The 144,179-nt window shown below is 44.9% G+C and overlaps 2 protein-coding genes and 4 long non-coding RNA genes across 7 annotated transcripts in view; 2 read left to right on the top strand and 4 right to left on the bottom strand.

Moving 5' to 3' along the window:
- LOC134158158 (uncharacterized) overlaps positions 1-10,395 on the bottom strand; it is a 17,938-nt gene extending 7,543 nt beyond the window's left edge. The window contains exon 1 of the long non-coding RNA XR_009962617.1: positions 9,571-10,395. This is a non-coding gene — a long non-coding RNA (uncharacterized LOC134158158). The remainder of the gene's footprint in view (positions 1-9,570) is intronic.
- A 19,343-nt stretch (positions 10,396-29,738) lies between these two features.
- On the bottom strand, positions 29,739-34,693 carry LOC134158149 (uncharacterized). The gene is made up of 2 exons (XR_009962610.1): positions 34,617-34,693; positions 29,739-30,112 (listed from the first exon to the last, which is right to left on the bottom strand). It is a non-coding gene; the product is annotated as an uncharacterized LOC134158149 (long non-coding RNA).
- A 40,792-nt stretch (positions 34,694-75,485) lies between these two features.
- Positions 75,486-86,425, top strand: SMNDC1 (survival motor neuron domain containing 1). Its single transcript, XM_062607825.1, has 6 exons — positions 75,486-75,639; positions 76,273-76,392; positions 80,155-80,297; positions 82,299-82,460; positions 83,496-83,649; positions 84,659-86,425. The coding sequence occupies exons 2-6, from the start codon at positions 76,273-76,275 to the stop codon at positions 84,794-84,796; spliced, it is 717 nt and encodes a 238-aa protein (XP_062463809.1). The 5' UTR covers positions 75,486-75,639; the 3' UTR covers positions 84,797-86,425.
- Positions 81,468-83,498, bottom strand: LOC134158157 (uncharacterized). The gene is made up of 2 exons (XR_009962616.1): positions 83,142-83,498; positions 81,468-82,673 (listed from the first exon to the last, which is right to left on the bottom strand). It is a non-coding gene; the product is annotated as an uncharacterized LOC134158157 (long non-coding RNA).
- A 3,583-nt stretch (positions 86,426-90,008) lies between the features above and the next one.
- On the bottom strand, positions 90,009-138,078 carry MXI1 (MAX interactor 1, dimerization protein). 2 transcript variants are annotated; one of them, XM_062607823.1, is made up of 6 exons: positions 137,661-138,075; positions 136,876-137,008; positions 120,797-120,826; positions 94,253-94,367; positions 92,900-93,071; positions 90,009-91,903 (listed from the first exon to the last, which is right to left on the bottom strand). In XM_062607823.1, exons 1-6 carry the CDS (start codon positions 137,731-137,733, stop codon positions 91,740-91,742), a joined length of 687 nt encoding a protein of 228 aa, XP_062463807.1. In that variant the 5' UTR covers positions 137,734-138,075; the 3' UTR covers positions 90,009-91,739. The 2 variants fall into 2 exon arrangements, with proteins under 2 accessions (XP_062463807.1, XP_062463808.1); XM_062607824.1 differs by lacking the exon at positions 120,797-120,826 and having other exon boundaries at positions 137,661-138,078.
- On the top strand, positions 111,943-115,206 carry LOC134158155 (uncharacterized). The gene is made up of 2 exons (XR_009962614.1): positions 111,943-112,911; positions 113,042-115,206. It is a non-coding gene; the product is annotated as an uncharacterized LOC134158155 (long non-coding RNA).
- Positions 138,079-144,179: the final 6,101 nt, after the last annotated feature.

Here is a 144,179-nt window from a genome sequence, read left to right as displayed (position 1 = left end):
GTCAGCCGGGAGTGCGCACGGGGCGCGGGGACCAGCACAGCGCCAGCGGCACCGCGGCTGCTCCGGGAGGGCACCGCTGCATCACAGCCTCGAGAGCAGCCACCGCGGTGGTCGCGGTGGTTTGTGCGACGTGGCTGATGCCACATGGACTGAGGGGGGCTTGAGGAACCCGCCTCCCTCTCCCCGCGGCTCAGCACCCCCTTGGCAGCTCGGTCACTTCCCCTTTGTTTCCCCCATCCCAAATCACTTCCTCTGCAGGCAGTGGTGGGGCTGTGCTCTGGAGATGACCCAGGTTTCTGCACACAAAAATCCATCCAAACCCAAACCACAGCCTGGGTATTTTTTTTTAGCAGGGCTATTTTCAACCCTAACAGCGCAACAGAAGGTGAAATGACACGTTGCGGCGGAGCTGCTGTGACTGAAAGCGGGAAATGCTCTTCCTCCCATCCCTGCTTGTCCCTGTCACTATCAGCTCTGGGAGAAGTTTCTATTGCCTCTTTTGTGCTGGTTTTGGGGCTTGTGAGACCTGCTTCAGCTCATTAACCCCGCAAAAAATGAGCTCGTTTGACTTTTAGGTTATTTCTTTCACGTTGAGGACACACTTTGTAACATGCTAAAAAACCCTCCAGTGATTTCAGTGATTGGACTCACAGCATAGGCCACCCATGGCTGCCCTGTGCAGTGGCAAGACAGCACACATCAGTGGGGAGGCAGGATGGGAGCAGGGCTTGGGATGAGGAGACCCCCTCAAACCTGCTTCATATCCAAAGGAAATGCTGGCAAACAGCAGCCTGGGTGCACCACCAGCTGTAATGACCCCAAGCCAGCTTGTTTTCTGCAGGAAATAAGGTGTGTTTTGTTCTTAACATCAGAAGAAAACCAGCCAGACTTAGAAGAGCACAGACAACACAGCAAAGCAACCTGATTTCTAAAAAACTACTTAAATTACTGCCTAAATATCCACATTTGGTTGCTGCATGTGGCTGCCCCAGGAATGGAGCAACCACAGCTTCTCTGGGCAACCTGTGCCAGCGCCCCAGCACTCTCACAGGGCAAAACTGTTTCCTAATGTCTAATCTTAATCTATCCTATGTCAACTTAAAGCTATACTCGTCGGTTCCCAGTGCAACAGTGAAATACAGAGCTTTTCAGAAAGGTCAAGGGTGAAGTTCATGACTGACAGTTAAATAAGTGACCAGGCCTGGTGCTCTTCACAGCTTGCTCCAGTAGTGAAAGGGAGCGCTGGGATTCGTGCCCTGGCTGTTCTGCACAGGGGAAGCACCAACTGCCCTGATGTCCCCACTGCAGCTCTGTTGCCCTCAGCTACCCTGTGGCCTAGCTGGGCTGCCACAACAATTATGTCTCCCAATCGTCTGATCATCATTCCAGGTTACTAGCAGGTTACTGGCTACTAGTGGGATGGCCTGGGGTGCAACCACCCCATGGGTACCATGCTGGGATGCTCACCCATACACATTTAATCTGCTGTAGGTGCCTCCAGATGTTTGGGTTCTGGAAAAAGAAACACCCCAAACTAAAATTAGGTGACCAGGCAAAAGCCCTATGTTCTATGTTGCTACAGATTCTCACTTTGGCTTCTTTTGGGCTCCAGGAGCCCATTTGCCCTCGTCTCCCAAACACCATTATAGAGTTGAAACCTCTGTGCAAAACCCTGGGTTTGGGTTGCTTTAGTCCCATCAATAATCGTTGAATAATTAAAAACTAAACCTGAAGAATGTTGAGTGCTTCCTTCTCTTTCCTCTTCCTCCCAGTGATACGACACATTGCTAAGATCATTAGTAATCATATAACATCTGATTTTCATGTTTGTTGTTGCTGTAATATTTTTGCCTTTAAAAATTACAAGACTTGGCTTTTCAAGAGAGACTGGGGGTGTGTGGGAGAGAAGCATGCATCCTTGCCAGGGCCCCAAGTATATGCTGTGGAGCTGGACTGCTGGAAATCTCCCTCACCCTCAAGGCTCCTGTTGCAGCTACCATCATTTCTGTTTTGCATAGGATCTATTTGGTCATTGGTTATGACCTCCTTAGTCAAGAATGCCTAAGACAGTGGTACTGCTTGCTTTCTTTGCCTCTTGGAAAACTTATTTAGTAATTCAAAGGGCTCTTCTGCATTTGAGATGTATGTACCAAATTTCCCACATAACCCAGACCAGAAAATTTCACCAAGTGGTTAATAACAAAATAAGAAGAGAAGATAGAGAAAGCAAATCGCTGTGACTTTGAGGAACTCCTGATTACTCTTTATTCTGAACACTAGGAGACAGATATCCAAGTGGCTGGACAATGCAGTGGCAGCACCCTTACTTTATTACTGGAGTGGTGCTGAGCATGATTTGTTGTCCTGGAGGTGCCTTAATGCAAAACAAGAGTATGTTGAGCATCAGTATATATATACCAGACATCAACAGCAAACACAACTGTCTATGCAGAACCCTGTTAGAATTCTGCACTGGGGTGCTTCCTTGTCAGTCATGCTTTGATCATCCGATGACTCATTCTTCATACAATACCAATTGTCTTTAAGGTTTGCCCTAGTCTTTGGTGACCCAGTCACTGCCCAGATGTCTTGAAGACAGACTGCATCACAGAAAAGCTGCATAAACACCAAAAAGCCCCCTCAAACAATGATTGAAAGTCATCTAAAAGCCTGATAGAAGCATAGAGCATTCCCAGGCAGGAGAGCAAGCCTTCTCTGGAGGATTACATTAAACCGCTTACTCAGCTGTACCAGACTTTGTGGTACAGCACTGTGCTAATCCTCACCCAGCACCTCATGCTATGGGAAGTGATGCGAGTACTCAGTGTGTAATAAAACCTGCAGTCAAACAGCGCTGCCAGTGCATTATGAAGTCTTATTATGGATCAGTCTTACAGCTGCCTTTAATAGAGCTGTTAACTAAGGTGTTTGACTCACATTTGAACAAGCTGTGGTCAGATATCCACAGAAGACCAGCTCAGGAGCTCTTTCTGAAACAGATCTTTCTCTATCTGGGCATGGCCAGCATTCACAGCAGAGCCCCTCTGTTGCTGCCACTTCTTGGCATGTGACAATCCAACTATGATGTCCCAAGCAGGGCTTCCCAGGTGATGTAGAGATCCAGTCCCTTTGCATCAGAGTGGGAATGAGTCACTCTGCTCCCCCACCTGAGCTTGAAATCCTCACCCTTCATTTTATTATTCAAAACATTTGCAGTTCTGCAGAGGAGGGTTTGCTGATATTTCAGAAATGAGGAGACAACTGCTTCATGATCTTGTAACTAGGGAGCAAAGGAGAGCTCCTTAGAAAACGGGAAAGGATTGTGGGGGAGTTGCACATTTCCCACCCAACTCCTGTGCTTTCTGCATTACAATTCAGTAGCTTAACCAAGGCTTCTACCACAGCTCTTCTGATATAAGGTGTTTTCTGGGAAACACATCTTGGAAATCAGAGCAATCTCTACGACCTTTAGGAGGAGTTAATACCAAAAGTAAAAGCACAGGTTTATCATTCATAGGACTGAAAAATGTGGGCACAGGAAGCCTTGAAATTCAGAAACAGGCCACCAATGAACAATAACCCACCTGAAATCTCTGCTTTTTGCTGCGGTCTTTGGAGGGTTTAGCTATCGGCATTTTACTGCTTGTGCTTCAACCCCCAAGCAAGGTGAGTGGTGTTGCAGTGAGTACTAATCAACTTTCCTGCATGCTGCTTTGGGAAGGAAAAATAGAAATGATTGTCCCATATGGAACAAATTAGCACGTACCTCTAAACATATTGCTTCCTGGTCTGTGTACTGTAAGGCCAGGCACAGCCACAAAACTCATGTAGTCATTCTGGCCAAGCTGGGGTTGAGGTATGCAGGAGACAGCAGACCAGAGAGCATGTCCGCTTCTTCTAACACCAGTGCTTTGCCTGAGCAGGAGTCACGGGGCTTTTCTCAGGCAGTAGCATCTCATCCAAGGAAATCCCCCCCCAGCTCTGTTTGTATCCTGCTCCTTGCAGCATGCTGGGCTTTGCTTTGCAGTCCCTCCATCAGTTGAAGGGTCAGTTGGACCCAGCTGGTCTCTTTCAGGTGGGCATGAGGCAGAGGAACAAACAAATAAATACGCAGCTGATGTTTTGTGGTAGAGCTCACAGTCTCCTCAGTCTCCTTTCCTCCCCCTGCTCTCAGCATTTTGTATGAACAAAAAGCTGTCAGATATAGGTACTGGAATCTGGTCACTCCATCCAGCACGAATGGCTCTGTTCCGGTTTTATGATGCTGCATTTCACCCACTCAGGGGCTTTGGTAGAACAGGACACCTAAAATACCTTCAGCAACAAAACAAAACCCCCAGCTGTAGACAGTTCTCTATCACGTTCACTATCACTGTTGGGTGTGCTTTTTGCTAGGGAGCTATTTTTCTCTTAAGGGAAATAGAAGCAGCACAAGGTCTGTTAAATAAATCTTTTCTATCCAACTGTTAAATTGTCTGTGATTTGTCATTGTGACAAAGCCACACTGGACTGGTTACAGACTCCATTATAAGGAGACAATTGTCAAGAGTCACCTTGAAAGCAATTAATCTTACCGAAGTCTTTAGTTGTAAATGCATGAAATGATAATATGCTAAGCTTAGGGGTGCTTCATTTGCTGCTGAATACTGGTAATAGGATAGGACTTGTGTCACCTTATTGATCTGTGTTTACACACCACCACTGAGCAGACAAGCTTAAGGAAAGGACCACATTTCCTTTGATAAGAGGTATGCCAACTACTTCCCAATGGCCTGACAAAAGGGAGGAAGGGAATAAACATGCTCCCTTTGAATCAGAGGTCTCCTTTTCATTTAAGTCAGAAGATTTGCAGGCAGTATCCTCCTCTTTGATATACTGCCTCAAGAATACCTGGAGGGAGAGAGCCCATCTGAGCAGAAAAGACTAGGGTGCCATCTTCTCCTTAGCCCTGCCCATACCTAGCCATATTCCTCCAGAAGGCAAGTGTATAGGGAATTAAGTACTTTTTTTCTCATAGCATTACTTCCCTAGCAGCTCAGTTTCCTAAACTGATTTGCTTTCCAATGCTAGTGCTGGCTTGAAGGAGGGAGTAAGACCACAGCAGCCCTGACTTACATTTGCATGAAGATGCTGTGATGTTGCATGTCCCATTGCTGTGTCTGTTAAGGCTACGCCCGCTTCAGGTGCCCATATGACCCAGAACAGAGACAAAGAGCTCTTCAGGAGGAAGGACTGCACTGCCTTGCATGCATGGGTGAGCCAAACACTGTAAGCAGCCTGGAAATACAAATCAGAAAGCCATCAGGGCTCTGGCTAGCAAATCCGGAGAGAGCCAGTCATTCACTTCTAACTGAACAGTGGGGGGGACCAGCAGTGTAAGTCTCCATTCATTCACATCCTCTTTCTCCCCTCCTTCTCCCAAGAAAGTAAATGCCACATCTTTTGTGCTTCTTAAAATATCCCTTGTTAACATAATGAGGCCATTGACAGTAACCTCAGCTCAGCATCCTACCACGATTCTGACAATTCAGCAACATCCTCACTGCTCCAAGGAATTGGAAAACACAAGCAGTGCGGAAAACACAAACATCAATGTGCAAAACAAACACATCTAATGTATCAGAGCAGCAACAAAGAGCCTCCAGAGACTGCAGGGAAAGCACCTATTTGTTGTGGAGAGCAAACCCAAGGGGCATAATGAGCTGGTGAGGCACAGTTCAGCTTCTGGGGATTCAGAAGGTAATTAAGGAAGGCAGAAGTCAGCAGAACAGCATATTACACCCTGACTTTGTTAAAGGCGTCAGCACTCACCCCCTACTGAGAAGTGCTCTCTTTCCCTCCACCCCCGGCACATTTTATTACCAAAACCCAGGGTCATCTCACACAAATGGAGAAGTTAATTTTAAAACCTCAAAATGCAGCTTGGAATCTTAGACTTTCTGTGCGGGAAACGTATAGAGGAAACAAGAGAAAATCAAGTAAGAAGGAGGTTGGTCAGACCGTGACATGAAATGAAACTACAGCTGCAAAACTTCATGGGTTTTTATGGCTGGGGGAGCCCACAGCAACATTTTGGTCTCCTGCCAACACAGGCAGAGGCACGAAACCCACCACCATATGGGTAGATCAGCACATATCTGCCACAGGTTCTACTGAAACCAGGCCTGATACCTGGCGCCAGTACAGCTCTGTCCTCAGTCCAAAACAAGTGTTTGTTTTAAACATGAATCAAAGAAAAGCCTGTCTACAGCTGGTTGTCTCAATATACTGATTGGAATGGGATATATCTTACACTGAAGAGCATGCAAAGCTAAGGGGTTGTTTTCAGGCTAGTATGGTTGCACAGTTCCATGTTTTAAGGTCCTTGGAGTTTTGGTAGGAGACCTTGTTCTTGCTCATTTGCCTTTCTGTTTTCAGTTATAGCTAAATACCCTGTGTGTGGCCGAAACTGGACAAGAAACAATATTGTTATGAGAAGGAGTGATCTCATGGCATTTCCGAGCAGGCAGGGTACCAGGCACTGCAGCAGTGTGTTGCCATTACTGCAGCAACCGGAATATTAGGAGAGTTTTCCTGAATGACACAATATGGAGAACAGCAGGCTTGCCTATGCTGCTTTGCAAGGCCAGCACCACATGGCCCAATACATCATCCCAGATGAGGCCAGACCCTCTTTGCAAGCTGACTTTTCCAGAAAAGAGGAAAAGATCAAAGCTGTGGGAGTACTTTTAAATACAGAGAGAGCTGCCTTGCTCTGTTCTGCTGCATGAGAGGGACTTTGTTGGAGAATTAATTGCTTTTATGTCAAGAGAGTAACCTTGCAGTGCCTCCACCCCATTCCCAGCCAAGCTGACCTTCATTACACCTTGACTCTTTCAGCCCATCTGCCTATACATTAGGACAGATGGGTTACACCCTTTCCTTCTCCTGTAATGCGCATGAACATCTCCGCAGTGCTGTTGGCACATAAAAGCTTTTGCCCTTTCTGTTTCCCTCCCTAGATAATGAGCCATCTATTAAGGAGGCAGATGCAGTTTTAGCTGGTGATATCTTATGTAATTATGTGGGTGAACAACAGAGACAGAGAGAACAGAACATGGTGGAAACCAAGGAAAGCCAAACAGGCTGAATTGCCAGAGCCCTGTGAGCTGTAATATCACCAGTGCTCTTCCCCTTTCTTATGCTCCTGCCACTGGGGCCTTCAAGACAAGGTTTGTTCCCCACACTCCCAATCAGCCCTTTTCCCACACCTGTAATCTATCAGACTCTTTAAATAAGCCTGGAAGTCCAGCTTTTCCCATCAGTGTCAAGTCCTTACATCAACCAGCTCAGGACAGCTGGACATCAAGCAGTCAAGTCTTAGCCCTAGCCTCCCAGAGGAACTGGGTTTTGTCTGAGATTTGCGTGTTTTATCAATCCCCCACTCTTATCTGTCAGCCAAATAACATCTTTCCACTCACTTGATTTCTTTGGTATAATGTCCACCATGTGTTTGTGTGCTGCTCCTTCGCCTGTGCCTGTATTCACCTGGACTTCCAGATGTTCTCTGGTCAAAACTGGTGCGGCAAGGCTGCCACCCGTACTCAGCCAGGGAATATTGCAGAGGCCCTCTTTGAGCAGAAAAACAGCAATACTGGTACCAAACAGGGAATAAGCGTGGAAGAAACACAAGAAGCTAAAAACATTCTTCAGACTTCGGCGATGTACGGCTAGAACAGTCACAGGGGGATTTGGGTCCCAAACACTGCTTTGCTTCTGTGAAGATCTGTGATTTGTTTTAGATGTGGGCGCAAATCCAGCCCAACTCTCACAGCCCCCTGATCTGAATGATAAGTTTGGCCTTGGGGTGAAAAGTAAGGGTTTTGGGTTAAGTTCCTGCAAACTGCTACTGACCTTACCGTTTTGTTATTTTTACTCCGGTTACTCACCCGTCCCTACCCTAAAGCTGACATAAGCTTGGCGCACAGACCTCTCCTGCGGGATCCACTTGTAGCTGCCAGTCCTGCACGCACACACACACATTAAATCTTACCTAATGAATAATTACCAGGGGACTGGGACATTTCATTCGCCTGATAACAGCACACACCTCAGGGAATGAAATAACGTTTTGAGGCTGGACACAAATGGATGTCACGGTTTACATTATGTGATGGTCATTGCAAAGCCCAGACACAACATGAGGAAACAGGTAGGAAAAAAGTGCCCTATGGGCTGGAGTCTGTATATTAACCTGGGAATAGGCAGGGTTTTCTTGGAAGATTTTATAATTCAGGACAGCAGTGCATGGGTGAGATGAAGTACTGCTGCTTTCACATCACAGATTGGAAATTCATGCATAGATGTGAGAAATGACATGCACAAGATTGCAGAGGAACTTGGTGGCAGAGCCACAGACTCTCCTTTGCACCTATTTCTTGATGCTTTACCTACAGCATCTTCCCTCTTACTAGTGGTGGGTGAACCAAAGAAGGTCAGAGGGGAGCTTTGCTTGCACAGGCATAGCAGGAGCACTAAAGGTCACCGAGGCAACAGAAGCTGGAAATCCTGCATGGGACATGTCATCTCTGGCCTTGGGGTTACATCTGAGCCTCCCGCCCAAGGAAATAGGTGCTGTCTTGGGATACTCACTCCAGGGAGCTGTTACACTGCCTCCTCTTCCGCAGCAAAAGTAGATACAATATCTGACCTGCCCACTACATAGCCACAGACAGCCCTCACATCAAATGTGGATGTGTCTCCCTGTTCTCCTCCTTTTCATTTCATGCTGGTGAAAAATACTCTGCTGATTACACTGGAGTCTACTGACCCACACATCGGAGTGATGAAACTTCTCCTTCACCTCACCCAGCCAATGCACGTGCACCAGGATGTCCTGGGACCAGCTTGAGGGCCGGAGGGGCAGTTTGGTTTCCATTGTTCACTCCCACATCAGCCTCTTGGACAAAGATGCAAAGAAACTGGTGCCAAGTGGAAGAGGTCAGAGATGCCGGCACACACTTGTCAGACTGGATTTGCAGCGACACTGTGTTTCTAACTCACAGGCCAGCAAACACTCTGCTGCTGCTCCAGGGTTGTGTTTCCTCCTGCCAGATGGACCTAGATCTGTGCTAGATTTGCATTCACTAACACACTGTAGTCTTTGCTTCTAATTTCTTGCATGGCTGCCTCCTTTGCCCACCACGTTAGAAGGGGATTTGAGTCCAAAATGTGAGAGCATCATGCAGGAGGCAGAATGATACTGGGGAAAATAGCACATGATGCTGTAAATAGAGACTACATGGGAAGGAACATTCAGAAAGGCTGAATTAATACGTTATGGACAACTTTACATTTGAATACAATTTAAATAGGTTCACAGAACACATAAGTGAATATGTTTTCCGATCTCTAAAATGGATAGTCTATAAATAGACCTCTAAGCTATTAAAAGATATTTTAAAAAACCATTAAAGCATCAAAAAGACATAAAATTGTATTTATTCCTCAAACTCTCCACAAAAATCACTACAGCCTTTTTTTCCGCCCTTTGAAAAACAATGGGAAACAAACTGTTTTATCTTACTGTACCTGCTGTTAATGCCTTTATGGGGGAGGGTAATTGCTAAGCACATCGTGTTGAACAATTTGTTACTTCATTAGAGGAACATTGTCATTCTTTGGAGATGGCAGAAGAGAATTCCCCTGTATGACCTTTTGGAAAGTGGAATCAGTGACATTACTGAGAAACCAAAGTTGAGAAGCTTAAAAACAGACTTAAGAAGGGTTTCCCATGCCTCCTGAAAAAGACACAACACGCACTTCCACCAGAGCCGAGCTAGCTTATTCCAGCCCTTTTTAGACCATTAATGATTTGTGCCTAACTAGCACAGCATTCACTGATGAAAGCACTGCAGGGCTCCTGTGCACAGCCCTGCTCTCGTCATCACAGCAGTACAGGACATAACACCGTGGGCTGCCTGTACTTGGAGAGATGATCATGAGCTCGATTGTGTGCTACAAACAAAGGGAGAGCCATTATCAGACCCTGTCTTGCCAGGCTGCATGAAAAACCGCCTCTGCAAATTGCATAATGCCCCTGGATGTTCCCAGCAGTGCCATGGCAGGCCCACGGGGCTGGCGCTCGGACAGGGAGGAAGCTGGATCTCCTCCCTCCCACCCTCCCAGCATGGGAAAGCTCAGGAGAGCTGTTGTGTAGGCAAAAAAAAAACCCTCACTTATCTCCTGGGAAAGAGCTGTGCTGCTCTGGAATGACGTCTGATGCACAGAGCTGTGGTCATGGATCAGAGGGAGCCTGGCATGGTGGCAAGATGCAGTGCAGAACTTCAGGAAGCATCTAGAAAGGGAAACAGGAGAGACGTCACACTTGTTCTTGTGTGTTTGTCACATCCATGTCCCTCAGCCCACGCTCATCGTGTTCATTGAGACAGTGCACCCCAGTTTTGATCGGTCCCTGTGCATTTTAATAAGAAGCTATCTAAAGAAGAGGTAAACAGTGCAAATACAAAGCCTGTGTATAAAGAAGAACCCATCTCACAGAGCACAGAAGAGGTGTAGTCTAACAGCACAGCAAAGCTGATGTGGTACCTTGTTCCCTGCTGTTTGTGGGTTGGATGAATATCTGTATCTGCACCAAGGAGGGATGGGAAGCCAAGTGCAGCTGGGACAGAGAGAGGGGGCTGCCTGATTGCCTTAGAGGTATCGTCAAAATGCAGTGTGAGGATGAAGACTCCAAGGAGCACAAAATTCCCACCGGAATGGCAAGTGTTGACATTCCCAGACGATGCTGAGTGGGCAAGATTTCACCATGAGCGAACGTGACCGTGATATGTAGTGTGTGTGACCTATGCAGCTTCATTTCAATTGCCTGAGAGTCCATATGCTTGGAATGCCTCCTCCTCCACCTCCTCCTCCTCCTCCTCTGCTGTTACTGGTGGCACCAGGGATTTATAAGGCAGCAGGGAGCATTTCCTAATATCGGTTGGGTGTAACTTTCCAGTATGACTGATGGTGCTATTAACTGTGGCAAAGGGAAGAGCACAAGTGGGCAGGCAAGGAAGAGTGCTTCAAACCCTGGAGATGAATGATAACTGATATTAAATAGTTCTATGTATGCAAAACAAATGTTTGAAGCTGGCAAGGCTATGGGTACAGATGTTGCTGGGTTTATTAAAGAAGGGGAAAGCTATTTAGGCAAGTGGAGCCTATGTAGTAAAAAAGGTCTATGCAAACAAGACAGAAAGGAGGAGGGACACAGTGAAGATAGAGTTGCAGGAGAGTTTTAAACTAAAAACTGGGAGTAAGAGAGGTGTGGAAGAGCACAGTTTGGCTGAGGCTCTCAAATCACTGTGATAATAAAAAAGATAGGACAGAAGGCGATGGAGATAAGTGGAAAACAGAGACCAAATTTGATCAATGAAGCCCAAGTTAATTAAGGTGTGCACATACACACACACAAAACACACAAAAATAAGTAGCTAGCCCATGACCACCTTTAAAACCATTTCTGAACAAACGGCAGTGATCTCAAAGTAAAGGAAGATGAGTTAGAACTCTTGGCTTTAAACAGGGATATTGGCAACACAAGTATCTGGTAAACTTTCTAGATAGAACTAATGAGTAAATACTGTTATATCAAGTTTAAACAGTATAAATGTTGGAACAGTTGATGTGAAATAGGGAAAGATAAGTAAGTGACTCAAGTTCTCAGAAGATCTACATAGATTAAATGTACCAAATCACCTTTAAAAAGGGGAACAACATAAAAGTGAGGAAATTCATTGAAATCAGTAGCTAAAAATAGTAAAGCACTTGTAGGTGATATAAGATTGTTTAAAGACACCCTGCAACAGGCTCAGCATCAAACAGAAACCATTCAAAGGGAAAGAAAAAGCAAGTCAATGTGATTAAGCCATGTAACACTTCTGAGATGTACAACTGAATTCTTCAAAGAACAGGGAGTTCAGGAAGGGAAGGGAACAGGAAGTCTGACAAAGTGGATGTGAAACTACAATAAAGTACAATAAAATTAAAAGCAACTTGCTGAAGGCATACATTTAAGTGATAAGACTTTTTCAAGCACAGCAAGAGCAGGAGGCTGCCAGGGGGTTTGTGAGGTCCATGGATGATCCATACGTAAAATAAGCACTTGAGAGTGACAGGCCAGGTAGAAAATCAAAACAAATGTGTTCTGTTGGTATTTCTGGTGGAACTCTCAGGCTGCATTACTCTTTAAGGAGGATCAGTCTTATGGGGCAATATCATGATACCTTCATCAGGACCAGGCTGAGGCCACTGTGACTTTCTCCCTTCTCCTTGGTCAGGATTTCCTGCCCTATTCCTTGCATCAGTGCTGGTCACTGCCTGATCCCATGGTGAGTCAGCTCAGGCAGTGAAGTCAAACTCAAACAAGTCACCAAGGGCATGGGCAATACTGCACCCTGCCTGGGATGCAGAGGCAGTCTCCAGAGCCAGGGACTCCCTGTGCTGGTGTTGTGAACCACCAACTTTCCCAGGGAGAAGTTTGATAAGGGACTTCGAAGACTGGGCATGCAGGGGGAAAAACCACCAGCTGGAAGCTCAGCCCAGCACACAACAACAAAGAAACATGATGGAGGAGCTGCGAGAGGGGTTGAGACCTGGGACATTAATGTAAGTATGTTCCCGGGTCTCCTCCTTGCCAGGAAATGGGCAGGTGTTGGAGGAACCCCAGAACTATGCCATAAACGTATCTGGGTTCACTGCTGCACGCAGGAGCCAACAAATCTCACCCACTGAGCACAGAGCTGGCACAGCCCATCAGGCTTCCTCATCACACTGTGCATGGGTACCACTCAGCAGGCAAGGAAGGCGAGTGTGCTGAGGATGTGAATATGACATTTTTTAGCTGTCTGGTTCACAGACAGAGCAGGTGGAGGTTAGTCAGCCCACTGAAGTGATTCATGGAGGCTGGCAAGGGCTGATATCCTTTACCTGATGCAGAACTGACACAAAGCAAAGCATTCACCCTCCATTGAACTCCTATATAAATTAGGATTATACCCACCTCATGAGGTTGCTTCAATTGATATGGTCAAAGCTCGGAGATTCTTAGGTACACACACAAATTGTTTAAGCAGCTTTTAAGCAGTTCTCTTTTAAATGTGAAACAGACACAGTTATATCAAGGTCCTTTCAGTTGGATATGTGACCAAGATGAAAGTGAGTGTCTGGAGCTGATCATCTTCAAAGTGGGAGCACCTGGGGGGGCTGCTCTGTATGGATGCCAAGCACCACACAGGCACTGGAAATTCAAACCATTCCAGCTCGTGATTTGTTACAACCAGCCTTTTCCATCTGAGCTAGATCAGGCTGTGAATCAACATGGCACAGACTTCCTGCGATGGACACAACCAGGCTGCACTCATTTAAAGTAGTGGCATAGTGAAGTTGTATCCTTTTCATTTCTGAGCACTTCTGCTTATCCAATAATTAAGCAATTTAAAACCTTTCAGTTTTCCCATAAACATCTGCCACAAGCAGTTACATTTAGCCATGTCTTGGCAGGTCTTACTTCCATGAGCAGCTTTTTCACCATGATTTCTAGATTTTTAATGGTAGCTCTCCAAGACTTTATTTGGAACCACATTGTGCTGTCTGAAGGAGAAAGAGAGACACTGTACTTTATCCAGAAAACAAACAGGATTCTCTGAAGCCAAGCACAGCCAGAAATACAAATAGATGACTGTCACAGTATCTGACATGCTAACACTAATTAAAACAAAATTAAGTGAATATAATGAGCCTTTGATGATCACTTCTTTTCCTTAAATTTGGTTATTTGGAATTTCCTAGCCACATGGATCGTCTAAACCTAAAATTCAAGTGGTCCTTTTCTTCTCCAAGTGTCCACATGCTCTGTCTGAGGGCACTAGAGACTTCTCAGGGAGCTGTGGTTGGGAACACTGTCTCCTATCTGTCTCAGCCAAGCTCCTGAGCCATGCTGGTACAGAGGGCAGGCGAGGTCGGTGTTCAGATTCCTCTGAGTGAAGCTGGAAATCTTGGCAAATGCTTTCAATGTGTTGGGTATTTTATTCCTAACATCCTTCCCTGAAACATCACATGGTCCAGTCATGCCATATGGTCTAACAAGCAAGCTTAAGGGTTAGGTTGTTGCTGTTTTTCCTATCAGACCTTAGGTCACCATCCATTAGGCCTTAGGCACTTTGAGGATCACGCATGTAATTAAATCCAGTTAAACGAAGACTAAAATCCATCTTGTCTTTATACCATCTTGAGTGCTGACCTGAAATAAGTTGATGATGTGTTTGCACTTTTCAGCACTCTGCAGTGGAGGTCTAACACATCCCATTTCTCATGCTGGGATTAATATTGACTACTGGCTAATTGAACCTCTCAGCTTCCATGATACCAATACATCCAACACGCATTTCCAAATGTTTTAGCCATTCTCATGGCTGCCATTATCATGGTCTCTGATCAATCTCATAGTCTTGAATGCATATACACCTATCACATCTCTGTGACTGACAGGTGCTTCCTTACCAAGAGCAGAAATGGACATCTCCAAAGGAATACATGTCCTACACCATGACAAACACCATCCAGCTCCCTGGAGTCCTTGGAAGCCAGCACAATCACTGCACCAACTGTTCTTTCCCATTTTCCCTCTAACAAAGACATGGGGCAAATCCCATTGGCATCTATGAGCATCTTACCATGGGGTTCACAGACCTTCCGCAAACTTGACTCAAACCTGATTGCTCCTGCCAGCCTTCCTGTGTTCCTGGACATTGCAGGGTAACTGCTAAGGACAGAAATAAATCCTTTGTTTACTCTGGTAACTGGAGAGCTGCTTTAACCTCTGGCTAAAAACAGGTGCATTTTCCTACCAGGTTCATGAGTCACTCAGCCCAGGAAAAACGGGTGAACTTGGAAAGCGCTTACTCAACAACAGGAAAGGATGAGTTTTTAACTGAATGGTGGCAAATTTCAGCATCTGGTTTTCCTGGGTGGCTTTTTCATTTTAAAAATCATGTTAAGCCATTGGCTTAACACAGCTCAGGCCTGTTCCTCGTGAATTCCTTTTCTGTGTGGTATTTCAGCATCATACCCACTTTGGGATGGAAAACTCTACTGGTGTTAGACTCCTACAGGAAATAGCAGGTGTAATGTGTGACTACATAAACAGTGCAGGCAATTAGTATCTCTGTAACAGATTTTTTGCTCGATCCAGCATAATCAGACCTTTCAGCACAGGGACTTGTATTTCTTTTTTCCTTTTCTGATGTGAAAACAAAGTGCTCCCTTTCTACAGAGCTGTTTTCAGAGAAAACAGAATTGCCTCTCACAAGCCATCTGGCCAGGAACAGCCAAGGAATTCTGAAGAGGTGACCTTCAAAGGTGACTTCTTTTTGATGGATTAAAAAAACCCAACCTGCAATATCTTTCCGCTCCAATTTTAACACCAGGAATTCAGGTCTCATCACCCTGTTTTTCCACAACGGAAGACCTATGACGACATCCTGAGAAGCTGCTCTGTTCTCCACTGCACAGTTCACTCATGCTCCCACTCAATTTAAATCAGTGGCTCTTGTTGTACACAGAGGAAAAGCCTCTGACCCGTGCTCCCAGTCCAGACCAACTTACATGGGTGGCTGCAGAGGACAGAACGTGGGACTGGACCTTCCCTGGTTTGCGCTGTGACTGCAGACAGGAAAAGCATATAAAACCCACCTGAATTGTGGTGGCTCTCCAGTGCACCTCCTCTAGCTCCCTGTGGCAGCCAAGTGGCCATGAAAGAATCCTTCAGCCTCCCAGCACCACAAAAGTCTGTCTCAGTGGTCACGTACACACAGATTATTAGCACAGAGTCAGCAAGGTCATGGAAACATGGGCAGGTCCCGGCTTGAGATGGGGCCAGGTTAACTGTGCAGTGAAAACGAAGCTGGTTGTTGTGTTAAATCTCTGATGGTTTTGCTAACGCCTCACTAAGTGAAGTGATCGGAAATAAAGAGAAGCCACCTGGTCCTGCATGGCAGGGATGTTCATGTCTATGTCCTTCTAGGAAGATCAGTGCATGAACTGCAAAGAGAAGGCTGGACATTCTTGGCATTGCAAATGAAGCAGAGAATTCTATCTTTGGCGTAATGGAGGAAAACATATATAAATTCCTCTTAACAGAGCTTTACAGAGGAACATGAGCAAAGTATCCTCCCCTTTACAAAAGTCTTTGTTTTATATCGTAAACTACAAATATTTCCAGTTCTTGCACATTCCTCCCTCTCCCCCTGCCCTGCCCCACTTCAGGTCACTTTGATACCAGCACTACTTACAAAACCAACAGAAAGTCAATTACCCACTACATTGTTGCAGGGTTAATTTTTAACCTCTTCCAGCTGCAGTCAGCTGGCTGGATAACGTGTTCCTCCAGCCAGTGATGAAGGGACAGCTTTCCATTCATGCCATACATGATTTGGAGGATACTGCATGAAGGAAGAGTCACACAGAGCCACAGAGCATGCTTGCTGCCCCATCCTGGACCCACACCAGGACAAGAGGACTGCAGCAGCCACATGTGCATGGAGGGCTGTGGGGATGGACATAAGAGGGAAGATGAGATGAGTGTGACATGTGTGTCTGAGAAAAGTGATGTTACTTTGGGTCACTGTGATTCTTGGAGGTCTACAGGAAGGGTTTCAGTGTCCCAGGCAGTGCTTGTTCACCATGACCAAAGGCAGCATCAACAGGCTTATGGGGAACAGAGCACTGGCCAATATCTGTCATTGAGCTCTCTGGGGGCCACAGACCCCAGACTTGGTAGAGCAGACGCCAGCACACACTATACACTCACTAGTTGCGGTCAGAGGCAGGATTCGCAAAGCATAAAGAAACCCTGGTAGGCCACCTACCCAAATCAGTTGTCACTTGGCTCACACAGGGACCCCCAGCCTCACAGCTGCAGCAGCACAGAGCTGGTCACCCACCCAGCTGGGGAGAGGCATGGGCATGAACATCATGTGGGGCCCTACAATGTGGAGGGAGCCCAAACAGAAAGGATCCTGATCCTCTCTGCCACCTCCTGCAGCCTCAGTTCCCAGCCATGTGTTCCAGCTGAACCAGCTTGCTAGCCTTGCAAAACACACAGATCAGACAAATGTGAAATAAAACCCACCAAAAAATATAAAATAAAAGGGATGAGCAGATATTTTCTAGCATAACAAATTTAACCAGCTCATGCAAAGCACATTCAAAGAGCACCGGTGCTGTTGTACATGGTTGGAGAAGGTGACAAGGACCAGGACTGCGGGGTGAGGTGGGGGGGGGGGGGATTTTCTCTCAGGTGATGAGTAGCTGCTAAAATGCCTTTCACCATGGCACTGGAATGGGTGGCCCAAGGAAGTTGTGAATGCTCCATCACTGTCACTGTGTTCAAGGCCAGGCTGGACAGAGCCTTGGGTGAGATGGTTTAGTGTGAGGTGTCCCTGCCTATGGCAGGGGGGTTGGAACTGGATGATCTTAAGGTCCTTTCCAACCTAAACTACTCTATGATTCTGTTCTATGATTCTATGGCAAGAGCAAGACCTTTATGCTCTATTGAGGGAACAACCACTTGAAGCTGCAGATATCCAAGCTGAAGTAAGACTGGCAGTGCCTGCCCTTTCCCTGGTTCCCTCTTTCAGCCTTCCCATGTCCATGGCCGTGGGGCTGCACCAGAACTAGTGCTGGCATGGAGAGAACAGTTTTACACTGGATCCAAGTGCCTGCGTGCCCATGTGGTTATGGCAGGACTTTAACAACGACAAGGAAGAAAGATTTGCATCTTGCTGAGAAACATTTTATGATGCATGTGATGTTTTGTCAAGCCTCTTTCCAGAGCTACATCCATGGACTTGTCAATTGAGAAACAAACAATCATCACAATCATCTTCTGCTTTTCAATTGAAGAAGTATGACCTGCTCTGTGAAACACCCCTAACTGAGGAAAGCCCCAACTGCAAATACTTTCCCCATAGGTGTACTTTGGAACAGAACTGGATCAGAAAAGCCTATGAAAAACAATAACGCAAAACAACCAGGCTGGTGATGCCTGCATAGGCAGCAGCCCAGCTTCAATAGCCAAGGTCATGCATGACAGCAACCTCCCAGCTAGATAAGGCTGGAAGGGGAGATTTTAACAACCTGCCTAAAGAACAGCCCAGCATGGCCAGCCCAAACTGGGTGAGAAGAGCAACATTCAGTAGAGTGGGTGAAACAGAAGGGCAACAGGACCATGCTCCGCCATATAAGTGGCCATATGTTCTATTTAAACATAGTTATTCTGATCTCAGCCGTCCTTACTACCACTAGCAAGGAAACAGGTTACATTATTATGTGTGCCTTGTATAAAAAAAGAACTACTACTACTGCTGAAAATATCTCTACCTCTGTGACAATTTAATCAAGGCTTCCTGGTTCTCCTCCACACTCCTGAGCCCTATGGGATTAGACCGCCTTTAGGGCAGCCAGCGTAACATGCCAATCACAATCATTTCTAGTTGCCTGCTTTGGAGCCAGTGTACTCAAAAGCCAGCTCAGCCTACTCTGAGTCCATCCATACAACACCCTCCCTGCTAAGCCAACACCATCTCTCCTAATGGCAGAGAAAAGGGAGTGGTGAAAAGCATGGAGAAAGAGGATCTTTGTGCCCTGCCAACAGTGCAGATTGAAAGCACCAGTGAAAGGGAAGGTTGATGGTTTGGTATGTTTTCACAGCAGAGAGGGAAAGGATGTCAATACAGAAAAGTGTGCTCTGCAGCTCTCATAGCACCAGTGCTGTAACATGCATGCGTTTCTGGGCCACCTAATAATAGCAGAACATTGATAAACAGAGGGCTGGGACTAGGCTGGACAGTGAGAGGGGAAAGTGATGACCACAGAGGAAAAGCTGATGGGGAAGGAAGCAGGAACTGATTAATAGGAGAAAATTAGAAGCATGTTGTTAGCTCCACTATCAGTTAGCTCCACCTGCAAATGAAGAACATAAGTGGGCAGCCTTGTGGCAAGGAGGTATGGGGTGTTCATCACCATGGAGGTGATAAGGTGATGTCTCAGGGGAGGGACTGCAGTTTGATGGGAAGCAATAGCTTTTGGTTTTGCATTGCTCAGTTTAAACCAAACCAGCCCCATGCACCCATCAAGCTGCTGGGCTGCAATGCAGACCAACCTGGTGCTCTGTGGTCCAGCCCCCAGCAGGGAGAGAGAAAACAGCTTTGTCACTGCCTCATGCCATCCTCTGCCCCCCATCCTACACCACGGCCAGGGCCAGGCTGTTATTCAAGTGCTAATTTAACAAGATGCTCCAACTTCGGCAGGATCTGGTCCTTCAGAGGTCCATAGGGTAAGACCATGACACAACGCAGCACATTGCAGTGAAAGAGAAAATTCAGTGACGGGGAATCCTTCCTCCCCTCCCTGGCCCCAACCAGGAGAAGCAGCATGACCTCTCTGCATACTCACAGAGCTTCTTCTCAGGAAGTAAATTGCTAGTAAATATACCAACACATGTGTAAAGGCTCAGTTATTTTTTTCCAACCTTTTCAAGGACTTGGCAGCCATGAAGATGGATGGGAGGGTCTAGTTTTGGTAAGAAATTAGTGACATTGAATCACAGAATGGTTTGGATTGGAAAGGACCTTAAGATCACCCAGTTCCAACCCCCCTGCCATGGGCAGGGACACCTCACACTAAACCATTTCACCCAAGGCTCTGTCCAACCTGGCGTTGAACACTGCCAGGGATGAAGCATTCACACCTTCTTTGGGCAACCCATTCCAGTGCCTCAGCACCCTCACAATAAAGAATTTCTTCCTTATATACAATCTAAACTTCCCCTGTTTAAGTTTTAACCCATCACCCCTTGTCCTATCACTACAGTCCCTAATGAAGAATCCTTCCCCAGCATCCTTACAGGCCCCCTTCAGATACTGGAAGGCTGCTATGAGGTGGTGACATCTCACAATTCTTGTTTATGTGTCAGGCTTTAAGGAACCAGTGCTCCATTGGCAGGACATGAGCAAGGCAGGACTTAACCACTGCAGGGAAGAGCGGGTCGGAAGAAAATCCCTTGTGGATTCCCAAAACAGCTATGTGCTGATCTGGTCCCAAGGTGACTAATAACAATCTGGGCTGATCTGACCCTGTGGCTTTACAGGGAAGTTAAATACTTCTTATAATCCTTTTCCATTCCGCAGCACACAGAGGCTCCCTCCCTTTGCTGGGTTCCAGGGAAGTACAGAGGAAGCTCAACCAAAATAACAATTTACTTCAGTGCTGTAAATGTCACAGCGATGCTCATGGGAGGGAAGCGGGGAATTTCATTTGATGTGTGCTAAAGTGTCCTAACTGGACTGTGTTCAGATCTGGCATCTCAAGCCCCACAATAGGGGACCAAAAGCAAAGAACAAAAAACACACATTGAAACCAGTCTCTGTCAAAATACAGTGTGAGTGGGGCCACAGTGCACCTCACTCTTGTTCAGCTTTGCTAACTATCCTTCCTTGGTCAGTTGGTTACTTGGTTGTAAAACACTATTTCCCTGGTCTTTGGTTGAACCCACTTCACCTGCTCTCCAGGCTTCATGGAAGCATTATCAGCCTTCAAAACCTCCTGCGTTCCTCTTTCAAGCTCCTATTCCTGCATCACATCATCCTCCACCAGCACGGAGGTGTCAGTTAGAGGATAATCCCAGGGCACTCATGCAATGCCATCAAAAAGCCACCATGTAGCCTGCTCATGCCACTTCCTCACCACTTGTTCCTATGATTCCCATTTTGCTGGAAAGGAGAGGCAGGAAAACAAATGTGACCTGTGCTTCTCCAGGACATAGTCGCAGCAGCTCTTTCAGTCAAGTTAGTAAAAGGAACTGGCAGAAAGGAGCCTGTTATTCCAGTTCTGCGGGCCACCTGCTGACAGGGGCAATTGATCCCAAATGCAAATAAAGATGTTACAAAATGAGTCAGTTGTCCTTAAAAGAAGCCTGCAAGCAGAAAACTGCATTTTCCCTTTCCTTAGTAACAAGTTTGGAAGCAGAAATAAAGTTGTCAGCTGAATCATCTGGAGGTGCTGAGTCTGCAGGTTCCTCGAAACAGCGCTGAAGGATGAGAAAAGGGATGCTACCAAGTTGGCCCTTTCTTCCTCCGCTTTTCTAAGCATCCTCACTTGCATTGTGAGCAGAGGTACAGAAAACATAACAGAGGGAATTCCAGAAGCTCGGAAATGCTGCATTTTTCCTCTCAAGTTCTGAATTTTCCAACACGAGTCTTTTCAAGTGGGATGAAGAAAAATTGTCTTTTTTTTCCTTCAGAAACAAACAAACAAAGAAGCCACCCACAAAGCATAACACCACATGCAATCCGAGCTGTGATTTCAAACAGAGTGCTTCATGTAAACCTAATGCCTACTTTTGTGGAAATGCTGCTGAGAAAACCACCAAGTCACAAATAACTCAGTTATAACATTTTCAGTCCTGAAGTTCTCAGGATTCATACTGCTTTGGGGCATTTGCATTCTCCCCCTCCCTCCCTTCCTACTTCACTACAGCAAATCTTTCACAGAGAAGTGGTTAAATGTAAGTAAAAATCTGCTTTCAACGCTATCATTTTCAAGTACCCAGGATTGAATAAGGAGGGGAGGAGAACTGATCTTGTTTTTTCTGGCTTTGTCCTGAATCACAAAGGCCAGATGGGTAATTTCAAGCAGCATGATTTTTGTGTCTGAATGGGAAACACACACAACGAATGAGAGCAAAAGCCAGGCCTCCTGCGTAGCAGGTCCCTCCCATGGCAATCAGAATGAAACATGAAAAGCATCTCTGCCCCTGCAGACCCCTCGGAGATGGAAAGCTTCAGAGCACTTGAATGCCTTTTTAAAAGACACTTCATAGCTACATGTACCAAATTTATAAATCTGACTATTCCGAACTATTCTATGATTCTATGATTGGGTCACAGATGATAAAGGATGAACAGTGAAAGGCAAAGCTCCTTTCATTCTGTTAATATAAACATGGTCAATACGTTTCTTCTTGTGCAGAGACTCGTGTGTACTTTGCAAATAAGACAGTGCAATTCTGACTTGGCCTTACCTCTTGCCAAATGACTATAATAAAGAATAAATGTTTCTATGAGTATGTCTTGCTCCACTCTCCACTATTTCTTCCCATCCCTTTGCTATGACTTACTTAAACAATTATTTCTACACTTATATAATCCCAATGCTAACTGACTCACCTGTACTGATTAAGCCATTATAAAGGGATTATCTCCACTTAATTCGTGCTGTCCCACAGATACAAATTAGAGCAGTGTTTGAAATGCATTCAAGCTAACTCAGACTTCATGTTTAACTTAGTTTCTTTGTTTTCTGAGGTATCTGTGGCCTCCCTTGCCTTAACAGATACCTTCTTATTGCTTCCCTTTCCAAAACTCAGACATTACATCTGCACCTATATAATTCATCTCTTCTTGTACTGTGCCCCTCCATAGTCCCTTCTCCATCTGTGCCTGCTCTTTTAGCAGCTACCCAGACTCTACCATCCTTTCACTGTGCAGATACATCTGAGCATCTGAAATACATCTGAGCATCTCACTCACTGAACCTCTGTATCTATCCCTTAAGTATACCCAGAAAAGCATCCCTGCTCCATGAGCTGCTGCTCCTCTGGACACCCACTCCAACCATGGCACTGAGAGGAAACAATCAGTCCGCAATGGCAAACTTTTTGCTTGGAGCAATGTCTCTGTTCCCAGTTTTGTAGTTTCACACAATAAGCCTCCAACCTTGGTTTCAGCCTGGGTTACATGATAATAAAGAACAAATAAACCATAATAAATTTCCACATGCTTACTGAGTATATCTGAAAGAGAGTCTGTGAAACAGCATCCCTTGTGATGGCTTGAAACCATCGGATCTTATACTCCAAGACTTCTCTAATCCTGGAAGGGAAACCACCTCTCCTTGGCATCACCCTGCACTCCACCCACCAACTCTACTTTCCAAATATAATGGGTGGTGCATGAAAATGAAAGGGTTAATTTCTCTCTGTCTCTGGTTAACCTTTCCAGGCTACTCAGTTTCCTTTCAGGCTCCAGCCCATCAGAGGCATGCGAGGTGAAGGATAGAATTACACACTGGGCATGTTTCCTGTACTTAGTGGGTGGATAGAGCACGACTTCCGCACTAATAATGTCAAGGTAATTAGGACATCCTGCAAAACCTGTAACAGGGAAGAAATAACCATTGTTTATTGTCATTTCCATTGCTGAGGTGGTGGGCTCCCCTCACAGCTCTTCTCGCCTTTCACTTTGAGCCCATCTTGACTTCAGCAGACACACAACTGGGTCAGATACAAGAACCCCGGGATTCACAATATGGAGTTGGACTAAAATATGCTTTCTTTTCCAGCCTTATCACTTCTGCCAGCCCTATCTGAGGGCCTGAAGCAGTCACTGAAACAGGCACCTGTGTCCCTCATGTGAGCCTCTGAGCCACTGTGCTGCAGAAGGACACCTCTGGCTCAGCAGTGAGTTGTACTGTCACCCACACCCAACAAGATGGATCAAGAACACATCTCACACATCTCCATCTTCCACTATTCTGTTGGTCTAGGTAAGGCAGGGCTATAGAAAGGCATCTACCCTCTTGAGAAGAGCCCAGTGTGCAACAGCTTCTTATTGGAGTCACTGGCTTCTGCTGGAAAGAAGTGCTTCCTACTGTGACTTTCAAGGGCTATGAAACCCAGCAGCCCCCTCCAAGGCCACAGGGGCCAAAGAGTAGGGTAAGATTTAAGTAATTCTGCTTAGTGTTTCCTACTGGCTCCTTTAAAAAGCTCCTTTCTTTGATGTAGACTTTGGTCGATGCCATTTAGAGGAGTGGAACTCTTTCTGTGCCTTTTGGAAGGCCAGATTTTGAAGAGAAATGGCAACCTTTCCTTGGGGTCAGTGAATGTGACTGGAGAAGAAACAAAAGCAGCCAAGCTTTGGGTAACTGAAACTTCTGTTTAGATCTCTGTTTCACAACACTTTAAGCAGCAGACATCTGACGCTACAGGTTTGCTAGAAACTGCCTCTCCTCTCACTAAAAATAGGCCAAGAATGATATGGTTGCATGTGCACGATGCTGGGAACCAGTTGTATGTGCATGCAGCCCAGGTCCCAAGCCCAGGGCTTTGCATTTGCCAAGTGGGATGGATGGGAAAAGAGACAACTGCGAGGAGATTGTGCAAGCTTTTGCTTCTTAGAAGAAAACCAAAGATCCTTTGCTTGTCTTTTCTGGCTGCAGTCATCACAACGTGTGCATGCACACAGATGCCAGCACAACCCGTCCTGTATCACAGGAAGCACCTACGTGGTCAGATACAGACACTCATATGGTAGCTCAGCCTTACTGGAGAGCTGGGGGTTGCTGGGTTCCTGAAGCCATTTAGATGCATTAGCAAGGACCATCTCAGCATCACTTAAGCCTTGGCAAGGGATCATTGACTGTGCAGACATACCCTTGACCAGGGATGTTGGGTACTAATTCATGTGTACAGTGTCCAGTTGAACGGGCCATGATGGAATACAGATAACAACCTGTTAAATTATTGTTCTTTCCTTTCATGAGGTTTCCTGGCTGCTGGGTGCTGGTGTTTGTAAGCACTTCAAGGAAAGCACCATTGATTTCTCCTCAGGTGGAGGATTACAGGATGCCGCGTGTCTCTTGTTTGCTCTGCCAAACACATTTCCGAGAGCCATGGTTGTGCACACATTGCAAGCACAGCCTGCATCAATATCCCGGGGTGAATTGTGATTCTAATTAACAACAGAGCCCTTCTAAAGGTGTCTCTATTAAGCTTGTACATAAGGGCAGCCTGCTAGGAAATTTCCCTTCCCTCTCACGTGGCATAAGCTGTTGCCATCTGCAAAAGATACTGACAATAACACTGAGCCTAAATCACTAAGTGCACTGGTACTGGGCTGGTGGGGAGAGCCACTTGTTGTACTGAAGCGGTTTGTGTGTAATGACATTCTGCACTGGCTTTTCAGAACTGCCAGGTTTTCAAATTGCACTTGTGTTTGTCATCCAGTTCAACCTGGAAATGAGAGCTGCGCGTTTCAGGTGTGCTGGGGAGGCGGGGAAAAGGCTCTCAGGTACTGAAATAATTAAAGTTGACTCCAAAAGAGTCTGAAAAAATGAGAGTGTGAAAATAAGTAGCAACGTAAGTCAACACCAGATTGGTGGCAATCAGAAGATGATGGTTGTCTGTAACAATGCTTTTCACCTACAAAATAACACTGGTGTCCAGAGGCTGCCCTCCACTCAGAATTTACTAGCATAATTATATTGCTAAGAACACCCGTATAGCTCTGTTTGGACACACTTATTTCAAAATAAGAACATTCACATGGGGTGGAAATACTGGTGTAACATAAAGTGTAATTATTCTGGTAAACTTCCCTAAGGAAAAAAACTCAGCTTGCCTGGTTCATTGTATGCACTGATTTCAGAAGCAGTCTCTGACCCTCAGACAAAACAAAGAGCACACCCACCCAAAATGCAGGTCCCACAGCCTGTGTGCTTATCTGTTTGGTTCTCAGGCTAGAACCAAATAGCTGAGACTTACAGAAAATTCCACCTTTCCACAAAAGTCTGGAAGGAGGAGGTCAGTGGCCGAAGTGACTAAATAACAGCAATGCATTTGGTCTAGTTCACTGTTTCCTCTTCACTGCTACAACGTGGGAACGAAGCTGTGGGATAACTGGGGGTGGGAGAACTGCAATGGTTGGTCTGGGCAGTGCCTTTCCCTCAGAGACTGAGAATTCCATATACAAAGCAGCCTGTGCCTCTCGGTCTTCTGGAAGAGCACAGGCCGGTAGAGGTTAACAACTGACCCTAAGGGAGTGGGCTGAACTGGGGCAGAGCCAGCAGATGGGTCCAGAAGGGTCTGAGAAGATAGACTTCAGCTCTACCCAAACTCTGGAGAATTCCTCTGCTTGCCAGTCTTGCTATGCCACTGAAAAGGTGGGGATGTCATGGGACTGCTCAGCTGCAGGGATTTCCGCCCAGTTTTCTTCTGCAAAGGAAGATCCCAGCCACTGGACTTGGGCACTGTAATCCTGAAGGTCATCTGTGAGCAGCCCATGACCATTCCCTGCCTCAGCGCTTTGCTCAACTCACCCTGCAGTGACACAAGTTTCATGGGTTTCAACCACTTCCTTTGCAATGCTGCCTCATAGATATCCCCATGAGGAATGCCATTTCCTTTGCTAAGCTTTTCATGCTATTTCTAGTCATGCCCAATTAGCTATTCTCCTGTCTGACTTACTCAGCCTTTGAAGACACACAGCTCCTATGAGGCAGGTGCCAGAAAGCACTCTTAGGAGTCCAGCATTAGGACACGAACACTTAATTGCTGTAGGCTTTCAAGTCCCAAGCATGTTGCACCAAATCCTCTAGCAACTATTAATAACAGTGACAGAAATGCTGTCTTTTGCCCTAGAGACTGCAACTTGTTTGTAGCAGAGGGCTGTTGAAATAAAGCAGAGCTGCCATGACCTGGATACAGACCAGAATCAGTTCTGCTCATTGACTGCCTTCAGCTCCTTCCTTGGTCAACTGAGAAGCAGCTGCCCAAGACTCAAAGTTCTTCAAACGTTGATTTAATCTGTTCTCAGACCACAGGAACTTCAAGATCTCAGATAGGTGAAGAAAGGAGCATTCAGAAGGGATGACTGGTGACAAGCAAAGAAACTGAGATGCCTTGCAAGCACTTATTTTTAGAGGCCCTCTCACATTTTGCGTGGTTTTATAGGATCCCAAGCAGAGTACGTTGCCTTACATGATGCTGTCTGATGGAGGAGACCAGCTAGAGCACTCACAAACTACACAGGACTTCTACACCAAGTGTCTGGGACCAGCGCAGATACCCAGTGCTGGAGCTCAATTGCCAGGTGGCATTGCAACTTTCATCAGACAATCAAAGGCCACACAAAACATGGCTGTATTTTAAAACAACCATTCAACACCCTCAGAACAGAGGTTAGAAGTCTCTACACAGTTACTACAGCTTCCTACAGCTCCACTTGGTGAGCACTCCTTAACAGTGCTCTTCTCCTAAAAGCAACCACAGAAGAAATATTTCCCACCTCAGCTAGCAGTCTGCGAACACCGCAGAGCTCAGGCTTCACTTACAAGACACTCTCTATGTCAGGAGTGAGGTAACTGCTAATTCCCCTAAATCGTGCCTCCTGGTTCTTCAAAGAAAACAGCAGTTTTACCAAAGGCACATTGCTCATTGTCACTGGGATTTCTCAGACTAAGAGAAGCAGAGCCTTCCCCACCAGGTGGCCCTGTAAGGGACATCCTGTACCAACGTGTTAACAGACCCCGACCCCAGCTCAACAGACACCTGGAGTGATCATGAGCCCCACAGTCACCTTATCCCAAGTATAAATGCTTGCAGGATACAGCAAAAGGAAGAGATTCCCTCTCCGTTTCTTCATGAAAGGCTCCTGAAGTCGTGTTTGCACCAAAGAACAGTGTCACCCTAAATCTATCCTTTGACTTGATCCTAACCTAGTCCTTTTCCTGCCAAGGCACGAGTATATTCCAGCGCCATCTAGCCAACTTGGCTTAGAAACACACAGCAGCTCCTGAAGCACAAAACCAGGGGCAGAAGTTGTCCCTAAAAGCACAAACCTCTCACCACCAACCCAACACCAAAGGATGCACTCCCAGCTCTGGTCCCATCAAACGCCTTGGCTTGGTAAGATTGCTAAAGGAGGCTTGAACTATGTTGGCCAGTAAGTTCAGCAATACCTGGGAACTGAGTTTCTTGTGTCTTTGCTACAAAAAGAAGAAAGATAACAAGGGAGCTATTGTGGCTTCAGCTAACTTCTGTTTCGGGCTCTGTAGTTCCCTTGAATGAGAAGCAAGAAGTGAAACTTGAGGTAAGGGTGCAATGTAAATCCCCCAGATAGATTTACTTAGATGAAAACTGGAGTCTCTGTTCAGCTCCCTAATGTGGCCTGACCTACCTCAAAGCTGGACCTTAGGGAGAGGGAAGACTCTGGAAACAAATCCAAGCAGGAAACCCAGGCAGCACTGGGAGGTATGATGGCTGTCACACGCATGGAAGGAGAACCAGTGCTAACACAGACTAGCAGCTTTCACTAAAGAATTTGTTTCCATGATCAGTTTAAGGCAATCCGAGTCTGCTTCCTCCTTGCCATGCAGAGTCATCAGCTCTCTTGTTTGGGTACCAGTCATCACAGGGTTAGGTGCAGCGCCAGGAAGGCTGGCTGACCCAGCTGTAAACCAAAATCCTGACAAAGGTTTTCAGGCAGGTAGAAGCTGCTCCTTCTCCCCATCCCAAGTGCCAGCACCAAGAAGGGAGGTGGCAGAAAGATGGAGCCAGATATTCAGGGGACGACGGGCCGCCATGCAAACCCAAAGCATAAATCCCAGCACTCTAGAGAAATGTAATTCATCACAGCTAGATAAAGCACATGCTCAGTGTTCCCACTGAGTACACTTACCTCAGCCGTGAACTTTCATGTGAAACACTAGAAGGTGACATAAAGGAAACCAGAAACTGAACTGCAGTAGCAATGTCACAGAACCACCTGTAAGGTGACGTGCCTGAGTGCTGACCTTTTTTAGTGAGAGCTCATTGTGCATCCGTCACACAGAATAATAAAAACAGATATTTGCTTTATCAGTTGCAATCCAACACATTGCGTGCGTACTGGGGATCCCCAGCACTGATATGATGCAAATAAAAAACTCTGCATGGGTGGAAGAGTTTACTTCTAAAAGATTAGTTGAGCCAACAGTATTTGGGGATTAATTATATATATTATATATACAAATTGATATAGAAATATATTTACACACACAAAATAAACAAATCAGTACACTGCACAATTCCTTCTGGCCTCATGTGGGTAAAGGCCACTAAAACTTAGTGGCAGAAGTTTCATGACAGCAGATCTTTCCTTTGTGGCAAACACCATAGCAGAGGTCAGCACAGGCAGTTCTGTAAAGCTGGGCTGATGTGAAGTAACAAACATCCCAGTAATGAGTTCCTGAGATTACGGATTTGTGAATGCCTGATTTTAGACAATGTGGGAGTGGGATCCTTATTCCACTTTCCTGAGCGCATCAAACGATCTCATGAGCCTTCTGTACCCCTGAAAAGAAATATCAGCTTCAAGTTGATCCACCTTGGTTCAGTGGTCACCAGAAACTGGATGCAAGACTGCAGGCAAAGATGCACGTCAAAATAAGACATGCATTTGCTTCTCAGATGAGTAGCTCATCCTCTTTAGAAGGGAAACACAACAGCCTTTTGAGACCATAAAGAAATAATTCTAATCACTCGATTCAGAGGCTTGAGCCTGATGCCCTGTACCTATGGGGTTCCCTGTCCATCAGCATAAGAACCAGTTGAATTCAGAGTGTCCTATAGCAAGTATCACAACCAAGCAGAGACTGCAGCCATTTCCCCCCAAGCTTCTAGCACAGATGCCAGTCAGTGCAAAGGGCAGAGGCAGTTCCTGGCAGTGTGGAAATGCAGCTCCCAACTGCCAAGTCATGGGAGAGTGACCTGAAATGGCCAGCTTGTCCCTAGGGCCACAATTTCCTCACTGCAGCATGTGGACAAGACTGCTTTTGCCAAACCTCTCTCCAGAGAGACAAGGTAACAGTTCAACTTTCACTCCTTGGCTGACTCACCCCATCCAGAAGAGTCATTGGACTGTCAGGAAGCAATGGTGTGGCATTACTCACTTGGGTATAACCCATCACACGTTTCAGAATTCGGCCTTTTGATTTGTAGATGTTTTTTGCCTTAATTTGAAAGGATTTTAGTGAATTTGGAATCTGTGTGACAGGACCCAGCATTTCCAGTTTTTCAGACCTAAATGCTGACAACAAGCCTTGCCCCCTCCCCAGTGTTACATGAGCTTTGATACAGCTGCTTCAACAGGCACAAACAAGGTGACAGCTGAATTGCAGATCTTTCTGCGTCACTCCTGCATCACTTGTGCCCGCATTAACCATGGTAGGGCTGGACTCTTCATCCCAGGGTGTTCTAAGGGAAAACAAGGGTGCATTTCTGAAGGATGTGCTTTAAAAACAACCAAACCAACCAACCAAACCAAACCAAACCAAAACCCCCCAGAAGTTACTGAGCTCAGTGCAAGGATAAGCAAGATGAAATTACCTCCAAAAGAGTGCTTCAAGTCTGAAAAGTAGTGGATCATTTTTGTGTTATAAACCAGGATAATGGGGACACAGATGGGGGGGCTTGTGATAGGGGTCCAAATTTGTGCCTTTAGATGACAAGAAGTGCTGTACCCCTGATTTTGCCATGAATAAGGAGTCAATCTGGTCAGCAGCACCAAGAGAGCCAGGAAATCTCTCCTTGTCACCCATTTAGTTACCAGTCTCTCCAGATCATCACTTGGGTTACCAACATGGCAAATGAAGGAGTGATTTGGTGTCACACCAGGAATCAGGTAGAAGGTTATTTAGGAGACACCTATTTACAAGTAGGCTACAACAGACTAAGTCTGTTAGGGCCAATCGAGGTTACTAAGAAGATCACTGTGCTGAAAAGGGCTGATATTTGGGTAGATTCTCTCTATTTAGCAAAGCGAAATACAGAAGAGCTGGCCTGGCAGCAGCCTTTTCTACATAATAACATCACAGTGACAGGAAATGCATGCTGTTTTCCGGCATTGAATTTCTAATTCTGGCATCTTGCTTCCCTCAAACAATTTCTGTCGCGTATGGAGCTGCACTAAAGCATTATTATCTATTGAAAGCCTGCTTTGCAGCTTTCTGTGCTATAGTCGAACACGAGCAGGTTTTTTGGCTTTGTAAAGAGCAGCGTATTATTGCTCCGTCATCGGGAAAAATTGAGAGACTTCTTTTGAGGCAGAGAGGGAGGAAACGTAAGCATAGCTGGTTATGGCCTTGATGGAGATGCTCTGTTCTTGTCAGTAGCTGTGCAGCTCTTATATAATATTTCTGGGCAATGGCCAGCTCAGCCCCACAGAACTGTTTTGATTAATGTTTTCTGCAAAGTAGGAGAGAACTTGAATATATCTGATATCTACAGGTAATGGAATAAAACCCAAAGATGATGCAGCTAGAGCTGCAGCCCAAGTACATGGCTTCTGAACACAGCCCTTGAGACAGGGATTATATGAGCAACTCTTCCCTGGCTATGTATGGTGAAAGTACAACTGAATGCTGTCTTGGATAAGAAGAATCCTAAAAAGTACCCAGGGCACACAGGGAGATAATACTTTGCATTAAGCAGTCCCACCTGTACCCAGCAGAGAGGCACAGTCTGCAGAGCAGGAAGGGAATACACATCATACTCACAAGGAGCTTTACAACTCTCCTGGTTAAAAACCAAAACAGAAGTAACACACACCTAATCAGTGTTGTTACACTCGTACCACATCCTTCTGCCACCTACAACAGGACACCAGGCTGAGCACCTTGCAGGGAGGCCTGTGATTTGACATGCCAAACAAAGTATTTGGGAATTACTGGATAGCAGGAATCCTGAGCTCAGTGTATACCAGCCACCAGAGACAAAAATACCCCAGGATTACCTAATACCTATAGCATTATTTATGGCATACGTGTTTACCTCAGGGTAAAAGTGAATTACTTCTATTGTGAAACACCTTTCCTACTTCATAATTACCACTGCTTTGGTAAATGCTGAAAAGCCACTGGAGATGCCCCCCTTGATGCTCTGTTAAACCTGCTCTGCTGTAGTAGCTGTCACTGTGCCTAAAGGTGGTGGCTCCCTTTGCTTGTCCATTGAGGCAAACTCAGCACATGGTACTGTAACTTTGGGCTTGCTGGGCAGATAACTGTTTTGAATAGCTTGAAGTCTGGCTGAAATAGCCAGTATCAAATATACTATTCCTATGATTTCAGGATACACCTAAAGCAATCAGCTGCCTTCTTGGATGGTCCCCTTCAACTGAACCTTCAACTCAACCCAGTGCATTTGCCATCATTTCAGCTCCCATATCTGAAGCTGTGCTGACATATACATAGGGTGCACTGTCACTGGCGACTCCTCAGTCCCCAAAAGTACCAGCTGACATCAGGAAGGAGAAAGGAAGTGGTGAAAAGTCATTACTCCTGGTGGCACTAAACCTTTAGATTGCACCATGTGAACAAGAACAGCCTCATAAACCCTTTGTGCCTGCCTGGGGATTTGCGATTTCAGTTGTTCATTTATGAGCTGCGGCCAAATTTAGTTTCAACCTATGACATTCCTCTGTCATATTTGTTCCCAGCTATATTCTTGGTTCATCCTAAATTAGCCTATGGCCCAATTGAGGCTGTAACAGACAAGGACTCAATTACAACTTGTGTTGCAATCAGGTCTGGGAACAAATGATTTCCGTTTTGTGGTGCTGATGGGAACTGTGCCCATGAAAACTTGATCCCAGAGAAAGGCAGATGGTCCCATCAACGCCCTTGATGGGAGGAAGGAGCGGTACTGCCAGAGCTGATTTTGCACTGTTGTGGTGGACTATGCTGAGAGCAAATTTCTTTCTCCATCCTTTAACCCAAGCTCACATATACATTTTTGGTGGGTGGCACATCTGGCTCTCAAACTTATTGTTTCTCTGACTGACAGTTGGCAGAGGTTGGTGGGTGATTTTCACGACAAAAAGCCTTTTGTTTGGTGCTCCTTTCCAGCTAGCAGTTGAGAAGCAAAGACACACAGCAATATTCAATGAACAAAGCACAGCTCTCTCCAGGGATATTTTCTTTTTGAGCCTTTTCTGTACTAAAAATAGCTTTTGCACTGAAGTCTACACATTTCTGGAGAATTAATATATATATTTTATATATATATGTGTGCGTATATATATGTGTGTGTGTGTATATATATGTGTGTGTATATATATAATTGGTGTTACTCCTCCAGAATAAGCATAGCTATTTTATGTTGTAGCCTATCTGCTGGGAAGTCTATTCACTTTAAACAGCCTCCCCAGAATAATCTCAAAAATGAACCAAACAGATTGAACTCGAGCCTCAACCTCAGATTCCCCTAACCAGCCTAAGCTAATTCAGCTCAGGTCTGAATCTTATGAACGTGAACCAAACACACTTCCCATATTGCTCTCAAATAGGGAGTGACTGCCTGCATTACATGAATGATCATTTCAGTCTTGCACAGAAATCTGTTCACCCAAGGTCATGGGAATATTCTGGCAGAGGCAAGAATAAAAATCTTGATTTCTTGTCTCCCTGTCAGCCCTGTGGGTAGCTGAAACCTAGCAAGTACCCTGAGGAAGGAGATATGCAAGCACCATGCCAAATTGGGAATAGGAAGGGAAGAGATTTTGACATTGTGACAGGACAAATATTCTCTTCCTCATGGGAACTGTATCTCTAAGGCCCCTTCCAGCAGATGCTGGAGCTCAAAGAAAAGGCTGATCTTTGTTCTTGTACCTCAGAAGCGCTGGGAGCCCACAGACAACCTGTAAAAGCTGAGCACCGACATTTCCCATCCCTTTGCTGACATCCCAGGAGAGTTCACATCTGACACCAATTACTCCACTCGCTCCAGATGGTTTTCAAATACATATCAGCAAAAATTTAAGGTGTGTTTTTCCTTTTTAGCAACTGCTTTTGTCTGTGCCTTCAAGAAATGCCCATTAATAAATGGCTAAGAGAGTCAGAAGAATGTGCGATTTGCTCCTGCACCTCACTTCCCAAGTCACTTCAAGACTTTAACTGTAAAACAATTCTTCAGCATATTAAAACACATTAAAGCAAAGCTTTATTCCAGGCTTCAGCTGCCCAGCAGTGTCCCTTTGAGTCTCCCAACCCAATAACCCCAGCAGCTAGTACCTTTCTCCCCAGGTTCTCCCATCACCTCTGGCTGGTGGCATCACACTGACTTCTCATACTTCATCACCCCACTGCGATACAGGCTTGTGTTAAAGAGGAGGCTGCCCTCATGAGAAAGGCTGGATGATGGGCTTCTCACCTTTCCAACCCTGATTCCACACTTCTGTGACAACCCACCCATGAACTGCAGTCCATGAATCCTACTTTGTAGTGGGGTCTTTATGCGGCAGCAGGCTGACTCCACCACCACAGCAGTCTGGAAAACTTATATATTCTTATCTCCCTCTGAGAAAACCCCAGTGAAATGACCAAGTAGCACCTGGCTGCTGAGAGGAGGAGCTGGCTGGTAAACCTTAATGCTTCCATGCTTGCTCACCCTTTGACAGAGGACTGACAAACACTGACAGCACATTGGTTTCCTAAGCCTGAATTTGCGAGAGGCTGAGGGTATGCAGTGGGAGGAAACAAGTGTCTGAACATGAGAAAGGCATGTGAACTGTTAGACACTGTGCTGCCATGACTGTCCAGGGCTTGCCTGGATAACCACTGTTGCAGCAGTGCCTGGAAACATTGGCTGTGGGCTGAGCTGCCCCATGCTCCTTGACATGGTGCAGGCAAAGAACGAAGACTGTGCTTGTGCAATGAGCTTAGCAAAGGGTACCCCAACCCACAGCACCACCAAACCCACTCACCTCCAGTCATTGTCAGTACACTGTAAAAATCCATTGGTAAAAGCCTGTTAGGATCTTTGGACAAGACCCAGAGCCCCTCCTACGTGGCATCTGTAAGAAAAAATAGGTTATATTGCATTGGCATCAGAGGGCAAGTCCTCATAATAAAGCCTGGGCCTGCTTAACTTAGCAGGCTTTAATACTGACAAGAGTTCAGGGCTCATCAGTCAAGCTAATTTGTTGAACATTACCCTGCTGTCACTTATCTGGGATAATCTTTCCTGCCGGAGGAGGGTAACGTCAGGCTAACACACTTGGTCTCCCTTTGCGTGAACTAGTTTCATCTTCCAGCCACCGCTCCTGCTCTGTTATAGCATTAAGAATGGCCACAAAGTCAGAAAAACATGTATCAGTGTCCTTTTTCTTTCTACTTCATGACGTGCCAAGGAGACAAAGAAGTCTTATTTCATTACAAATACTGTAGCCGTGCAGTTTCAGCAGCAGGACCAGAGGGTTGATACCGTGATAAGATGAAACAGCGGGTTTAGGAGCAAATTCATTTTGGAAAGCCTCTGTGAAACTTGTTTCTTATAACCCTGATCTTCTTTTATTTTACCAGTAGACACTTGGGAGGCAAAGTTGTGTGGGAGACATGCCTGCCTCTTCCATCAGGAGCTGAGAAACTTTCACTCCTCCATTCACTTGTGAAATTCTGCAGTAAAAACAAGTGCCTGAAACCTTTCCGAAACACAGAACGTGCAATATTAGAAGGAATCCCAAAATAAGCCTTCCCTTGACAAAGCCTTCAACAAAGGCAGAGTAAATTGTGAGACCAGACGGCTTTATCAGGGAACCATCAATGGAGTGGAGCAGGGAAGGGCTGAGGGAAGCTTGTTCGCTGAAGCATATGGTTACCAATTTGCTGGACATATGTTGTATTCCCTACAGGGCACAGGAGGACTTTTGGATTAAAGGGTGTAAATCATTGGTTATCACCATAGAATTAAGTTCTATTCTAAATGTACAGAGTCTAAATATAGACCTTTTTCTCCCCTGAGATCTCCTTCCCTTGCTGCAGCTGAAAAAAGCCACCAATCACACTGTGCATTGCTTTTAAGAAAGAAAATGAAAACAACTGTTCACACAGACTTTCTTCCCTTTATTATAATACTTTTAGAGGGCAGGGAGGGATAGGAGGGGGGCGGAGAGAAAGTGGAAGGATAAAAAAATGTCTTGGGACATTTTATCCCATAATTTCCAGAGGGAGCCATTGATCACAGATGTGCTTTTACACCACAGCAACACCTAATTACTTTTCAGGACCGTTGCAATACATGTTTAGGAATCTCTGAATAATAGAACCATATGGTAACATTGTCAGAAGGAGAAAATAGGAACCCAGTAGGGCTGGGGGGGAGGGAGAAGGCATTAAAATGTGCTGGCTGTAAATAGAAAACCATTTGTCAAACAAAGAACAAGGAAAAAGCAGGAATGTGAATTGATGAAGATAAAAGATTTTCTTCACGTTCTCTGGAGAAGATTCCAAGAGCCTTGTTCTTTGTTTCCCAGCCTTTTTGCTACAGTCATTCCCAGAACATCTGTCCTGTGAGACTGGAAATGGTGCTGTCAAAAAATCTTTGGAGGACTGAGCTGGAATTCACACAGTTGCTTTCCACAAGAGCAGGAGACCTGGACACAAGATGCACGGGGAGTTCTGGATGTGCCATCGGTTGTGTGAGATCTGATGCTTCTGTGAAAGCTTACCCTTGTGTACTGAAAGGTGCTGAAGCAGTTACAGAAATACAGGAGGTTTTGCTAAGGAAGCTTTTCACCTGGGACATTGCCTGGACAGCCGTTGTCCAGGCAATCCTGGTGACTCCAGCTCCACAGTAATACCAATGCAGGCTTGAGGCACCCATGCTCTTCTGCTGAGGAAATTAAGCCAGGACCCACTGAAGGGCTCAGCTCTTACAGGCACACTGAAAGAACTCCTCTCAGGCCCAAGAACTTCCACCTCTACCTGGAGCATCTCAGAGAATGAGTATGTAATGGATAACACATATGGGAGCAGGTAGTCTGATAACGTCCATGATGGCATCAACTCTATTGTGATACACTATAGTTAGGATTCACCCAGAGCCCAAGACCTTCTGATGCTCCATGACTGCAGGTGGGCTGTGAGATATCCCAAAATCCCCCCAAAATACCCAAAGTCCTTAAAATCCTCCTGGATAAAATGCTCACTTAGGAAGAAGAGAGCTGCCTGAGCAAACCCATGCCAAGTAACTGGTCGGACCATGCTGGACCATTACCGCAGTTAAGCTCCCTTGCCCTGACTTTAATCTACATCCTTATTGCAGTGTGGGCAGGTCAGAGCCCAGCTTCACAAGCAGCCCGGGCTCTAATCTGCCTCACCAGGTGGACAAGAAAACACACACTACAAGTGTGTGCGCACTGGCAAAAGGGCTCTTTGTGCAAGTGGTGACAGGATTGGAGCTAAGGTAAGTTCCCAGGGTAAACCTACAAGGCAGCACCAAACACAGGAGAGACACACACACACAGGAGGAGGCTTTTGTCACCATGCAGCTTGAGGTGAAATGACTCCACACACTACTCATCGGCGTGGGTGCTGCAGTGCCGGCTGAAATCAAGGCATCAGAAGGGACTTTGGGCTGTGCACAGTGGTAGAAGGAGTCTCTCCTGAACAAAATGATGCCACTGCAGTGATCACAGTGTTCCCAGCGTGAGGTAGGGGCAGCTGTAATTGTGCAAAGTGCTCTTTATTCATTACCCTTCACTGATGCTGTCTTCTTGATTGTGCCTCTCAAAAAACTTCAGGGCCACTTCTTTCTTGTCCTCAGCAAGATGCAATTTCCTCTCCCCTCCTGGAGAGCTCATTTAATCATTCTGCAAGGGACCAGCAAGTTTAATTGGCCCAATAAGCTAATTTTAGATCTTCATTCCTGACTTCAGATTCCCTTCAAGTACACTTTAAGAACAAGACACATAAATGCTAACAATGTTAGGGTCACATTTTTCCAAGGGGCCCAGAGATCCTCACTGCAGCTATGTTCTTTTGCATATATATATATGTGTATACATAAACCTGAAGTCACAAATGACAACTGTTAATTATCTGCCTAATGTATAGAGAGCATCAGGTAGCTGGATCTCCAGAGGGCATTCACTGCAACCACAGCTGATTGCAGGAACAGAATTGGAAACCACTTCTCACGCACAGGCCCATAACGTCACTGAAGGGTTGGAAAGGGGAAGGACACAAAGACCTGTGCTTCTCCCCTCAAAACCCCTCAAACCTACAGAACAGAAAGGGAAGCCAAGAGAACTACATACCTGGGCTTTGACAGAACTAAAAGTGACTACTCAGTCTAGTTACAGATGACGTTAAGGTATGTTGCCACCACTCTTGCTTTAGTAAAGAAGTTCCAAAGAAATAAGAACAAACTCTTCATAATTATTTCTTTTATATTCTTTAGCTAGCTATAAAGGAGCTAGTCTGGTCTGATTACATGTAGTAATCTACACACACACACCAAGAAACTCTCTACCCGCTGGTTGACTCTGCTAAGACCCAGTTTACTGCTGCTAAATAAGGCAGTGTAATGTTTGCACTGACCCACTGTTAACCTTGGCCCACACGAATCCCTCTGGCTAAGGAGGATAGTGACCATGTGTTAGCTAGGCCTAGATTCAACTGTTTGCCCCCATCAAGACCCAGACCTACCACTCGTCCAAGCACTTTCCAAATTGACATTATCTTTCTGCTTTTGCTTACCTTTGCTATCTTAATCTCCCTGTCCCTTCTAGAGCTATTTAAAATTTCCTAGATTTCTCTTTTTCACAACATGAATTTTGGGTCATTTTCTACCCAGCTTTACAAGTTTGCCCAAGCCAAACCTCAATGCTGATTTCTGCCCAGGTTTTTATTCCTGCTACATCAGTTTGTCTTCTGTTACCACTGGTTGTCACAAAAGATGCCCTATCTTGCCATGATCAGCTTTTAAGTATTTTGTTAATCTTTTTTTCTCAGGGAAGAAGAGGAACATTTTAAACTTTCAGCCCAGCACCAGAAGATGCCAATGCATTGCACAGGAAATTTGTTGCCTATAGACATTCCTAGACGACAGAGCAGAAGTTGCATGTGACAGACCAAACTCTTAGTTTTCTTAGTGATTCATGAAGCATTTGCATCCGCAACAGACACCCAACATAACAATAATTACATGCCTAAATCCTTGACAAACCACACCACTGAGAAAGATTTCCCAGATATATTTATCAGAAAAAGGTTCAAGGAATAGCTTCTGTTTCTGCGCTTCAATATCTGACCTAGAGACACTGCTTCCAGGCTAAGAGAAGAGTTTCAGTTTTCATGGCTCATTTCACTTACTCTTGTATGAGAGGATTCACAGCAAATGCCAAAGAGAGTATTTTCTGCAACCATCTATGGGAACAAGAAAAAGACCCAGAGCATCCTATAAGGAAAGAAAATACATGAATAAAGACTTGTTGCTCCAGACACAATGAAGCAATAAAAATCCAACTCTGTAGACTGTAAGCAGAGAAATTAGTTGGGTACTTTGTCTTATTTAGGTTTCCCTATCTGCTTGCAGAGATAGCTTTGATCTCTAAACAGCCAGTATGCACAACATTGCTTTAAACTGTGCAGCTATAATACAGTCATCTTAGCCAAATGTAAGGCTTTCTGGACAGTCAGTCAGGGGAAGGCTTCTTAATGATGATACGAACTTGGAAACACCAATTCCTTTCAATCCTGAAGGTGACAAGTGGATCCAATCAGTTCAGCCTGTGATCTACTACTGATTGCCCTTGGCCTGCTACCAACATTTTCTGGGCAAGAATAACCCCCACGGAGCTGAGGCTGAAGGTTTGTACATGTTCCCTTGGGATGCCAGTCCAATCATCCCTGAACCCACTCTTGTCCAGAACCTTTTGTGACCCAAGAGGATAATTTGAGGCCCAACTCTAAAAAATGGCCACATAAAACTCTGTAGACAGGATGTAGTTTCAGTCTTTGCCGTAGTGCTAGTGAGTAGTAGGTATGCAGTAAACACATACACATTTCCATCGTGTCAGCTCCACTTGGCACCATTTCAGTTTCCTTCTTGTCACACCGCTGACTAACCTAACAGAGGCTAACATAGCATGAAGCAAGGTAACATGACTGAAGAGCTTGATAGATGTTAGACCAAATAGATTGCAGTGAAATTCATACCAGTCTAACTGCTTTCTCTTCTTCCTCTTTTTAATTGAGAAGAGTGCAGGTGGGGAGAGTTGTGGTATTCCAAAGCAGAAACAGCCTTAAAAGCAAATAACATGACTCATTCAGTCCAGTAACTTGAAAGATGGCCTTTATTGGGAAAGTTTCCAGCAGTGCCAGTAAGCTGAGAGAGAAGGGAAGCGAGCATCTCAGTCTAAACCATGGCCTTCCCTGTGCTGACAGTGTAGGCACAGCCACATTCAGTGGAGAATCCCCACAGATGACACAATGAGCCAGACAACACCTACTTACAATCCTCGCTTTGCTCCCTTTATGCTAAACCTGCTTTCTCTCCAGAACAAGCTCAGACGTGGGGCTCTTCCTTTCATTTCCTCCCCTGAGTACTATTCTGAATACTGCTGCTAAAGTATGATGGCCTAAAAAGTTCTCTTTATTTGTAGGCATAAAGGCATCCACATTTTGGGGCATCAGAAGGAAAATTATGCTGCTATCCACAGCCTTCTACCCTTTACCCTGACTCAGGTTATCCAGTGCCATGACTCTCCATTTCTGTTTCTGCTCCCTCGCTTTCTACCCTGTGATGCAACCAAAGAACAGTGATTATGATTTATTCCTGGTTTAAGTTTCTCCAGTTTACTTAGCAGGCCTTTTGCTGGAGAACTGATAATTCCTTCAACCTTAGTGTCATACTGATACTGTCTTCCTGAAAGGTCAGACAGATGATAGACAGAAAGGACACAAAGAAAAAGAATACAAACAACTTGTTTAGCATTAGCACAAAAATGTCCTTCAGAACTAGAGAAATGTTCACAAACTCTTGCACCAAAACCTAGCTCTGATTAACCAAGACAAAGCTGTTCTATAGCATTATGAATGACAAAAAGGGTTAAAATTACCATCAAGCTTACACTGATTCACAGTACTGCAGCGCCATTACACTGATATCTTAGTAAAGAAACCCTAGACTTTTGTGCAAAATTAATTACTTTTTCTACAGAAATACTCTTATAAAAAGTCCATTAAATTAGAAATAATTAACATTAAGTGTGATACTGCTACTTTTTTGCTTTCACAGAAATGTGGTCTACAATGTTGAGACAGAGAAAATATCCTATTTTGCTACAAGCAAACCTTCTCATTTTTCTCTCTTTATGAAGTGATTTTCTAACTCAGGCTAACTTAATAACTTTCTACTTCTTGGGTTTTACTTTGATTAAAGTTCTCACATATGCCTTTAACTTCTTGAGTTGTCCTGGACTTTACATGTCTTTTCCGAGGTTTCATTTCAACCTACTTTCTACCACTGATACTTCAGACTCCTTCTGCAGTGTAAAAATACATCTTTATTTGACACTAGCTACTTAGAACATCTTCTGGTGATCCATGTCTTTCAGCATTGACTCATCTCTGTGACGTCCACTATTATTTGTCCTGTCATTTCCAGTTCATACCTTACAGCATTATGATGCATTTTGCCTTCCACACTGATGGACAGATACTGTTTGAAAGAGAAGTGAAGAAAATAAAGGGCTTTCCTACTGAGCTCATGTCAGCTGGGTTACTCCACGATGACACATTTTTCATCAGAACCCCCACCAAAACCAGGAGAGCTCTGTTGTCCCAAAATATCAGCCTTGCTTTAGATGGATGTCCTCAATCACCATTTGTTCATTTGCTACATTCCTACTCAGTGCTGTTCTGTGCACATTTTTGTACTTGTGTCACTTTACTGGTTAAAACTGAGCCATTTCTCTATGAAATGTCTATAAAACATAAGCTTTAAAAAGGTGCTTCTATGTCAGGAATGACTCTTACTGACATAAGGACCTCTAACCCTGTTTAACTGCACTTGTGCCAGTCACATTCCTTTTGGTGTGTTCTCTCAAAGAGCACAACAAATATCTAAACCAAGGCGTTTAACTGAACCTACTTGTGCCAGTCATTGTTCTCGGTAGTTCCATGGGTTTTGGATGCAATCACATCAATACCCATGCTTTTGTGGTTCTTCCCAGAAACCAGACTAATCTAATAAGTTCTGCCTTAAGGAATTGCAATGCACTAACACAAGGAGTTTCTTTACATGAGATAGATGGGTGGATAACAGGTGGTACTTAACAGACATGAAATGAATAGTGAGAGAGTAGGATGTGATAAAAAGGCATTATTTAGGGACACAGAAAAAAAGACAAATCAAATCACTGACAGCAGCAATCTGAGGACAGATAGCCAGCCCAGGAAATAACAACAGGAAAACAACATTTTATGCTGTCACTTACTGTTGTCTGCAGTCACCTTATGGCCTTATCTCTGCCATCAGCAGTGAACTGCCCAGCTGTGAGCACTTGCTAGTTCAGCACTCCGATTTACTGCAACAAGCACTTCATGCTCTGATCATAACTCATCAAGGAGGTATGTTGAGCCCACCAACACTTCTGATGGAGAGGTCTCTCACAGTTCTCCTGGATATCACGTCTGTGAAAGATATCCTGGATATCACGCCCATGGATATAATATTGGAAGAATTCCTGATAAAAATCCAGTAAAAATCATGGTGACCTACAAAGCAAGCCTGAAAGCATCATCTCCCACTTCTTACTGGCCTACAACACTGGGAAGGTAAATTATTGCACACTAACATCATGTTTGGTTCAGTGGTGGCAGCCTCCCAGAGCTAGGGACAACAGGGAAGAGGAAGACTGGCAACACCAACCCACCCTCACACAGGCTGCAGATCCCTGTGAGAGCAGGGGCAGTTTCTGACCCCCCATCTCACACAGCCCACGGTGGGTGAGCAGCACCACACAGCCCACTCTCTCCTCAGCCTGAGCTGAACTGAGGTTTCAGCCAGGTTCTGCTTCAGGTCTGGGGAGCTGCTTCCTATTCTGGAAGTCTGAGGGCACAGGAGCCAGCAGCCTTTGGACACCAGTCAGCAATACCGATTCATACACACAGACATCTGCACTGATCCACAATGGACCGTGTTTGGGAACGTAAAGGCTGCAGGGAATCAGCTTTGCTCAGCAGCAGGTGATGTAACGTCTCTGGAAGGCAAGATGGGCAGGGAGCTCTGATGCATCCTCTCTCTGTCACAAGAGCTGGGGATGAAGGATAGGATATGCATGCAAACGTGGGAAAAAGCAGAACAGAGGGAGAAAGGAACAAGCAGACGGGGAGGAGGAGGTGCTGAAAGTCGGCAGGGAACAGCTCTTTCTGGGAGAGAGTAGAAAGGGTTTTGCGTTGAGGAAAGCTGTCGCCAGTTATTTTTGTACAGTTTTTAAAGTTCACTGAACCCAGCTCTGGAAGTCGCATGTTGTGTTTTTGGCTGGCGATATCAACGGACCATATGGAGAAGCCCCAGTCTGAGCTTTACAATATTGTTTGGATTTGATATTGACGTATTTTCATTACCGAACCTGCCTCAAATTGTATGTTCTTTTCTTTTGAGGGATGAAGCAAACCCATAGAACAAGCAACAACTAAACCCAAGAAACACAGGGAAATTCCTGTATTTTGAATTGGACCTGAAGTCACTGACTTTAACATCCTGTCTTTAACAGCAACTACTAGACAGATTCCAGACGAGAGGAAGAGGCAAGAAGTACTATACTACTGTAGATATCATGGATGCTGTTTCTCCATCTGTTTGTACCATTATAATTGGACTGCTTCCCTGGTTTAGGGATTTGCTGAACTAGTGGGGTAAGGGCGGGAACACTCTGAAGATATTCCTTACACTTATTCGTATAATAAGAGATGAAGGACAAAAGCTCCCCCCTTGCACGCTCTGAGAAGACCCCTAGCAGAAAATAACCTGGCACAAAAACTTGGAATGGCTGAAAGCGTAGAGGCTGAAGGGAATGAGACATACAGGGAACAGAAGAACTGGAGGTCCCAGAGACATGGGAGCTGAAACCGCTTTCTAGTTGCTCTACTTGTAAAGCTCTTCCCCTGTAATGTTTTGTTCTTCTGCTGAAATTGTGCCACATGTGCTCTGAAAAGCCCAGGGCTTTTCTCACTCTGGATCACAGCTGCCAAAGGCAAGGCTACCAGTTAATTAGATGCTGTGCAGTTAACCTGATTACCTGGTCACAGCGCTTGGCCTTGAAGCCTGGAGACTTGATCCAAGGCGAGGAGAGCAACATGGCCTTTCAGGTCAGCCTGGCTAATGCTTGAATGGAGCTGCTGAGAGAGAGCAGGAAAAGTCAGGGGTGAGCGCAAGTGTCCAGCCATGAGAACCATTGACAAGAGAGAAGGGCAGCTTCCGTTGCAGACCCAGAGTGCTGTAAGGATATCAGTTAATTACATGGACTCTTGTCCACTGGGGGTGTGAGAATTCATAAGATCACAGAATGGTTTGGGTTGGAAGGGACCTTAAAGCTCCTCCAGTTCCAACCCCCTGCCATGGGCAGGGACACCTTCCACTAGAGGAGCTTGCTCAAAGCCCCATCCAACCTGGCCTTGAACACTGCCAGGGATGGGGCAGCCACAGCTTCTCTGGGCAACCTGTGCCAGTGCCTCAGCACCCTCGTAGGGAAGAGCTTCTTCTGCTGTTCCAAGAAGCATCTTCTGAGCTGAGCAGAGGAGCTGCAGGATTAAAGGGGCAGTCCAAGGAAGGACAGATTCATGAGCCATAAACTGGCATTTTTAAAACAAAGTATTAAGATTACAAACCTTTTAGAACATGAATACTGATGATTACATTCTTGTTGTGCTTCACACCTTGCGTCCTCATCCTTGATAGGGCTTCTCATTGCTACTGTAATATGAAATCCAGCATCCAACAATACCCAGCAAAACCCCTGGACTAGATCTGAAGTGGAGAGCTGTTCAAGTTGCATCGTGTAAACCTCTTCAGCCAGCCCTAGTTGATACTTTCGGCTACAACCCACATTTTAATAAACTATACTTTTCTCTGCTAATTGCCATCAGCAGCATGGAATCAAGCAGTAGTAAAAAGCCCTCCTACGCATCCCTTCCTCCTCCTCGCAGCCCATGCTGCACCAAGCCGCGTATTTGCATTTCCAGAGACTGTTTGCCTGAAGTGTAATTGAAGACATACAGATCATCTGTTTACAGCCACAAATTACTGTAATTTCAGTGAGGCTTTCGTGACAATTTCACTCCTAACGTGGCTATTTTTACATGCAGTTAAAACACAAGAAAGATGATGGCGAGATGCTCAGAAAGCTTGCAAAGGCTTTATATAAAGAAGAAACACTGTAGTACTTTGCTAGATCTAAGATATAGATATATAGATACAAAAAGACCGTTAGTGAAGAGAGAGTCTTTTTTTCCCCTCTTCCTGGAGCTCGAGATGGGGAAGTTACAGCTGTGTGACTGCAGCAGTGTACTGTGTGATACTACACCTCTGGAGCTGGTGTGGGTTGTGCTGTGTGAGGGTGAACCCTGCTAGACATGATCCTGTTCCAAACCCTCTCTTGAGCACCTCTCTAACAGAGACCCCTGTACTCCCACCCCTTGGCATCTGTCTTTTAACCATTCTACAGGCTACATCCATCTTTCAGGTAGCTGCAGGAGCCATGCAATACAAGGTTGAATTGCTGCTTGATTCACCCTATGAGAGTTTCTACTACTGTTCATGGACTCTGGTCTGCACTTATTAGAACCTGGTGTCACAGGGTGTCCAGTGCTCTGCTGTGGAGCTAGAAACACGAGAGCCTTTTTCACTGGTCTCCTGTCACAACAGCTCGTAGAAAGTGTTGTCAGTAAAGATTTAGAAAGAGGCGTGCACAGCAAAGGAAGTTATTCCACTATGGTTGGATTCAAAACACCCCATTCATTGCACTGCCAGAGAAACTTAGAGACCAGTGACCAACATAGAACCAGGTCTTTGATCTCCCTGGAGGGAAAAGCTCCATTGGATTCAATATTTTCAGGCTTTTCCTGTAAAAGTGGGGAAAAATAAAGGGAAAAAGGCAGACTCATTTCTAATTTGCACTGAAGGTCACAAAACTGAAACTACATCTTAGAGGGAAAAAAAAACAAAGGAAAAAAAACAAAACCCAACAAAACAACACAGAAGCCCAAACCCCATTGCCCTTCATAATATCACTGATACCACCTAGACTTTGGCTTAAGTGACTGATATCCCACCAGCCTGCCTACTTGCTGCTCACTTCTTAACACTCCACTGGTGCTTCTGAATAGTTTTTCCACCTCTGCTTGTGCTGAAGCGCTGGGGATTAAAGAGAGACAAACCCTGCTGCTGAGAACTCCACACTATCACTGCACCCTCGTTCCTACTTGTAAGGGTGTTTGTGCAACGCTGAGCCAGCTCTGTCACCTCACCATCTTTAAAGGAATTCATTAGCACAAGCAGAGTTGGGGTAGGAAGCAGCCATATCATCCCCACTGCAGAGTGGGCTGAACTGCTGAGGGATCAGGTAATTTGCCCAAAGGCACTGCCAAGCCAAGGCACGGTGCTGTGCCGCCTTCTGACTGGCTCAGCTGAACTCTTCCTCTGGTTTATCCCGCACCTTCAGGCTATTCACCAGTTTCAAAAGAAATTAAACCAAACATCTGCACAAAGATCAGTTTTTCTATCAGAAATCACAGCTGAGCACATTAAACCTTAAGAAAATATTAGAAGTCATTTGGAAACCCAAATTCTCCTTCGATTTCACTAAATGCTTGGTTAAAGTTCTTAAACACGGGCCATGGTCCAAGTCCTATTAACAGATTATTGCTGTTAGCAAAATTCTTTCTTTTCATCACATGAGGAAGATTCTAAAGCACTGATGAAATTACATAGATTAATAGGATACAGCAACTATCACCCAACTACTCTGACCCCACTGAAGTAGCCCACCTATTTCTACAAAGCTGTTGATCAAGCAGAGACAGACAGAAAATATGGTTGATGTTGAACATGTGCATAATTATCAATTAAGATACTAAATTAAGATGAAGATATAAAATGAATATTAATTGGATTTTTAACATATAACTTGGTGTTTCTGTAGTGATACAGCTATAAGGAACCACAAAAAGTTGCAGCATAAAAGAAACTGAAGTCTGACAGGACAGAAAAGCAGCATGTTCTCGGTAGAAAACAGTTCTGGAGGAAAGATACTGAATTCCAACACTGGTATTAGAAGTATATGGCTTCATGTCTTTCCTCCTCAAGGGACAATAGGTAACATGCAGATGAGACACAAACAGAACATTTCTACCAAAAGCCTGGAATTGTCCCATTTGTAAGGCAGTTGAATTGACCCAATAGAAGTTGAGGTAACGGAAAGAGTAAAGCAGCCTTGCAAAACTGACTGCTTCATTCTCAGATTGGCAGATTCCAGTTATATTTTTGAGCTTCTTTTCCCCCATCTCTGACCCTCTGGTGAGAAATGAAATGTCGATCTTCAGGAGAGACGGCCAGGTCAACCCCCCTGTGCTCTGCTGACCCCAGCACGTGGGAGGGAGGATGGTTCTGTGGTTAAGTCAACTGAGAGTCAGATTCTGTTCCCAGCTTCCTCTGTGACTGTGGGTACCTAAAAGCTATAAATCATGGTTCTGATAAAAGAGAGGCTGCAGAGGAATTTCATTCATCAGCGTGTGCGAGCATGCTTGGATACCAGAGCATTAGCATATGACAAAGCCCCTGTGTGCAAACTGTCTGCAGGTTTTGGAGGTATAACTACCACTGCATTGGAGTTCTAGCCATGAGATTTATGCCAGATCTCAGACACTCCTCATACTCAGGTATGCTGTTGCAAAGATAGGGTCGAAGGGCACAATAGGACATATACTGTACTGTTGACTTGTACAGTTCTGCCACTATTGGTCCCAAAATTTTCAAGTGAAAAGAGTGTCAAATGGAGGTATCAGCCTGTCAAACAAGGCATCATCGTCTATAGCCAACAATGTCCATTACAAATATGGGAAGCAACAGACTGTGAATCATGTATTGCTTAGCTGTATTTTGACCTGTATTGCCTACAGGCATTTCAGTTTCCTATCTCTCACCTATTTATAGGGTCTACAAGAGTATGTGAGCCAGTGGCAAGCCCTGCTATCTGTCATGCTGAAGTTGAAAGGAAATCAGCGATTCTCCTACAACAAATAAATTGAGGTAGATAAAGCCTTGAGATGAGCCAACACCTGACAGAGCCAGAAAAGCCTCCTTTCTCTGCCTCTATTTCCACAGCACACCTCTAAAGAGGTGGCTCTACTCCAAACCACTGCAGAGTTCATTAGGAAGATGGTGCATTATGCATCAGATGTAGGTGTGTGTGGGAAGCAAAGTTCATAGTTTCACAAAGCAACTTGCAAATGCATTTCTAAGTGCTTGTAGTATCATCTGCCTCAGCTGTTTAAGCCCTTGCATACAGGGTTCTGCTCACCAAAGCACTTCAAGCCACACAAGAAAAAGTGAATTAAAGCTTCATGGGTATTTCTGTAAAGAAAGCTAACTTGAGTTCTGTGCAAGCAAAAGGAACCAAAACTGACATTTTTTTGAGCTGAATTCCCTGGTTTACTTACAAAGCAGTCCAAGGGCAAACACAAAGCCAATTTTCCTCCTACACAATATACGTCAACCTGAGGAACCTTCTAGGAAAGGCAGGAAAGAATGCATCCATTCATTCATCTTCTGTCCTAAGAGTACCAGCTAAGAGAGATAGCTGGGGAGGGAGAAGGAAAATTAAAGCTGTATGAGACAGACCCTTGATGAAGGCCATTGAATTGTTTTAGATGATCTTCTTAAGAACCAAACCAAACCAAAAACAAAATCAGGAGGTATTCAAAGACAAGCTTTCTAATAGGGAAAGGATACACACGCCTACCTATCCTGCCCTGAGATGCTGCCTTCAAAAAGGGAGATGGAGAAAAGCACAAAGAAAACTTACAATGCTGCTAAGAGCCACATAAACCTTTCCAGGAGGAGTACTTCAACCTCCAGACACATTAGGAGGGAAGTGACATTTATAGCCCTATTGAAAAGAGAAATAAAGAAAAGCAATGAAGAGACCACTTGTTTCCACTGCCTTCCTTCCTCTCCCGCCTCCCCCTAACTCATATACCCTCCAGGAATAAAGACTGGACTCTCCTTTGACTTTTCAGAACAGCTGGTCTGTCTCTAACAAATGAGAAACCCAGAAAAGGAAGTTTAGGGGTGACTGAGCTGTTGAAGAGACACAGCTGACCTCAGGGCATCGCCTTCTCTCTATTGGAGAAACCCAACCCTTCCTAAATGCCAAAGTTGAGGCATTTCCCCACAGTAGTTCAGGGAAATCTCCATTTTATGGGATGTGCATTGCTAATGCTCCTCATCATTGCTCAAATCCCACTCTCTGATTCACTGGACTCATGCAGGGACAACCCAGCCAGTGCTCTTTTGACCATTACACCACTGACAACTGCTGTGAGTCTTACACACAAAGTGCTGTGATTCTAGGTAGAAATTATAGAGTTGTTTCAAAACAAGCACCGTTTTCTTACTCCTTTACAAACGTGTCATTTGCTTAGTTATTTAAGCAACTGTAGGTTTCCCCTAAGCAGAGGGAAGCAAGAATTTCAGATCAGAACAAGAGCTGATGCATTTCAAACCAGATTCATAAAAATGCTTTCAAGTCAAGTGCTGCAATGAGTGGGGAGAGCCCCACCATTCTGCGCAGCCAAGAAGGACTTTCAGAGTTAATAGAGTAACACTGATAGCAGGCTATCTGCATCACTGTTCCACATTAGCAGTAGTGCAGAAAGAGAGCGGGTGAAAAATGCCAGGGCAAGCAGAGGGACATTGTTCATTAAGGGTTGCAGATGGTAGTTAAAATCTGTCAGCAAAATGCTGTGTACATTCCCTAAGCGGGGGATTCAAATAGCAAACACAGAACACTAACAGGAACTGCACATTCCTCTAGTCATTTCCAAAGCACTGGCTTCAGCTAAGGTCGGGGACCAAAAACTACTACTGAATGAGCAGATGGGTCTTTGAACAATGCTTCCTACTCAGTGTCAAAGATGGTGTAGGGTCTGCAGCAACACACTGTCCCGCAGACTGAATGACAAAGGGGGATACTTTCATTATTACTGACAGCAGCCATGCTTCTAAGGGTTCCTGAGGTTCTTGAAATTGTACCCAATGCCCATAGACTGTTGGGGAAGTCACTCTTTGATGTCTCATCTTGAAGCTCCCAACCATAAATTTGCCTCCACTGTCCCTGCATCCAAGTGGACACCTTGGACATCATTGCACCAACTCACTGAACTCTATAGCCAGCTCCTATTAGAGATGAGCTTGAAGTGGCATATTTAGATCTTCATGCTGCTATAAACCGGCAGATATTCAGATGCAAGATCTGAGCCCTATCTCCTGTTCCCAGCAGATGTGTGAAAAACCTGGCCTGAGAGAGTTAAGCAGCAGCAGCCTTTAGTTCAAGTACATGCTGCCATAACACACCATGAAATTACCATCTAGCAATGACTTAATCTGCGACCTGAAAAGTATCCCCTTCCCCAGGAGGGGAAAGCAATATTGTCCAATCAAAGGCTGTCACTCACAAAGCAAGTGTAATTAGCCAGAGGCATGTTGCTACTGATAATAACTATAACGAATCCCAAGCAGAGACACCTTCGCTGGCAGGCTGCTGTTTGGGCTTGAAAAACAGTTTCACAATAAATAAAACAAAAACAGAAGCCATCACATCAGCTACTGATTTTTCACCTCCTACTCAAGCACTCCACAGAGATCCACTCTGCACTCTGTCAGAAGCAAGCAGTTACCCTCAATCAGAGCTATGTAGCAGGGGGGTAGGACGTAGTGCATTCCTTGGGGTGGGTGGGTATTCTAATACTAATTCAGATAATGGAACTGGCTTGCTGAGTGGGAGAGAACTACTCATTTCCAAGACTATCTCCCAGCCCCCCTTCCACTCCATTCCTTGATTTTTTACATACTCCCACTGCTTTATGACTGGTACATTACACATAACCAGCTCCTGAGGTGACTGCTCCTGGGTAATAGGAGAGAATTGCTCACATTCCAGTGTTGGGCGAGTTGATTTTCTTTTTTCCCTCGTATTGCATATAATGACACGTACATTACACTGCACTGCAGCAAACCCGCGTTTCTTTGCCCTACCTCTCCTCAAATCACACATTTTAGAAAGGTAACTGAGAATGCCAGGAACAAAGAAATTACAGAAAGATTTACACATCTTTCTGTGCAGAAAGATTTGGCCACAGCTTGTGCTCAGCTTTGCACAGCTGGTCTCAGAAGGGGCAGACCAGTTATCTCAGCCACAAGCAGGACAGGAAAAGACCTGATGTCTGACTTCATTTCTGACATCTCCGGCCATGTCTCTGAACTGATGTCCAGGGCTGATGGCTCGTCTGGGCACGTACCAACTTCTCCCCATTCTGCTAAGGCAGCATTTGTATTTCTGGTCCCTTTCACTTGTTGTTAGAGAATGAAGTGAGTCAAGAGAAAGCCTGTGCTGGCAAGCAGGGACCGTTCCAGGCACACTCCAGGCATACTGCCGGTACAGTCAGCTTATTCCAAAAGACAGCCAAGACCTAGAGCCCCCCTTTCCGATTCTACCTACCTCAAGCCTGTTACTCCCTGCTTGGATCCATTAAACTGTGTGTAAAGTGGTGCTGTATCTCTACAGTCTTGCAAGGATTTGATGGTGTTTATAAAAAGCTTTTTTGTTATAAAGTACCAAAGAGCAGCGCTGCACAGAGTAATTTATTTGCTGATAAGTTTTCTGTAATCCTGTAAATTAGTACAGTCTGGGAAAAGAAACACAAGTGAAATAGAATCATAGAACCATAGAATAGTTAGGGTTGGAAAGGACCTTAAGATCATCCAGTTCCAATCCCACTGCCATGGGCAGGGACACCTCCCACTAAACCATCTCACCCAAGGCTCTGTCCAACCTGGCCTTGAACACCACCAGTGATGAAGCATTCACAACTTCCCTGGGCAACCAATTCCAGTGCCTCACCACCCTTACAGTAAAGAACTTCTTCCTTATATCCCATCTAAACTTCACCATTTATGTTTGAACCCGTTACCCCTTGTCCTATCACTACAGTCCCTAATGAAGAGTCCCTCCCCAGCATCCTTAATTTTAATGTTATTCCCTAATAAGGCATATTAGGCACAGTAGGTCAATTATGCCATATTATCAGTTATGGCAGGTTATCCCAGTCAGCCTTGTAGCCTAGACAGCATAGAGGTGCTTTCCTAGAAGAGAATTTCCTAGGCCTATTTTTGTTTAACCCAAAGGTTTCCCTGCCTTCCACTTTGAGCCCACATTCTCCAGGACAGAGTTACAGAAGTATTTACCCCGGATCGCTGAAGGCCAGTATTAGCGGAATGTCTTTCTAGCTTTATCTGTACCAGATAGCTGCCAATTGTGGCTGTCTGCAGCATCCAGGGAGAGACATTTCCAGGGGCTGCTACTGGCAGTAAGCTGCAGCATGAGAGCCTGCAATGGAACAGGGTCGGGTTTATTAGTACAGAATCTCTCTCTTGCAAAGAAGCATGTCCCTTGCCAGCATAATGTTGCCTGACATACCCCAACTGTGTAAGAGCAAATAAATTACAGCAGCACGACCGAATCTCAGCGTTCACTACAGCGAAACCTTGTCAGCAAATTTCCCCTATGGGATATATAACAAGGTCTTCAAATACATTAGCACTGGAGGTAGACAGCTGGAAGTCAAACAGCAGCTATAAAGCCCTCTCAGATATGACAGTGGCAACTTACAAATGGGTACTGTTCAACACCTGTTATCATTTCTAACACTTTATTTTCTCCCCCATATGAGTCACACTGGTTTCCCTGATACAATGCACACATCAAGCTGGCCAAAGAAAGCTCTATATAATTTCACAATGAAGGTAGTAAGTCACATCCTTGCTTATTTAAACAGTGCTGAAGAAAAGAAGGACTTACCTACTGCTGAAAGTTTATTTAGATTAAGATTGATGAGGTTTAAAGAAAACAGCAATCTTTGAACAATTTGGTGTTGAAACTTAATCCAGAATTTGTGTGATTTACCTTCTTCAAAGATTTGCTTTCAATGTAAGAGGAATTAAACTGAAGTAGGTACCATTTCTCAAAAATACTGAATTATTATTAAATACTACACATTAATTATCATGGAATATGGTGCAGATATATCTCAGATTGTCAGAAAAACACAACTGTCCTCTATGAGACTTCTTTTAACCTAAACTCTGCTGAGGTTTTTTTTGTTATATAAACTTAGGTTTCCAATCCAGAGTCAGACCCACATTAGCATCACAACAGAGTCATTCAGCTGACTAACACAGACATATTGAGTTCTCCAGCTGAAGAACTTAATGCTTTCCCTATTAAAAACAGAAACAGTCTTGCTTTTTTTTGTTTAGACATACTGCTCCCCTTAGGAATACCAATAGCTTTAAAATGGTATAGTCTGAGTATTGTAACATGGAAACTAAATTCTCTTCTTGGACCTGCAATCTGAAAACAAATCTGTGGCAGCCTGGTTCATTTCAAGTTTAAAACCTTTCTCACCCCTTTGTGCAAATTCCCATGAGTAAAGTAGAAAGTAGAAACCTAATAAACCACCCATGAACTGTGGTCATGGGAAAAGCCACTGCTGAAGTACTATGATGTCTGACCGTTGCGCATCAGTTTTAGTGTGAGAGATGAAGAAATAATTCTTGTTGCACAAGTATTCCTGGAACTCCTGAAGCTTGAAAGTTAGTTAGCTGTGAAGGGCTAATGAACATTGAAGGTACTAACGATACCAGTATTTTGTAACTCACTTCAAGAAGTTCTGACCACAGCAGTTACCATAATAATGTCTCATATTATCATGCATTTCAAATGAAGAGGGTTTAAATGAGAAAATACAACCCAATTGCGTATCTCACCGCTGATTAAACAGCAGTTTGTCCCTTAAACCACTATTAATAAGCAACGAGTAGCTCTTCGTCATCCTATCAGATGAGAGCATTTTTCCATTAAAAAGTCACTTGCCCATAAATCAGAGCTTATCAAAAGCAGCATCTGATGTGCACAAGCAGAGGAGCAAGACAGGGATGCAGGGAGCAAGCAGTAGCTGAACAAGCGCACAGAAGCGTGCTATACGCTGGAGCAAATGTGCGTATCACGCAGAGATTCAACGCAGTTAATGACATCTTTTCTTGCCAGGCATTAAGATCGCATTAACTGGTGAATCATTCCTCCATCTGCAAAAAGCAGGTCCTTCCTCCCCCCTCCACTCGCCCATGACCAGCAAAGGGGAAGCCTGAAAACAACTTTCAGCTCTTTTAACTTGTCCTCATGAGGAGTTTCATGGTGTCCCTTGGTGATATCTCCAGTTCTCTCTGAGTGAGTTTTTACTACAGTGTAATGTAATACACATGGACCAACAGGCTCCTGAGCTGCATGTAGACCAGCATTCAATCCAACAACCAAAACTGACACCTTTAAAGGCAGCTGCATAGACAAATAGATTGTTTCATGCTCATGGCCATTAAGCAAAGCAGCATTCGGTTCAGAGCCAGGATTGAAGAAATACAAAACACTACAACAGAGCATTAAGCTGGGAGGCTAACAAATAAAGCTACCTGTTAAGTCCCCAGTCACCTTGCAATTCCCAGAGCCCGTAGGAATCTTCTAGCAGGCCAGATACAAAGCAGAGCAGTTTTGTTTGCAGGTCAGTGCCTGCCAAGCAAGTTTCACTTGGTGGTTTGGTGCTCTGATGCCATACAAAAACCTAGACAAAGAGGGAACTCACATCACCTGTCTATCTCAAAGTGCCAGTTGATAACCATGTGCCAGGAACTGCTGCTTTTCCTTGTTCCAAAGAGACCAATTACTCATCAGGATGCCCAGACCCAGGACTGTTACCGTAGTGAGTTACTGGTTCCAAAGTTCCTGTCAGTGTGGCTCCCTAAGAATTTCCTTAGTAGCAGTCCACATCCCACATAATTCCCACCAGGGCTGGCATAGCTGTTTGGACACCCACACTAGCAACCAGACTGTGTAAATGATCCAGATGCACAAAAAAAGGAGCTATTTTTTGCTGTGCTAGCATCATGGGGAGCCTGGCGTGAAAGCTGGTTAACATGACTTCAGAAACACTGCTGTAAAAAGCAAAACCACAGTCAAATGATCTGTTTTAGCATGGAAGTTGTCTGATTTTGGTTATTTTTCAGAATAGGCAGCATCTCCTCCCTCACCATCTTTTTTTCTTTTTTAAACACTCATCTGGCTTCCAGATTGAAGTAAGAGTGCCACTGATGGTCTTGAAATCAGCTTAGGGAGTAAAAACAACCCACCAACAAACCAGCTCAGACAGTCTAACTAATTTCACAGGCATTTAGATAGACTTTTTCAGACAGCAGCCCACAACAGGCTGTTGTCCCTTATTTCTGGATGTCTAAAACCTTGAGCTACTCCCTCCCCACACCTGGTCAAGAACCAGGGGGCATAGAGCCAGTCCAAATCCCCTCCCACCCTCGACTCACATTCAACCCTCGACTCACATTCAGGCTCCAAGTTTTATCAAGATAAAGAAGATATGGGGGTTGGACTACATGACCTTCAAAGTTCCCTTCCAGCCCAAACTATTCTATGATGCTAAGAGAAGAGCTTCATGGTGCTGAACACCAGTTTTTAACAGTCATTTCCCTTAAATCCCATACTTAAATAAACAGGAATTGGAACAGGAGAAGGGGGAGGCTTAGGTTGCAGTTACACTGGTTTCAAGGGCTTCACGCTGAATTGAACATGACGCTCCTAAGATTGCTGTTGGCTGCCTGGTGCATCTGAAGGATGATTTCTATCTCAAGAATGACTTTCGCAGACCTTGTGTTTTTGGGACTTTGTTTTTCTTTACAGACACAACAATTAACTTAGCAAATTGTAGATACTGTTTAGTTAACATGCAAGCTTACCCATTGCTCATCATGGCATGAAGCATCTATCTCTTCCTCACTTTATGTTACAAAGAATGCATCCATGGGATTTTGTTTTGTTTTGGCTTTAAAGAAAGCATCATTAAGTGCTGCACCAAGAAACCTGATGAAGACACTACTTTAACTTGTAAGTTCTTCTAAAACAAACATTCAATTGACAGCTTTAAGTAGATGACAAATGAACTCCTTTAAAAGAACATTTTAAAATCAAAGGGATAAACCAATCGTACCCTGCAAGAAGAAAATACCAATTTGTTAAGACTAGTTTGATATATACTCACTCAACAAAGAAATGCAGATTGTCACAGCTTCTTAAGCAGTGATTACAAATAAATTACTCAGAAGTACTATCCATTCCTTGATAAGAGTTATCCAAGTTATTTTACCACCATTGAGTGCAATGGCAGGGCAGTGACAGTCTCCTGATGGTTCCCCGATGACCCCAGCAGGTGGAAGTGGAAACTTTGCACCTTCTGACAGAAAGCTCCTGAGAATGGGCAGTACTGGGCTACTGTGAGCTATGCCCAGAGCAAAACAACATACTAAAACGTTATTGATTCTCCAGGAACCTGGACTTTCCTTTTCCCCTTCTATTTCCTTATTCCATGAATAACTTATCCTGTGATTTAAGTTCCCTTTCTTGATCACCACATCTGTATTTCACGAAGAGTCCTGATGCAGCAGCTGCTCAGGCAACTTGGATGGGTGAGTACCTCAGCACAGCACTTTATGGCAGCCACCACTGAAGAAGCCTCCCTGTCACTGGTGTGCTATGGACATCACCTCTTCACAGGATTTTCCTTCCCGTCCCTGCCATGTCAATTACCTTCAGTTTGCATGCTTGCTCATCTAGTTTCCAAACACTGTCCTCACTGTGGCCATAACAGCAGATGGAGGGATTTGGCGGGAGGTGGACATCTCATTATTCTCTCTGCAAGCTGGTGCTTCCCTCAAATCACTGTTTTTGTTAACTGCACAGCAGCTGGGCTGATGCCTCACTATGAGACTCACGGGATATTAGAATTACAGAGGGGGAAAAGGATATGAGTAGCAAGAGGAAGTGTTAATATGGTGTGTTTAAAGCAGGTCTTTCTGTCCTCTTACATCAGCCAGGAGTCACTAACCCCAAAGATTTCCCATTTAAAAAGAAAAGCTATTTTTTGCAGGGTAAAAACCCTGTAGAACCACCACAGGGAGCAAACAAACAACTTTCTGTGCAAGCGTATGTTGTGTCTTTCCCTGTGGGAGAAGATTTATTGTTCTCTTCATGATTTATCCACCACTCCACGTCCTCCCCACTCCTCAGCAGCTGCCAGTTCAGAGCTTTGCAATGTGATTGTCACTAATGCATCTCACGAGGCTTTACAATGCCACCTTCGTTTTCGACTCTGACCAACTCTCTCCCTCACTTATACTTCCCACAGGGCAAGAACTGGAAAAAAACAAAAGAGGAGTCAGTCACCTAACTTCACTTTACAATGAGTGGCTCCAGCCTGAGCTGAATCAGAGCCTTTTGAAATTGAGTCATTTTGTCTAGTTTGCTCGAACGTGATAAGCTAGATGGGATAGAAATTCTATATATTATTACATAGAATTATTTCAAAACATAGAGCTAAGATAAAAGCAGAGCCCAGGGAGGGCTAATCTGTGCCTGTCAGCCCACACTTTAATCACATGCCTATTACTTTGTTAGTCATCTCTTCATCAGTGCTCTCAACCCACTCCTGCTCCTCCTGCAGTAAACTTTAATTAACCAAAGAAACACTGGAGTTACTCACTGAGAACCAAGAAAGAGGAAAATGGAAGAGCTGAATGACTCTCATCATAGGTGAGGGTGAATCAGTTTGGAGGTAGAGGAAAAGGCAACTCTTTAAACCAAAGCAGCAGGAATTCCTGACCGGGAATGAATAGTTCGAAACAATCCAAAAGGAAGACTTTTGTACGGTTGCACTTTCATGTTTCTTTCCCTGGCATATGTTTTGGGATAGCAGCTGGTCTTTTATAATAAATTAAACTGAGAAAAAACCAAACAGAACAACACATGAATCACCTGCGTGGAGAGTTCGCTGCTCTTCATCTGCCATGCATTACCCTTACTCTGATGGGACAACTGCTAACTAAAAGCCAGAAACAAGCAAGTCATATAATAACAACGTTTGTACTTCAGGCTCAGCCTTCAGTTCTTTCTAATTTTAGTGAGCAAGCACCACCCCTACATGACATGCTGATTACCACAACAGTAACAGCATCTGTCATGCTACCAGCAAGTAACATCTGAGGTGTTATGGTTTTGTTATGCTCTTAGGGCTAATAATTAACCACTGATTGAAAGGAAACCACTACAGTAGAGGACAATCCCACTGTACAACTAGCTGAGCAAGTTGTCATGACTTGCCAGAGGGAATGAGTGGCAGAGCTAAGGTATTATCCTCCTGGATTGCCATCCTTGCACCAGCACTCTTCCCCCACCACATCAAGCCAGGTTCGGGATCTGGAAGATGATTAAAGGAAAACCAGGTCCTGGCTCTTCAGCTCCACACATTGCTGTATGGGTTCTGGATGTGAAGAACCTATGAGATTACTTTAGCCATTAGGTAAGCACTGGAGAAACAAAACAGTCTGGCAGGTCCCAGACTCTACTGGGTTTTTACAACAGCAGCCAGTACTCTGAGTCACGCAGAAGAGCTGTGCTTTGGATGAAAGCTGCCTATTAGCCTTGCATGCTCATCATAGATTCTGCAGAGCATCCTGCACCCAGCATGCACCTGGCACATTTGCATAATTTGCAGTATTAGAGTAGAAAGAGGATTATGAAAACAATGACTGAGGCAATATTCAGCTCCAAATGGATGTGCTGCTACTAACCAACCATAACCGGCTGCTGACAGAACGAGCTTTAGATAGATCAGTTACTTCCTTGGCCTCATTGTCCCTTCATTCTTCTCCTAAGCTCTGTATTACTCCATTATGCCCCTCCCAGTGTCTCTTTCTTCTCACTTCTCACCACGATCTACATTTTGCCCATCACCCTGCCACTGTGTCACTCTCTCCCTTTCTCCTGCTCATGTTGGGATGCCTCTGTGCCAGTATCAGACCAATATCAACTACTCCAGGAACCTGCTTTAGACAGCAACTACTGGCAGACACCCGAGAGAGACGGAATCAGCCTCTTTTTCCTCCACTTGTGGAGCCTCCACGCTTCTTCTGCCCCTCACCTTGCTGTTGGTCAGCACTTGCTCTCATGCCTGATCATGTGAGGATACAAAAGATCCTAATAACTAGGTTTAAGAGGAACAAGAGCAAAGCTTTACAAGTGCTTGCCATCCGGACAGTGCTTGGTATAGAGCTGTCACTCAGTGCCACATTCTCATGCCAAGTCAGATGTATCATTAGAGGGATGCCTCTACACTTGGGCTATATTCACAGCTGAAGCAAGGCTAATCTCAAAGAATTAATCTCCATTTTTACATACTCTCTTTCATCTCAGGCATCTCAGATCAGTATCCCTGATCTGGCACTTCAAGATGCTATTGTCGCATCCCAGACAGCAAAACAACACTAAAGGTCATGAGGGATTGCTCCTCCCAAGCACACTGCAAGAGGCAGCAGATTCTTTCTTACCATTAAGGCCCCTGTTCCCCTTCATCAATTGAAATTGTGCTGCAGCAAACTGTTATCTTCCTCCTATAATCCAAACCTCACAGTGGTAAGTGCTCTTAGCCACCTCTGTATTTCACAGTCTAGGAAAAGAGAATGCCTGTGGTGCTGGCACAGGAAGGATACGCAGGCAGCCGCGCACACACTTGCTGACCTGGCACAACATTCAGCTGTAATGCAGAACTGTTTCCCGTGTAACACATTGTTAGTGTTTAACTGTGAACATGGTAAAAAAGGCTGAGGGATTTGGAGGGAGGTTATGGGAAGCAGATCATGATCTGGAATGCTGTTCTGCAGTCCAGACAGCAGCTGGGGAAAGACAGCGCAGGCTGCGTGGATAAACGGAAAAGGCTGAGAGAAACTAGCATCTTGCAACAGCCTGTCTCCAGGCACAGGTAACACTGAACTGCCATGATATCAAGCTTCACAGCTGCTCACATGCCCACTATAACAGGTGTATAAATCACATCAGTAATAAAAGAGTACTAAATCACCAAAGTATTGCATGATTGGATTCGGAGGGAACAAAGGGAAAATTCAGCATGGTGTTTGCAGAAGACTGAAGTCCCTGACTACAAGCGGTGCCTTTGGAATTGAAGGATCCCATGTTCTCCTGGGTGCTCCCTTTGGTTACCAACATGTAGATGTGCCAGCCACGTGATTCAATATAAGCTTGGAAATCAAGTGAGAATCTAATTGAAAACTGAAATTCACATTCCAATGTAAACCAAGCAGAGTGTAAAGAAGTGCTGATTTGTTGTCAGTATATGATGCCTGTATATCAAGTTCAGACACTCTTTTTGATGCAAGGTTTTTAACTCAGATATAAATTGGTCTTTAATTTCTACCTAGAGGTCTCATCTCGTCTAGATTGCACAGAGGGGTTCTGATGGTTGAATAATTACTCACATACTGTAAGAACAGACTCTGTCAATGACAGAATGCCTTCTAAGTCCCAGTCACTGGAAAATGCTGTATCTAGTATACCTGTAACTGCAGAAATGGAGGAATGGCTGTATTCCTTTATCTGTTCCCTTTCATATGCTCCTTTGCTTTGATAGATGTTCTAAAATAATAACACAACCATCAGAGAGGTAGATCTGACAAGTTTCAAAAGCCTCAGCTCCTCCCTGTGCCAGAAGCTCTTCTACCCACAAAGTTCTTCTGCTGGTTGCCCTTTGTACCTGTTGAAGCCCCAGTCCTTTCTGAAACTCCAATCTTCTGTTTAGCTAGCATGAGACTTCTTCATAAATCCTAAGTCTAAGATCTCTTAAATCACTATATGATCCATAGATGTCAGAAATCTGTGCCTAGGCATTCATACCTGCCAGCTGGTAGAGAAGCTACTCTAACACTATGTACAGTTCTAAAAATAGAGCCTTAACTAAGCTTCACAGCCCCTTTATTACAAATCAGTATCATGCTTCACTATACCATCTCCCTCAATACAGGCCCCTTCCTGTAAGCCCAGTGGGACCTCTGAGTCCCATATGATGTCCAGCTCCTACCAGGAGCTGTAACTTACCCTGTCACCCAGCTGGAACCCTGTTTAGGATATTAAAAACCCCAAAAATAAATGCTTCTCAATAGCCTTCTCTTGATTACCTAATTGATTTTTAGAAATTAACAATAATAATGCTAAAACACCCAGCAGCCTAATTATCAACTGCTTTCATTTATACTCCCATTAAATTCACAGCTGCTTTGCAAAGTGACAGGCTGCTGGATGAAGTCTGCCTTGCATGCTCTCACTCCAGCCCCTTCCATTTATTCCATAGAGAATGACGACACAACTCAAACGTCTGCTTGGTATTTGGCAGATGCCATTCGCATATGACACACTATTCAAAAAGCAAACAGTGAGAATGACATGATGTTCTAAAGGGGAAAATGGCATTTTCTTCCTCTCATGCTAATAAACCAGTTAATTTCCAAGTATCCATTAATCGCTTCTCTATCCAAAGGGATTTTACTTTAAACCAAATCTACCAGCTTCCCTTTCTTGTAACAAACCATAGCTGACAAGTGGGTAGCTGTGAATACAGACCTGCTGCTGAGGGTCTGTATTCACAGCTCTCTCTGTGGGGAGAAGAACCGACAAGCAAGGTGTCCACCTGACTGGCAGACTCTAGGTGGGACTCAGAGGTGTCAAAGCATCATCTTCCAAAACGCACCCAGCTGGGTTCCTTGGCAGGAACACCTCAGAAAGGAGAAAGAGCCGACAATTACATTTTGTTGGCTTTGAAACACGCTACATTGACTGAATATGTGTCAACTTTACGCAGTGAAATGTGTCAGTGTCTTTAAAATGGATTTGCAGTAGTATTTCCAATTTGCCAGGGCATTTTCACACCAAGCATGCGGGCACTTCACTGACTACACAAATCTACACCAAAAAGTCTGCATCAGCTAAGAGCTTGAGTAGTTTTGCTAGACAGAACTGGGCTGATTTCAGGCTGGATATTGTAAGGAAGCACAAAAGATGTGTATAGGGAGTCACAGAATCAACATTAGGTTGGAAAAGACATTTAAGATCATCATTACCCCAGCACTGCCAAGACCACCACTAACCCATGTCACTGAGGGCCATGTCTACACAGGTTTTGAACACTTCCAGGGGCGGTGATTCCACCACTGCCCTGAGCAGTCTGTTCCAATGTCTGATCACCCTTATGGTGAAGAAATTATTCCTAATATCCAATCTAAACCTCCCCTGGCGCAGCTTGAGGCCAATTCCTCTTGTCCTATTGCTTGTTACCTGGGAGAAGAGACCAACTCCCACCTCCCTCCATCCTCTTTTCAGGTAGTGGTAGTTGTAGAGAGTGAGGAGGTCCCCCCTGGGCCTTCTCCAGACTGAACGACCCCAGTTCCCTCAGCCATTCCTCTTCAGACTTGTGCCCCAGACCCTTCACCAGCTCAATTGTTCTTCTTTGGACCCGCTCTAGCGCCTCAATACCTCTCTTGCAGTAAGGGAACAGAAATTATACCCATACATTAAGCATTATACCCATGCATTACAGAGGAACAGCCTTGGTGTAACTCAACCTGCCAATGCTTTGGCCTCTGAACAATTGTTGCCCATACAATGGTCTGTGAAAACTGATGCAGTTTTTATACGCACATCCCTGCTCACAAAGATGCAGGCTGGGATATGCCAGGTTTAGCAAAAGGCTCCCACTGTAAAATTTTACCTACTATGTATTCCAGCTGGAATCATCCTAAGGACAAATACTCTAAATAACAAACAGACACCTTGAAGTGTTTTGTTTTCCAGGATCAACTAATCACATTCTGCCCAATAGCTTAATTTAGCATCTCCAACAGAAGTGAGAAGCGCAACTGAGATATCTTCAAGTAATTATATTTTCACAGCAACCAATTTTATCACCATATAAAATGAAGCTATTTCTATCCAGTCACACTACCCATAACTAGAGAGCCAGGACAAATACAGAACATGTGAAATACTGTTTATAGAGCAGCCATCAAAGGCCAAACACAACCTTCAGACTCAGCTGATGTTTGTCTAGTTCTGATTTAAAACAGTGAGGAAATGGGATATTTGGGCCATATTTGGTTTAGAAGTTCTCTTGAACAGACTCCCAAAGCCAGTTACAAGACAGAGAAAAAAACAAACAGGCCAAAACATTGGATATACTCAATTTCTGAAGACATTGTATTTATAGAAGAAAAATTTGCCATGAAAGAATAAATATGAAGGAAAGGTGCTGGACTCAAGCAGGATACAAAGTAATATACATACCCAGTCTGGCAGTAGCAGCTTACATGAGGTGGCAATTCTACACACTTAAGGTGCAAAAAATCATCTTCATTTAGATGAGAGCTGCTGCACTGATATGTAATGCAGACATCAGTACTCCCTTTACATTCAGCTGGAGCAGAGGTTGCTGCACTGCACAAACATCTTAGGACAGGTGCAGCTTATAAACCACAAAACAACCCTAAACTATAAGGTGCAGCCTTAAACACTAATTTGCAGTAAATGCCACAACCTGAGTTGAAAAGAGGGAGAAAGAAGATCTTAACTTATTTAATGGGTTGACTCAGCCAAACAAAAACCAGCAAAACCACCTTGAAAATGTTATTTTTGTTAGATTTTTTCCTCCTTTTTGTCTTTTAAATGTTCTTTCCAAAGGCCAATTAAAAATAATGAAATAAAATATTGACAAGTGTAATAAACCTCACTGCCTTATAGAAATTTGCAATAGGATCTGCGTGCCTTGGTTCGTGTTTTGGAATCAATCAGATGTCAAGTTTGGATTCAGCCTAGAATTCTGCAGGGGTTTTTATTATGAGATATTCAAACTATAAATAACGTACTTATTCTAAATTCTCTTACCAAGTCCATCAAAAAAGCCTGTGTCCTTCAATCACTTCTATCGACCCTCAGTCAACATGCACAGCTTACCAATGATACAACCCTGATGGATTACATCTGGTTCCATCACCACACAGTTCATAAACCACAAAGCAGACCAAAAGCACGTTTTTACAGAATAATTTGGAGTCAATCAGGTTTCAGATATTTAAGATTTTGAACTTGGAGACAGAGCACGAATCAGGAGGCACACACATGTGAACTGAAGGCAAAGGGTGTGTTTACTATAAGCAATGCTCCCTCTCTTGCATGGCTATAAATGTTTGGGTGGTTTATTTTTGAAGGGGTAAGGAACAGGTGACAAAATTAGATTCCATAATTCTGTTTTATATAGAAAACAAGATGATTTGATTTATTGGTTTATCACCGAGTGCTCTGAGGCCTTTCTTGATAAATGCTTCACTAGCTGAGTCACAGTGCGCACAGGATTAGTCATGGCTGTAGAAGTGTCCCAAGGTTTCATTTATAGCCGCAGATTTACCTGACGTATATTCTCTTTTTCTGTACGTTGAAGCTCTCTGAATTTGTGTGTTCCAGAAGGTCCTGGCTCCATCAGTTCCTCCATGACACCACACAACTCCACCTGCACTGCTCAAACACAAGGGTCAGACTGCAGTAGCATGCAAGAAGGCAGGCGGTATCTGCTGGCCGTGTTAGGGAAGAGGACTGGAGGGCTCCCAGCTTGTACATCAACATATGTTATGTGGGCCACAACAGAGCAGAGCATGCATCATGCTGACTTGATGCTATTTTAAGCAGCAACGGATAAACTAAATGACTTAGATAAGCAACCAAGCACCCTCCTTTCATTACATCCTTCAGTGGAGAAGTCTGAGCATCCGGCAGTAGTTCTGTGAGCGTTAGCTTCCACTCTGCAGATGGGGAGCAAAGACAAGAGGTAGGTAGCTTTGCTCAGGGTTAAACTGCAAGTCCTTGGCAGAATAAACCCCTTATGAATACATCAGCCTGATGGGTTTTAAGTCACTCTCCCCGTGTAATCCCTAAAAATCCTCTTCCTGGAAGACATGAACTAGCCTTGCTTTTCCATGACAGATGTCAATAACTGCCTACATCAGATCACCAAAGGAACACGAGGCATCTTACCTCAGTTACCATTCCTCTCAAGCTTGAGCAAAGTCTGAACAATGGGTATGTGCATGAGTTAGCCATGTGTCCTCTATTTTGAGAGGCCTGCATGAAGCAAAAGGAAGATCAAACCTGACCATATGAGCAACAGCACAAAAGCAGAAATACAGGATTCCTAAATGGCTTAAATGCATAGCCACCCTTTGAAACCTTAGAGCACCCAGTTCTTCTGCACCTTACATCCAGCTTTTACACATACCTTAAACACAGCATTATTTAGGCATGGAAAGCCCTTCCATGGGTGCCTGCATCCTTACGCTACCTGTGAGAACAACGCTGCTGTCTCAATGGGCAGTAGACTTTCCGACCAAGGGACACCTCGGAGTCTTGTCCCCCGGCAAATGAACTACAGACACACTTGAGGTTACCTCACATGGAAATCTATCTTACTGAAAAAACATTCAAAAAGAGGAAATTGTAAAGTAAAACTTATTTAATCTGCCCTTAAAGGGTTCATTATTACAGAAACAGCCCCTAAATAAACTTACAACCTCTGTTAAATGCATTCATACGCAAAAGCAAATCATGGTGAAGCAGATAGTGAAGTCTAAATGGCATTTAGCTGCTCTATGCTGGCTAACAGTTTACAGCTGTTACAAATACAGAGACAATTACAGAGGCCAAAGACAAGTACAGAGGCCAATTTGCCTAATGAAAACAAACAGCTCCACAAGACTATTCTGTTTCTTGTGAGGTGAATATACATTTTATTCAGTTTAGTATGTACATGTGGTATGGGCTATACATTGACTCAGGTTTGCATTTCTTCCTGCAGCAGAACCCAAACTGTTAACCCTCATCTTTAGGCTAAACCATGCCTAATTTCCTTCCTTCTATTATTCTATATTCTCCTTCCTCTCTTCCTGTTTCTATGCTAAGGATGACATCTACTTATTACATAATTTTCCTCCTCACTTTCAACAATGTCTCCAATCAACAAATTGGTCTAAGAGGTTTTTAATTGGTCTTAGTACACACAGAGAGTCCTTTAATACCATGTAAATGTAAATGCACTATCTGAAAGCTTGACTAGCTCCAAGAGAAGTGAATCAATATCTAATGAACTAAAATACTGTGCTAAAATCACTTATATTATCAATACAACTGATGATAGGACTAGTCCACAGAGACTTATCCAGCGATTTAGAGCTTCAAAAACAATAGTGTTTCCCTGCTCAGGTCTATACAGATGCCCTAAAGAAATCTAGAATGAGTATTTCCCAAGAATTTTGCTAAAACAAAAAGATCAACCAAAGGATTAACAGCTGATCTAATATTTCAAGCACTCTGCACCACGGCTCCTGGCAACAACTCCCTCAAGTTTAGGCTTCAAATCATATTATAGCCTAATTTGGCCTTATTTTACATTAGTCTGAAACCATGTCTATATATTTTTGAACTCTGATTCTGTTAGCGGTTTTACATGTTATCCAGATTACATTTTTAAGATGGTTTCACAGTTTGAAAAGCATCATCCACTGGCAGGGAGTCTTTAGTGCAGCAGGAAATGGAATTAGGGAAGATCTACTGACTTAATCAAAGATGCCACTAAAAGCTTTGTCAACTGCAAATATCCTGCCCTTCCAACTTCAGCAGTGATCCTGGAAGGAGAGCATGGAGCTATATATGCTCACAGCAACTCTACCGTAGTGAGAAGTCTGTGACATAAAATGGGCCTGCCTCTATACATCAGAGCTAGGGGTGCATTTACTGCCTTTAGACCCACTACCATTATCAGTATGTTTTCAGTATGTGCAACAACTTGATATGATAATTGTGCTATCGTTATTTTTGCAAGGTAAACATAATTCATCACCACAAACCCCTCTACCTTCTCCACTATGCCAATGTATATTTGAATCCCCAAAGTGAATGACAAAGGAGAAATGTACTTTGAAAACTCATCTAGAGATACGCGAGTGGTATTTCCTATGCTCAGTGTTCTGATTTACCAGGAAGTCACCATCTTCATTCTATTACAATAAAACGGAGGTGGAGAGCCCAATGAATGCTCTAAATGTAGCAGTATTAACACTGTGTTAGTGAAATAAGCCTGATTGGAAATATCTCCCAAAAAAAGGCAGAAAAATACCCCCTATGTTTTGAGTTTTGCAACCGTGCTTTCTCCCTCTGGGTTAAGATACCAGTGTCATGACTCACTCTGGCGACTGAATTGCTCTCTGGGCAATATGACCTCCTCATACCAGCTTTGTTCCTCATACAAGTAAAAACTGGTCATCCGTGAACCCTGAATGAAGAAACTTCCTTATTAGTCATATCTGGGTCTATAAAACTAAGCAGAAAACGACGTTTAAACAAGCCCACTGCCATTTCAGGTATGTGGTCGTCCAACATTTCAACATTAAATAGTTTCATCAGGTGTGGAAGGGAGGACAGAAAAGAAAAAAAGCTAGATACATGAGACATCTGCTTTGTGGGTCTAGATAAAAATCTATGGGTCACCACTGCTTGCAGCAGTTTGAAGCCATATTTAGCTTTTCATGTTTATTTGCTTGACTGGCAAATCCCATGGAGATTTTAGGATGAATGCTCAAAAAAAGGCAAACATAAAACCCACCAACCCTTCAACTACAAAGGCTCAGCATCAGCTGCACTTTAGCTGACTAGCTGTCCATCCTTTGTATGCTGTAAAACACTGTGCCTTCCCACATTCAATTACAAACCACACATCAAATCCTCCTGCTGAACACAGGGAGAGCAGGCGTTTGTCTACACATGCTCTTGCCTGCACCTCTCCTGGGAAAGTTCAGTACATTACTTACCTGGCATGAACTAAAAACTCAGAGGAAAGCAGGCTGCATCTCGACAATTAGTGTGTTTATAGGTTTGGCTGCCTAATTCAAAAATACTGCAGTAATATCAAGTCATACCTGATATAATGGTCTCTGACAATAAACGTCATCTTGCTCCCATTGATATTGGTTCCTTCTTGTTTTAAGCTCTCTCCACTGGTAACAGTCCAGGGTCAAATGTCATTGAACAGCATATTTTATCATCTCACCAAATTATGTCAGTAGGCTTGACCAAGGTGAGAACAAACAGCCCTGGCAGTGTTCAAGGCCAGGTTGGACAGAGGTTGGAGCAACCTGATCTAGTGGAAGGTGTTCCTGCCCATGGAAGGGGGGTTGGAACTGGATGATCTTCTAGGTCCCTTCTGACCCAAACCATTCTATGATTCTATAATAGTTTGAGGGGACCTAATCAGAATCCATTACCTATCCCCGAGACAACAAAGTACCAAGCTAAGTTCTAACTGCCCCTGCAGCTCTAAAGCTTTGGAAAGACTTTGGATCTATATCTACACTGAAGAACTGAAACCTTCTCACAAAGGAAGCATAGCATGGGGAATCAAAATCCTCATGGAAAATAAAACAGTGTATGAAACAGCACTAATGTATCAACTATACCTCTCCTCCTTTGTAGGTAAAGGATGTCTATAGCACTGCACTTAAGAACAGCAAGATGAAATTGGTAAAAAACTGGAAAGAACAACTACCCCCCCAACGAACCAACCAAAACCCTCCTATAGATTTGCAACCAATGCATAATGAATAAAAATTATCCCAGAGCCCAAACATAGTGGTGTAACCTCTGTGTGAACAAGAATCATATAGTAAGTCTTTCAAATCTCCTATCTCTTGGTAACCTGTCATCACATTAAGATGGATACCACAATGGTTTTTTATATGAAATCCAACCTTCAATGAAATATCAACCAGTAGCTCCACATTTCTTTCCTTCAAGTGACATAGAAAGATATTGGTAAGAAGAGTTCCAAGTGCCCATCTGATACACTCTCCTTTTACTAACACCCTCTGCAAAGTGCCATTTGCTGGCCAGGGATCCAAATTGACCATCCGGAGACAGCTGCAATGACATGCAGGACAATTACTGTACATTTCAGTTTCATTTTCAGAGGAAACATCTGTAGAAGGACTTTCAGTTTCTCAAAGCAGTGGATCAGCTGTAGGACGTGAGACAACATTGATCACCAGGAACAGGATGCTAAACCACATGAAAGCAGTCTCGCTGCTCAAGTAGTGACTAACACAGTGTAGAAGGGAACATTTAACAAGTTCGTTCATGCAACAGGATGGGTGGCTGCCATCTCTCACCGCTATGTGCATACTCCACAAGTTCTCTCACTTCAGGAAAATGTATCTGCAAGTCTGTCAGTGAAATGGAGGGTGGAAAAGTTTGGAACAGTGATGCACATACTTTGCATTTTATGCAGATCGCTCACAATGTTTATATGGGTAAAGGAAGCACAGCGATGCCTGTGAACTCTGCAGCTACTACAACATGATGTTTTTAAAGGCTCATGTACAGTGTAGTCAGCAAAAAGAACTTTATCATAGTTCTGCATTAAAAATGTTAACTACAGGTAACTTCTAGGTTCACAGGATGGAAGTAGAACATAGCAGAATCAGACTTCAGCAGTCCTTGATAATTCTCTGATGCCAGACGTTCAGTCTGGTTCTATGTCAGTAGAACTTGCTATTTGCCATGGACTCCTCCAATTCTACTTTAAAGAGAGAATTCTTCATTTTCTTACTGGCTTTCATTTCCTATTCCTCAGTAGTACGTCACAGCACTTTTTAAGTGTTCATTTCTACAACATAAGGCTGCTTTGGCACCCCTTGTTCTATGGGAGGGCAAACAGAGATACTGAGGTCCAAAGGTGTCCAAGTGATGTCATTAACTCCAGAAGAGGCAGCAAATAATCACAATCCTCTTTATAAATAAGTATCACTGTCTCAAATTGCTTCTTCCTATTTTTGACCACCCCCCAAAAACTACTCATATGGCCTAAGTAACACTAATCAGGAGTGGTAGCTGTCCTAAGCCAAGATGCTATGACTCCTCAAAAACCTAGGAATGTATGACAGGTCTTAAAGCAATGTAACCATGCCCCAGTGGGCAGCAAAATTACCTCCAGCTGAATCAGAGCTTCGTTGGTCAGTTTTCAATGACAAGTCCTATGGGGCAATTCTTGTTTTTCATACACAGGTCTGCTTCTCACACTATGTCCATATTCCTACACTGAAGAGTAAATCCAGATCTTTACAGAGGTATTCAGTGCCCCTCTTGCAAAGCTCTCTTCCTCTTCTTTCAGATCACTTTCCTTTAACATTCAGCAAACAGAGTTACAGGACCTGCAAACTACAGCCTATTTTTACCTATACATCCTCGATTACTGTAAATCCTGCGTTCTTAGACCAGGAGCATGCAGCTCCCTTGTGGGTGGACCACCAAAGCCTGGCTACCAGCACTGAGCTGCAGCTGCAGGACACAGTGGAGCGGCCACCCAGCTCTTTGTGGGTGACTGCTACACGGCTGCCAGTGCGTGGCACACAGCAGGCAGAAACCCATAGTGGGGAAAACACAGACACAGTCACCACTGCTGTCAGCTGCACCTGAAATCCCCTTCCCTCTCCCTTCCCGTACTCACTACAAGCTTCCCTCCCTTGCTTCTGTCTACCCTCACTACTGCAGGCCTCATGTCTCCTCTCCCCCCTAGCATCCCAATCCATCACAGCAGTCTGCCTTGTTCCTTACTTCCCAGGTCCCTCCCCACACATAAACACAAAATACCCCCACGCTGTTCCCATATTAACCTCGAGTTCCTGCTTCCCAAACCTCCCACACTGCTGGCTCGCTGCTGCAAGCTTCTCTGCTAATCCTCCCAGGCTCCTCTGCCCACTGCCCCTGCTCCCTATTTTCCACACTCATCTCAACTTTCCTGCCATCCAAACCCCTTCTGGATGTAAGGAGTCTCAGCAACAGAGTTCCCAGCACCCTAAGAAGAAGAACCAGGTTCTCCAACTGCCACCTTCTGAAGTGCCCAGGCCTCCAGCACTGACATGCTCCCCATGGCAGATGGCAGAATGCCAACCTGCACCTTGACTTGACATATTGCACTCAACTGAAGGCTCACATTAAGCTGAAAATACCATCTGACAAGCTGTATGTTGCGTAGTCCTGATTAAGACCCATCAAACGGACCCGCTGCTTGTGCCAGTAAAGTAAGTGATCACACTGGCAGGTTGTCATTTCCCACGTAAGCACTGTTTTGTCAGCTCTCACAAGCCATCAGTCGCAGGGGAATGAAAATCCAAGAGCCTCAGACCCTTCTGAAGCCGATGACGTCCTAATGGACGCAAGCTTTCAGTCGTTCTTCCTGATTCTGACATTTTCTCCTCATGCTGCCCCACTCTGGCTCTTTTTCCTCCCCCACTTCTGATCACTTTTTCTCCTCAGTTTTAGTCACCGTGCCTTTTCCACTGATGGGGCATAATTACTGCAATCATTCAGAGCACAGAACACATTTGAGCTCTCAGTGTCTTTGCTTATCACCACAATCCCTGTTGACTACCAGCACTGTCGAGAGTTCAGTGATGTTCAGAAATGTGCACAAGCTCACCTCTCTGACTGTACTTCCACACAAACTTCCCTGTAAGAAAGTATTCCTAAACCTTACAATTAGGCCAAATTTCAGGAGAGCAGAACGGCAAAAAGTGGAGCCTTAAACGAAGCACAATTTCCTTAAGAACTTTTGAACCCATGCTTTGAAAAGGAAAAGGCACTTGAACCTCTCAACAGAAGAGATGCCTCTTTCAATCATGTGCCTGGTCAATCAGTGCTTCTTTCCTGCTTTAGTTTGTAAGTGTCAAACTGCTGAGGCTTTCTGAAGTTCAGCAAGAGCCAAACAGGCATCATAGAGAAAAAGTCCAACTTATAGAAACAAATATTGCAGAAGCAGCAACAAAAGAAATGCCTCCTAATGGGAACTAGCACATAATTGTATCTATGAGTAAAGCTGACAGCTCTGCCCATGATGGCAAATGGTAAAAATAATATCCAAAATAAAGCAAATTTTGCTTAAAGTCACAAGTCAACTGGAAGAATAAACCCACATCTTCAGGAAAACAACCTTTAAACTAAACTATTCATATGATACTATCTCGATGGCTTGATCTAAATGAATGTAACAGTGACTTTTTAACTGTTACACACTGCCCCGCTGGCACGGCAATGCCTGCCAGGCAGGCAGCCTACCAGAACAGCCTAAACAAATCCAGTGTCTGCATGCTGGCCTAGACCTGGCTTGCAGTTTCTGTCATGAGGACAGACTGGTTTGTTTGCAGAAGCCCGTTTTTTGCCAGTGACTATGTTCCTGTGTTAAGCACAATAATCCAGCCATAGAGACACAGCTGAAAAACAGGAACATTAAACTATTTGGATATAATGATATCCTCAGGGCATTACTTGCTGTTGAGCAGTCCAATCTCTGACCCTTAGTTGCTTCAGGATTTAGTATTAAGCAATGCAAAATACTGCTGATTCAAGTGTGTTTATTCACCATAACTCATCCGAGTTTCAAAAGACTGTATAATCCCTGATATCTTCACAAATAACTCTAGATATATGTTCCCATTAGCTCTAGCTATAAAAATAACGCAGCGGACTGTAAAAGAGAGGCGTAAGCGTGAACCTGTAACAGAGTAAGTTTCCTGCGTTGGCAGTTAAACACTGCTGGTGATACAGACGTCTTGTGCAGCACCACTACCACCTCCTGGACAAGCCAAGCACGGCTGCAGGACGCACCAGCTTCTCCAACTGTTAGTTTTCCTCAAGGGCGGGCAGCCGCTTGCTGAGCCCCAAGGCATGCCCAGCTATCCTGGTTACTAGAAGCCTCACCTTCCCAACAAGATGTGCTACTTTACGGTATCACCGCGAACTGCTGCTCCGCAGCACCAGCATAGGCAGAGGGTCTCCACTGACACCAGTTCTTTGTTCCCCAAGCGCAGTCAGGTTGATCAGACAGCTTTCTGCTAGGAATCACAGCAGAAAGCATCGATGCTACCAGCAACAGTTTGGCTTATGTAAAAGCTGATCAAGTTGCCTTTTCTTTCTGTTATAAACTTAGGGAAATAAATTCAATGGCATTTGTGATCAAGTATTGTCTTAAATTTAAATGTCTACACTTGGCAACAAATGACACTTAAGATTCTATGTATGATGTATGATGAAATGTGATACAAATTCCAGTAACGTGGTATTGATTACTTTACAATAATACTTTGTTAGACTGCAGTATAACTTTATAGCCTGTAAATAACACAGCTCAGTTCTACAAATACACTGCAATACTGAACTACAATGTATAAACACATCATAAAAAGTAAGGATTTATAAGAGATTTAGTTCTGGTATCTACTCAGCTGCCCATGGGTAAGATAAAAGCACTTGGGTGCTTTTGGAAGCAAAAGCAGAGCACTTGGTGCTTTGTTGGAAACACTCAGATGTGGCACAAATGTACCTGAGCTTGCTTTGATCTCTTCACAAATACTGAAAGAACAAAATCTTGTTTTAAATGGTGCTAATGTGCTACTACTAAAATATTCCTCCAAGCACCATTAAATGAACTGCAAATCACATTGTGATCACAATGTGATCTGTAAAATAGCAGGAAAATGTCTTGCTTATACTGTGGTTTTCCACAATACAGCATAAAAGAGCTTCTTTAGTAAAACCTAGAAAAAAAATATCTATTTTTGGGTGAAGAAAAATTCAGTTTTTAAGATGTAACTAATGAGATTGTCCGATTTATAAGAGTTGAAGATCACTGGCTCCAAGATCTGGTCTCCCTATACGTAGCACCATGCGTTTGAATAATGGCATGTGTTGAAATAGTGTCTAAAACCAGGCACTATCCCAAGCTGAAAATAACCCAAGAGAAAAAAAGAACACCTAAACCTTTTAAAGGCAATTGTACCTTCAGCTTTTAGTCAACTGCATGTTGCAATGCTTTCATGTTTTGAGTACTTCATCCTATTTGCCTTTCAAATTAGCTGCATGCTGTAATCAAGTCACCTTCTGGTCCTGCTTTATGAGCTGAACATACTGGAGGTTTCAGCCTTTCACCGAGAGAAGGGCACTTTCTCCAGACATCAAATAACATTGGGGCTCTCTTTAGAAGTCTGCATGCACCATATAACTCCAGACTCTAGAACCATATATATACAGTTTCAGTATTAACTCTCACCAAAACCTTTGTAGAATACCTCCTTATGCTTGCTCCTGCTGATGCAACCACAGAAACACTCTCCTTTTTGCTGTTGTTGCTTTTGGAGATACCTGGGCACTGCACACTTCCTCAGTCCCTCTCTGGTCACTTCAATCACAGAATCATAGAATGGTTTGGGTTGGAAAGGACCTTAAGATCATCTAGGTCCAACGCCCCTGCCATGAGCAGGGATGCCTCACCGTTGCTCTGAGGTGTGATGTTTAAATTGATCGTACTGACACACATTTTAGCCATAGTTCCATTCACAAAGTCACTAGGATTGCTCTGTATCAATACATTTGTGGGTCTTTCCAACATTTGCTGATCTGTCCGCAAAGTCTTATCAGAAAATGTTTTCTGTACCTATTTCTAGATTGATAAAAATGCTAAAAAGATGTATCTGTTGCTATTTTCATTGTTACGCTTGCTCTAATTAGTCATCGAACAGCATCTAATAATTTCTGCTTTCTAATTTTCAAGTCACATACCAAGATACAGAAACGTGTTCTGTCCTTGGTCAGGATATCCTCTGAGGCCATATCCAAGCGTCACAGCACACAGTACATCTATTTCCCCCTTTACCATGTAAATAAACCCAAATTATCCATGTGAAATCATCTTCCTGTGCAGCACTGTGTGCTGTTCCATCACAAGGCACAGGATGTTTGTGGGAGACATGGATCCTCCTGATAATACTAAGAAACACTCTGAATGCCTCCTTAATTTGCCGGGCTCACTGGCTCAAGGCCACATTAATTATTGCATGCATATATATATATATACACACGTATTTTCTTCCTGTGACAGGCTTGAAGAAGCCACTGAGCTTTCTTTCCTACCGTAGGTCCGACTTGCTCTCTTCTGTTTGGTAGCATGTCCTGCACAATTCTAACTATCACTTAAGCAGCCAGAAAGCATTGTTTGATACTGCCAAGAACACAGATGTGAGCGAGTGCACCCACTGCGGCACGCAGCCTCCGGTACCCTGCAGCAAGCGACCACACACCACAGAGCCGGCATCATCCCCTGTGAGCAAGGCAGTGCCTTGCCTACAAGGGGCACATTCCGGTGCCGTTAGTGCCTGCCCGTGGGGTCGGTCCTGTGAGGGGAGGGCAGTGCTGCGGTCGCCTGGAGGCGAGGAGGAGGAGAAGGGAGGAGGAGGAGGAGGAGGAGAAGGGAGGAGGAGGAGGAGGAGAAGGGAGGAGGAGGAGGAGAAGGGAGGAGGTGCCACACAGGGAGCGGCAGCCGCCAGCCGATGCAAGCCGCACAGGCCCTCCTTCGCCATTCTCCCCCCCTGCCTCGGTCACGTGACGCGAAGGCGGTCGCGTTGCTCTGCCGGCGGCCACGTGACCGGCATGACGCACTCTCGCGAGGTCTCGCGGCGCGCCGGGCCTGTGGCTGCTCGCCCCGCCCCGCCCTGCCCTGCCCCCGGCTGAAGCGGAGCAGACGGCTGCGGCCCCGGCCCGACGGGACCCGCGGTGGCCGCCCCGCGATCCTTCCCTCTTACCGCGGCCCGGCCAGCCCCGGCCCGGGCCCCGCATCCCTGCCGAGGTGAGTACTGGCGGCGGATCGCAGCCCGCGCGCCCTTCCCGCTGCCGCCCGCGTCCTTCCCGCTCTGAGGAAGTCTGGGCCTAGGCCTCGGCTTAGGCCTGAGCCGGGGCCTGGCCGCTAGCGCGGGCCCCGCTCCGCTCCTCGCTGCTCCGGCTCGGTCCCACTCGGCACAAGCTCTCCGCCGGCGGGCCCCGTACCGGGCGGTCGCCTCTCGTGAGGAGCCAGTTGCCGAGCAGCAGGAGATCCGCCGGTAGAAACGTGAGGGCTCTGGCGGGTGGAGCCGGAGGGGAAACTGGGCTGCGCGGCCGTGTGGGAGATGTGGGTGATTCCGGAGCGGGTGAAGACCCTGCCGGTTCCCTGCAGTGAGCCGGGTGCGTGCCCTGTGCGCGCACACAGGCACGTGTGTAAGCCTTCTGCTCTGCTCTAGGCGTTGCTTGGGAATAGTTGAGCAGTCCGTACCGCGGGTGAGCAGCTGTCTTTAGCCAAACAGTGCGCTGTTGAAACTTAACTATTATGGAAGTGTTAAAACATGACTTTCCGTGTTGTTTGTCACTCTCGCTCTCATTGCACCACGAGAGGTGATTGTAAAGCAGCAAGCCTGTTGTTTTGATGTGGGGTGTGTGTTTCTTTCAGATGTCGGAAGACCTTGCTAAGCAGTTAGCTAGCTACAAAGCTCAGCTTCAGCAAGTTGAGGCTGCCTTGTCTGGGAATGCAGAAAACGAAGATTTGCTAAAGCTGAAGAAGGACTTACAGGTGAGAACTGGAGGATGTGGATAACTCAGACGTGAGGGTCTTTAGCAGGTGTATCATGTTTCCTAAACATTTGCGTTGCAATAAAACCAAACACGTGGGTTTACTGCTTTCTTTTCACGTAGTTTGATACAATTATTGTAGCATTGACTTGAAAAAAAGCAGCGTGGCCTATTTTAAACCTGTCTGTAGATTACTAAACAAGATGTACTCATTTATACAGCAAACTCTTCTGCTAAAAACATTACCCAGAGTGGTGAAAGATGTGCCAGTGCTGTCTCTGCTGTCTCTTTCTTTTTAAAAAGCATTTCTCAGTCACTTCGTTGTTGTTTTTACTATGCTGAAGCCTGATGGCTGGGCTTAGCATTGTGCTTTTCTGCTTCTTTTTGAGTTGTCAAGTCATTTGATCCAGGATGTGTTTGTTTATTGCATGCATTTGCAGTGACAAAAGCTCCAGCTTTTGTAGTTCTCTATTCCTTGCACATCTAAGCCTTGATTGTGTTAAGCTTTCTAGATAAGAAGCCTTGATTGTGTTAAGCTTTCTAGATAAGAAAGGAAGAGAGTCATGTTCTTCATTTGCCACCTGCAGTTTCTGGAACATTTCAGGGCATAGTGCATTCTTAAGAGCTAAAAACCATTTCTGGTCCTTAGGGTATTGTTTGGTGACTGGAAGACCATGGCCTAACTTTAAATGAAGTAAGTGGTCTTTAAGCTTCTCATGCACATAAAGACACATTGGCACATTAAAAAGCCCAGCAGCACTGTTGAAACTTGTCCTGAGAGTGCAAGAGTCTGCTTCATTTCTGCTGTGGACTGCTTTAGCCATCAGGTCTAAGAATGTATGAATCTCCCCAGTAAGAGCTTCCATAACCACTATTTGGGATGGAAATAGCAGCAGCAAAAATGATGTCTCAGCCAAAATAGGAGTAGTCCCTCAAATTGGTGATCTTTAGAACTCCTTTTAAATTCCAAAGGCTTTGTGCCTACGAGGCACTTTATAGATCATCTGAATGTCCTTTGTTGTACACTGTTAAAAGCACGTGTATATGTTTATATTTCTAAAATGCACAGCAAAACCCATATGGGATGATATTTGCGATACCAACACGACCTCGGCTTTGATCTCCAGAGATCATTGATGTGAAAGGACAACTTGCAAACTTTTTTATAAAAGCTTTCTGCACAGAATGAACAGAAAGGGGAAGATCTTTACACTTTCGTCCCCAAAAGGTTTGCTATCCATATGTTCCACCTTGACAATGACAGAATGTTTTGCAGACTTAATATATGCCAACCAAATGATAGTAAAACTGGGTTTGATGCTTCAGTGTCCCAACTAAACAGCCTTTTGTCTGTTCAAAAAGATTGGTACTATGTAATTAAACATTCTTTATTGCCATAAGTAGTGATGCACTAGCGCATTTTACACCCTTGGCTTATTCCTGAGTAAGAAGATTAAAATAAATACTAGAAGACATTTTTATAAGTCTTAGCTTTTCATTTCTTGTTTTACTGAAGCACTTTTGGGCACCCAAGAGTCAAAATTACCTTTTTGTATCAGGATTGATGGTAGTTGTCCTCTTGTGTAATTGGAGATGATACCTGTGGGTGTTGTGTTCTGGAGTGCAGAGCTCTGTCTGGCTTTGCAAAGACCAGTTGGTCAGGAAAACTCTTGGCAAACTAACCAGTGTTCACTGCAGGTCACACCTTCCCATCATGGGGATGTGGCAGCAAGCCATGTTCAACCATGTGGCCCTGTGAGTTGCTAGGGCAGTCTGGCTCCTGCTCAGGGGTTTTCTCTGAAGGAGCTATTCTGTTAAAGACTTTAGACTTCAAATTCATGTTTCAGTCTTGTGTGCTCAGCACTATGATGTATCCATAGCAGATGAAGAGTTTTACCAAAGTTTGCTGTTTATAGCCTGTTCTGTAAGTGACTTATAAAATAACCTTTGGGAGATGTTCCTATAACTTCAAATTTGAGCTGTTCACTAAGCCATCTATGAATGTGGCAAGAATACGCCAAGAGTTTTCATGTTACTGGTAGTTTGTAGCTGAAACACTTTCAGGTGGCTTATGCCTGATGAACTGTGTTTGATCTGAGACAAGATAGCTGTGTCAAACCATGATGCTTCTTGGGTTTGCAGAATACAGCTCTCTGAGGGATAGTTTAGGATTTTACATTTGGGAGGATAGGCTAATGCTGTAGGCTCTGCAGAATGCTCTCAAATTAGGTAACTTGATTGATAATCAAAATCTGGTTCAGCTGTAGCATTATGGCACATGGCGACCATAGCAGCAGAAGTCACTGTAAGCATGTTTCTGTGCTTACTTGCTACTGATTGTGCTTACTGTTGCGCTTACTAACTAGCAGCTCCTCTAAAACAAAGAGCAGTGCTTTTGTTAGGAGGGTGTTGGAAATTCAGGCATTAACAGCTGCAGTAGAAACAAACTGTTAGACTGTTCATGCCAGTTGTATAGTTTATTGGATAAAAATGCATGTATGCTAATAGAAACTTTATTTGGGGGCTGATTGTGATCTTTTAGGTACTTGAAGCGTGAGGAACAGCTGCTTCAAGGTGTTTTCCTGAGCTAGTCATTGAATGCCCATAGCTTAACTAGATGTGAAACTGGGAGGAAAGTTCAGGCTCCACTGCGCTTCAGTTGAACATTGCTTGTCTGTAACCCTTTGTCACTCTCTTAACAAACAGTAAATATTTAAATTAGCAATGGTTCATGCTGAGATGAACTCAAAAGAACTGAAGGATATTTCTTTAAGGAATGCAGAGTTGCTTTGCCTTGTACAGAAAGTTTAAATGGCCATTTACCTGTCTCATTTGACTTTTAACACGAGTAAAACCCAGTGGGCTTGATTGCATAGAATAAGAATATAATATTGACAGGAAGCTGGGGAGGGGCTTTTGTGTGCTCCTGTTATTTGTCTTGCTGGATAAGCAAGGGTTGGCCAGACCTGGAATCTTAAGGTCAGGGAATCTAGAGGAAAACCAAACACTTACCTTAGAATGACTTGAGGAAATCAATTTCTTTAGCATTTAGAATCCTTTACATAAATGAGAGGCCTTTGCAGAACAGCAGTGTTGGAAAGGTCCTTTTCCACCTGGGCTCTGGGTGCTTCAGTTCAGCCAATCCATGTATTATTGAGTAACTGAAAAATGCTTCATCACTTAGAAATGCTGCAATTATACTTGTGGTTGCTGTGTGTTTTGGAGATTACTATATATAGTATAGCCAGCCAGGCCCAAAGGGGAAAGGATGGAGGAAATGGGGAGCTGCAGAGAGAACAGAAGTGTTGCAACCTTTCACATTTTGTCTCCAGAGCTCTGCCACGTGCTGTGTGATTTTGTTTTGGTCAATAACCCAACATCATGTGCAGCCGTCATGTGTTCAGTCACACCATTGATTTTTGGGGGACTCTTATTGAGCCTGTCTAGCTCTGTCTTTGTGCCCGTGGATACACAATTCACCTAGAAAGAAATGCTATAATAGGCTGCTGGTTGAAATTTTGGGGAAGGCAATGGTAACCTCACTGCAACACAGTGAGGAACACACATCTTTTGATCTACATTGGCAATGAGGGAGTTTAGTTAAATGAATAAAAAGACAAACCAAACTTAGTCCACTTTACATCAGCTACAAATTGAATTCAGTAACTTCAAACCCACCAAACCACTAAGATTGGGTAGAAATGTGCATGGTAACAGAGCCTGAAAAATTACTCTCTGTGGGTTTTTTGTCTTTTTTTTCTAGGAAGTCATAGAATTAACCAAAGATCTCCTTTCAACACAACCTTCAGAAACTCTTGCAAGTTCTGACAGCTCTGCTTCTGCCCTGCCCAGCCACTCCTGGAAGGTTGGGGATAGGTGTATGGCGATATGGAGTGAGGATGGACAGTAAGTGTAGAAAACTTCTCTAACAGTTACATGAAATAGTGCAATGGTAAGAGATTTTCATTCAGTTTGAACTGCCCCTAGGGTGACTAACAGCAAAGAAAAAGTAGGAAATACATATGATATCAGGTATTCTTGTACTGTCTTTATTAAAGGTCAGTATGTTAAATGAAAAGCAAAGATGGGGGGGGGGATTATTCTCTAGAAATGCCCTGTTTGTCACTGACCTTATAAAAGTAGGGTAGCTTTGGTAAATGGCCATTTGCTAATGTAATACATGGTGGACTCTCATGAACTGACCTGGGCAAGCTTTCATAAAGGTTTTGAGATCTGTAATTCATAATTTGTGATTGCATTCATATATGTATATGTAATTGATTGCTATCAAGAAAAATCCTTGCTGTAGCTCAGTTCATGCCTCTGATTGGAAATGAATTTTTAATTGGAAATGTTGGGGTTTGGCTATGAAGTAGCTATTTCTAATGTAAATATAGAATTAATCAGTATTTTGGATCTGGTCTCCCATTGCATTAGTATGTGAAGCTCTGGGAAGCCAAGCAGTAGATTCTGGCTTCAGAGTCTTTAAGCGTTCTAAAATTATCTTTAAGACTGCAAAATGTAAAAAAAAATAAATAACTGTTGCAGCTTGTTAAAATTCACTATTTATGCAGGACTAATATCTCAATCATTAGCTCTTGGAGAGAAGTTTCTTCAATGAATGTCTGTCTAGTAACAATGTAGTAACCACATAGAGATTATATTATAGCTGTTCATTTCTTGAGTAGAAAACAAACCTAAAAGTGAACATTTTTTTTTGTCACAGATTGTTAATGAGTAAAATGCTTTTGTGTAATAACCAGAACTTTAAAATTGAATCCTGCCAATTTAGGTCACCATTAGGTCATTCTTGCTTTGATCACTGAGTTAGAGGACTAGAGCCTGGGGAAGAATGTGCCAGTGTCCACTGAAGTGGATCTGACTGGACTTAACTGTATTGCTTTTGCCCCTGCCCTGCTTCTGTTGCAGCATTTTTTAAGTGACCAGTGTTTGCTGACGAGCCAGGGGTTAACAGTTTGTACCTCATGCGGTTTGGGTTTCCGTGTATTTTCATTTAATTCAACTCAAGATGATGTTGGCCCACTAAAATCCCACAAGAAATTAATTTAGACAATGTTAACTGAATACTGTTTATTAAACATCTCCTTTTATTCCTCTGTTTGCTTTAGATGTGTCCTTTTGCTTTTAATTTAGACTCAATTTCAATTTTTTTGGAAATGTCACTTGTCTTTTTTTTTTCCTCTTCCCCATTATGAGGTCAGTTTGACAAAAATGATTCATCCAGATAAATATGACATGGGCTGATTTCTGCTCAAGTCTCAAATTTTCTATTGTAAATCAATAAGAACACTTTTAATTTTGTAAATGTTGAAGAGGGAATGTTTTGAAAGCTTCAGTTTTTCTTAATTCTTTTTCATATGGAGAAAAATGGAACCAGAGTTTTGCTCTGGTGAGCTGACATTTTCCAAAACCCCTTGGTGTATGCCCTGACAGCTGTATTCTGTGGATGAGGTGTTTTGTTGGGTCTTTTTCAATGCCATGACCTGCCAGAGCTAGAACCAAATCAAGAGTATCTGATTAGATTTGCCCCAGTATTAATCATGCATCTTTAACTGTGAGGCCATTGCATTTGGCTACTAAAGGTCAAATACAGCAGATTCCAGTCCTGGTACTTGTGCCTCTTTGACCTTAAGAAAGTAATCATAGGATATCACAGAATGGTTTGTGTTGGAAGGGACCTTAAAGCTCATCCGGTTCCAACGCCTGCCCCGGGCAGGGACGCCTTCCACTAGAGCAGATAATCTCTTGGTTTGTGTATTGACACTGAAAATGAAGGCTGATATTTGCAGATTCTTTACTTAATGCCATTAGCTGGCTGACTGTAGGTGTTGAAGGGCTGAGTATTAAAGCTTTACTCACATGCTTACAGCCATGATATCTTTACAGGTGTTATGAAGCTGAGATTGAAGAAATAGATGAGGAGAATGGAACAGCTGCAGTCACATTTGCTGGATATGGCAATGCTGAAGTTACACCTCTGTTCAACCTCAAGCCTGTGGAAGAGGGAAGAAAAGCAAAAGAAGACAGTGGCAACAAACCCATGTCCAAGTGAGTAACATACTGATGGAAGTCTGAACACTGCTTTGTTTGGTTCTGTTCCCCCTAAATATAAAAAAATGCTACATCTCTTTAAATATCTTCATATGTTTACTTGAAAAGTATCTTAAATCAATCTAACATATAAATGTTTGGTAGGTGATTGTGGCTGGTATCATGGGTGTTATGTATCTTGGCAAGAGAACATGATGGGCTTTGTTTTTACTCACACTATGCTATCTCAAGATACCAAGTTAAGTGGTAGATTAAAAGAAAGTTATTATCTGTAACTGACAGCAGAGAGCCTGTAAGTTCCAGCCCAGGTCTAATGCAGGCTGTGCTCAGAACTGGGATTTGCTTAACCACAATACTTCCCAGTACGAAGGACTTCTGCCCCAGCCCTGCATTAGAATAGCTGTGTTGACCCCATCACTGGGGAGATGTGCTTTACTCTGTGTTCTGCTGTGTCTAACACAGAAAGGTATTTTTAAGAGCTGAAACCAGTTTTTGTGGGAAAAAGGCAGTATAATTTCAGAGACTGTTATAGGCCTTCCCTAAGAGATCGTTCTGAGGGGCACAGATCAACTCCTCGAACTTCCTTATCTTTACTGGATTAACACTGTTCTTTTCCTTCAATCCTTGTCCAATACTTGGTAGCATGAGAGTCCTGCAGACCTCCAGAAATGTTTGGACTCAGTCGAAAGGCTATTGAAGTTTCCCAAACCCTCCATGCCTCTGAAATGTAGAAATGCTGATAGGTGCATTTTCAGTTTTAGAGATGAACTGCATCTAATCCCATGGTCATTGCCTTTGGCATGGTCTTATTCAGGTGGTGGTTGTTGTTCTTATGGCCAAATACACAAAATAAGCAAGGTAGTGGTTACGCATGGGAAGACTTGTTTTTTTTTTTCTAGAAGTGGGGAGCATTTCCAAGCTGTTTTCTGTTATTTACTTACAGAGAACTGTTGTGCATGTCTGTCTTAGAGGGGTTTTAGCTTCTTACAGGCAAAGGCACAAATATATAATGTGTTTTTTCCTTCTTTCCAGAAAAGAGATGATAGCCCAGCAACGAGAGTATAAAAAGAAGAAAGCTTTGAAAAAAGCTCAGAGAATTAAAGAACTTGAACAGGAACGAGAGGACCAGAAAGTCAAGTGGCAACAGTTTAACAACAGAGCCTACTCTAAAAACAAAAAAGGCCAGGTTAGTTTGGTTTTGTCAGTGTGGGAATAAATTTCTGTGCAGTACGTGGAGAGAGGAGGGAGGTGGTTTTTAAAGGGGGTTCACCTTTGGGATTCTAAAGTGTGTGGTTTTGTACACTTAAAAGGCCTGGTTCTGTACTGGGTGATTTGAGGAGTGGTGTTCTGAAGAGGCTGAGCTTGCCCTTACCTTGGAAAGCTGCTCACTGGCAGCTGCCAGGTTGTGTTTGCTGGCACTTAGGGGTCTTGAGGGCCTGTCAGAACCTGCACGGCTGGCTTCATACTGTGCTTATGAGCTGGCAGACACAGCACTAAGTAATCACCCTGGAATAGCAAGCATAGTGCAAGAAAGAGAGGGACATCTGTAAGGGCATGTAGGGATAGCACAAGGGATAATGGCTTTAAACTGACAGAGGGGAGATTGAGATGAGCTCTTGGGCAGAAGTTCTTTACTGTGAGGGTGCTGAGGCACTGGCACAGGTTGCCCAAAGAAGCTGTGGCTGCCCCATCCCTGGCAGTGTTCAAGGCCAGGTTGGACAGGGCTTGAAGCAACCTGGTCTAATGGAAGGTGTCCCGGCCTGTGGCAGGGGGTTGGAACTGAATAAGCTTTAAGGTCCCTTCCAAACCAAACTAATCTGTGATTCTATGAGAAAAGATAGCAAGGACACTTTAAAGGCTTACTTAATTTTTAGCATGGCTTGAGCAATAACTACCAGACATAATGGTAAAACTTCCATCTTCCTTATGAATAATTACTAGAGATTGTCTTAAGAGAGGTGAATTTTACTCACTGTTGGCCTGACCCAAGGTCCCGAGTGCCATGATCACATACAGGACTTGGGTGCCAGAAAGCTCCCAGCTCTGTTGCTTGCTGATAATGTATCACAATGAACTAGCTTCTAGAATGTGTGCCTAGCTGTAAAGTTGTTGTTCAGAGGATTAGGATTGCATGCTTGGGGTTTGTTTTTAAGAGTCACTTAATACTTAGAAATGGTGTTTTCTTTCATCTGCAGGTGAAGAGGAGTATTTTTGCTTCCCCTGAGAGCGTAACTGGCAAGGTTGGAGTCGGAACGTGTGGAATCGCAGACAAACCTATGACACAGTATCAAGATACCTCTAAATACAATGTCAGGCATTTAATGCCTCAGTAACAGGGTGGGGAAAGGTGGAACTTCATCTCTGCAGGGCTTTACACTTATCTTTTTATCATTATATTTTTCTAAAAGTAAATTATTTGTTGGCACATCACAAGTAGTCTGTTCTATCACCATCACTTTGGCTTCAGCTGATATGAGCCTTAAATCTCCAGCTATTGATTTGACCCCCTCTACCATTAAACCTTTTGTAGCTGCATTAAAAATACATTCTGCAGGTAAATGCTTTCATGAACTGCTGTTATGTGTTGCTCTGAAAGCAGTAGTTATCTGCAGCTTTGATATATGGAACCTTTTATTCACACCAGTATTGTTTTTCCTTAAGAGAAGTGGTGGTAGGAAAATGGCACCCAACAGCCTCCCTTGTTCTTGCAGTCACAGCAATGAGCTCAGTGCTACAGAGCTCCACAGCTCTGGGAGCGAGCACTGCTCTGGGTGGGCTCCATCAGGGCTTGTACATCCCATGGAATTGCTAAGGAAGTGCTAAATCACTGCCTTACAATCCACTGAGGATAGGTTCGTACAGCTGTAAAAGAGGGTAGGACAGGGCCAATAGGATCTTTATTACTAATGGTGATTCATGTGCTAGAAACAATAGATCTGACTTGAATTCCAGTTTGGATTCCCTGCACTAGGAGTTATGCAGAGGAAAGAGTTGGTTTGGGTTTTTTTGTCTGGTTTGTTTTGTTTTTTTTTTTAAGTACTCATCAAACTTTATAGGAGGTTAGTGAAAGGTTATTGAAATGTAACCGGAAAACCATAGGAAGGTGTTTAGGCTCCAATTCCAAGAGAACTGTACTTTTAAAGAATACTCTCCCCTCCCCTCCCTGAGGATCAGGGTGTTGGAGAACAGCCGTGGTTGTGTGACCTGCTTGAGGATCTCCTGGGTTTGCTGCTTGCTGACCTGGGGGACAGTCTGTGCCTCCTCCATCCCGTCCCTTTGAACAGCAGCAGCGGATACGGCTGCGTAGATCCCACTTAGCGAGTTGTGAGCTAGTAAAGGTTAGTCTGAAGTATCTGTCCTTAACTGACTGGCCCTAGTGCTCAGTGTGACTTCAGCTGTAGTACAGTGCTGCTCAGCCCCTTCCATTTTATTCAGGAAACGTGTAAAAGCTCTTGCTTTCTTGTATTTTCTCTGTGATTTGCTTTCCTCTGTTACTTGTCTCTCACGGTAGTGGTGCCATCTCTGAACCTGTAATGTGTTTAAAGGAGTTAATGGATAGCCCTGTACACAATGTAGATATTATTTTTGTAAAATCTAGGGCTGAGTTAATGGACACGAGTACATCAGCTGTTTCCTCTCCCCCGGTAAAGAATTCAAAGGTGGTTCTTGTCCATTAACCCTGACCATTATTTCCCTGTATATTATGTTAATGTAGCTCATTTTGTAATTTGTTAACTAGATCAGGTCACGTCAGCAATTGTTGATGCACTGATTGGTGGAAATGTCCATCAGTTACCTGAGTCACAACTCAAGCTAAACTCTACAACTGGTAGTTTAGAATCCATACATAGAAAAAGGTTCTCCCTATAATGGGAGAAGGTGATTTTTATGAATACAAAGTGTGTTAATTTCAGTTTTGTATGTTTAACTTTTATTAAATAAAGTGTTTAAAATCTGCTGGATATATTTGGCAAAGTGGAATTGTATGTGGTGGTGGGGTGGCAAATTACCTGGGAAGTGTACCTATGGAACCTGCTGGAATCAGGGCAATACTCAAAGGTGAACTGAAAGTACTTTGCACCCACTGCAAGATGGGAGTAGGTGGTGTCTGATTCCTCATCTTCACTGCTACTGGGGGTGGGAGGAGGGAATCTGCATAGAAAAGCTTTCAAGAATAAAATCTGTTTAGAAGTGTGTACAGCAGCCTGCAGGGAAACATCCCAGCAGCGATGTGACATGACAAAGGTGATAGCACTGATAGCTATGACATGTTACCCGTCATCCTTCAGATGGCTTGATACAGCATTACTGCACCTCCTTCCTTACCCAAAAGGACCATCCTGAAGCTAGAACTGAACCGGGTAGAACTGAAGTTTTCAGGAAGCCTTTGCTTAACTCCACCTATTGTTTCTTTTAAGAAAAGAAGGAAGAAGCCTTTGGAGAAAGAGACTTACTTAATCCATAGCCAGCGTGCACTGCACATGCTCATCCCTTGATGTAGTGATGACAATACACAGTCTGTGACGGGCTGGACTGTTTCCCAGCCCTGAAGAGAAGTGAAGGCACAGCAAGTTGCTGTGGGTGTACCAGCCTACCTGGTGCTCACAGACAGTCCAGGTTAAACCCTGCCTTACCTGGAAGAGACCAGGACACACAGATGCACCAGTATGGCTGGGGTGGGCCAAGCTACAGCAGAGATTGTTGAATCAGAAACTGTAACTACTACATATTTAGTACCACAACGCTAGTACCAATACCCACAGACTCCTTATTTCTGCTTCTGCCTGATAGCGATTAGTGCACATTTCAGAAGGAAATTAGCAGAGGAGGCAGGGTCAGTTCCATTAAACAGCCTCCTGTGTTCATCCTCCCAAGCATCAGTCAGACCTGCTGGCCAATTCCAAGGAAGCTTGAAGGCACAATGGTACTTTCCAGATACTTTGTGTGAGCAGAGAGAAAGGACACACTCCACGTGCCTACAGGTCCCACAGGACAGCTAAGAGACTGTATCACAGACATGGAGGAGTTTCAGTCACTATCAATCAGGTCACAGAACTTGTCACTTACCAGAGAATCCATGGGACAAAGCCCTGGGAAAACCACCAGACTTTACACTGTTATTTATAGACATCTTTTTCATTATCATTTGCCTCTCTAACCTCAGAATGAAGTCCTGGGTTTTACCATTCTCTTCCAGGAAGTGACCCCATGTTTCTTTCCAATGGCTGGTGCCAGAAAATATGCTACAAGAAAAAGCTTATGATGCTGAAAAGCTTATGATGCTGAGAGGGAAAAACCTCATAAATTACTACCTCTATTTAGTGCACATGATAGATAACCCTCCCACTGAAGCCAAATGTTTCATCTGTTTCAAGAGGGCAACACAGAAATACAGACCACAAACAGGGAGATGAGGAGCAGGAGCTCACAGGCTAGAAATAGATGGTATCAAAGCAAAGGAAAACAAAAGCACAGCCCCTGGGATAAAGCAGCTCTGTCCAGTTAACCCCTTTGTTATTGACCTACAGATTTCTTGAGGCAGATGGATTTGAGAGCACCTTCAGCATGACATGTCTCTAATGGAACAGACATTGTATTGACCTTCAAGGATCAACAGGATAACTGTGACAAATGCAGCCAGGGAGTCATTGCCACCGTGACTGCTGACATGAGATGACATGCTGTAATATGCTTGTGTCAGGAGAAGGAAGGAAAGTGAGCGCTGGATGGGTTTTGTAATGGGTTTTTCCATAGCAAAAGGACACCCACCAAGAATCTAGTTTACAGAGGGAAGGCTTGATGGAGTGAGCTTAGGAGGGAGCTGAGGCATGTGCATCTACTATGTGGGCAAGCTGCTCAAGGAAAGTACATCCAGTTCTGGTTCTTACATGAAAAGTCACCATATTCTTCTAAAATGAAGCAGAAAATAGATGTAGCCCTTCAGTTACTCTATAAACACAAAGCAGAAAAACAATGGCACCCATAAAGCACGCCATAAGAAAAACCACACAATTTGGCAAAGATTAAAAGGAAAATGTAATTCCACCCCAAACTGCCACGTGGTGAGAGCGTTACTCTGGGTGAAACTATAGCTAATGTGGTTGCTAGAGCCCCGGGCCACAGAGGAGAGGACTGGGAGTGAAGTGCTTCACTTTACTCTCTGCTTATGGAGGAGTAAAGCGATGCCTCAGAAGCAGCACAAATCCCACATCACTGTGCATTAAGAAATGCCAGAGTTGGGAACCCAACAGCAACGTGCTTTCAGTGCCTTTGTCTTTCAGGATGAATGAAAATAACTCATTCTTTTTATTACAGAACCTGGCACACGGGACTGCTCCCAGCAGGGACAGCTCAGGAGATTCATGCACTTTCAAGCAGAGGAGCTATTAGGATCATCTAAGTGGTATCCTGCATAACCATATGAATTGGCCTGTATGTATGAAAGCTTCTCTGAGCTAATATTCATCTAGAATGCAACCAACCCCATGTCTTCACAGTTACTGTAAAGGCTCTTAACTCTGGTTTATGCCTGGTCCTCCTCCTGGCTGGACCACTGCTGCTAGCTGAGCGCTCAGGCAGGTGGTGGGTGATGGAAACTCATCTGCTGTTTTCTCCATTGTATTTGCACTTGACATCAAGATCCCTTCGAGGCCACAACACTAGGAAAGGCAGGAGATATCAAACTGGCCCTGGAGCATACAAGCAAACATTTCAGACACATTTATTCCAACCATATCACTGTTTTATACCAACCAGGAGAGCAAAGTCATTCCAAACCCCTTGAACTTTAGCATCTCCTTGCTGTGGTATTTCTTTCCCAAGCAGCCATTTAAAACAAACAGAAATAACAGGAAGGAAGAGGTGATGGCACAGCTACAGAAAAGGGTCATAAATAAATAAACCCACTGGTGTTCAGCTGCTCAGCACCAGGGCTGCTGGTGGTCAACACTTTCAAGGAGAATAATAATGAATAAATAATTATAATAATATAGAAGAATAAAAATGAATAACATCACTTGCTAGAGCTAAACTTTCCCACTTTTCAGAACCAAACCTTGTGTCATCCAGAGATTATACAGGCCCCAAACATAAATCCTCAGGCTTCATTTGTTAACCTGGAGCTCAGTTCTGCCTGCAAAGGACTTCTGCTCCCGCCAGGTCACCTTCCAGAAGGAAGAAGAATGGATGCACCGAGACACTGGATTACATACACACAAGTGAAAACAGCTTTAAGAGCAGCAACCTGATCCAGAGTTAGAAAGCAAATTCATTTCAAAACCCCTAAACAAACAGAAATCATTCACTGCAGCCATGCGAAGATCATTTCTCTGCTCAAGCAACTGTTGTGCCTCTTGCAGGGGATGACACATTTTGGAAGACAGTAGGGAAAACATCAGGTTATTTAAACACAGGCAACTTATCACAGTGCAGAAGTCTCCAGCAGACTCACTCAGGATCTTCCCATCGCAGGACTGAAGGGCACAAGAAGAACAAGGAGTCGGCTGCGGTGACACAAATGACCCAGATGGAAGAACACGACTCATATCAGATACAGAAATGTTTAATGGCATTAAAGTGCTACTTTAATGGGGACCATATGCTAACATTTAAACACAATTCCACTGCACTGCTAAATATGGTTGTCTTTAATTTTTTTTATTGTATTTTACCTCTTTTTGCCCAACCCTACCTAAAACAATAAAATAAAATCTAAAGGAGTGAAATTAACAACCCATTCAAATCAGCAATAAGTTATGAATTTCATAAAGCATATTTTTTTCCTTTTTCTTTTTTTTTTCTTAGTAATGAGGGGTAGTTAAATTACTGAAGGATATACAAAGTTTCAAACAATGCCATAGGTGAGGACTCTATTAAACTTGGAAAACAAAAGAATCCTGGCCATTAAAAAGACAAAAATAAAACCAAAAGCAAAGCCCTCAAAGTGCAGGTTAGAACGCTCGTCTTCATGAGAATTAGAAAACAGTTGCTAGAACAGCTCTTAACAGCACCTGCATAGGTAAGATGGCAAGGCCCTTGGGAACAGGACGTGCAGTCAAAACGGCACATTAACATGAGAGACGTGCTGAGCTTAACTAGGTTAACTACTGGACTGGAACTTCAAAAGTCAGCAAAGGGAATGATTCTAAAAAGAAATCCAAAGAAACCCCCACTAAACCTGGCCTCTTCCAGCTAGCACAGCCTTCATCCGTTGGGTGCATGGCAAAAAAAAGCATCTTTGCATTTCATTGGGTCAAGTGCTTCATCGAAACAGAGATCTTCTCATGGCATAAATTCATATAAAAGACATCTAAGGTTTCGTATGGACAAGCTCTAAAAAGACGCATCAGACTTGGGGTGGTTTTCCCTCCCAACACATTTACAAATGTTTATCAAAAAATCTCTTCAAATAAAAAGGTCAGAGTGGCTCAGTATCTGGGTATGACTTTCTGGCGTGTCACCTCTCGTGTGTGCTGGTTTCTTTCTGTCCTCAGCTGGTTGTGTGCCTGAGCAAACACCTACCGGGAGATCTGCTGTCGGTGTCACAGCCAGAGGCATGACACAGCCCACGATGTGCTGGTACGTTACAAGCATGTACCTCTCGCTTTAGCACCACAGCGGAGGTACTTGCTTATTAAATGATGTCCAACAGAAAGCTGAGCTGAATGGTGTTCTCTCCTGAACATCTCTCTTTGCAGCCCCTCTCTTTCTGCGCACAGAATGTGACCTTAATCATTATTGTCATTGTTACTCCTAGGCTACATAAGCCTTCTTGGATTTCCTAGTACATTACGACAGCATTGGATTGTGACAGACTGTAGGACACGGTCCTTTTAGGACCACAAAAGCTCTTCAGAAGGGCTTAAACTAGGTTGTTCAACCTGAATTAAATAGAAGACATTCTGACATTTCTCAGATCTTATGACAGAAAGAGAGGGATGAGTCTCTAGTATCCTCTTTCAAACAAAGAAATTCAAAACAAAGTGTTTCATCACTAAGGTCTAGATCCAGGTCCCACAGAAACAAACGGATTTCACTGACTTCATAGGGACTAGTGTTTGGTCTAACTTTTTGCCAGCAGGAATTGGGATCGGTAACATGACCAAATGAACACATGTGGGTTTCTGTGGAGGCTTCCTTTACCCAAAAAGCTTTATGTACAGGTCTCTCCAGGACTAGCTGTCAATATGTCATTTCTGAAAGAGGATACTGGCATCTAGGCCCCAGTGTGATCACCCCAGTGAAATCATTCGCCCTGCACTGTTGTCTCACTTGGTTCTAGGAAGCAAACGAGAGCTTGAGACTGGCGCTGGAGTAACCCTCGTCACTCCCAATACTCTGCAAGCTGCTGTGATCATCAATGTCACTGATGCTGGTTGTGCTGATATTGTCCACTTCTCCATGGGAGAACTCTGTGCTTTCAACATCCACTTCAATCTCTTCTAAAAAGGAAAATAAGAGAAACACACACAGGTTAGCACCACAGGCCCAACTGCTCCCTTCAAGCCAGCAAGCTGCTGGGGCTCCCCCACCGAGGGATGAAGCAGCATTCCAGCAGAAGACTTCCATCCATTTCCCCGGAATGCTGTGGCTGTGGACATCATTTATAAAAACACTAGATACCAGCTTGGAGTTCTTCCTAGGGACTTGGCCTCCAGCATGCTGGCCTCACTATCAGTGTAGGTTGGCCAAACCACACACTGAACTTGTTATACTACCTCCTTCTTGTTGGAAACAAAAACAGTGGGCAAAAGAAGAAATGGAGCATGAAGTTACACCAACACACATTACTTGCTTGATACTATGTTCCCAAAGCTGGGAACACTCATGTAGGGCATTACAGTGCATCACCATGGGGACTTGGGTTACTCTCAGAGATGCTCAGTGGACTTCAGAACATAAATGTTTCTTTTAAGAAAGCCTTAGAAAGCAGAGATCTAGTTAACCAGGTATCTTGGCTCCTAAATCAGTTCAGAAATGTTCCAAAGGGACTTTTTTAAACTACAGACTCACACCCAAACTATACAGCACCTTTGGGTCTATCAGTAAATCTCAACCATCCATTGTGCCTACACCTCTCACCACAGCAGAGATATTTAATGAAAGGTAAATCAGTCTGCCATTCAGATCATCTCTATCCAGTTTTAGTTGAGGAGATAAACTCTATGGGAAGTATGGGGGGAAAAAAAGGAACGATTCCAGGAATTTTAAGAAGCAATTTGCCTGGCTCTGTTCTCTTGGTTATACCATGGCCTAAACACAGAATGAGAAGCTGGATGCTGCTTTGCAACATCCGTTCCAGTCCCACTAGTATCTGCTTATGTTTTCCTCTTTGTGTTGTTGAGGGATTCAGTAGACCAAAAAGCCCAATGGGTATCTTCACTTTACCATCAGGTGATAAGCTACCATCTTGTGATAACAAGTTGAGTGACACCCACCTCGCTCCGAGTCCGAGTGATCCGAGGAAATGGTAGATCCAATGCTGTCCATTCGTATTCGCTCTATTTCCTGAGGACCCTGTAGTTGTTCCAGTCTTCTCTTTAGGAATCTTTGTTCTCGTTCCAGGTTCTCAAGCTGGTGCTGGCTTCTCCTCTCAGCCTCTTCAAGTTTCTGACATGAGCAAATATGACTCAATAATTCATTTCAGCCTTTTCCCCTTCTCTCCCACCTCCACTGCGCAGCCACTTGCTTTGCTTTAGACCTTCCCAGGGCCCAGAAGGATTTAAGCTGCAACAGAGCCCTCAGTCAAGCTGCCTTGCAGTCCCTAAGAACAATGCCATCTCCTCACATCTCTTCCACCTCCCGAGCCCTGATGAATTATACACATTAGTATAAAAAGTCTCTGAGGACAAAGCCTCTACAGGGGGAACGACTGGAAACGCAGCAGTTTGAGGGTCATTCTATGTGGATTCAGCCACTTGCATTACCAAATCTGTCCACGAAGGGGCCTCAATGCCCTTAACTAAACATACTGGCGGTTTGTTACGATAAGCTGCAACATAAAAACGTGCTCCGGGAGCTGTGTGCTCCTTGCTGCGTGGTTTCGTCGGGTTTCTCAGAAACACTTTTCTATTCAGTAAGCGATTTACATAACCTACTACAGATTTCTTTGATCACAGCTGGGAAATCTACCAGGGCACTGTTCTTTGTTTCCTACAACAAGCACATTGCATAAGGAGGAGTCATTTCAGGCTAACGCCGTCCCTTCAGCAGTGCTTTTCCTCCTTCACCACCCATCCTCCCTCCCGCTATCCTGACCTGCGACAAAGTATTTCAGCTTCTCCCAAATACTGACAATGCTGCATTTTTCTTTTCATGCTTTGCTTTCCCAAACGTGAATCTAGAAGAACACTGGGCTAGCTGGCAGGTTCACACATGGAACCCCAGCAAGCCAGCCCCGTCTCACGCTCCTGTGACTTGTGCTAATGCTTCAGCAGTGGAAAGTCACTAGCACGTCACATTTCCCATCAAAACGCAGCCATTCAACAGTAGGCATGTTTTTCTTTAAAGAGATTCAGCTGTCAATGAATTATGACAATAGAGAACAAGCCCCCTGCCCCTGCTCTCCAGATCAATCATTTCTGTAGTTAACACAGTTCATTATGGACTCTCTAACAATGCAGCTTGTAGCACTGATAAATGATGAACCAAGGGGACAAGGCTTCCTTGTCTTTGTTTCTTTTAAAGGTGTCAGTCTTCTTCAACAGTCACCTCTAGGCAGCAAGAGCGAGCCACTGAACTGCACTTCCCAAGAGCCCAGGCTGAAAGCAGGTGGGAAAAGCAGCTCTTACCTTGATATGTGCTTTGGCTTTGTTGAGCAGCCCAAGCGTTGTGTGCCGGGTGCAGTCTGGTCCTAGCGGTATCAGAACTTTCAAGCGTTCTAGACACAGGCGGAGGTGAGCTCGGCTGCGAGGGGAGGAGAGGAACATCAGAGCTCTGCTTTCAGAAAGGGAACATCATTTCTTCTCTACCTCCCTTCTACAAGGCACTTTGCATGTTTCCCCCTTCCCACACATCACAAGATTCCCACAGGTACCAAGACACGCTGCCACTGAACTATTTACAGTCCAAACATCAGCTGCTCACCAACACTCACATTATTACTAACCTCTGACAGACACTGTTTATTTTCTTGCTGTCTGAACTGATAATGTGACTCATCAGGATGAGCTTTTTGCAGCGTCTAATGGTTCAAGCACCTCATGGATTTCCCCTCTCTCAGCTCCCTGCTGCCAAGAAGAACTTCTGTGAAAGCAGTTTTGCTGCCCCTTGCACACTTGTGCATTGCTGGTTGGGACATTTGCTATGAACTGATCTAAGCACTGTCTTTTTGCACAACATTAAGAAAGATCCAATAAGAAAAAACACCCAAACAATCCCTGCTGTCAGTAAAGGAGCTAGGAGGATGGTAGCTCCTAAGGACTGCACTCTTACTCCCTCCCAGGCCCAGGTCTGAAACATGGATGTCCCATCCCTGGCAGTGTTCAGGGCCAGACTGGATGGGGCTTGGAGCAACCTGGTCTAGTGGAAGATGTCCCTGCCAATGGCAGTGAGTTGGAACTGGGTGATCTTTAAGGTCCCTTCCGACCCAAACCATTCTGTGATATTCTATGATATGTCCTGGGGAAAATGGTTCAGGCAGTAGTGGCAAAGCACATGGTCTGTTTCTGCTGTCTCCTCCTCTGTATTCACGTATGCAGGAATGAACAGCACATTTATGGAAAACTATCCAGTCTGGGTTGCCTTTCCCCCCTCCTTCTCTCTTTCCCAGACATTAATGATTTATGTCCAAACTTGTCATCCCAATCAATAACACAATGACATCAGCTCCACCATTCACAGGCAAGAAACACTGGTGCAAAAGAGCCCTGAAAGCCTATCCCAGCCCCTGCTCAGGCACAAAGAAACTGAATCATAGCCCCATCCATCTCAATGCAGGGGAAGAAGCAAAAGGAAAACAGAAAAGAAACCAAGAGCAGAGACAGTTCATTTCCATTTGTGTTTCAAATTCACTATTGCCCCCGGTTTGAAAGGGGTGGGGGAGAGGAGTCTGTAATCAGGCAATTATGCCAGTGACAAGCAAGGATGATTAAGGGTGGAAGGGTCAGGGGTTTTGCTGATGAACTGTCAGCACGGGAGTGTTCACTAGCGGTGCTGTAGCTGTGAGCTCCTCACTGCTTCAATTACACATCTCCTTAGGAAGGGTCCATCATTCTGTCTCGAGAACAGCCACAGGGCTGCATATAACCAACAAGGGCCTTGAAGAACGTGTGTTTTCCATGAAATGTTAACAACTGGAGGGGTGGGAAAAGAGACATCATAATCCAAAAATCAAACTGAAAAAAAAACACAAATCACCTCAATCTCCTCTTTTACTTTTCAGCTTGCTCTAGGGCAAATCCCATTTACCCAAAACCCCATGGCTGGCATGGGGAGGTTTTGTTCTACCTGGAAGCCCAATTTAAACATAGAGCTTGATCAACAGGAGTTGTGTGCACCATTACAGCTGTTTGCCCAACGTCCCCTGATGACCTGTAGTGTCAGCAATGAGTAAGCACTGCTGGCTCATACTGGCACTGTACTTCATGTCATCCCACAGAGACTGACTTCTTGCAGCTAGAGAATGGAAGAGGACAACGATCTTGTGGTCAAAGACATTGTGGGGTTTTAACCCATTTTGGGCTATGCAACAGAAGCAAGTCACTGAGTCAGAGTTGTCAGAGCACAGCCATCGAGCTGCAGCACAGAGCAGCACGTGTCTCTTCACAGCACGAGTCAAAGCACTGGCCATAGACTTCACCTACGGGATCAGCCCAGGTTAAATATGCATCTAAAGATGTGTGCAAAGATCTAGAGGCTGAGGAGCAAGGCTGATTACACCTAACAGGAGACTTGGTACATAGCATCTGCTACAGGTAGGGACCACAGACTCCTCCTGCCCTGCTGAGCAAGGGCACCTCCCAGCCCATGGTGGAAACTGAATTATTTGTGCAATAGCAAACAAGAAGTTTGGGGAATCAACATCTAACCAGTGCCAATCATACTACAATCCACTTCTAAATGCAGAGAACAATGGACAACACATCTACAGCCCAAAGTTTGGGCTGAGTCTCAGCACTGGAGGTTTTACCAGGAAACAGGGAAGGCACTGCACCAGGAACTGCAATTCCTGGAACCAGGGATCAACTTTGAGCAGGAGTGAGCACCAAGTACTGGCTGGATTGCTGGGAATGTGGTTAAAAGTATGGCATTGATCAAAAGCTAGGCTATGTACAGACCCAGTGAGATCCACACTGTTAAGCACCTGAAAGCCATATGCAAAGATCCAGCCTGCAATAAAACCCTGGGCACCAAAGCACTTCCCACTGTGCCCCAGAACCACAGCGGATTGAAGGTTACTGCACTCTGCAGGCCCTGACAAGGGCAGGGAGAGGACAAAGCAGTCAGAGGGTCTGTCCTCATGAGGACACAGAGAGTTACTTCCTTGGCATGCAGGGCTCCAAAGTGGACATTCCCCCATTTCTAGATCCCCACATTGGATCTCAAAGCCCAGAAAATGGCCCAGGCTCACACAGATGGTTTTAAGCTCTGCTGGCTGGCCACCAAATGCCTGCAGCAAGGGTGATGGCAGAGGCCATCAGCAGGGGACACCCATCTGTGACATAGGGTGTGAGCTGATAAGCAGATAGCACAGCTTGGGCAATGAGTACACTGCAAGTCCAGGTTGTGCTGGCTGAGCAGAGGCTGGTTTGGAACAGGTTTGACCAAAGCAATCACTTCTGTGCTGCTCTTGGATTTTCCCCTTATTTTGTACTCAGAGTTGAGCCACTGCAAACCTCAAGTGTGTTTGTATCTCCAGCCACAGCTCACAGAGGGAAACACACAGGGCCTTATATCAGCACACAGTAGCAGGCCAGCCTTAGTGCACAGGCCAGTACAGAGCAGGGACAGCCAGGCCCTTCAACCAGCAGTCACCTCCTGCTCAGGAGCTACTGGACCTGGGAACTGAGATAGCAAAGAGCAAAACCCAAACCATCCTGGCATGCCAGCATGCTGCTTTCCTTTTCCTAAGGAAAAAAATCATTACTGTGAAGGGGCTGAGGCGCTGGCACAGGGTGCTCAGAGAAGCTGTGGCTGCCCCATCCCTGGCAGTGCCCAAGGCCAGGTTGGACAAGGCTTGGAGCAACTTGCTCTAGTGGAAGGTGTCCCTGTCCCTGGCAGGGGGCTGGAGCCAGATGATCTTTAAGGTCCCTTCCAACACAAACTATTCTGTGATTCTATGATTCAGAGAGATCAAATCCAACAGCTTCCCCAGTTCTCTCCCCTCTGAAGTGTTCAGTACTTTGCCTTCGCATTTTTAAAACCTATCCCGGTCACAGTCCCTGACCTCCCTCAACTTCCACAGCCCAAGTGGACCACGATGGGTTCTTAAAGCACAGAGCACACAGACAGGTCTGACACACTAATAGGTGGCTTCAGTAAAACCCAAAATCCAACTCCAGAGCACAAAAGCACAAGAAATTTAGCTAAAACTCCATTTCAGAGAGAAAGCAATCACCAACATATTAACCTTTCTTATCGAGTCCTCGAGCTGTACCTGGACAGCTGTAATCCCACAGGTCAGGCCATGATCCAAATGTCTTTCCCCCTTGTTTACCTGGACTCTGTTGCAACGTGGCTTTGACAACGCTGCAGGCTCTTGTATGTAATGAAAATACCAGCATTGTGCAGGCTCCAGACAGAGCCAGACGACTTTCCATGTAAACCACTGGATTATGCCAATATTTGATGCATCTGCCAATATCTGGAAAAACAAGTCTAAACGCCCATATTGTTATATAACAGAGAAACAACTCAGGCTTGGCGCAAAAGGCTGTTCCCTCTCGCTGCTTTGATCCCAGGGAACGCAGAGCATGACAGAAGGTGAATTCCAGTTTCAGCTGCGGCAGAAGCCTTTGCACACTTGCTGCAGGGGAGATGGGAGAAGCTGGAGCCCTTTCTCCTGCCTAAGCATCCTTGGAAAAAAACAGGCTTTCACAACATCATCCTGAGCACACGGTAGGTGCTGGATGTGCTGAAGAAGGAATCCATGGAGCATTTGAAAGGAGGGGGCTCTCCTCTTTATCAGGAGATCAGTCTGGTGCCCCACTCCTGCTCAGCCTGATGAGGGGGAAATCTCCTGTTTGAGATTACCATGTGGGGCATCAGGGTGGCCAGAAATTGAGCAAAGCACCAGAGGGGCTTCAGAAAACCAGAGTGTAACACACACCTCTAATTCTACCCTGTTTTACCAGGCAACTCTGGCTAGGACAGAGCCCCTCTGCCCCTTCTGCTTCCCCTCCTTGCAGGGCCAGGGAGAGCCTAGAAGTAAAGCTCTCCAGTGGTGTGGAGGGCAAACAGAACAAGGATACCCTCTCTTCTCTTCCAGGAGCAGCTGTGGATGAAGAAGGTACATCAGCTCCTAAACCAGCAGCCCCATAGCCCTGCCAGCCGATCCACAACAAGCTATAAGGTGGCTGCATGTGGAAGAAGGTGGTGCTGGCCCCTGCAATGGCAGCCCCACTGCTGCCCACTGGGCACATGCTGTTCTCCCCCCTTTCCCTTTGTGCCTGTGTGAGAGCTTCTGACTGAATTTAGATTATCTTCTATTCCACAGCTTCCCTCCAAGCCCAAGCCCCCCAGCCCTTGGTCCTAAGCCCCTCTCAGAGGAGCCTGGCCCCTGCTCTGTGCAGTCCCTCCTTGCACTTGGCTCTGCCTGGCTGCAGAGGGCTGTAATTTCACAGCCTGCTCTCCTCTTCTCTCCTCTCCCAATGACATCATCTACTCTGATTATATAAAGCACAGGGAGGAAGCCTTTATTTATGCATGCTTTTTGCTCATAGCTTCAGCTGCCTCCCTGTACAACATGCACTCAAACCCCACTGCAGGAACTGAGCTCTCTTTTGCCTGGATCAAAACTGCAGTGCAGAAAATGATGTGGGTGCAAAAAAAAAAAAACCCAAACCCATTTCCTTCCCCCACTTCTCTGAGGACATTTTTGAGGGGTTTGGGGTAGGAATCAACCTAGCCCAACACTCCGCACCACAACAAGCTGGGCAGGAAGCCACTAACCTCCTTTCAAGCCTTGTGTCTGCTGTTTACAAAGCACAAGGGCTAGAAACCCACCTACCCTTAATGTCTCAGGAGCCCCTTGCAAGAGCCAGCCCAGGGCTGGAAGGCCACCAGCAGTGTCCCTCCCTGGACCCTGGTGGTCTCAGCCAAACCTTGGTGCACCCTGTGCTTGAGTGGGTCCTCCTGCTCGGATCCATCCTCCTTTTGTAAGTGTAGCAATGGCTGTGGGCAAGACCACCATAGAGCCATTCCTGAACATCAACATCCCTGTAGAGACTGCAGCTTCTTTGCTAGGACAGGTTTGGGGTTTGTGGGGTGTTTTTCCACCTTCCACCATGGGCAGAAGCAATGGGAACTGAGAGCAGAAACTTTCTGTGCTGAAGAGTCAGTCACACACGTGCACAGTCAGCTCTGAAGCAGCAGGTTTACCAGATTCAGCACTATCCCCTAGTCAGACACTGCTGATGGGCTTTGCTGAATCAAGGCCTGAACATCTGCAAAACACACACATGCACGGACACACACACACAGACACACACACTCTCCTCCCATCTTTGAAAGATGAAGCCTCCCTCCCAGCAGCAAATGACCAAGTCGCCTCCAGAAGCTCTTCAAAATGCTGAATTCTGATTTTCGTATGTTGAAAGAAGGGAGCATCCGAGGGAAAAGAAAAGCATTTCCCAGATATTTTTGTACTACGCCTGCAGGTCTACAGGGCTTGAATTCAACAGTGGATTTAAGCATGTGCTTAACATTAGGAATATGCTCATGTCCCACTGAGGCTAAATCAGACGCTTGATCTCTAAGAGATGTTAAAAGCCAGAACCAAACCAAATGCAGCGCCAAAAGAACCAGCAGAAGGTAGATCCTAACATGGAAAAGGACATTATCATCCTTCCCCTCTGCCCTCCTCCTCTTCCCTCTACACCTTTTCAAAGCCAAGTCTAATTTAACCCTGAAATTAGAAACCACCAACTCTGTTTGGATTTCAGAGCTAAGAGATTACTTAAAAAATTCAGGAGGGAATCACCGGTTAAAGAAAGCAGTTCCTGGAGAAATGCAAGTGACCCCACATCAATAATTCACTGGATGAGAATGATTTTGTGATAAAAGTAATGAGAAACACATGCAGAAACCACAGGGCAGGGAAAATGGGGAAAAATAATGGATTCCTTCTAAAAGCAATTCACAGGTCAGAGGCGAGCTTATCTCTAACAGCCATCATCTGACTTGATCTCCTTGCTCTCATGTCTCATCTGACTTGCTCTCCTATGTAACCCCCAGCCCTCTCTGCAGTATCTGCCCCCCTGCTTCACTGAACACTTGTCTTCAGTGAAGGAAGAGGATGTGCCAAGCACCTGGATGGGGAGGCACTAGGGGACAGGCAGTGCTGCTCTTCTGCAGAGCATTATACAGGTGGCACCCAGCCAGCCTGCAATAGACACACCACTCACCCCCATATTCCACAGGACACCACAGACGAGACACGTGCTTGAAGAAGAAACCCGGCTCAGAAATATGCACTAAAAGTTATTATTCTCCACCTAAGCTGTGAAATCATTCAGAACAAGCCTTGCTTTCTGATTGTAAATCAGGTCTCTTCTCAAGTTTATTTGTTTTCCTGCATTTGCTCCTGGCTGAAGGAAACACTTGCTCATTGCCTCTGTTTCCAGTCAATTTCTACCGATGGCTTCCTGGCATGTAAGAGTATTTGTATTCCAAATGCTAATAAAATGTACCATGAAAAAGTAATTGGAAAAAAAAAATAAGCCTTTAGATCTTTGCATTTTTTTAAGCTTTTCTATCATTTAAAATAAACAAAGAAATGAAAATTTAGGCCTGACAATAAACAGAGTTGACAATGTGATACAAATACAAATTTAAAGGAAAAGAAAGAGTTCTATGGGCACCATTTTCAGCCTGATCTTAATCATGCCAGATCTGTCTGAGGAAGTTAAAGATGAGCACACACCAACCGCATTCTCCAATCAAGGGCAGATGAAAAGCAAACCACAAATGAACAGGCCCATGATTAAACAACAATAAGACAAATAACAGTAATAAGAACTCAAAACCAAGGCAATGCAGCTTTTCAAAGGCACACAAATCAAGGCACCTCTGCCAGGTTACAAGCTACATGACAGGGAGATAACGGGTGGCACAGTGCTTCAGAAAGCAGCATCCTGATTCAAGCCCGTAAGTGGAAATGAAATACAGACAGCAATGAATTTATGAGCTCTGCAACAGCAGTATTTTGTCCAAAGGACACCTCAGTCACAAATCCAAAACAAGGTACACTGGCAAAGGAAGTCCTTTGCACACACAAATACCCCCAGCTCTTCTAGACGGGAAGACTCTTTGCTGATTTCAGCTTTGGAAGAGCTTTAAGCTCTTGGCAAACAGAGGCTGCAAGACCAACAAACCTTGTGCCAAATGGTCTGTTGCCACCACTGGTCTGCTCCAGCATGGGTCCTTCTAGCTTACTACTGCAGTCTGGCGGGAGACACACTCTTTCCATGTCAAGGTCTCTCCCTTGCCTGAGATCCTTCTAGGTATAGAATCAAATACTACTGAGGGCTCTCCTGATTTCATCTTGATTTTGAAGGCAAATTAATTATTTCAAGGCTTTCCAAAATCAAAAATGGGGAAGAGAGGAACAGAGGGAGGGGGGAAATCAGGCAGTCTGCAATCCCTTGGTCACATATGGGAGATGTGGATGAAAGATTTGGCTTTCCTGCAGAACAGGAGTCTCCTGAGCTGCAATATGGAAGGAGAATAGACACTTTCAGCTTTAGCTCCCAAAGGTTGGTCAGTCTGTCCACACTGTGTGGACACCAAGTGTTAATCATGTTGTTCAGTGGGTGCAGGGGTTGGCCTACAAACACCTTGAGTTACAAGGACATGTGAGAAAGCTTCCACTTCCAAGATTCAAGGCCACAGCACTGCAAACACTTCTGGAAGGCAAGGACTCCTACTCTCATGTCAGAGGGCACTTGAGGGAGTAAAATTACTCTCATCTCACACTGAGTCTCTACTAGCTTCCTTTTCACTCTCTCCTCTGACCAGCACTGCAAAGGCTGGGCTGTTTGTTCTGCTATCACTAGCCATCATCCTTCAGCCTGCCCCGCTTCTGTCCTCTTCTCTGACAGACTGGACTAGAAACTCTTTGGACCAAGAATACAGTTGCCAAATGCACTGGCATCTAAACAAGATCCTATGACTGCACCCAAAAATCTCAAATCAAGCTGATCCTAAACAATTAGACTAAAGCAACATTATGATTCTGAAGCTGAAGCGATATATCTGGGGCTATTTTTATTCACACAAGAACTTCTGGGCCTTTGGGTCTTACTTGTTGCACATCTTGGAAGTTTTTCTCTTTGAACTAGAGGGCTAGAATACAGAAGCCTCATTTCTATGAATAAAATAATAATAATAAAAGATACCATCTGTAATCCCATGACTTCCAAACCTAGGATGCTTAAAGGAATGGCAAAAAAAAAATTAGAATACAGATGCTCACAGTAATAAAAATGATACCATTTTGGAAGGTGCCTCCTCCAGAATGAACTCACAGCTGTTTGGTAACATGACTGCCCATCCTTTCCTAACCCCTTTGATCTTCAGAGGCACCAGTGAGACAGGCTGCTTAAACTCAGTAGAGAAAGACCAAATATAACAGCCTGTGCTTCGCAATGAAAAGGTGATGAGAGCAGCATAGGTGGCCAGCTGCCCAGCAGACGAATGGAGGCAATCAATGCCTGGCATTCTCTTGCCCCTTCATTTTCATCCAGGTCCAGCACTGACCTCTCAGTTCATCAGTTCTCTATGCCTTTCTTTGAGAGAAATTTGGACAGTTAAGAGATGTCAAACAGCAACAGATTTAATTCCCTCCCCCCCAAAAAATTATGTACTGATGATCTACTATTATTGATCCTGGCCTTTAGCCACGAAGTATTCTAATTCCTGGTGCATATAATTAACTGAACTCTACTATAGCACAACACATAATGTCACCAGCTAAACCCCTTTTAGGCTGAGCTGTGCTTACAACAGCACGCTAAGCCCTACGGCCACCACAGGCCATAAATGCACTACATCACATCCTCCTGACTTAAACACAGCCTAGTTTGCTGTTGGTATGGTCACGTCGAGGTACCTCTTGCACAAGATCATTTGGCACCAACATTTCCATCATGCTCACTGCTAACCACACAGGTATCACAGTTTTGTTACCCTGGCAGTATGATATGGTTACAAGCCTGCTTTTGGCTCTTGGGAAACATGCAAAGCACGCTGTAAACAGCAACGTGCAACCCAGGCTCGTTAATTATAAACCCCCAACTAGCCCAGTCTAATAAAAACTCTATCTTTGTTAAAAGGTGGTTAAAAATAGCCCTGCTCTGTAAATAGCCAACAGTGTCCTGTGCTGCCCTCCTCACTAATCCCATTATAATTATCCTTCTAGGGATACACAGTGTGCTCACAGCCACAACGTCTGGTGATGCTGCTCCAACCAGTGCAGCATCCTTCTCCATACCACCACCATGCCTGCAAAGCAGCTGTGCCATTTATCAGGACTCTGCAGAGTGGTTCCTCTGCCAAAGAGGAGCAGGAATCTGCTTTGCTGTGACCTATGGATTTTCAGCTTTACTGCTAGAATTGGGTCAGCAGCAAAGATAGCCAAGATTTTCCAAACTCACCAGCTATTCTTGGTTATTCTGTTCAGAGGTTTCCTGGCTGAGCACTGCGCCTTTGGAAAGGAATGAGGAGGTATTGCAGGCTCCTGCAGGGCTTCTGCAGTCAAGACACTTGAGAAGCAGGGATACTCTCATGCCATAATCTTTAAATGCCTCCAAAACTGCCAGGCAATGGAAAAAGCTCTCCAGTTGGGATCTATACCACCAAGTCCTCAGAGCCTCTCAAGGAGGAATCAAAGATGGTGCACAACCTTTGTCTCTGCACTGAGACTGGAAGAACCTGAGTAATCAGGCAGCTTCCCTCCAGGCAAACGTAAAGTGACCCTGGACTGGTAACCTGGCTACAGCAGAATGGTCCATAGGGTGTCACAGCAGTAAAGGCACAGACAGTAACTCAGATCAGAGCCCCTGTTGCTTCCTAATACTACGGAAAAAGACTTTGGTGCCTACTAAATAGTCAGGTTTTAAACTACTAACGCCACTGACCAGTTGAAAGAAGCACTTGCTTTGTAAAACAGACATTTAAGTCCATCAGTGAAAGAGTAAAGAAATGCTACTAACTTGTTACTTGGGAAAACATATCTCCTGTTGTCAAAATAATGAGTGGGGAACATGTTGATATCAGGAATATACTCTGATCTAAAGAAAGCTGGGAAGGGACTTTTTTACAACGGCTTTAGTGACAGGACAAGGGGAGAATGGCTTTAAACTGACAGGAGAGATTGAGATTAAAGGAAGATTTTCTTTACTATGAGGGTGTTGAGGCACTGGCACACCTTGCCCAGAGAAGGTGTGGCTGCCCCATCCCTGGCAGTGTTCGAGGCCAGGTTGGAACTAGATTATCTTAAGGTCCTTTCCAACCCAACTCTTGCTATGATTCTATGATCGTAAGGTCCCTTCCAACCTAAACCAGTCTGTGATTCTATGATCTAGTACTAGAAGTTATTTTTGTCATTTGTATATGTATTTTTAATTATACAGATAAGCTATTGCTACTAAAAGATATTTGTACTGTTCATTAAGATAGGACAGAGATTTTCCACCCCATACATTGCTTTTCACAGAATCACAGAATCATTAGGTTTGGAAGGGACCTCTGGAGATCATCTAGTCCAACCGCCTGCCAAAGCAAGGCCACCTAGAGCAGGTTCCACAGGAACATCCAGGCGTTATATTCCAGTTTCCTCAACTCACGGAAGAAAAGCTAATTCCTAATGAAAGAGATTGACAATTTGAAATAGTTGTTTACACAGAATCTTTTCTTCCAGAAGGAAAGCATGTGCTCTTCATCTAATACCTCTCTGCACTGTCAGAAATATTTAAGGAGTCATCAAATATCCACTGTACCTTTCAGGTACAGAGGGCATGCATCTGGAACAGAGGAAGCAGTGCATGTAATTTCACCTTGTAAAACTGTTTTAAATTTAACCTCAGACTTTCCAGACAAAAGGAATTGCCAGCCAGGGTCACTATAGGATGTGTGTTTGGGAAAAAGCCCTAGGAAGGAGAATTTAAAAGCTCTATGAATTTTATTTTTCTAGAGCATTATTTTACATTATATTTTTTGGAAGCACTGTTTTTCCTATTGGATATGGATTTTTACACACAAAGAACAGCAATACTGTATTTCAAAAGCCTAAGAGACAGCTAATGTTAAGTGACCAACAGTTTTAACTCAAGGTAACTATGTATGTTACTCAGCAGAAGAACCTGAGCAGGTCCCAGCACTTTGTCAGCAGATGAGTCGTGTTCTGATCTCATACATACAGATGTACCAGGAAACAAAAAAGTGTTTGAAACAGGTAGGAGGAAAGACAGTTTTTTGAAAGGAGGTACCAGAGAGTGTGAAAACACACCTTGCTTCTGCTTAGCTGGTTTGATGTGCTAATACAAGCTCATTGCCAATACAGTTCTTCCAAGGAGAAGGAAGGTTTATCACCTAGAAAATTAAACCAACAACAACAAACCAAGCCTCTTGTCTTGCTCTTTTCCTTTAACTGCCCTTGATGCCTTTCTTGCACTTTCTTCTCTCCTTCAGGCATATGTGAAGGCCAAGAGATGCAAGACTGCTCAAACCTCAAACAAGCTAAAAAAGCATGAAACTGGCCACTTGGAAACCATTTCCTTGGGCAGGAAGCAAAGACAAAATATATCCATAAGACATGAAAATTACTCAGCTTTCTTTCAGGTCAGCTACGAAACTCCAAGTGCTTCCAACAGGGCTCAAGAAGTCACACATTCTACCTAGTGAATTCTTGATCTTTGCAACCCCTGCCTGGGTCAGCAATGCCACAAAGTAATACAGTTTTAATTCCCCCAAACCAAGAACAGCTGTAGTTGAGTAAACTAACATTTGTGGGAGGATTAGCTGCCTTACGCTCGCTCGTTCTGTATTCTCGCAGCGGGAACAGGGTAAGGATCCCACTTGGGAACAAACCAGACACTGAAAGGTTCACAGTTTGCTTTGGAAAGAAAAATAATTAGAAGAGAGGAGCTGGAATACCAGGCCCTCTGCTATGGTGCAAAGTGGTTTCCATTTGCTCATCTATTAGGATAATATTAAGAAAATAAGCACATGAGCTTAAAGAAATACCTGCAGTTGCACTGCATTATAATCACAATCACAATCCCTTCTTCCCTGTTATTTTGGCATGTTTATCTCACCCACAGGGCTTCGTGCGTTTAGGCAAGATAAATTACTGCTTCATCATCAGATATTTTCTATAGAGCGTCCCATCCTTACTGGTTTCAAAAATCATCAGTGTTAAGAAATAATGATAATTAAAAAAAAAAAAAACAACCACCAAAACCACCAACAACCAAATCCCAAACAAGGAAAACAGAATACATACATATATATATAGATATATATATATATTTCACCATAAACCATTCACCTTGGGGGAGGCTGAATTGAGTTTCCTCATCATGAGAGCCAAATGGCAAGCCAGAAGCTTGCAGAGTTTGTACGTATGTTCAGGAAGGGTGAAGCAGCAACCAGAAGGAGCTGACATTTCAACTCCCTCCACAAGCAGGAAAGGGTTATGCAGCAGGCAAGACCTTTCAGTGAGAGTCAGCAGACCTGTCTGCAGGCAGCTTGTGTGACCTCAGGTAGATCCCTTGAGGAACTGAAGCACTGCTCAGCCACAAAATGGAGCCAATACTCATTCCTTCAGAGTACCACACAACTAAATCCACTCTTGGCTTTCAGGTGCTCCTGTAGGTCAGCAGTGACACTGGTATCTGAAGCGCCCAGGGAGCAGGTCACTTTGGGAAGCTACTTCATTCAGCTTTCTCTGCTAGTTAATAACGCCCAAAGTACAAGATCATAGAATCACAGAATGGTTTGGGTTGGAAAGGACCTTGAGATCATCCAGTTGCAACCCCCTGCCATGGGCACCACTTCTTTGGGCAACCTGTGCCAGTGCCTCACCACACTCACAGTAAAGAACTTCTTCCTTGGATCTAACCTGAACTTCCCCTGTTTAAGTTAAACCCATTACTCTTTGTCCTGTCACTACAGTCCCTGATGAAGGGCCCCTCTCCGGTATCCTTGTAAGCCCCCTTCAGATACTGGAAGCTTCTCTTCTCCAGGCTGAACAGCCCCAACTTTCTTAGTCTGTCTTCATACAGGTGGTGCTCCAGCCCCTTTACCATGGCCACATTTCTCAACATGGTTCAATAACCCCTCACTGCTCTCTCCACATATGCAACAAAAAACGTCTGATCTCTGCTTTTACCACTGTCCCAAGAAATTCCCAAGATGGAACTTCAGTGAAAGTCAAAGGAGTTTAGTCAGAATCACGATGACAAGATGAAGGTTATATTGTTGACTTTGCAATCAAGCAGTCATAAAACTTATTTCTTTAAGGCCTTTAGTTTTTGATGTCCCACTGTTAATCCCATATGTCTTTAAGAATATAATTTAGGCTCCATAAAAAAAACAAGCACCAGAGTAACTCCGATATCACATGATTTAAAAAAGCAAACATAAACATCTACATAGGATGCTGCTTCTTCTTCTGTGTTTTAAATGCATAGGTTACCCTGGCTCATACACTGGTTTGGGGGGGGGGGTGTGTGTGTGTGTGGAAAACACTTAACTCCAGGTGCTGGATTTCACAATCACAGAACACCAGGAACTCAGTGGAGATTACAAGAGCTGGCAAGATTAATCATATTTTGTACTTTAAGTAACAGAATGGTTTTAACAAATGCTCCTTACAGAAAAAAGCCTTTAAGAAACTCATGCAATTCGCTTTCCCTGAGTGACTGAGGGCAAGTGCAAGGCAGCACTGTCTGCACAGACCTGAGAAACAGCTTGGAGGCCTTATGCAAGTTCCCTACTTCTATACAACAGCTTTCCACTCTGACTATTGCTAACCATTTACAACATGCCCAATGCACAATACAACCCCCTTCCCACTCTGCAAGCTCCCCACCACATGTATTTTTCTCAGAAATCACCAAGTAAAAAAAACCCACAACTCAAAATGCAAGAAACACTCATGACTCCAGAGGCCTTGTTTTCTTCAAGTATATGACACCAGAAGAAGATTTCTCTTCTTCTCCCCCTTTGCAATCCCTTCACTGAAATGCATCCCCATACGTGCTTTTCCCAGTGAACACCAAGCCTCCAATCTGCTTTGCCAAGCCAAAAAAAGTTTAAGAGAGGTCACAGAATCATAGAATAGTTAGGGTTGGAAAGGACCTTAAGATCATCAAGTCCCAACCCCCCTGCCATGGGCAGGGACACCTCACACTAAACCATATCACCCAAGGCCTTGTCCAGCCTGGCCTTGAACACTGCCAGGGATGGAGCATTCACAACCTCCCTGGGCAACCCATTCCAGTGCCTCAGCACCCTCACAGGAAAGAATTTCTTCCTTATATCCAATCTAAACTTCCCCTGTTTAAGTTTTAACCCGTTACCCCTTGTCCTATCACTACAGTCCCTAATGAAGGGCCCCTCCCCAGCATCCCTATAGGACCCCCTCAGGTACTAGAAGGCTGCTATGAGGTCTCCACGCAGCCTTCTCTTCTCCAGGCTGAACAGCCCCAACTTTCTCAGCCTATCTTCATACAGGAGGTGCTCCAGTCCCCTGATCATCCTCATGGCCCTTCTCTGGACTTGTTCCAACAGTTCCATGTCCTTTTTATGTTGAGGACACCAGAACTACACACAATACTCCAGGTGAGGTCTCACAAGAGCAGAGTAGAGGGGCAGGATCACCTCCTTCGACCTGCTGGTCACGCTCCTCTTGATGCAGCCCAGGATTCAGTTGGCTTTCTGGGCTGCAAGCGCACACTGAAGCCGGCTCATGTTAATTTTCTCATCGACCAACACCCCCAAGTCCTTCTCCACAAGGCTGCTCTGAATCTCTTCTCTGCCCAACCTGTAGCTGTGCCTGGGATTGCTCCGACCCAGCTGTAGGACCTTGCACTTGGCATGGTTAAACTTCATGAGGCTGGCATCAGCCCACCTCACAAGTGTGTCAAGGTCCCTCTGGATGGCATTCCTTCCCTCCAGGGTATCAACTGAACCACACAGCTTGGTGTCATCGGCAAACTTGCTGAGGGCGCACTCAATCCCACTGTCCATGTCAGCGACAAAGATGTCAAACAAGACCGGTCCCAACACCGATCCGTGAGGGACACCACTCGTTACTGATCTCCAGCTGGACATTGAGCCATTGACCACAACTCTTTGTGTGCAGCCGTCCAGCCAGTTCTTTATCCACCGAGTGGTCCATCCATCAAATTGATGTCTGTCCAATTTAGAGACAAGGATGTCATGTGGGACAGTGTCGAACGCTTTACACAAGTCCAGGTAGATGGCATCAACTGCTCTACCCCTGTCCATCAGTTCTGTAGCCCCATCATAGAAGGCCACCAAGGTCACGCCACAGAGAACAGGCTCTGCGCATTTCCTAAGAGGGTCATACTACATAGAATATCCAGTGGAGAAAAAGTGTTCCTGCCTGGTTTCCCACTTCTTTTGGCATCAGCACTGCTTTTCTGGGTAGGTGAAGCAGCAAACACATGTATGAAGAAAAGGAAAACTAATTATGTTTTCCCCTATTTGTTTATCCCAGCCAGAATTCCTCAACATACTCCTAGGGTCTAACAGTGATTCTCGCTATGAAAGCCAATTACTATGTTAAGCATTTGGGACTCTCCCCTTCACACACAAGTTTGCATGGCTTTTTTTCTCTCTTAGAACAACACTGAAATAATTTTCCTAATAGTTTAACATTAGAACAAACTTTCTAATGGTACCAACAGTTAATCAGGGCAATAGGTTGCACTGCCTCCCTAGGCAATCCTGCTGCCAAAGGTTTTTAAGGCCATGCTAGATTGGCATCAGGTCAGGAAAGGTTTAGACAGAGATTGTCCTCCCTTGGGGCAAAGGGAAAGACCCAAAGGGCTGAGAGGGGCCTGCAGCACTCTGACAGCTTCACAAAACACATCCTAAGTATGCAGAGTACAGTTTCTTGCCCTCCCTCGGGCACAGGGCCCAAGCCAGCTGCAGGGGCAGCATGCCCAGTCTCTGGAAAGCGAAGGGGAATTTTGCCTCTCTGAGCTCTGACCCTGGTGACAGAGCAAAAGATCTGCTCCAGAGTGGCAGCTGTAGCTAATGCATGGAACTGTAAAAGGGCAGCAATGCCACTTGTGTGGGAGCCGGGAGGCAAAGTGAAAGGGAAGATTCTGAGGCATCTGCAAGGCAGAGTTTCCACTAGCAGAATGAAACAGTCCCATGTGGTGTGGGCTGGGGAGGAAAGGACAGGAGAAAGTAAACAACAAGATGGGTTGCAGGGAAGATGAACCCTCACCCGAAGCTGCTGAAACCAGTTACACCCCAGTCACCCCAGCAGGCTTCTCTGGATGCAGTTATGCAGCTGCAAACATGGAAGAGAGCAGGCAGCTCTGAGGAGTGCCAGGATCCAGTCTATGAGGAACACTGGAAACAAACACAGATCAAAGGGAAACACAAAGCTGTATACACAGCTGGGGCTGTCTTCCTCTGTTAAAAGAGACGGGCATGTAGGTTTTAACTGCAAGCTCTTTGTGTGCACTTGCACGTAACTGTGTGCATCTGTGCAAATGTGAGTGCTCACCCCACGTTCAGCCTCTTGACATTACCGAAGTGTGGCTAATGAGTGGTATTTTCTGAGCTGTGTGGAAGATTCCCATGCAGCTGGGCAAAGTCTGACTGGGCAACTCAGCTCACCCAAAGGAACAAGGCCAAATAAGTGGGAATGAAAGACATGGGAGATATAAAGCAACCTCTTTTTAGCCTCTGATTTCTACAACAAACCTGCTACCCTGCTCCCCCTTTCAGAATAACTCATCTGAAGAATTTCACTGAGTTTCCAGAAGGAGCTGGGCACTTTCCATCTATGTTCTAGGTTTTAGACACGTGGAATTACAGGGAATTGCCCCCAGTTCAACAGGTTGTGTCTTTCACTACGTTTGGAAAGTCCCTCCTGGTGAAGAAAATGTGGAGAACTTCCTGGGATAGTCAGAGGTATCCCTCCTGCACAATCCAGACCCGAGTGGGAAGAGCAGAGGCACACACTGTGGTAGCAGATGGAAATGCTGGCAACTGCCTGAGGTCCTAAGAGTCTTGGCTGACCCAGCTCTTCTTCGAGGCTAGGGACAGCCAGTGAGCTCCTCAGGGCTGATCTCACCTCCAAACCATCCTGTTCTGTTCCTTTTCTTTCCTGGGCTGTTCACAGGGAGATCTACCCATATACAAATAAGCAGCAGAATTGAGTCCAGCATCAACTTCCTTTTCCTTTCCACATATTCCCTCTGAAGGGTGTGTGGGTATGCCAACCTTCACCTTGTCCATGCCTTTGCTCTACAAATACACTCACTTATTCACAAGAAGAACAGTGGCTACTGAATGTCCTCCCTTTGTTGTTGCATTATTCACTATCCTGGACAGCAAGGTTTAGTACAGGGACCCTTGGCACTACTCTCCACATGACATAACTACAGCACTGTAGAGACAACCAGGGAGAAGCAACAACTGGCCAACTGAAGGAGCAAGTATCCATCTGAGAATCATTAAGAGCTGTGGTTCTAAATGATTCAGATGCTTTCAGATATTCCACCCTAGCTCAGGAACCAGCCAACTGGGAGACAGCAGCCTGCATTTGACTTCATAAGCATGACTAAGTTCTGTGCAGCTGTTTACTACCTACCCTGATAAAAACCGCACCCATATCAGACAAACTGTTATCATCCTGGACCATGCATGAACCCGCTGATACCATTTGCAGACTCCGTTGCCATGAAAGGAATGCTGCACTTCAAGCTCATGTCCTGTTTCCACTCGAGGTTTCGGTGCCTAAGCCTTTCTGTATCGGTTTCTGTTATGCCTCCTTTCCCTCAGCCTTTCCTGGGCAGAAATCCTTGTACAAGATGTAACACTGTAACTGCTACATCTCCTTTCGTGCCTCGCCTTCTGTGAGCTGAACATTATTTGTGAAATCTCCCATTCACGGCAATCCCTTCGAGTCTGGAGGTACTCAAACTCCTGGGCAAAAAAAACAGGAGCAAAAAGCAGCCTTCCTTTGCAAAAGCTTTTCATTTTTCCTAAGTCATGTTGCTTTATGAATGCACCCTCAAAGGTAAGTAATTAACAGGCACAGGGACAGAAAATCTCATTACACAGATAATGGAAGTGATGCTCTGGCAGCAATGTACACATAAAGGATACCTTCAAAAGACAGTCCTTTTTTTTTTTCCATGGAACATCAGGCAGAAGAGCTGACTCATCCACTGCTCTGGAATCCAGGGAGTCCTCTGGGCCAAACCCAAAACCTTTATATGAGATTCAGCCTGCATCTGACAGACCCAAGTGTCACCCCTGAAAAGGGGATACTCCAGTTTTCAAAGGCACTGGAAGGATTTACCAAAGAGCAAACACAAAGAGCACCAGGCAGAGGTGATCTGCGCCTCTACACACATTCAAACTCCCAATGAGAGGCAAGTAAATGACACCATCAACTGCTATATTCTGCCATGGCTCTAACTTAACTCTGTCCATATTACACAGTGGTTTCATGGGAGAAGAATTCCTGACCCTTGGTTGCACATTGCCCATTTAATTGTTTTATGGTTGTCACATGCACTTTTGGGAGGAAACCTGCCTGGTCTCTGCCCACAGCTATGCAAACTGCTTGGGGTGACGTGCACCATTTGCAGCCAGGCAACAGCTACAGCAACTGCGAGATGAAACCCAGACAAGGCTATGGACATCTGGTACACAACTGTGCTACTCACAACAGCACCCTAAACAACAGGCTAGACCATACTGCACCAAGCCCCCAGCCACCCACAACAGCAAAGGTACGTTCACTTTGTGCCCTCCTCTCTTTTCAGATGGGAGAAGGTGTGAGGGCAGCAAGACAGAATTATGCAGCACCTCCCAGCCCTGGGCAATACTGACAAGGAGGACACTGAGGGGGATGCAAAGAGTGAGCATGAAGATTTAAAGGAAGCAACGGTGGGATACAGGAGACACTTGTGTGAAGGAGAGAGAAAGCAAGCAACTGGCTGGAGATACGGATCAATGAAGCAAAGGAGTAGGTCGATGAAAGCTTGCTCCCACATGCCTATTACTCCAAGCACCAGATCTATGTGTTTCTGCCCATCACCTGTTAAATGGAGGTGTCTTACTGCTCTCATCCCTGTTTGGCATACCATAAGGTTATAGGTTCTTGGAGCCATGATACTTTGGTAAAAAAGGGCTACATACAGAAAGAACAAGAAAGTTTTTTGCCGACAATTCCTATCCCCCAGTGAGTTTCCTTTGGTTATCACAAGCCTGCATGGGCTATGTTGCTATAGTACCCTCAACATGTGTACCAGATAGAGATCCAGATCAGCACACACAACTCCAACTTCTGCCCCAAGGGTACAAAGTCCTGAAACTTTTAGTTAACAGGTAATCTGTCTCAAAAATTATATTCCTATTACCTCAGCTTCTCTACGGCAGAAACTCCCCAAGTGGCTTTTAGCTAGCAACACTTTCAGGCCCATGAGCAATGTTAGACACTTGAACAAGAAAGTTGTTGCATCAGAATTTCAGGCTCTCAGCACTTCAAACAGCACCCCAGGAAAAGACAAAGAACAAAAAGCCTGCAGAGTCTCCAGAGATGCATTTGGGAAGGATACAGAGCCCTGACGTGAGTGAAAACTGAGCTAGGAAAGCTAAATGCTCGACTTCCTACCTGGGGCCAGATTCTTCCCCAGTCCAATCTCAGTGACTGAAGAGGGGAGTTGCCCAGTCTCTATTGTTTTTCTCAGGACAGCCATAAACATACAGAGGGTTCTGCCTGAAAGAAAACTGCACCAACACACCCAAATAGAAATTTAAGGATGCAAGTTTGGGAAGAGATTCAAGACCCAAAGCTGGCAATGCCGCACTCCAAATCGGATACCACCGAAGTATACAGGACTGCTTTCATTCCCCATCCACAGCAGCTACCAGACCCCCTCCTGGCTCCCTGAAAGCAGTAAATAACCAATAATGCACCATTTGATACCTCTTCTATTCACCACTCTGAAAATGCTAAGCACAGGATACTGAATGCAAGAACTCAGCCAGTAAGTGGGGAAACCCGACTGCAGAGCATGCTTCTTTCCAAGATGCAGGTTTCCTCTGAAGTCTCCCTTCTGGAAGGCCAGATGACAAAAGGATTCTCAGCATCAGACTGTTATGGCAAGGCCAAGCAGATTGCACTGACAGTTCTTTCTACACTATAGGAAGAAAATGCATCAGAAAGTGTCTCTAAAACACATCTTAGTTGAGAAGGGCTTGGTGATAACTATCTGTTTCTGAAAACTGGCTTATAACAGTGATATTATTGTGCAAGTTCAATTCAATACTGTTGAAATAAAAATCCTGCTTTGTGACAGTATATCCAAAATAGTAGAATTGTTCTTTTTCCTCTTCTTTCTTCAACTGCTATTGGATTCATAAGGGAGGTGCAGAGGAGGTCTGGAAGCAGAAAGACAGGCAGGCATGCATCCATTCTTCACTGCACCACTTTGAATTAAAAAAAGATAATCATATTGAAACTAGACACTGCAGTATGAGCAGTACTAAAGGGCTTCAACAAAATGAGGATCATTTTGTTTCCTTTAAATTTTGGCATGGAGGCTAAATGTCCCTTTGCAGCAGCTTTACTTAGAGTTCAAAGTCTTCGGCTGCCCAGCCACTGTGAAACAAAGCCTCTGCAGACTTTCCATTTTAAGTGAATCAAAATGCTGCTTCTGCACAAGGAGGCATGTCAGCCAGGGATCCTGATCCCAGTTTTACAGCATCCAACTGGTGAGTTGTCAGAGCAATGCAAAGAAATAATCACAATATATCAAAAGGCAGGCAGATACTCAACAGTGAAGACTGGGCCTGAATGTATCCAGAAGGATCTCTCTGACAGCCTACACACTTCTCTCCAGGTTAAGCAAAACCAGGCACAGCAGTGGAATAAGTTATCCACATCTCCTGAAGTAGAACATGCTTCAGCTCTGCTGAAAACTATTAGTCCCAGCTGAAAATGGAGGTAACTGTCATGCGAGCAACAGAGTTAAATGCAGCTACCTCCAGCTCCTCGTCCACACTGGCCATGAAGACAGAAGGATTTAGCTAGAGATCCCACAAGGATCAGTTGGATCAGTGCATGCTCTGACCTTTGGATGAGTCAAAGAAAGACACATGCTCAGCTGTCTTGGACATGGTTTGACTGCTGCAGGGAACATCCCAGGTTCCAAGTTTTATTAATGAGGAAAACAATATGTACTGTCAATGTTTGCTACATGAAGCTAACATGAAAACAAAGCCCACTCCAGAGAACAAATGAAATTTACTGGATTAGTTCCTTGTTTCAGCTCTCCTGATAAATAGCACTGAACTCAACACCACATTGATTAGTTGGTTCAAGACAAACACTGATCAGACTGCCTTGGCAAGTATATACAGCACTACAAAAGCACAATTATCCCTGTCTATTCAGAGTAGCAAGGATTCACTATATTTTCATTTCCCTTCCCTCTATCTTTCCCAGCCTAGACAGCATGTCTGCATTATTTAAGTGTTCAGTGTTAAATGCTTTCCCCTCCTTCTCCTCTTCCACTTTGTTGACAGACACGCTCAAGTCCCTATTCTACAAAAACAGAACCAAACTGTGCTGCAGAGCCTCAGAAGGCCCCACATTTCAGTGCAAGCTGACCCAGGTCATGGTTTTCTCCTAAACGTAGGGTTTCAGTAGGGTTTTTCCTTTATCTCATCTGCTACTTAAAATATGCTACCTCAGCACTGCATGAGAAACCATCAGAGAGAAACAGTGCAGTAAACAGCCTCGCACGTTAAAGAGAGAATGGGTGGGAGATCACAAAAGATAGACAGGGGATCCTGGTAAGAGTCAGAAAGGCTGAAAAACACAGTACTATGATGAGTTTTGCCTTCACTTTGTTTCTGATCACCTCAAAAGACAACAGAGAGGAAGGGTCTTGCACCACTTCACTCTGCTTTTACATTAAACACAACTCTTTAGCAACTTGCTCTAGAATTTTTGTCTCATTTGGACTTTGTCCTTTGTCATTTTAAATGAGGTGGTTTTGCAGAGATGCAAGTTCTGTGGTATCTTCAGAAACTTCTAATTCCAGTGATTCTCCCAAGGTCTCTTTCCCTCCTCAGATCCCTCAATTGTTTGAACTAAATTATTGTTACCATAAGTAAACACTGTTCTAATAACTCATTCTTTACCCAATTACTCAGCTTTGTTTTCCTCCCTTTTGCTGTATTACAATGCAATCATCACCAAAACCAAATAGATAAATTGAGGATATACAGAAAAACATTCATTTCACTATTTCTTTTTAATCTGATCAATAGCTTTCTAAACATCCTTCTTGTTCTATCAGATGTAATTTCTCTGACAGATAACACCACTACATTGGTCTACCAGAACTGTCACTTCACAGAGCAGCAGGGAAGTCATTGCAGTGCCATGCACCGCCTTTTAACACCACACTGACCACATCCTTCCAGAACTGGTGTGTGCCAGAAATGTTCACAGACAACAGTTCGTTCTGCTATCTGTGTAACGCACAGCATTTAACTTAAGCCTGAATTTTATTCCTTTTTAAAGAATACATGACACTAGCAAAGTTCATCTTTCAGTCACTTGCTTTATCATGTTTTCTTTTATAAAATGATGGGGTATTGCTTACAAAGCATTTTTTGTTGGGCCTGTTAAAGGACTCCAAAGTATTGTTTTAGTTATGGCCTTGCAGCAGATGAGAAGCAAAATGCTGTTTTCTTGTTTAAATACATGCTCTGACTCATCCTGGGTAGAGATAAAACGAAACACATATCCATTAAATAAAAAATGCAAACAATTTTCCTGTATGAGGATTAATGACAGATAATAACTATAAATTAACTTTAATCTTTTATAAATCAAACAAAGCCCGTTATATAAATGTCACTGCAATCTTTTCAGATTAACGAAAAAAAAACCTGACAAATCAAAGCAGAAAGTGAAGCCACTTAAATATTAGAGCTAATATTTGGTACCAAATGAAACAGCTCCTTAGCAGAACCACTGGAGTGTTCATGAAATGTTTCAAGACCAAGAAAAGGAGTGGAGCTTAAAACATGGCTTTAGGTTTTTTAATACATTTTTAGTTACTTATCAACATCAAAGGGGCACAAGATTCTTAATCATGCTACATTGAAACGTCAACAGCCCTGCAATATTGAGGCCGAGTTAAATAACATATTCAGGAAGGAGGAGGGGAGCTATTGGTTTTCTGCTATTCTCTTGCTAGTGCTTGAAAGAAACTCTGTGTAACTGTTGAATGGGTTAAAACCAAATTGAACTGAACATAAGCAGGCTGCTGTTCACAGACAAGAAGGGAAAAACCAGAGTCAGAGACCTAATAGTGGACAATTTTGAAAATTACAGTGTGTGTCAATAATGGAGATAACAGTGAGATTCAAAAGGAATAATCTCAAATAATACAGGAAATGAGCACCTGCCAGCCACAAAGCCATTACTATCAAGGCTTTTATCTTTGCAACAGTTAAGTCTGGAGACATTGACAAACTTAACGATATAGCAAATAAAACATGGTGAAAATCTAACGGGGAAGCAATCCCCTCAGTTCAGAAACACTGCTTGGAGTTTGACAATAAATGCTTCCAATATGAAGCTCCCTGTCCAAATGGTTGGTAATAACCACTGCAACCACAGCACAGCCACTGCAGGGCCTAGCTGGCTTTGCAGGTGTGTAGCTGATCAGGCCACAGCACCTGCATTAAGAGACAGATAATCCTAAACCAGAAGCAATGTGCTCCTAACAAAGATCCCAGATACAGCAGTTTGGCTGGACGGACCATCCAACGTGATCACGTGTGTGCCCTTCCCAGAAGGATGAAAACCAAGGGCTTGTAAAACCATGTCTGACACACAGACCTGGAATACAGTGCCTCGGAATGGGAAGCCCTGGAGAAAAGATCTTGCTGAGGAGGCTGATGGTTAGGAGACTTCAACCTGGAGCAAGTGGGGACTAGGGAGCATAACTGAGATGGAAGGAGAGGAAGAGATATTATACCAACTGCAATACAAAGACTAATTCGTAGCAAGTAAAGAGCTTGTCAACGTTCAGAAAACAGTGGCAGAAGGAGAAGCATAGGTAGTAATACCCCTCTCACTAGTAACATATATAACAAAGTGCTGGACAGTAGTCAATCCTAATGATATCCCCACCCCAGGTAGTACTACTGCCCTCAGTTAAAGACACAGAATCAAGGCAGCCCAGCTCACGCAGCTAGCTGCTATCAGACACATCCTAAACCCATCAATACCTGCCAGTCCCTAGCTGGACAATACATATGTAACTCAAGCTGCCAACATCTCACCCACACAGTTTGAAGCTTCACTGCCTGTGCCACAAGCCTCAGGGCAGAAAAGAAATGGTCACATCCCCAAGCAAACCTGGGCAGTGTGAGAGGACCAGGTTGGTACAGGGAAAGATAGATACAGCTCTGCTCTAAAGCTGCACTGAGGGCAAGCAGCATTTGCAGTAACAATTAGACATGCAAATAACCACACTGAGAATTAGTGACGGCTTACTGTTGTCATGGAGAAAAAAGCACCCTCCGTGCTGGGTCAGCCCCAAGCACTGCATTTTCTTTCCCTCATTGGTAAATAAAACTGTAAAGAGCACTGGAAAACCCAGGAGCCAACACTTCTCAACACTGCTCAACTTAGGACTGGAAAGGTTGAGACTTGGGGAGCAACATAACCTAAACAAAAAACCTCCCTGGAAAGGCAGGTCCATGATAACTCTGTAGACCCTCAAAGCTACCAGGAAGTAGAAACACAACCGGGAAGAAACAATCCACACCATGCAAAGGCCGAGCTGCTTCCCAGAACTGCTGCTGCCTGGGAGGAGGCACATGTGCGAAACTGAGGGCAACATGATGCATGAAGCACTCAGCTCTGACTCCCTGAAAGATAAATGCAAAGATCTTGTCTGAATGGAGATACCCACATGGCTTGAAGCCTTTGTGTATCTTTGGCCATCCCTTGTTGGGGACAGTCCTCGCGTCCCTTGTTAAATGATGGCTGCTAAGAGGGAAAAGGAGGTAATCAACCTATTTAGACTCAGCTTTCCCACCCTGGGGGTTTCTTCATAGCAGCAGCTGGCCAGAGAACTGCCTTTGTTCCAGCAGGCACAAAAAACACAGACACCCCGCTCAGCCCCCCTAAAATCCCAGAGAAGAGCCAAGATAAGTTTATAATGGAAACCCTGCCACAACCTTAACTATAGCATCCTGAATAGAAGGCAATAATCTGATCTGTGTGTGAACTAGCTCCCCTTGTCTCAATGGTATTTATCTTACTTTAACTCCTGTTACAAAAGGGTTGAGTCATAGAGCAGAGCCAGCCAAGTAACAAAACTGCAAGGCTTGCTAAAACTTCAGATTCAAGGATAAACAGGCACAATCCTAAAACAGGTTGGAAAAGAGTCTCCACAGGACCTCCAAGCCTCTGGACAATGGTATTTTCCTTCTGCACACAGTGACTGTCACAGCCAGCAGAGGGGTAGCAGGGAGAGGGTACAGAGCACAGAGCTCTGCCCTTCGGTTCATGGTAACACGTGTTACCCAGGGCCCAAGAAACCTGATTCCGTAGCAACCTCATGCATGGAAAGTGCCCCAATCAGATTTCACTGTATCAGGAGAAGAACAGAGTATTTACTCTGCATACAGATTAGTCACAAAACTGGGTCACTTCTTGCCTTTTCAGAGGGAAATAAAAACAACCAAAACCAAGGCTTCTTTTTCAGATCTTTCTGTGTCGTCCCCCCCCCCCCCCCCCCTTTTAAAAGGACATGATGCAGAGTGGTCATTCACAGCTGCCTAAGCTGATCAAGCAGCACCTGCATGTGTAAGGTTAAAGCACATCACACTTGGAATCCAGCTCAGCAGCTACTCACCGGTTCTTTTCTAGTTCATTGTGCGTAGACCTGGAAGACAAACAAAAATTTGGATTAGCCACCTCTGACCTCTCAGCATCAAAGTTCAACTGCTGCAAGCTGTACACATCCCCTGTGGCACATCCAGCCTAAAGCCAAGCAACTACATATGTTCAGATCTACAGCTATAACCTCAGCCTCCCTGCAGACAAGATCCTTCCCCCCCGGTATTCATCTGCTATGTGCAAAGCTGGCTCTTCTACTGGTGCTACAGAAAGTGTTCCCTAGAGACTTAAATGCACCCAAAATCACAAAGAGGCAATGATGAAAACGGGGACCAGAGTCAGCCATTTCCAGACTGCTTCTGGCTCTCCCACCAACTCACTACAGGGCTGCAGTTGCATTTCTTTGTGCCTTTGTTTCTCCATTCACCCTGTAAAACTCTTGGTATCAGCTGTTAACACAGGAGCTCATGGAGCACATCAAACACATGGGAGCCTTCCTGCGGGATATGCTCTGTGAGGACAATCCCTAGAGCCCTTCAGCAGTCACACACTAGATCTAGCAAACTTAAAAGAACCTGATTGGAGCAGTATTTGACCAGGACAGCAACACTGCTGTGTTTGCAAACATCAGTGCTACTGAGTAGCATTTTTCGGATGCCTGGAAACCCCCGAGGAGTTGAAACTGCACTGCCACACCACCAGCTCACAGGAAAGTGAGTGACCCATCAAGTGGCCCAGTGACCACTTGACAAAGGAGAGGCCTTTGTTTTTATACCTGCCTGCCACACCAAGCAAGCTGCCAGCACTCCCTTAGAGCTCATAGCTGGAAAATGAGACCAACTAAAACCAAAGGGAAACTGGTGAGTTCATTCTGCTCATTCATTGCCTCTGTGATGGCAGCATGAGTGGCCAAAAGCTGAAATCCTTTCATGATTCCTAATCTAAGGATGTTGTTAGTAACCCAGGTAAAGTTGTTGAGGATTATTTAAAAAAAGATAGCCATTTATCCAACATTTCGTTTTAACAGAAGGTCACCTTAAAATAAAAGGAGCCCAAGAGCTTAATAAAAAGGATCTATTTTCTGTAATTTGGCATCACATTTCTTCTGGAGCTCTGAGAAGATTATCCTCTATCCCCCATCTGGAGAATCCCACAGAGAATTCTACAATTAGGGAACTGAATGGAGGATATGCTCCAAGGGAAACCCTGTCATAATTAAATGCTTTTCCAAAAAAAGGGAGGAGGAGCACTTAACAGGTGTCAGAACGTCATTGAAGACAAGGAATAAGCCAAGGATGTCTGTGAAAAACAAGGCAAATGAGTTTTAGCTGTGGCTGAGAGCTGCAGGTGGACAGAGGTAAAACAAAATGGTGCCCTATGTCTGGGCACAGCATGATATGGGATACTGTAAAGGCAGGGCACATACAGACAAACCCCTAAAGCTGAGGCAACTCATTCCCTCCCAAAAGGAGAGGATGCCTTCCTTAATTCTGCTTCCCAGCAATCAGAAACATGAACATAATATTTAGTCCAGAAAGTCTCCCAAATCAAACCCATACCCCCCATGAAGTCTAAACCAGCAAAATCCATTTATCCAGGCAACTTGGACACAAATTAAGCCACCAAGGCTGAGCTGAGGCCTGTTGAAACCACTGCCTGTATGCTCTGTGGAACATGCTCATTGGTTTATTTACTGTATGTTCCTGCAGGAGACTTTGCCCTGTTCTTGGCTATGCCATTAGCTGTTATGAAGCCAGAGCTATGTAATGCCTTGAATTCCTATATTATATCGAGCCAATCATCAAGACCAGCACCGAAGGAACAAAGTTTGGCCCACTGCTGTGAACAAAATTAAACCAGCAGGTTCTCCCTACTCCTCTCACACAGGAGACTCTTTATTACCTATCTGCCTTCTGATGAACAAAACAACTGAGAGGGGTCACAGGCTTTTAACCAAGTCAGGGAATTTATGCTGTGACTTTCAACCATATCTGTGGCAAGGAAAAAAAACAAACCCCAACTTCCCTACCACCACTTTCCCACTGAAGCTGAATGCAAAGGGAAGAATCTCAGCAATGCTGGATGAATCCTACAGGGATGTTACTTCTCTTACCTGCTTATGCTTTTCTTGGTCTTACTGGGGCAATCTGGAAAAGTTTCAATTTTTCCTTTCATCTAAACTTAGGGAAAAAACCCAAACCACTACCACCAATCACTGACTCTTCTGTGCCAGTTTCCCTTTGCTTGGACAACAGATACAGGGGAAAAAAAAGCCTCTCTCTTCTGTTCATAATTCATTTCATTTTCTGTAGCTCCTGATCTAGAGATTAATTTTCTCCCCTCGTCTTTGGGCTGCACATGTTACTAAGATTTATTTGAAGTTAAACAAGGACAGTGCTGCCAGTGAAGTGGAAAACGTACAGGAACCTCTATTGATACTACATTCAGGAAAAAAAGTATCTTTTAAAAACACATGTAACTGGACCTTTTTAACCCAGCTGAGCTTATCATCAGCTGAGAACCTCCGGAGTATCACCAGACTGAAACCAAAGCTCTACCCTTATTTGCCACAGCCAGCTTTTTGATGGGTACAAGATGAACAGCACAGCTATAAACTGTTGCAGCACTCGGGGAACGTTTCAGGGTTACCTGTAATGCTGCCTGTACAACAGCAAGGAATGGACGCATTCAGTGTGACAGTGCTTTGCTGCTGTGGATAGTCAGCCACAGCCTGTGTCACCCAGTGGCATAAGCACACTGCTGTTGAGAATGAACTACAAGCCAGAGGAACTCAAATACCCAGACAGGGCAAGCAGGCCCTTGCCCCCACCTGCAAAGCTGAAGCCACAGCCACACAGGTATGGACATGTTCAGAGAGGAAAAGAAGCCCCAGCACATGTACCAGTCCTCAGCTGCAATAAAAGGAGCTCAAGCACAAACCGTCTGCAGGGTTCTCATTTAAAAGTCAGGTTTCTACAGCAGGCAGTTCTTTAACAATAAATTTTAAACACCCAAAGTGATTAACTACTGCTAAAAACTGAAAGAATGTTATATGAGAAGAAAGATCCTGCTGAGTGCATTTTGAGAACAGCTTGGGAAAAGATCAAGGAAGAGTTTTAGAAGCTGAATGTAAAGGAGCCAAGCAAACAACAAAACCAAGAGAGCAGGCCTGATTTTAAACAACAAGAACCTGAAAGCAAAGAAACTGAAGTTTATCCCTCTTTATCCCAGATACCTGCAACTGCATATAAAATAGGAACAAACAGGGAAGCACCGTCAGTCACTCTAATTTAAGGTCAGATGCAACAAGCCTTTTGCAGCAGCCGCTGTGATTCTGCCTGCAACCTTGCTATTGAGCACTGTAACAAGGTGCTCCTGAAACATCAAGCTACAATGAATTCCCCAGTGAATCAAACATAGTGATTTGTCCCTTTTCCATAAATAAAATCTCCTACCATAGCTGATCCAGTCAAACTTTCCCAGAGCACAGGTAAGCCAACGAAACAAACTGCAGCAGGGAGGAACAGGAGCACTGAATTCATTTGTCATTGGGTTTTTCACTGTAATTAAAATCACGGAGCTGCCACATGACATTAAACACTGCTGACCTTTCTGGTTTACACATTTAATATTGATAAACAGCCTCACGAATGCATTTGCAGCATATCTGCATTCTGGTTTGACTTCTCAGTGAGCTTACTGCTTTCTATTGTGAAAGGACAGCAATCCAGGCTCCTTGTAGTACATGAAACACAGATGGCATCCAGACCTAATGACTAGGTCATCTCCTTGTACCTGGTCACCCTCCTGTCTCTACCTGGCACCAGCTCCCAGCTCCAGAGGAGCCCAAGACTCCAACAGCTCCATCACAACAGAGGTACCAGCAGTTCAGGAGAGGCTGCTGTCCCTAAGTACTGCCCCCAGGTAAAGGGGTCAGTGAGAATAAAAATGACCACTTCCAATTACCTCTTCCAATACATGTCCTCAGTGCCAACACAGAGCCAATGCTTCTCCTCCAAATTCACTCATCCCATTCTGCTTTAACAAGAGATTAATCAGGAAAGAAATATTCCATCAGCATATGCAAACTAAGGCACAGTTACCTGAATCATGTACCTGAAACAGCAAGAACACCCATCCACAGACCAGACCAACTGCTTTCTGTCTTTCTTCACTCAGGTTCAGCCACGTCTGCTGCTTATGCATCGTCACACCACATATAATCTCGGTCTTTTCCTACAGCCCTTTCCCACCCTCTGGCTCTGCTGATACTCATTCACCTGGCTACCAAACTCCCCTGCAGGAAATGCCTTCTTCCACTCCCCAAGCCGAGATCAACCCACCCTTCTGGAACCAGTGAACTACATAACTGCTCTCTCTTTCATGGAACTTCTTCCTCAGAAATGACTCCTACTGGAAGCAGCTGAGTGGCAAAACACAATAAATGAAAAGGAAGGGTGACCAACAGCTATTTTCAACTTTAAATCCACCTGTGTCCACAAAACAAAACTTACTGGCTGAAGAGCCTCAGTGTCTTGCCAGGGTTCCAAGTAGCAGTAGTTCAACACCATGAGTAGTTACAAAACCAACTGCACAAGCCATAGACTAGGAAGCCTGTGAAGAATCTCCACCAGTAACAGCACAGGAGGCTTTCAGCCCAACGGTAAGACAAACAATAGCTGTGCAAGAGTCAAATCTTCCTCCACAGATGGAGACGCTGAAGGCCTGAGTTTCTAAACCACCTCACCTTTGGCATTACCAGAAGCCTGGCTCTCAGAGGACTGCACAGGGCCTTGGCTGGGAACACAGCAGCTTATGGTACTTGATCAACACTGCCAAGAGTTCCTACAGTAAGGAATGGGATTCAGCTTAACAGGAGATGGCATAGCTTGAGCAGAAGTCCTGCTGCTGCTGTCCTTATGCCCTTTGCAAGTACTAGCCTCAAGTCTAACAAGTGCTTCACCTCAGCCTTGCATATCAGTAAGTCTAACAGAATGCTTCCTTCCAAGCAATACTAAAGACAAAAGTCTTAGTCATCACCACCCCGTGATGCCCCCACACTGTTTGGTCTCCAGGTCCAGAATGAATGCCTCTCCATAAGGAGCAGAAGTGAGGAGACAGAACAGACTGTTTCACCTTCTCACTGACGTCAATGGCGATGCACCAGATTAACCTGGCCCCAAACTCTGGCTAGTTTTTCTGTCACTCTGAGATGGGCATGGTATCAGATTCCTCCCAGGGCTCTGATCAAAGCTGTTTTCCCAGGATCAAGCCAGACCCTTTCCAAAGTTCACATTCTCTGTCTCCAGCAGAGAAGGAGACACAGCATTACTGGCACCTGTTCATGTTTGTTCATCTTTGGAAAAGGAGAAATGGCCCCATGGTCTGTTTTCAGCTCAATGAGGGGGAAAGAGCTCCTTCGTGTGGTTCACAAGTGCAGGAAGCCACCTACCCCTGGGTCTGTATAGTGTCCTGAAAGCCTCCAGCAACACTCAGGCAAAATCAACCTCTAAAGCTGCATTGCACACATCCCTTAAAGAAGTAAATGTCTCCAAAGCCACCTACAGTATTTATAAAGCCCCTCTCAGTTTGGTACCTGCTCTTCACAACCATCATTTCTGTTGACAATACTTCAGAAATCAACTCTTCCCTAACTTTTAATGCAGCGAAACAACACCAACACAAATTCCAAGTGATTTTCCCAAGGTCACAGAAGAACTCTGTAGCAGAGCACAGTACTTATCTTGGGTTCCTTGAACCCCAGGACACAGCTCACATCAGTGGGTTGCTGTTCTCAGGCATCCCAGAGATGTCTAATAAGGACATTTGTGTCATTGTGATGTGTCAACACATCATCATGTGTTGTTGGGTCAAAGATAAACTACATAATTACTGTAAGCTGAAATAGGTAAAAAAAAAAAACAAACAACAATCCTCATGCTTTGCACAGTCTGCCAAGTGATCCAACCCTACTCTCAGGCACCACTGCATGAGGTGCCAGAGAAGAACCTAAACTAGGAGCCAAGAGCAAAGTACTATTAGTTTACTGATAAAACCAATGTGACAGACACATCAGGCATAACCCTCAGGTGGGGAAGGAACTGCAGCTGCAGTCCCAAACAAAGCACACTCCTCTGTTGGTGCATGTTCTGTTTTTTCAGCACAAGGGAGGAAAGCGCAGGAAGACAGCTCCTCCTTGCCGAACACCATGAGTGACTCCCATTTCTAGAGCTGGGCTGCCTCAACAGCCCATTAAGCAGCACAAGGTAGCTCTCTGCAGGGGAAGTGTTTTCCAAGCCAGGCCACACAACAGCAAGAATGCTGTTTTGCATTCACTGCTGCAATCTGGGGCCAGCACAGAGGTTCCCAGCTGGCTCTCCTCCCACTGTACAGGCTGGGAGCAAGCGTGCCTTCTCCTGTCCCACCAGAGACCCCGTGTGCAGAGGCTGTCCCAGCCCCAAGTGCTAAGGAAAAACTGCCCCATGTCATACACTCCCTCACGCAGGGCCCTGCACGGCCAAGAGGAACTGGGTTTGCTGAACAAGCAGCTATTCAATATTTTGTTTTCTCCTCATTGTTCAACGTGTGGCCTCAAGCCAAGCCCTGCTCTGAATACAGAACCGGTGGTTTCCTTCCAGGCTTCTTGAGAGGCTCACCCAGAGCAGCAGCCAGGCAGTTCACAAGCACGTTTGTTGTCAAGCATCCTCGCTTTCCAAATTGGAAGCTAATGAACAGGGAGATCAGAGTTGCAGCTTCTCGTCCCTTTGAGTGCCTCCAGACCCCCAAGGGCCTGGTTTTCTGGGCCACTTTACATGTTCAAAGCACAACTCCCACTGGTGAACCCTTGTGGCTGTGCATCATCAGCACTTCCAAAGCTCAGATCCCAGGCTCATTTCTTGGAGGAAAAAAATCACAATACGAAGAATATACTATTTGTGGGTTTCCTATAACAAGTCAGAGTAAAAGGTACTTGCTGAATGCACACAGGGCTGCTGACAAAGGCCAAGAGTGAGGCAAGCTCTCCAGTGTGCTGCTCCATTCACTGCTCTATTCATTTATCTTCTAACTTCTGTGACAAGTGAGCAAAGGCCCTACAGAAACCACCTCCTTCCCTTCCTGCCCACAGTAACCACACCAGAAGGTGTTCATGCACACAGATCAGACACAAAGTCTGATGTATGTTCATTCTGGGAGGTATCTTCGCCATTTCAGCAGAGAAACTCTACCCCACCTCCCCTGGAGGTGCAGCAGCCATCTTCTATAATGACTCAGAACTTGGCCAAATTCAGGTAGATTCTTACAGGTCAGGAAAAGGTATATTCTTTGCCTTCATCAAAGCAAGCTTCCTGTCTATGATCCATGATGTGAGTTGAACTTCTTGTAGACAGATTCCTGAATTTGCTTTTTCTTTTAATACATTGACAAAACCATGTTTTTCACGACCTGGTGAGGTGGCTTCACCTCCAAGCTCCCCCATGAACAGAGAAGAGCATGGCACAGAATGAGAACAGCAAAATACAGACACTTCCTCACACTAGTGTCAGGTATGCGCTGTTGTTCAGGTCTCTCCCAAGTGCCACCCTACACAAACATCCTTACATGAACATCATAAACAGGTAATTTGAAACAACATGAACGAACTAAATGAGGCACGCTCTTCATCTAGCCCCTGCTAACACCTTAATATCTCTGCTAAGAAAGTTTTCTCTGTTGAATATTCAAGTGTATTACAGAGAAGGGTGGGACCTGATGCTGCAGGAAGCTCTATGCAGTCCCTGCCCGCTGACTTCCAGCGGGCTCCACAAGTCTCACTGCATGGTCAGCAACTCAGTCTCTTCCAAGGCCACACCAAAACCACTATCACAGCTGCTGGTGCCTGCATGGCAGAGAGATCACAGTAACTCACAGGAGAGAATAAAGACACAGAAGTCAATTTTCAAATCTACCTAGAAAACATAGGATCCTAAGTCTCATATTCTTTCAAACAGCCACAAGCTCCAAACCACTGATTCTGCTTCCTGAAAACAGGATTAGAAAAGTGTGTGCATTACCCCAATGTACAGATGGTGGAAACCATGTAATGTACAGATGGTAGGACCCATGTAGGTCATCTGACGTGCCCAGATCTTGCAGCCTTTCGGCAGCAGACTTAGGAAATGATCCAAGGGCCCAGCATGCCAGCCCTCTGCCCTATACCATGCTTCTTCCCACACATTACATTACCCTTTCAAGGAAGATGGTCATATCCAGAAATAGCCCTACCAATGTCATCTGCGGAGCAGCAGTCTGTTTGGGGAGCACGTACTTCTCTGCAATACGCATCTTCTGACCTAAAGAAACTGCCTTCAGATGCACTGGGGAAAAGAAGGCTTTCTGAGTAAACACCACCTGACTGAAACGCACTTTGTTTGAAAAGAAACTGATGGCATTTGTATGGCTGTGGGCCAGGCCAGACTTTCTTCACTTCTATTTAGACTTGCTAGTTATCTCTCATGTTACAATGATATTGCTGCAATACTGCACCTGGAGATGAAGGGAGGGCAAATATACTTGAAAACAGGAAAACACAGCAACAGTACTGTTAGCTATACATTGCGTTAGGGAAACTGAGGCACAAAAGCTCATACAGACTGTAAGAAAACGAGGAAAAGAATCCACATGTCCTGATGTCTGTGGTTGTATTCTGTCAACAGGGCCATACTCATCAAGCATCTGGGAAGGCTGAGAAAAGTGGAAGAACTCCAATTTCTTCTGTTCTTACAGCTCTGGCTCACAAACAGCAGCAACTAACATGATGGCAGTGAGGTGGCTACCTCCCACTGTTCCCAGATGGCCATGCTACTTACGAAGCGGTTCATGAACTGTTGCAGTTTGTAGCCTAACTGTTAAAAGCAAACCAGAACTGGTGCCATATTACCTGACCACATCTATGTATCGCTTTACAGCTGCCCAAGCATCTGGGCAATGACCACTGGAGTAATAGTCTCAACAACAATCTCAATGTCTTCTGTTCCTTCGCATAACTTTTCCCTTCTTGATGGTGTAACAGATGAAAAGAGATAAATGAGAAGAGTTCAGAAAATAATCGACCATTTTATCCAGAGGAACTTTGATCAAAACTGAGGCAAAAGAACTGCTCTCAGTTCACATCACAGGAGCAAGCAGGAAAGTATAAACAAGTAATTGAGATAATGTTGGAAATCATCTAGGCTACTTCAAACTGGATTCATACAGCAACAGAACTGAAGTGAAATCCCTTTTATATCAGAGAATGGAAGTACAGTAGGGAGCACAGAAATAAGAGATGGGAATATATCCAGCACGATGGAAAAAGCAGGCCTGTTCCCTCTGAGCTGATCAACAAGGCAGTGTCTCATAGAGAAGAGATGCAGGCAAAGGCCAGCCAAGTGCACTGCCTCTGATCAAGAGAGCCCAAAATAAGTCAACAAAACCAAATCCTATCTTTGTTGGTTCAAAAGGGGTAGGAAGTAGGAGCTAACACTCCCAAGAGGAGAACAAACAGCAGTCAGTCTTTGAATTTGGACAGACGTTTGTCAGGAGGGATCAGGAGCTGATCAACAGCAGGAACTCCAATGAGCAAGACAATTAACTCAGCAGCATGACACCAACTGGTCTGGTTGGGTCAGAAAGAGAAATGGATTTAAAAGCTCAACCAGGAGCAAGAAAGGAAAGAGTCAGTCTTACCTACAAACAGGGGAACAGAAGGAAACATACAGCTGACAACCAATAATACACTGTCAAGTAGCGGGTGAGGTCAGGTTAAACAAAAGCATGAAGGATAAAACCCTGCAGATGTTGTGGATGAGGCATTACACAGAGAAGATACAAACATGGTCAGAGTGGAAGATGAAACCAACAGAACACCTGACAAACAAGGAATACTACTTAAACCAGAGAACTGACTATACACTGAATATAATGGGGAGAGAAAATGAGGGAATTCAAGGAACAGATGACCGGGTTTAGCCCAAATATCCTCCCCACCATCCCAGAGCACCAAATCTCTCTGGGAGCTGGGGCTAACAACTGAAGAACTAAAACCTGAAGTTTCTTGTCACTGCATCAGCACTGCTAGCAGTGATGCAAACCAGCCCACATCAGCTGCAGCACAGCTCTACCTGGGTAGAGCGCTGCAACATGTGAAGCAAGAGCCCTGACTAACAATCCCACTGCTGCAAAACATCATGCTCCTGGAGAGAAGGCCCCCAAATCTGGGAGGACAAAGGGATCAAGACCCTTCAGTCATACAAGGTGACAATTCACAGCACAGTGATGCCGCAGTGGCGAGTTATAGCTAAGTCACATCAACATCGACAGCTGGGCTTGCTTCTAGTTTATACAAAGGCACAATTCAGACAGTCTAAAGAGACCACAAATTACATTTTACACCTGCTGAAGGTATCAAAGTATAAATTCATCCCAGAATCATGGGATTTGCATAGACTCCCTGCCATGCAGATCTCCCTATGGATGGCTATGGTGCTAATACACAAAAGAAAGCAGGAACTGCAGCTCTGCAGGATTATCTTTCTTGGAGGGCTATAAAATAAAGAAGGTAACAAAGGGGAACACAGTGGGATCCCCCACGGAAACTGCTACATCAGCCCCAGCACTTTTGGAGGCCTCATTCCTCTCCAGGGCATGGGGTTTATGCTTCTCATGCCATTTGCTGGGTTCACCCTCACTTTTTGTATTTTGTCTGGTAAACTGCCAGTCGTACTGCAAAGCCAGGTATCACTGAGAAGATGCTGCATACAAAACCTCACCTCCATGAGGTACTTTTTTCTTCCCAAATTGTTGGCAGGATCTCAGCTTCTGATGTAGATCAGCAGAGACAAGGAAAGGCACAACTTATTGCCAGCAGGTACAGAAACTCCAGCATCACTATGACTTGCTTGTCTACACTTGCAAATTGCACTGGGGCAAATTATATCAAATGGGCAGATGGGATGTGCAGAGGCTGAACAGTGTTGAGCTGCTGCCCTACCTGCCAACCTGCTCTGATCAACTGTATTCCAGTACAAACCTGCAGGACAGTGGGATTCAATCCTTAACAGCTCAAACATGTCCAGTTTGCCTTTCTTGAAAAATTAAGTAGCATATTCATATATTGCTCTCTTCTGGAAGATAAGATCCCATCTCCAACTCTGTCTAGCCAAAATTTCAACAGCAGCATGAAGATTCCACATAGTAATCCCATTGTTCGTACATTTATCAAAATGTGGCATAAGTCAAAACATGGCACAGCAAATCTCATCCCTTCTCTGGTTTACACATGTGGATTTGTACTCCATGAAGCAAAGCCAAGTCCTGAGCCATCAATAAAGCTCCCTGGCACTACAAGACTTGAGACAAAAAGCAGTCTCTATTCCGAGCATATTACACAAGGGTCAGATTCTAACCCACCCACACACAACGAGACAAAACTCAACTCCCCGTAGCTGTGGAGTAAGGTGTGATCCAGTATGAGTGCAAGTGGTTGAAAAACAAAAAAAAAAAGCACTCACCAGCAAATAAACCAAGTATCACCCAGAAACAAATAACAACTGATATAGAGAAGGAAGCAGCAAAGCTGCCAATAAAAAGCCTCAGAGACCAGATCTCTGGGATGGGAAGAAAGGGGCAAGGGGCTTTGTGCAGAACAGTAGACGAACAGGGGCTGACAGAGCGATTCGCTTCTTCAGGAATCTCTGACACAAGAGACACTCAGCCCCCTGCGCCTCCTCTCCCCCAGTGAAATCAGCACTGTCCTAACCCCAGAGGCTGTAGGAAGGACTGAGAATTGGCATGTACTCAGCCATCAGAGCAATGGGGGGGCAGGGAACCTCCTCTGACAGAAAAGATATATTTAAAACCATGCTTAAGCAAGTGCTCAGCAACCCCCTTACTCCTCCTCTGCACAATGAGGTACAGCTGTACAGAACTGCTGCTCTGGGAAATCAGGTTTTCTCATGCACCAGCCAGCCAAGGCTGACTTGCAGCGAGCAACACACGCTACATCCTCTCAGCTTCTGCACCCTTGTTAGGGAGCCTGTGGCACGTGAAGCCATCACGAGGCACCTAATGCAAACCTATCTGCCCCTCAATCCTTGCTCAGGGACACTGTGAGCAAATTAAGCTTAAAGCCCACTCCTACCCTCAAAAAACAGCTTCAAAGGTTATGAGAGTGGAGGGCTACAGAGAAGATTAAGCACAAAACCAAGTGATGGGATTTAAAGCGTGTAAAAAAAGTTTCAGATGTAGCAGAAGAGAGTGCAACAACAGAGAAAATGAGCTGCATCACTAGAATAGCCAGAAGAGCAGAGAAACCCAGACACCCAAATGTGCAAGACACCGTGTTCAAAATGCCTTACCATGCCCATTACAGCTGCTGCTTCCAACCTGCTACTGGGCTGTAGTTGTCTGAAAGGCCTTTGGGTAGTAGCCTCAAACACAAGGGAGGATAATGGGAAGAGAGGAAAGTGAAAGGAAAAAGAAACTGGACAGAGATCAAACCCTCACCCGTGGAACTGAGCAACAGATTCTTTGAGTGCCCTTAACAACACAGGCCTCCTGGGAGAGCTGAGGGCTCCTAATGCTGTTGGGGGGGTGCTTGGCATTTCCCCAGGATCAGGCCAAAAACTAACAGGCTTTTCTAAATGCCTGAGAGGATAAATAAAAACAAACACAAAGAACAATCTAATATTGCAATGTAATTTCAGATTCTGTTATAAATCTTAACTTCATTAAACTGACTGTATGAAGGGGGGGAGGGAATCATTTTGCATCCCTGCTGTTCATTTTATTTCCTGCTGACACAACGATTTAAATTGATTTAAAAATCTTCTCAATTATTTTCCAAAATGTATAAATATCAAACCAGTCTAATCCTAACTAACTATAATGAACCTTTCAAATCACTGGGTCTATTTAGAACTGCACATGGAGGGTCCCTAAGAGCAGCTTCCAGTGACATTGATGTCATGTGCCCACAGAACTGTACTCCCAGCATGGGCTACTTCACTTCTCCAGGAAGTTTACAGAGCTCAGCTTCTGCCCCACACATGTCTTCAGAAGGACTGAACATTAAATCCTGTATGTTCGAATAAATCTCTGTTCATTTTTCATCCCAGTCCAAAATAACAGAAGACATTTTTGTCAAGAGCAAACGAAAAAAAGAGGCAAAATTAAACACTAATTGAATAAAAATTGGCTAACTGAGCTGCTTGGGGTTTTGCTTTTAGCTGTGTGTTACATGGCATTTAAAACAAAAAGTTTCCTGTGTTTCTTATGAACTCCAGGTCACAAAGACTGCATCTCTCCACATTATTTTTGCAGGTGGGTCAGTTTCAGTACCTAAATACCCCTGATTAAAACAAAACTGCATAGTTTTAAATATAGTTAGGTTTTAACCCTCAGATTGCAACATGAGGTCTTTAAAATACCCATGTAAAACACTGCACATCCCTACAGATAATGTCCTGAGGATTGCAGAGGGGAAGCCCTCTGCATCGTAGCTGCTGCCAGCTGCACGACTGAGATAAAATATCCTCCTTAAAAATGCATCATGAAAATGAGAAATACTGAAGCAATGTTTTCCCTCTTATCTGCACACCCCTGTTCAGGGTAGAAAATAGAACTATTTTGCTGGGACCGGGAGACCATCACAGTTCTATAAGAATAAGACTTGCTCTGCCACTGCCATCGAGAGCTGGGCTGCCTGCTCCTCAGAACTTCTCTGGGTGTTCATGACATGACAGCATAGAGCCTATGTCTGGGCTGCAAATCCTGAAGGGAAATACTTCGATTTAAACTATGAATTACACAGCATCCAGGCTCCATAAATATGCTGACCCACATAATCATGGACTATTTGGTTCACTAAAGACCAACAGCAATGCATACATGTTGACTTCTAAAAATGTATAAGTAAAGAAGAAAAAGAAAACAACCGTGCTTTGCAAGGTTGCTTAAGAGACATTTTTACAGGAGGCCTTTAAATGACAAGATCTGCACAAGACCTAAATGCATGATTTCTCTATTATGCTCAAAATTAAACATTTTGAGACAAAAGCAATCTAAGAAAATCTCTTGTCCACACATGAAATGTAAGTTTTACCCCTCATCAAGGCTTGATGTTTAATTCAAAGTCCATTCAAACTCCACTAGACAGAACTTACTGAATTGTCCCTTTGATTTTAACAGGAAGGGATGATACAGAGCCTTCCTTAAACAAGGCTGATGCTATACTCAGCGTCACACAAAACACACTGCAGTGAATTTGGAGGCACCCTGAACTTCACAGTTGTCACTTCCCGGCACTGCAGCCATCTGGAAGGCCTGCCATCTCCTACAGCAAGTGCAAGCTGCTACGACTTGTGCTAAAAGAAACTTCCATTTCCAACTGTGCCTATAAGATCTGAGCTCCCCAAAAGACCCACTCTGGTCTCTGGAGGAGACCTGGCATTTGTCACTCCCTGAGGCAGAAACAAGCATGGGAGGCACCACACTGGGTAACAATCTCACTCCAAATAATCTATTTGGCCTCAGTATTCCTTGAATAATGACAGTTTTAAGTAACACTAGAAAGTATCTTTTCTGCTTCTCTTGCCATTCCCCCCACATCAATATATTCAGCACTGTCAGCCCAGTGGGCTGGTCTCAGCACAGAAAGGTGCCCCATGAGAGCACCCAGACCCCAGGGACAGGGAGTGTTCTGCACCCCTCTCCAGCCTACAGGCTGCTGGATTCTGTGCTAAGGAGCTCCTGAGGGGGATGTGCTTCCAGCCCCCACTGGAGAAGGGCAGGTTGCCATGACAAAGGCCTTTGAGAGAAAGAGGTGTGGGATGGAAAAATAGTACGCGAGAAACCTAGAGGGGAAAAATGCGTATCTCAATTCAGCATTTGCCAGAATTCCTCAATACAAAGTCACTGGGATTCGGGACTTTGGGTCATGGGAAAAAGTAAATGACTACAGCTGTTCTGAGATCAGGAGAGGCTGGATGAAGGATGGAAGTAAATATAAACAAAGAGCACACAAAAAGCTCAGGATATGCTGATCCTGATGAAGAAAACCTCCCCACAGCAAGGTGTCCTAACATCACTTCAAAGAACCTTTATTATCAAATGCTGCCGAAGCAGAATCACTGCAAGCAAAGGCACCTTTCCCTTAGGCCTTTATAGGCACTTCCCAATGGCCTTAAGAAAGCTTTAATCACCCGAGCCACCTGCCACTATTTTATGGATTGCACAAGCCCTGCTGCAGTAAAAGCAAGCTTGCAATTACATTTTCAAAATTATACTTTCTGCTTCTGAAGTTTCTCTATCCCAGAAGGTCTCAACAAGCTCTGAACAATCCTACAGAACGAAGTGAAAGAAAACAAAAGGAACAGGAAAAAGAGGGGAGAGGCAGATTCTATCACAGCACCAAGTGACAGGCTTAACCCTGTTGTCTCTTCAAGATTTAAGAAACCAAGAAATGCCGTATAAGAGAACTGTCAAAACATGGAGTTCTACAATTACCCAGCAGTCAGAAAGCTGGGAAACCCCACTGCCCTGAAAGACACAGTGAAAGACAGCTTCGTTTTCCTGAACTGAATTTTTAACATGCTGTACATAGCAGCCAGTCATCTCCCTCTCTCCCGTTTGTTGTAGGGGATCCATTTCAAAATATCATTTCCTTGCTTCAAATCACGCCTGTCATTACAATCCCAGAGCACCCAGGCTGCACACATACTATCCCTTAAAAGCAGTGACTTCTGTGTTGGGAAGACATCAGCTGTATATAATGGGTGTAGCTACTGCCTACCTCCTCCCTCAGCCCTATGAACAGATCTCCCTATTCCCTTTCCCTCTGCAGCATCTGGGTCTTGGCACAGACAGCTAGCAGTGCCACTTCAGATACAGCTCCCCCGTGTCCCCTCTGCTCTCAGTGCCACAGACCTAGAATGGACACAGTATTTGCGTCTCCCAGCTCTGAACCCCCCCTCAGATTCTTCCTCTTTTCCCCACAGGGTAAGTTTCTCTCCTCTGCCTCCAGCTTTCTTCTCCAGCTCCATCATCCCTGCATCCCACGTGTTCCTGCCCACATCATACCTGTTGGCAAGACTTGCATTGCTGCCACTGCCGCTGTGTTTTCTTGCCCGGCTCAGCCTCCGCGTGGGCTTTGGGTCTTGTAGTCCAGGACTTGGAACAGAGGGGAAGGCTGAGGCATAGCCATGTTCGCACTCTGCATGAGAATCAACAGGCAGGGCATAAAAAAAAAAGGTTATTAACCAAAAGATAGAGGAAAAAACCAGCAGTCAGCAGCAGGCAGGCCTCATCACTGCCCCATCAGCCAGGCTGGGGAGGCCCTTAGCCACACCAGCTCAGGGAGATGACTGATGATGTATTCACAAGGAAGCGGACTGGGAGGTGCAGAAAAGAGGAAGGGGAATACACAGGCCCTGCCAACCTTGGAGGAAGGACCACGCCACTTAAAACACCTGAAAACATCAAAACAGGACAGCCCAGAGAGCACCTCGTCTCTGCTCCTGTCTGAGCTATCTGAACTGGGCAAACCAGGCACATTTCATCATGCCATCGCTGTCTCCGCAAAGCCAGAGCCACCCACCACCACCCTGGTGGGAAACTGACACCAAACACCACTTTTCCTTCCATCCGCCGCAACCTCCCCCTCTCTCCCTTCCACCTCAGCCACCACCTCCAGGAGGGCGGGTCAGTCCTGTCCCTCATCAAACCCCTCGCTGATGGGGTTTACTTCCTCCAGCACACACTTGCTCTGATCCCCTTCTCACACCTCCGCCAGGGATTTCTGACCCCGACCCCGCTTCCCCCATTACCACGGCTGTTATCCCAGCACCCCTCCTTCCCCCCATTACCTCTCTCCCTCCGCTCCAGATACTCGGCCGCCTCCAGCAGCCGCTGGATGTTGATCATCTGGACCTGCTCCATGGCACTCCGCAGCGCCGGGCCCCCCTCCGCCCCCTCGCTGGAAACGGGGGCGGCAGCGGGGGGGTGCACCGCGGGATCGCCGTCTCTCCCCAGCCCCCGGGCCTCCTCACACCGACAGCCCTCTCCGTACCGGCCGGAGGGGGGGGGGGGGGCGGCTCTCCTGGGATGGGCGCACGGAGGTGGCAAGGGAACGCGTGAGGAAATGCCGGAGGAAGGAGCGGGATCCTCCTCCCGGCGGAGGCAACTGCTACTCCTGCCCCACACCCGTCCTGCCGCCCGGCCCAGCCCCCGGTTCACCCCACGTCGGGCCCCGCCAGGACCCAGCCACCCGGGGCGCCCCCTCAGCCCCTCGCCCCGCCCCGCCCCGCACCACTTTGTTTACCTCTGCCCGGCGCTCACGGGAGCGCGCCCGCGGGGCTGCCTGGGAAATGTAGTTCGGGCACCGCGGGACGGTGGCGGCGTTGGGGCCCCCACACAGGGACACCGCACACACACCCGGACACACGCGTGGGGGTCCAGAGCGCACCCCCCTCCCCCGGGGCAATGGCTGTGTGCCATGATGCCTGCAGTGATGGTTCCATGCAGAGCCAGACCCTGAGGTGAGGGCTGTGCCCCAGTGCAGGCCCTGGCGTAGTGGTGGAACAGACCCTGAGGTGGTGGCTCCATGCTCACCCAGACCCTGAGGTGATGGCTCCATGCTCACCCAGACCCTGAGGTGATGGCTCCATGCACATCCAGACCCTGAGGTGATGGCTCCATGCACATCCAGACCCTGAGGTGATGGCTCCATGCTCACCCAGACCCTGAGGTGATGGCTCCATGCTCACCCAGACCCTGAGGTGATGGCTCCATGCACATCCAGACCCTGAGGTGATGGCTCCATGTTCACCCAGACCCTGAGGTGATGGCTCCATGCTCACCCAGACCCTGAGGTGAGGGCTGTGCCCCAGTGCAGGCCCTGGCGTAGTGGTGGAACAGACCCTGAGGTGGTGGCTCCATGCTCACCCAGACCCTGAGGTGATGGCTCCATGCACACGCAGACCCTGAGGTGACGGCTCCATGTTCACCCAGACCCTGAGGTGACGGCTCCATGTTCACCCAGACCCTGAGGTGATGGCTCCATGTTCACCCAGACCCTGAGGTGGTGGCTCCATGTTCACCCAGACCCTGAGGTGGTGGCTCCATGCTCACCCAGACCCTGAGGTGATGGCTCCATGCTCACCCAGACCCTGAGGTGGTGGCTCCATGCACACCCAGACCCTGAGGTGGTGGCTCCTTGTGCACCCAGACCCTGAGGTGACGGCTCCGTGTTCACTCAGACCTTGAGGTGATGGCTCCTTGCACACCCAGACCCTCAGGAGGTGGCTCCATGCTCACCCAGACCCTGAGGAGATGGCTCTGTGCTCACCCAGACCCTGAGGTGATGGCTCTGTGCTCACCCAGACCCTGAGGTGATGGCTGTGCTCACTGGGCCCTGAGGTGGCAGTGGTTTGCCCCATCCTTCCTTCCTCCCTCCCTGCCAGCTCACAGCACTGGTTCATCAGTGGCACAAACCCAGCGGCACTCAGAATCCACGCACCCAGCTGTAAATGGAGGGGTGATGAGTATGCCACAGCTTCCCTCTGGGCCACCACGTGCAGGCTGAGCTCCATGCTCACCAAAATGGTAACAGCCTCCGAGGCAGGAGGGACCTGCAGCCACTTCATCCTTCCCCTTGCAGACACCAGGACTGTGCAAGTGCCAGGACTGTGGCAAGAATAAAGCAAGGAGACTACAAAAGGAAACCGGCAGCCACAGCGTGGGGGCTTTCCACATCTCACCAGTGGAGATGGAACTGAAGGTACTCTGGGAACTCACATCATTTCCTAATGTGAACACAGCCCTTTGAGAGAATAGCCAGGTGTCACAGAGGGCAGACCTCACTGTATTTGAAGCAGCACGTAAACAAGTAACAACAGTGACCACTCATTTTAACAAATACTGTCACACCTATACCTTGCAGTCTGATCACTCTTCTCAGCACCTTAATCAAGTATTTACATCCTGATTTTCACACAGGCACAAGCCCTTGAGACCACTTATTTAACTCTGAATTTTACCAGCTTCAGCATTTGCTGGAATAGAGCTTAAAAACCTGTTAACATTCAGTTGTATGATACCAGTCTCTGAAATATTTGATCTACTCTCAAAAAGGGCCCAATCAGAGAGCATTCAAAATCAGAATCAGAAGGTTCAGAGTAATAATCTGAATCCCAAACTGATACTGACTTAGAAACCCTCAAAGGACTGTTTTGTAGTACTAATTTGGATTATTTTCATGGGTCTGAACCTTTAGGCTATGACAGGTTATATTTATAAGTATTCCTCCATCATGATGGGTAAAAAGTACCCTGGAAAAGTACTTTAAAACCCCCAGAAAACCTGAGATTATCAATTAGTGGTTCCTATCTGATAGCAAGAGCTTTAAGCAAAGCACAAAGTATTGGGAGACTCGTGATGAAGTTGCAAGAGTTGGCAGCACTCAACTTAAGAAGGCCTAAAAAAATGGATTCAGGGTAGCTAACTTTTCTTTAAACACATTTTGCTGATTCACCATTTCTGAGGTTTTCTCAGAAAACTGCAGGCTTGCAGCTGATGGAGGTAAAAATAATAGCACCATTCAGTTCTTACACAGCCCTTTTCATCTCCCAATCTCAAAGGGTTGATTTGTTTTGCTTCTTTTAAGATGGGATCACTGAAGAGTACAGGAAGCTGGGACACCTTCAGGGTCATGCCTCCCTCATCCTGCTCTGTGGAAAAGCAAGCCCCAGCCCTCACTCAGGCAGGACAGCGTCCATTCACGTACCTACCCTGAGCCGACTACAGCTCTTGTAAAGATTGGCTTTTGTCTGGAGGAGAACTCAGGGAAGGAAGTATTCTTTCTCTCTCCACCTCTGTTTTCTATGCTGGGAACTGCCAATAGAGTAGATAGTTACAATCACATGGAAAGTTTCAGACTTGATCAGTTTCAGGGACTTACTTGTATGGTTTTGGATTATTCACAAAGGGAAAAGGACGCAGGTGTGCATACCCTTCCGCAAGTTCATTTCTGGACTCTAATTATGCTTCCTCTAACCTGCTTCCAAAACCAGGGAGCCATTTGCCTCTCAGGATTAGCAATACTAAACATTAACCCCCAACCCTCCCTCGCAAGAAACCCATGACAAAGCCCCCAAATCTCTGCAAGACAAGTTCCTGTCAGCATCCACTGACACTAGCTTTTCTGATGGCATATTCGGAAAATCCACTCTAGAGATTACCCAGGGAAAGCCACGGCTGGAAAATGGAGAGCAAGTTTAGGAGCATATCAAAGTGTCAGCCTCCTGACACCAAAGTTTATACATAAAACGAAAGAGTAAGAAGGAGGGGGACACAATACACACAGTGAATGAAATCAGCACTGAAATGAAGTAACAGCAGGGTCAGTTCTAAGTGAAACGATGTAGCATCAGCTCTTCCATTTACACATCAGCCCAGCTTCCAAGTCTTTGTTTCTGAAGTAAACAATGTACAATTAGAAGAAAAAATCTGTGTGAAACAAAGACAAATTTGAGTGTGAGCTGTGGGACATCTTCCCCAGGAAGGAGCCCTAAAGAGGCAGACAAGCAGAGCCAAGCACATCTGCTAAACCTTTCAGTTGCCATCCCAAGTGCTCATGTCGGCAGGTCAGCCTGCAAAATGCCAAAGTTGTATGTGACAGAAACAAAAGTGGGTGGAAAGTGAATGGCAAGAAGAGCCCAATGCTATTCAACTGCTGACCAAAAGCCCCAAAAGTCACATTTTAAATGTGGTTGAGCAATCCACAGGCAACACTGGGGAGGGGCTAAGGGAAGAATATTTTAGGGGAGAATGAGATCATTTAATTTAGTGGCTCCAAATGATCTGTAAGTACAGTTTTCTGATTATAAGTGCTTGCTGCCTGGCATCCGTTCTGGCAGCTGTGATTCACTTTCATTGTGTGTTCTGCTGCTTCGCCCTTTAGAAAGGGGCTTTTTACATTTTATTAAATGGCACTTCGGCAGCCCTCCATTTCCAGCCTTAATAATGGATTTGTTAATCTCCCTGATAGCCTTTCCCTCCTCCTTAGCAACAATTTAAATATCCAAGAAGAAATCTGCAGTGCAGAAATCAATTAATATTTACATCTGAAACGCTGCTGTACTATTTTAATCAAGTAGAACAGATGTGGTCTTTTACCAACATCACCGTCGCTTGCATTAAACTCGCATCTTCCACCAAGGAAATTTTCTAAGAGCTTTCCAGAAAGTAATGTTTTAAGCTTCTCAAACCTGCAGTGACTCTACCTCTTTTCTTTCCACTCTGCAGGAAGGGAAACTGAGGTGTAAGCAGCGTAATTGCTCATATGAAGAAACACCCTAAGCTAGAGGTGGAACAGGAACATACCTCACGAAATGAGATGCCCAACCCTCTGCTTTGGACACAAGGTTTAGAAATTACACAATGCTTTGCAACGTGGAAGTTATTTTCATTAAAGGCAATCCCTTTGACTAAACTGCATGGTTTTCCACCCCTTCTTTGACCTTTTCTAAAATCCTCCAATCCCTAAATCTATCCACTCTCTGGGAGATATATAAACATGGCAAAGGTGGGCAAAGGAATTTGTAAGAGCTTCCTTTGCCCACCTATACACAATCCCTGCAAAGACTTGATATTGCTTCTGAAGCCTTGACACCTAACACTCCTGTAAGCAAGGTGCAAATAATGATCCTCAGGAGGAACAATTCTCTGCTGCTCCCAAAGCAGTGAAAAGATTCGCTGATTCCCCAGATCAGCAGACCCATAAACCCCTTGTTTTCCTAGCCAGGGGAACATCATCTCTGGCATACCTGAATATCCCACCTTTCAGCACACGCTGTAACAACCAGGTCTCTTGTACTTTTAACAGCTCAGCGTCGGCGGACTTGTAGCAGCAGGCTGGACAACATCCCAGGTCCCACCTACTCAACACCCTTCCAATGCCTGCAATACCTTCCACAAGGGACCTACACAGCCTATAGGATGTGGCCTCATTTCTCATCCAGGAGCCTCATTCTTTCACAAGGCATCAGATAATCCCTTTCAGCACTCCCACTGGTGCCTGGAACCCATCCACCAGTGAGGACAGGCATTTCAGAGCCAAACCACCTGGATATCCAAGAGTTTAAAGAGGAATAAAGCACATGCTGCGTACCTCACTCTGATTCAAAGACAGAGCTCTGCCAATCGATAAGGAAAAAGCCACAGGTCTACTGGCTCTTTGGGCTACCAGCTCCTTTCCTCTGGGAGATGTGTTGCTCTGTTTCCAGACCGTGTTGTGACCTGTGTTGTGCCCCAGTTTATCCTGAGTCAGTGGCTTACTCTGTGACTTTGGTTAAGTCACTTGACTGATCCAAAATTGAGTAAGAGGACCTCCTGGAAATAAAAAATACGTCATACAGAGGATGGAGTCCTTCAGCTAAATAAGAAGGTGGGATACTTCATCCAACAGCAGAAGTGCTTCTCTGCCAGCTCTCAGGATGCTCTGCTGACAAGGAATATGATCAGATCTCAGTAGTGCTCCTGGCACAGCCCCATGGTTTTACCTCTGCCCTATCATTTCTCCTGCTGTGGCTTCCTTCTGAATTTTATGCTGAGGTCCAAACAGCGTGAGTCAAAATAACCCAACCTGGATGTGGCTAACACATGAATCACTACAGCCAGGTCACAAACCAGGAGGAATGAAAGGGGTTTATTGTGACCTGGGTGGAAAATACATAAATAAAGGAGCCCTGGACTGCTCCATATATCATATCACTGGAAGACCCAAGACCATCTATACTGACCTTGAACCATGTGTTCAGCTCTCATTGATTCAATGGGAGCTCTGCACACAGGCCGAAGGCAGTCTCGGCTCCTTCTCCCCTCTGCTAATTATAGGTTTCTGATATTTCTTTACTTTAGCTTGTCAAAAAAAGACCCCAAGCAGCATGCAAACAACAGAAAGAGCCTCATGATGAAGATACTGTTGACTCATCCCCAAGGCTCAGTTTTTCTCTCCTTCAGAGAGGATTATTCAGGAGCAAAGGACAAATCTAAGGTCACCCATTTGTTATTCCTGGTCAGAAGGTCAATAAACATAGCCAGCACTAAAAGAAGATGTAGCTATCTTCTGTGAGAGGCCAAAGTTCACTGTCCCATGCGTGCAGACCTCTTCTAGACTTGTGAATAAGGACACCACTGTTACAGTGGCTTGCCTGCCTTCATGCTTTTAGAAGAGGATATGGCAACATCAGTCTGTATCTGCAGTGAGATCAGTATATATTACATACCATGTCTATTACAGATAAGTCATCCCATCCCAAGAGTTTGTCACATGTTTACTCAACTCCTACTGTCAAAAGCATGAGTCCACACACACAAAAGGGATG

The sequence above is a fragment of the Pezoporus occidentalis genome, unplaced genomic scaffold (genome assembly GCF_034315485.1).
Source record: "Pezoporus occidentalis ecotype Australia unplaced genomic scaffold, CSIRO_AGI_Poc_V1 ctg127, whole genome shotgun sequence".
Classification (NCBI taxonomy): Eukaryota; Metazoa; Chordata; class Aves; order Psittaciformes; family Psittacidae; genus Pezoporus; species Pezoporus occidentalis.
The sequence above is the reverse complement of the archived record's forward strand: the minus strand, read 5'-3'. Positions and strand labels throughout refer to the sequence as shown.

Bases quoted from the DNA above. Each gene is read 5' to 3' on its own strand.
- SMNDC1 (XM_062607825.1), top strand. From the start codon at position 76,273: ATGTCGGAAGACCTTGCTAAGCAGTTAGCTAGCTACAAAGCTCAGCTT. The intron at 76,393-80,154 runs GTGAGAACTGGA...TTTTTTTTCTAG, and splicing joins AGCTGAAGAAGGACTTACAG to GAAGTCATAGAATTAACCAA. The intron at 83,650-84,658 runs GTTAGTTTGGTT...TTTCATCTGCAG, and splicing joins CTAAAAACAAAAAAGGCCAG to GTGAAGAGGAGTATTTTTGC.
- MXI1 (XM_062607823.1), bottom strand. From the start codon at position 137,733: ATGGAGCAGGTCCAGATGATCAACATCCAGCGGCTGCTGGAGGCGGCC. The intron at 137,009-137,660 runs GTAATGGGGGGA...ATTCTCATGCAG, and splicing joins TCTGGAGCGGAGGGAGAGAG to AGTGCGAACATGGCTATGCC. The intron at 93,072-94,252 runs GTAAGAGCTGCT...TGCTCATGTCAG, and splicing joins AAGCCAAAGCACATATCAAG to AAACTTGAAGAGGCTGAGAG.